Source organism: Silurus aristotelis (genome assembly GCF_946808225.1).
Source record: "Silurus aristotelis genome assembly, chromosome: 4".
NCBI classification, from domain to species: domain Eukaryota; kingdom Metazoa; phylum Chordata; class Actinopteri; order Siluriformes; family Siluridae; genus Silurus; species Silurus aristotelis.
The window spans coordinates 17,505,972-17,650,150 of NC_139577.1; the positions used below are offsets into that span (position 1 = coordinate 17,505,972).

General features: G+C 35.5%; 6 protein-coding genes and 1 pseudogene across 7 annotated transcripts; 3 read left to right on the forward strand and 4 right to left on the reverse strand.

Annotated features, from left to right (window-relative positions):
• Positions 1-3,732: 3,732 nt before the first annotated feature.
• hpse2 (heparanase 2) lies at positions 3,733-53,314 on the reverse strand. The gene is made up of 13 exons (XM_083539677.1): positions 53,223-53,314; positions 49,712-50,032; positions 47,373-47,527; positions 47,022-47,183; positions 30,640-30,813; positions 28,301-28,472; positions 22,598-22,645; positions 19,239-19,332; positions 16,495-16,601; positions 15,660-15,774; positions 10,150-10,295; positions 8,000-8,146; positions 3,733-4,059 (listed from the first exon to the last, which is right to left on the reverse strand). The coding sequence occupies exons 1-13, from the start codon at positions 53,228-53,230 to the stop codon at positions 3,897-3,899; spliced, it is 1,812 nt and encodes a 603-aa protein (XP_083395803.1). The 5' UTR covers positions 53,231-53,314; the 3' UTR covers positions 3,733-3,896.
• Positions 53,315-54,803: 1,489 nt separating this feature from the next.
• On the forward strand, positions 54,804-69,780 carry cnnm1 (cyclin and CBS domain divalent metal cation transport mediator 1). Its single transcript, XM_083539670.1, has 10 exons — positions 54,804-56,426; positions 62,053-62,196; positions 63,315-63,455; positions 63,614-63,783; positions 65,196-65,295; positions 66,327-66,472; positions 66,627-66,846; positions 67,195-67,296; positions 68,102-68,212; positions 68,560-69,780. The coding sequence occupies exons 1-10, from the start codon at positions 54,860-54,862 to the stop codon at positions 68,637-68,639; spliced, it is 2,781 nt and encodes a 926-aa protein (XP_083395796.1). The 5' UTR covers positions 54,804-54,859; the 3' UTR covers positions 68,640-69,780.
• Positions 69,781-71,642: 1,862 nt separating this feature from the next.
• On the reverse strand, positions 71,643-80,592 carry got1 (glutamic-oxaloacetic transaminase 1, soluble). Its single transcript, XM_083539489.1, has 10 exons — positions 80,558-80,592; positions 79,805-80,368; positions 76,289-76,470; positions 75,968-76,091; positions 75,616-75,728; positions 74,252-74,356; positions 73,981-74,131; positions 73,651-73,816; positions 73,295-73,437; positions 71,643-72,886 (listed from the first exon to the last, which is right to left on the reverse strand). The coding sequence occupies exons 2-10, from the start codon at positions 79,914-79,916 to the stop codon at positions 72,747-72,749; spliced, it is 1,236 nt and encodes a 411-aa protein (XP_083395615.1). The 5' UTR covers positions 79,917-80,368; positions 80,558-80,592; the 3' UTR covers positions 71,643-72,746.
• Positions 80,593-95,581: 14,989 nt separating this feature from the next.
• nkx2.3 (NK2 homeobox 3) lies at positions 95,582-97,964 on the forward strand. The gene is made up of 2 exons (XM_083539494.1): positions 95,582-96,475; positions 96,916-97,964. The coding sequence occupies exons 1-2, from the start codon at positions 96,124-96,126 to the stop codon at positions 97,554-97,556; spliced, it is 993 nt and encodes a 330-aa protein (XP_083395620.1). The 5' UTR covers positions 95,582-96,123; the 3' UTR covers positions 97,557-97,964.
• Positions 97,965-103,175: 5,211 nt separating this feature from the next.
• nkx3.3 (NK3 homeobox 3) lies at positions 103,176-105,113 on the forward strand. The gene is made up of 2 exons (XM_083538996.1): positions 103,176-103,843; positions 104,116-105,113. The coding sequence occupies exons 1-2, from the start codon at positions 103,525-103,527 to the stop codon at positions 104,586-104,588; spliced, it is 792 nt and encodes a 263-aa protein (XP_083395122.1). The 5' UTR covers positions 103,176-103,524; the 3' UTR covers positions 104,589-105,113.
• A 15,350-nt stretch (positions 105,114-120,463) lies between these two features.
• Positions 120,464-134,632, reverse strand: slc25a28 (solute carrier family 25 member 28). Its single transcript, XM_083540569.1, has 4 exons — positions 134,066-134,632; positions 124,510-124,738; positions 123,136-123,192; positions 120,464-122,208 (listed from the first exon to the last, which is right to left on the reverse strand). The coding sequence occupies exons 1-4, from the start codon at positions 134,402-134,404 to the stop codon at positions 121,670-121,672; spliced, it is 1,164 nt and encodes a 387-aa protein (XP_083396695.1). The 5' UTR covers positions 134,405-134,632; the 3' UTR covers positions 120,464-121,669.
• A 2,896-nt stretch (positions 134,633-137,528) lies between these two features.
• On the reverse strand, positions 137,529-138,744 carry LOC310724761 (putative nuclease HARBI1; annotated as a pseudogene). Its single transcript has one exon. The product of its transcript is annotated as a putative nuclease HARBI1 (transcript).
• Between the last annotated feature and the right edge of the window lie 5,435 nt (positions 138,745-144,179).

Consider the following 144,179-nt stretch of genomic DNA (forward strand, 5'->3'; position numbering starts at 1 on the left):
AGTGACTCATTTAGAGAAATTATAGCGCTATAAATCTACCGCTATACACTTTCTTACTTAATGGTATAGTCTATTTTTGATTAAATATTAGATTATCAGGAGGAATTGGTGTCATGTTTCCTATGGGTTTTGGTGACTATGTGCAATATGAACTATGAAAAAAAAGTTTCCATATTCTTGCTCTTCATCCATCCATCACCAGATTCTTGTGAAGTTTCTATATTTTTCTGTAATTTCTTCATGTTTTCATGTTTATTCAGCAGGTTTCTTTGAAGTTTTAAATGTTTTAAATGTGGATAAATATCTTTGAATGATAAAATATGCCCATAAAGGACTTCTGGATAATGTCAGCATTTTGGCTCCTTATCAAATAAACCCAAGTGTGAATGATCTAGGATTGTGTTTAGACGTGAACCAAGTTGACTCATTTAAGATGAACCATATGTGGAATAAAGAAGTCTTCTGACATTCACAGTGTGATAGCGATAATGTTTTTGCTGTTTAAATAGTTTTTACATTGACCCATCTGTATTAAGGGATATTTATCTTGTTCTAAAGTGTGAAGATATTAGAACATACAACAGAACCGAGGCATGACAGAAAATTTATCGAGGTTGAATGGAACTACTTAAAAATATATTTAAAATGCTCTTAAAACATATTGCAGTGTCTGCGCCCACTGGCAGTAGCATTAAAAGAACCAGATATCGTATGTCTGTAACACTTTTGGGGGTAAAGCTGAATAAATGACTATTTTATTATGATTGTTACTGATTCTGGTCATTAAACAATTTCAATTTGGCTGTCTGCTACTTAAAGGCATTTCTGCCTATTACTTTCAAACTTTAATTAATGACAATTTGCTCGGTTGCAAACAGATTTCATCAGTGACTACTTTACAGCCCTAGTCTGACAACACAATGTTCATCCATATTACAACAAAAGTTGGCTTCCAGCTGCTGATTTGAGTTCTGAGAGCCCTGGCAGGTCATGTAGGTTTTGGGATCTGTCCATTGTGACGCCTGAACATGTCTAGTGCACTTTGAAGCTGCTTTGGTATAATCTGACCTAAACCGCTATGTCTTTGGTTTTCCTTTCCATTTTCCTGTCATAATTAATTGTGCATGGGCTCAAGATATAAATAATAAAAAAAAACTTTTAATACTTTTCTACCTTGCATTTCATAATCTGTGCTGCCACACTGCACTCTGTTAACTTATGATCTTGCAACACAACATTTATTTCCACTTTACAGGCTGTCTGTTTGAAATGTTCTTACACTGGCGTTTCCACCTTGGGTGAAAAAATATGCATGTATGTATTATTTATTCATTCATCATCAGTAACTGCTTTAACCTGGTCAGGGCCACAGTAGATTCAGAGCCAGACCAGGAAAACCTGGATGCATGGTGAGATCACACCATGGATGCCTCCCCCCTCCCAACACACACAGAGAGGAGGGCGGAAATCAAAGAACATTGTGGAAAAACACACAGACATGGGGAGAACACACAAACGTCCACACAGACAGTAACCTGAGCTAAAAGGATCAGACCGCAGACCCTGGAGCTGTAAGGCTGCAATACTATCCGCTGCACAACCATGCAACCATGCCTTAGATTTTCTTCTCCCACTGAGCTTGTCTTAAAAATACATATACATCTAAATAAATACAATCTAATAAATGCTAAGTATATTATTGGTAAAGAGTGTGGTTAGCTCACTGTAATAAGTAAAGAATAAAATGCTCAGATATGCTGATTAAAATGACTGAAGTTTAAACAGCTACACATGATTTATTGCACTTTCTGACATTTCTGATCAAATGTAACTTATAAAAGAGAAAGAAAGTTAAGATTCTTTAATATTTATTTTTTATTCTGGGATAAAGGAAACAGTATTATATTGTTTGGCACAATTTTACTCCATGTTTTTAGGCAATGAAATGTAATTGAATTAAAATAAACAGAATTATACATTTTTCATTCAAAAATGCTTTCGATACGACACAAAACTGGTCAGAGTTTAAGCATTGCCCAAACAATCACTATATCTAAACGTTGCTGATTTGTTTAATAATAAAAAAATCCAACTGTAATTAAGTTAAACTTTACAAAAGTACATTTTTAAATTATAATTTTATTTACTGTAAATATATTTAGGCAAATAATGTTCAAACATTAGACATTTCACACAATAAAACAAGGCTCTGGCAAAAAAAGGATCTAATATTAACAACTCCAAATAATCAGAAAACACATTCATAAAAAAAAAAGAAGTTTGTTATTTTACAACTTCAGGCACTGACTTTGCCTTGAGACAAACCCTTAGTGCACCAGGATGTGTTAAGATGTTTTTTGTGCTATGCGTCAACTGAGTAATCACAGATGCTTACTTAAATACCAACATGGAAATGACTGGAGGTTAGCATCAAATAAAAACACTTCATATCTTTAATTAATATTTTAAAGTGAAAGAATATGTTCAAACATGGATTCATACCATTTCACTTTTGGGACTCTGATGAACTAGTTACAAAACTGTGTGCAACCATGAGTCTCTCGGGTCCAATATGAGCATTATAATTAGACAATTTATGTCTGATCAAAATGAGATAAAACTTTAAAACATTATATAGAAACAGTATGTACTTTTGCATTCATTATAAAATTGTTGATTAAATAGAAGTACCTGTTTGTGAAGGGCTTCTCATATGCTTTACACAATAATAATAAAAAATACTAAACGAAAAAAATGGTAAACATCTGAAACTAAAATATTTGTTTTTTCATCTCAACAGGTTAAAATATATACAAATATATTTCTATAAATAATATAGGTAAAGAAAATGGAAACACCAAAACATCTATGATAAACATATGTACACTGAACAATTATGCTCATATCTGTTAAAAATAATTTGTTACCTGTCAAACTTAATATTTACCCAACATCTAGCAGCACAAGGGAATAACTGTTCATTCGTTTACACAATCTACTGTGGAAGGTAGTGCTGGATACAGTTCAGAAACAGAGTTCGGTTGAGCCTGAGATAGATGATGTAAAATGAAATAAAGGCTTACAGTGTTATGGCAAGGTACAATGTGTGTGTTTGTTAAAAAAAACATGCACAGTTATAGAATCTATAATGTACAATATGAAAAAAGCAATAAAGAATTAAAACTGAATGAGAGGATATCATTACCCACTTCCTGAGCTAAACAAACATTAAATACACTTTCTTTTGTCACATTTGTAGTTCAGGCTCTGTGTCCAGTTACCAATAATAATAAAAAAAGACTCTGGAATGAAACTGGAATGAATACAGAATGGATTAAAAAAATATTATTCATATATATATATATATATATATATATATATATATATATATATATATATATATATATATATATATATATATATATATATATATATGAATGAGAAAAAAAGGGGAAAAAAATGAATTTGCACCAGGCAGTAAACTGTTATGTTCTCTACCACAGTATACAACATCTAGTATTACTAGATTTACTAGTGTAAAATGTTATTTCTATTTTTATACTTTTTTCTTTATAGTTAATATCAGATTTTTCTCAAGGATGACCAGCATTCCAGTGACAATGAGACATCAAGAACAAATCAAACCCAGAGCACTGGATTGATTAAAGACATCTCTTCTTGACATTCCCCAAAATACAAGAAACACTACAAACCAAAATGAGAGCTGGATACAAAGAAATAAAGGGGAAAGCAATTGATTTTTTTTTTCTTTTTTTCAGAAACAGTGTCAGTCTTGTAAAGGGAAGAGATGGGATAAATTTTTAATAGGAATTCAGTGCAACCCTTGCTTACATGAAGGGCAGTTCTTTTCAGCTGGACTGAAATCTGAATATGTATTATCTGCGACAGGCTAAGGCATTGATGTTCTTGATGACGTAGAAGCCGATAGAAACCGGGGGCATGTGTATTGTTCGTCCTGCTCTAAGTGTCCGTGGCTTCAGCTCAGGGAATGTGTCACTGTCTAACATGACCAAAGGTTCTCCATTCAGCTGCACAGACCTGCAGAGCACAGAGAGAGTGGATCAAAATCTCAGCAGCTGTAAATAGACTCCAAATACCACAACAATGATTTGTTTATGTTCCTCCACTTGATGGCGCCACAGTTACACAATGCAGCCTACAAACAAGAAGGCATGCAGGCGGTGATAAGCTATTAACAGATAAGAGATTGGCTTGAAAATCTAGTTCCACCTTGTGATACCACAGATTGAACTGATAAGTACGTTGGAATTGTTTAATTCCAGCATGTTGCCTGCGGCCCTGGAATCTCTCTGGAATACACTGCAGATTGTGTGGTGATGCAGTGTGACACAGCAAGCTTCAGAAGCAATGCCAAAGTGCATTTGTTGATCTTCACAATCAAACTCTCTTGAGAATTTATCCTTTCAAGTTTAAATTGGAAAGAATAGGTACAGTATGTAAGCACACATTATGCTGCACATCACTTAAGATGGATTTTCTTTTCTTGTTTTCTTAAGATATGATAGACATTTAATTAAAGTTTCCTAATGCTACCATATGCATGAGCTAAAGAAGCTCCTGGCTGCAGTTGTAAGCAAGTAAGAGAGGCTCTCCTGACAAGACTAAACTCTGCAGGGAACTCAGTAAAATGGAGCCAAACGTCTGCAGTTTCTAGATTTTTGATCACATACCACAACCACAAGAGAGAAACATACATGGACATTTCTATATTTGCCTAACTTAGAGATGGAGAGATTATTAAACAGGAAATAGATAACTTAACATAACATAAGCAACGCAGTACAGCATGTTCTTTCTAAAGTAGAACTGTCCATGTCCTTTGCAGCAGCATGCAAGTTGTAATATAAAAACATAATGTGTACTTTGTGTTTTTTTTTTTTTTTTTTTAAAGAAAAAAGTATACATCTTTATCCCTTAGGCTGCTGAGCATTTTAATTAAACTGGTCAAAATGCTTAGATAATTTTTTTTATTATAGCTGAGCTCTAAGATTAGTTCTGGCTGCAAGGGACGTTATAGCATAATTAATAATTAATAATTAATGCGCTCATTCTTGTTTTTTAATAAACAATTTACAGCTTAAACAAAAGCTATAACTTTAAGTCTTCAGGACAGATTTTTTTTGTCTTATCACCTACAAGAGGAAGAAAGAGAAGCAATTATAATCACAACTGGCCATAATTTTGGAGTTTTTGAAATGATAATGGCCCTCCACTTTCCATCACAGTTAACATAAACTATACAGGGCATGATGCATAACAGATATTATATTATATGAATATATAATACAATGGTGTTAATACAAACTGTGTTGGTTTGCTTAACAAATTATTTCACCAAACTACTGAAATTCCCATAATCTGTAATGAATGCTAATGATAAATATTTTTCTATAACATATTAATAAATCAAGTTCATGAGTGTTCATGATCAGTAGTGGGTAGAAAAACACTAATATGTATCCAAGTACTGCTAAAAAAATTTGTACCGTACCTAAGAAAACGATTAATAGAACACCTATTCTCAAAACATTCATTGCTGATTAAATATCTGGTTAAATATTACCAGCAGTCCCAATCATTTTGAAAGGTCCTTCAAATTCAGTGCTTAAATGTATTTCTATCAAGCATGTTACATTTGTGTGGTACACCTGCAGCAACTAACTCCTTTAACCTTAATTTATGATGACCTACTGTTTAACCTTCTCTTTTATAGTCTTCTCTTTTAACCTCAAATAATCCTATTTATCCAAGACTACACCTGTTGCAGACAGTAATTTGAAAAAACCCAGCATGCTTGATTGAAATGTTTATGATTCATATTATATGCGAGGAACATTTTCCTCAGAGAACATCTGTACCCAAAAGAAAACATCTGTGAAGTCTAAATTACTGGATATCTTAAAGTGGTTAAGTGTAATCCCACAAAATGAACATTTAGCTACATGCTTTACAGAGGATTTTAGCATTGGAATGTGTCATGAGTAACTGTATAGCCTCCCTGTATATGTTACAGACTCAATTTGTACTGGGAGGCACTGATTTAGCCCATATGGGCCATGGTGGATTGCAAAAGAGATAAATAACCTATGTATTGTGCTTTTTCTTACTGAAACGTGTTACAGGACATCTGAGGTAATTAGTATTACGAATACAGGTTTCATACTGCTACTTTGCATTTTAGTATAAACATTTAGTACTAACACATTCCAATCATGGCATATGTAAGGCTCAGTAATTTGAAAAAACTGAAAAGAAATTGCTGCTCAGCTCTAAAAACAGAACAAATTAGCTAAACATTCTTCATATGTCCTTGACAAATATTATGGTAAATTGAGTATAGCTACACAGCATGGCAACTAATATTTCAGTAGAAGTAATTATTGTTATGTTTTCATAATGAACTGTATGATGGATTACCATGTTAGATATAATTAGTAGTGGGCTTTCACAATTCTGCAGAATATTCCATATCATTTATCTTTGTGTTAAAACTGTGGAAAAGGCATATGTTAAAAAAAAACATCTGGTATGACTTTATTATTCTCTTTTTATTTAAAACATTTTTTTATTCGAAATCACTTAAGAAATTGCAGTGTAATTATTTATACAAAATAGATTTCTATACTACAAGAATTGAACTACAAATTTAAAAACAGGCCTTAGGTGAGGCAACTTCCAGGATGCCTGGATAGCACATGAAACTGAGGAAATCAAAGCATTTAGTCACTCATTATACTATTACCAGGGACTCAACTAAGGAAAGTTAACTTATCATTGCATCGTCAGTTTGTTTTCAGTTTCAATAAGCCAAGACAAAGTTATTACACTAATCCAATTTTATGGTCAATTTTGATAACAATGTTTTGTTCTTGGCTTGACTTTCAGTATTTCCTGGACATTTACAGCATAGTAAGTGAAAGCACATTTCAAACACAATTTATCTATTTCTTCCTTTAATTTTCCCCTTTGGTAAATCTACAGAAATTGATGCAGAGTTTCCTTCTGTCAGGTTCACTGACATTCATGATAAATGAAAGCAACCGTATTCACTCCATTTAGTTTCTAGACACTTTAAGTTAATACTAGATACATTACACTATAATACACTGTATGGGACACACCTAAATATATAAAGTGTGTATGTTGCATATGTTTATATTAACACAATCAAATATAATTAGGTATAATGACTCATAGAGTAAGAAACATAATCTTATATAACAAATGATATATTAAGTTGACCAGTAACTTTTTCAGCTGAATCATTTTAGCAAAGAGCAGTACACCTAATCATGCACCATGTTACTAATTGTATTAAACATATTATTAAAAAATAATGCTGTATAAAATCTCTAAATAGAATATAATAATATAATAATAATAATAATAATTCTTAATTAAATATTTGATATGATTGCAAAAAGAGCTAATATCATAGTCCATATATGGATATACTGTATCTGTGTTGTTTTAACCTAGGTCCATGTCTTCCTCTTTCCCCATGCTATTTAACATGTTAGGGCAATTTTAGTGAAAAGAGATCAGTTATTGGTACAGCAGAAAACGATTAGCTGAGCTCTTTGTTTCTTCTATGTTCTTACTGACCACAAAGCGAGAGATATACAATATCACAACTAAGCTAAACTGTTTGGTGACTAAACAAAAGCTCTTGTGATCTGCCAAGATCGTCCTAATCACGTTTATTACTATATGAAAGCTCATAACCCAAGATTAACTTACAGCAAGCCAATAAACAACATTTTCAAAAAGTTCTGTAATTAAAAATAAACTTTATACAGTTTCTGCTGTTTCTTCTTACAAGGTCGACACTGTATAATACGTGCAAAACCACGCATCACATTGTGCACCGTGTTCCATATGCATGATTTTTTTTATTTTATTCTCAAAATCTTTATGAAAAACAAACAAACGAACAAAAAAAACTCCCTGTACTTACTTTGAGTGAAGACCATCAGCACCAAAAGGTTGTAACAGGTATTGGTGTACTGTTTTACTTCGTAATGTCCCAGCCAGCTTTATTTTCTTCCGCGACCGATGCAGGTTGATGATGTAGATCGTTATGGAGCCTCTGACATAATTGTGACTGCAGGGGATGACAATACAGAAATTGACTAAGTGATGAAAGAAACACACAGAGTCTACAAACAATTACTTCTCATAACAAAGTCAAAACAAGCCATCTAAACATTTACCTTGTTTTAATGGGCTAACATATAATACCCTCACAACTGTTCTTCTCAAGCTACTGTTATCATTTTGTCAATACATTTAACTGTACTTTCCAAATTGAACATGTACAAAGTTAACATGTTCAAACTCTGATGTAGCCAGAAAGACAAAGCTGTTTTAAGAACTACAGAATGCAGATACAATCTGCTTTGATTTATTTAAACCTTAAACCTGTCTTTTATTTTGAGTATACAAACACATCGGAAAATGTTTATACATAGGTAGAAGAGAACCGTACAAGGGCAAGAAAAGAGGATACTGTTTTCTATCATAGTAAGTATATAAAGCTGTATAAAATCAGACTTAAGGGTTAACAGGCTTGACTGTTGTATAAAATAGTGTGTTGCAGTAACTATTCAACACCCAATGTGAACTGCACTTGGGTTACTGAGTTAAAACTCCTGAAGACAAAATCCTTTGGGGTTATTGGACAAAGATAACTGTGAAAATTACACAATGTTAAATAAGGGCTCTAATGTAAAGAAAGTTACAACACTGGAGTAGTAAATAACACATGTTGCAAAGGAGCAAGTGAACAGGTCAGAGCTTGGCTTTTGTCAGACAAGCCTGTTAGTAATCTCTCTGCGTGCAACCAGCCAGGCCTTCCATCCATGTGCGCCTTTACACCTTGGCATACAGTAAATAGAGCTGGTGGAACTAAAGTAAACTTGAAAAAGGACCAGAAACAAAAGTAAAACAACCAACATTTGATATGGATGTGGTGTCTCAGTTTTACTACACTTTTATAACTTAGGCAGAGATTTTCCAACCCCACTGCATTAGAGCAGACAAACAGATCGAACAGTGATAAACACTGTCCAAGACTTTAAAACAATGTAGTCTTCATGCATTTGCATAGGGGACATAAACATGTAACATTTTGTTTAATTTCAGCAAAATGGCTCAAGGGAAATATGGATAGCACAAACCATATTGTGTCTATTGCCAGCAAACTGGAAAAAATGAACAGGGGCATGTTTTCAATAAGAATCCCTCAATTCTTTTCTTCTTTCTTTCTTTCTTTCTTTCTTTCTTTCTTTCTTTCTTTCTTTCTTTCTTTCTTTCTTTCTTTCTTTCTTTCTTTCTTTTTTCCTTCTTTCATTCCATCATTCCTATCTACCTACCTACCTACCAACCTGTCTGTCTGTCTGTCTGTCTGTCTGTCTGTCTGTCTGTCTGTCTGTCTGTCTGTCTGTCTGTCTGTCTGTCTGTCTGTCTGTCTACATATTGTAAAAAAAACTTTAATGCTAGACTATTACAGAACTGTAAAACAACACTCTACTACATTTCATATAGCTTATCAAAATAAATATTATATAATGATGAGAGAACAAGAAGCTCAGGCCAGGGGTCAGGAGAAGGCATGTAACTGAGCTGAGACAGGAGGAGGACTGTGGTCAGTAAGCCTACACTGCTGCTGACAAGCTAGCAAACCCTATGAACATCATCCTGGAGTAATGATAACCATCAAAGGGAATGGTGGCATTTTTTATCTGTACTAGAGACAGACCCTCCTATTGTCCTAATGCTGGGATGTTTGAATAAAGGCTTCTACTTCCTTTCAGCAAGCTTGGTGACAGTAAAAAAGGCCCCTGAATACTTGACAATTTATACTTGTTAAATTTTATGAGCAGGCGTTCTGAAAGAGTGTCTGGAGCCAGTAATTTATGTGCTTGAGCATAAGCAGATATGAAGTACAGTGTTAACCACTATAGGCTGTGTTCTCAGATAACTGTTTTTAGATAACAAAAAGATTTGTTGGAGGGAATAGTTCCAACTGCTTCAGTATAACAAAGCCAAAAGAAATTTAATGAATCTGTAAGTGTTAGCACTTTAAATAATATAAAATGAACCTACTTGGTAAAGCTTGTACAGTGTGCGTAAATGCGTAACTTGTCTCGGATCACTTTTCCTGGACGTGGCTTTCTTTGGAGCCCAGCAACTTGCACTGCCAGAACCCTGGGGCCCACCAAACGCTTAAAAAGCAGAGACAGCCAGTAATCCTACAACAACAACATACACATACATCATATGTTACAAAAAATGACCTACTGACTTTTTTGTACGGGAACTAGCATGTCAACACACATGTTAGGTTAATATATGCTGCTATATTAAAAGAATAGTGAAGGTCAACATATAAGAAGAAAAGTCACTCTTATGCAGGATGACTTTGGTTCAAATACAAAGAGCAAGCACTGTGTTTATTTGGCTGCAGGTGGCAAGCTATTCATACTTGCGTATTTCAATTCTGAAAGAAAATTAGTGTGGCATGATTGACATATTTGCCGGAAATTAGAGATGAAAAGTGTGAAAAACAAATAGAGGGTCACAGCTGTAGTGTGCCTTTCTCCTATTAGCCTCCTCTGCTGGAGGGACTGAAGGAGATGTGTGCTCTTTTATCCTGTGGTTAAACAAGCCCACCCATGCCCCAGCCTTTTATTGAAAGAGACATTTTCTTGGACGACCAATTGGAGAAATATCACTACAGATATTGTTTGGAAGCGTTTCTTTTATAAGCATGGAACAACAAAGAAGAGACGCATTTCTCTTTTGACTACAACAAAATGCTTGACTGGATTCAAGGCAATGTGATGAACATTTGCAATTCATGTCATGTCATGTCAGTGAGGACTACTAAATGCACTTTTGTACTTTCTTGTGAATATATAACCTTGTAAACAAAAGCTCAAAGAACATGTTGTTCACAAATCTAACATTGTACAATGTACTAGCTGTTAAAAGAACTTTGCTAGTGAGTGATGTTGCAATTCATCAAATTAGGTTTAAAGTTTGACACCAACACCAACATTTTGCATAATCGGTCAAATTAATCTGATTCATAACTTAGAACACAATAAAAAAAATCTAAAATTTTACAAGCCGAATGTAATTTTTAACACTTTAAGCAAACAAAGTTCCTATGAAAGTATCTTGTATCTGAAAATTGGACGCATTAAGCATTAGGCAATAACTCTAAATATATGAACAGCTAAGAATTAAACTTTCACACTGTTACTGTCTGACAGCTGTCATTAAAAAGATCTCATTACTTTTCAATTTCAACACCTAATTGGAAGAATTCAGACCACAATATGTGAATCAGGAAGTTCCCATGCAATCCTGCATATGGGATCATTTAAAGGCTCCTTTTTCAGGGAAACATTAACTTAATTTGCTCCGGCAGCAAGTGCTGTATAGGATCTGCCATGGCTAGCAGGGAAAAAGTTATTCTTAGCAGTAGGACAGTCTTTCTGTGCTCCACATGTAATATATATACTACTTATACTACTCAGTATATAACGTGCTCAAAATATATAAATATACTGTATATGGTGCATCAGTTATTGTTGCTGCCTAACTGCTCCAGAGCCCCTGGTGCAATCCTGAACTGTTTATGCAAAGTTTCTGTGCATAATCACCCTATGGGGTTCCTTCAGGTTCTCTGGTTTCCTCTGACCTTCCATAAACAATGTGAAAGGTAAAATGGTTAGTCTAAACATCCCTTAGTACAAATGAATCTGTGCATTTGTGTTATAAGTTATTAGATGTATTCCATTAAGGGTGTGTCCTTGCTTCTAAATGTGGGTTTGGCTCTGCACCTCTCTGAAGGAAAGCAGTTATTGGACATTTATATGTTATGATACTTGGAAAGATGGAGTACCAGATGGCTGCATGTGTCTGCCAGTGGGCATCAGGAGCATAGAAGGTGTATTGGATAGCAATTCCCAGCACTATGGTACTAATAAACATCAGGAATGCCCACACCAATCCAGCCTTTCCCATAGACAGACCTGTGGTGCATTTGTGTGAAGCAACTGGATTAATATTTCCAACTGGCAAAGAAATCTAACAGTGCATGTAAAAAAGATATATATATATATATATATATATATATATATATATATATATATATATATATATATATATATATATATATATATATATATATATATATATATATATATATATGATACAATATGTAATTGTGGATTTCTACTTTCTACATTCTGCATACAGTAGACTATATTTAAAGATTCATTCATTTATTCAACTCCAGTAATTTGTTTATGCTCGTCACGCTCATGGTGCATCTGAAACCTGTACTGATAGAAGTGGATGCAAGATGAGAGAATTTATCCAGATGGTATGCTAGCACACACATTAGGGACAATCGAGCATAGCCAGTCTGGCTACTTGCTTGAAATAAAATTATAAAATGGAGAACCTAGAAGAATCCCACACAAACACTAGGAAATAACCCACACAGTCAATAACCCAAGCTCAGGATCAAACCAGGAGCCATGGAGCTGTGCAATTAATTAACTTCAGCATTAAAATCATCTGTAATGTTGGAAAGTTAGAAAAGTTCAAAAGTTACAAAGAAGTGAACAATTATTAGGGCTTTTTTAATAATAAAAAAAAATACACCTTCATTGACAAATTTGTATTCAACCCATGACTAGTCTACATAAATGATTAAACAAGAAATTACAGTGTTGTTGATTCCTAATAAAATGTTAATGACTACTACAACTCTGGTCTTTATTATGCTTTTCACCAGTTTACAAGTGTGTTAATTGCAACAGTTGGTTCACATTGGCCACTGTGAAAAACATACATAATAATAATAATAATAATAATAATAATAATAATAATAATAATAATAATAATAATAATAATAATGAATACAACTGTTAACTACTTTAATATTACTTTTTATATATTAATACTTGTGTTCATAGTTAACTATTGCATTTAATAAGATAAGATAAGATAAGATAAGATAAGATAAGATAAGATAAGATAAGATAAGATAAGATAAGATAAGATAAGATAAGATAAGAATCTTATATCTCTTTAGATGAGAGAATACTAATTAAAAGCATTATTTAACATCCCATCAATTTACACAGATAAATTTATATAAAAACATAGTCATTACATTTCCTGATGAAATGACACATAATCTTAACAATCTGTCTTATTAAACCAGAAACATTACCAAATATCTTAATATTAAGTCTCACTGATGAGAAATGATGAAACAGTTACTTTGCATCATTTCACAGAAAAAAGAATACCGAAAAATGAAAAAGAGAACTGAATGATAAAAAGGAAAATGATTGGCCAAGGGACTTGGAAAAGGGAGGTCAGTGTTTTGGGGGTTGGATGGCTAAGGATGGGAAGGGAGATATCCTGGGCTAGCACTGCAGGACTGACTAAATGATTAAAGAGAGTCCGTCTGGACATAAATTTCTCTACAGGCCGACAGGTTGGGCCTGTTGCGAATTCTCACAGTGGGAAATCTGGCAGTCACCACAGACACCCAGCTATGTTTAAAGCATTGTGATCGCAGCAGGAGGTGGCTCTTCCCAGCACTGACCGGAGATATTAAACCAAAAAAGAAATTGACTTTCCAAAAAGAAAAAATGGAGGTGATTTGATAAAAGTTAGGTCTAAGAAATGCATTTATACTAGATATATAAACTTAAAAAAAAAAAAAGATTTAAAATATGATCATGTGTAGATGGACTGGCTTAGGATAACTCCTGTGACTCCTAGTTCCTGTGAAGAGGCTGACAATTTGTGCTTCAAAACCTCCAGATTGGGACATGGTTTTGAAATTAAACATTTAGCATTCAATAATTTTTGCATCAAGAGTTTTAATGTTCCTGTTTTCCATTCATTAGTCTTTGCCTTATCTAAAACAAACTTATAAAGCTAATTTATTTATAAGTGTGACAGATTATCTAAAGTTGTTGTTACAATGATAAAGAGCTAAGTAAAGAAAATAAATAAATAAATAAATAAATAAATAAATAAATAAATAAATAAATACATTTGGAGATTCTGCAAAAAAATCCTCATATAAAGCTGCACTGACTTAGTTGCAATTGAAGCACATCCATAATGAAATGTAAGAGGTTTCTCATTCAAAACCAGTCAGTCTTCATGCTGGCCGTTTAGATTTTTTTCTGTTATAGAATCAAAACCTTTTTAGATCCTCATTCTCCCTCCGAAAATTACTGCGGTTTTAACTTAAACTCAAATACTTCTTGTGATTTCTAGCAACTACTATCAATAATACTAAACAGAAATTTTTGAATGAAATTAGAATTATTACTGGGAATTCTAATTTAAAATATCTTTTAGGCTTTATGCTATAGCCAAAACAAAAAAGAAGAACAATAATACATGAAAGCCCTTTTTTCATATTTCAGGACTGTTCAAACACATACATATAAAACAGTTGAGTGATGAAGCAAAGGAAAGGAGGAATAGTCACCATAAAAGAAATGGGCTTTTGCCCTAGGGCATTGTACTTATAGCACTACAATTCTCTGAGCCTTTTAAGCTGTTTTATAGCCATGGCACGGTGGGTGTTCACAAAATAAAATTGAATTTTAATTGAAGTCTTCTGTTTGCTCTGTCTACAAGGCTCACCAATAGATGATGTGTTAGACTGAGGTACACAAGAAGGTAGATAGAGCTGGTCTACTAACATAAAGGAGCTGTATTTCGTTGTAGTTGCAACCTGTGGAGTGGCCAAGGCTCATGTTGCATGTCTGTTAGTATCTTGCACACACACACACACACACACACACACACACACACACACACACACACACACACACACACACACACACACACACACACACACACACACACACACACACACACACACACACACACACACAGGGAAGCAGACATGTTCATGGGGCAGTGGAGGGGGCAGGTGACACTGTCCTGGGGTATTTGACAGAGGGTTAGAGTTTCAGTGCACCTCACATCAGCTGCCCAGTATTCAACACCATTAAACACCTTTCATCTTGGCTAATAGGTCCCACGGGAAAAGGCTGCAAAGTGTCTAGGCATCAGACTGAAAAGGAACTGTCTCACACACTCAGCTCATATGACTGAAAGGGTTTCACAAGGTACTGCGCATAGCTTCAGGGTTTGTAGCCATCACTAACATTGGACTAATTTGTTTTCCCTAAAAAAGAGAAGTTCTCCATTTGTATTAGTAGGGAATATTTTATTTTATTTGTCAGGTTAGGATGCCTGGCTAGTTCATAACAAATGTTTTTTTTTAATAATACTTGCTATTCAGAGATATATCAAATGTTGGATAAGTATATATAAAGTTAATTTGTGTACTGTATATTAGTTATTAATTCAACACTGTGTAATCTGTATATGACATTTTTATTAAACTTCATCTGAATTATTGAAATCACATAGCAAACATTTCAAAGACAATAATTTTTTTTGGTAAATGTAAACATCACATAAAGAAATGTGTCAATTGCATACATTATGTCAATAATGCCCATTTGTGAAACAATTATTAAGTTTTAACTTACAGGTAGAGGATTGAATTGTTGGTCCACAAGATGGCTGTAACCATAGTCAAAAAAAGAGTGTCGAAGTACTACATCAATTCCTTGCATTGCAGAAATGCCAAGAGTGTTTAGCCACCTAACAGAGAATAGAAGAAAAATATATTAATCATTATACACACAACAAAATATGGAAAGTTAAAAAGTCCAATACATCTATCATCACGGGTTAATTTTCTTTCAACAGTTGAATGCAATGAAAAACAGGTAAAGCTTCACATCAGTGATCTTGACCCTGTTAGGGTTCATTAAAAAAAAAAATCTAATAAGTTTATCTGCATTACAATTACAAGAAACATCAAAATGATAATGACATAACAGTCAACCACTCCTTCTTGAAATAATATGCTATCAGGGATCTTAGACAGACTCATAAATGACACATTAACAAATCAATAGCAAAATTTTAAGATTTTAAGAAAATTGGAACAGAATAAGAAACAGAAAGTAAGCGACTGAGGAAAAACAATTTCAGACATTTCATTCTGCTATGACCTTGATCCTATATTGTTGTATATTTAATACTGTATATAATTTTTTATTTATATACACAGTAAATACATATACTAAACTATAAGATAATGCATATATGTAAATAACCCAGTAACAACAGCTTACTTCAGTAAAAGTATTGGTAAAAAAAAAAAAAAAAAAAAAAAAAGTAAAAAAAAAGTATAAAAATAAAAGTAAATAAAAGTAAAAAGCGTAGTATAGAAACTTTTGGCCACAACATGTGGCTGTGCAGCTGGGTAAAAATCACATCCTTATCAGCTTAATTGGATGATGGCATATTACTTACAAAAGTCCAGCTGCAAATGTGTCTGACAAATTGTTGATGCCTCCAGCCCATGCAGGACCAACTCCTCCCAACCACACCCTCTTCTCAGGGGCATGCATCTTCACGATCTACACCAAACAAAACAAAAAAACATTAATAAATACTTAAAATGTACTAATCATAAATTATTCATTGACTTTGAGTACACTTAGATAAACACAGATACACCCAAGAGGCACACTGCACCACTTTTGGCCTTTAGAACAGCATATGTTTGCCTGTACATGGATTCTGCAGGACAATGTGCAGAAATGTTGCAGCATACGGAAATAATTGCGCTGCACATTTGCTGTAAATTGGACAGCTGTGTGGACTTGCTGTAAATAGTGTGTTCAACCTCCCCCCAAAGATGCTTCACAGGGTTGAGATCCGGAGACTATACAGGCCACTGAGGCAACGAAAACTCAGTGACACATTCCTGAAACCATGTGGTAGTGGTACATTTTGACATGATGCAGTATCATGTTAGATTTGAGTGTTTATAAACTAGCCATAAACCTGGTCAGAAACAGTGTTTCTGTTCACCATTCTGTCCACGATTGTTTAGGAGTAGGGGTACTAACATATGCATTGAAAACAGTTTCACATCACCTGCCAGGACTTTTAACATTAAATGGGATGGCTCTGTTGATTCATGCTGCCTGTGATGATTCCATATCCTTAAGGTGCTTGAGTTAATCCAAACAGTTGTTTTCCCTACTCCACCAACAGTCTGGTTTGTATTGTGCTTGGATCAATGATGTAATATAAAATGACATTCTGCACACAAGTGTTTAATATTGCTGTGATTTGCTTGTTTTGCTTGCACAGGTTTTACCATCCTCCTTTGAGCCCTCTGATCTTTCTCTGCTGAATTGCCTGTCACTTTTGCTTTCCTCAGTATTTTTAAATAGTTCTACTTAAAAAACACCAGACTGACAGAGCTGTCTGGTAAATGCTAGAGTTAGCATCGCCAACAGGGCCATGCCACAAAACTAAATCTTTTTGCACACTGCAATGCTTATTTCAACACTAATTCATGATCTTACTTACACCACACATAATAATTACATTATGTAAAGCTTTTGTAACAAATTTGTAACAAAACTTGTAACAATACATGTGATTTTGAAGCTGTATGTGTACCTGATCAATTGAAAAATCATTGTGGGTTTTTTTAATATTATTCATTCAGCTCTTCTTTTAATTGATTTTAAAATTCTGATCACAAAAAATATCATAAACATTTCTGTATAAACAGATATCAGCAATAAAAAGAGGAAGGACATCCCTCCCAATGAGACAGCATAGCCAATCATAATCTTTTGCACTTGCAATCTCTCTACATTAAGACAAATACGCAGACAGTTGTACTTTAGGGACTCTAAAATGCATTAAAATGCAATTTTAAATAAAAGTGACACAAAATACTGAGGGGAATTGAACATTTAGATTGAACATTTTCAGTCAAGGCTCTTACATTTACCAGAATGAAGAAAATCTGTAATAAATTAAGTCAAAAGTCATGTCAATAGAAGGTGACATAAAATAAGAATAATAATATTAATGTTTTGAATCTTGTCGAATATTTGCTGTTAATTTGTTAATATTTAATTTTTTAAGTACTTGTGAATGCACAATGTACAAGTCTTCCCTAAGGTTAAAATATAATGATTATAGTGCATATATTTTATATATATATTTTTGCATATATATTATTCCATTCTCAAAGGTATGTAGCCATTCTATAGACAGAATGTTGCTATACAGTACATTGCTACAGTACATGTTTTATAATGTTTCATATCTGATTAGCTTCTAAATTTTTATTTTTATTTCATGAAAACATTTGTGTAGAACCTCAGCACAAACTTTAATAATAACAAGGAAAAAATAAATAATTATTATACTTGGTATTTATCCATAGTTAAAGATTAGGCACTGTTCATTGTTGTTAATGCTGAAGGAATCTTGGGACATTTTCAAGAATGGTTGAAAACACCCCTAGGACCATATACTTATTTCATATACCTTTGCCAGAAAGAGGTAAAACATTACATATCATCTTTTTGGAAACATTGTTATTTGAGATTGATGACTAATTTAACAAATCTGTTATAAAAGTTGGCTGAGACAGGTTTCTAAACTTAATGCTGTAACTGATAATAGTTACGAATTAATCTCAAAAGAACGATGAATGCTTTTGTTTATTTAATGTTTGTAAATTGAGTCAGTGTTTTTTTTTATTTTATTTTTTTTATTGGGAACACTCATCCAGATGTGACTTCCACAAATGCAAAATCTGATACCTGTGTATTTAGAGATAAAGAGTCATGGGAGAGGGCTTTCTTTTGAAACCCAGCATAATATTGGCCCTGAGGAGCTGTTCCTAAAACGGCTAAGGTGTGATGTGGCACAGAAACAAATTAAGTAAGTTGAAACTCCAGCTCAAAGCTCCACTCCCCTACTGTGCCTTAACCCTTGCTCCCTTGGCAATAGCCCACCCTGACTACATCTTGTTAAGATGCTGCACCCTAGAGAAAGGGCACAGTGTGATAATTAAGAAGCAAGCAGCTAATGAGGACTAGTGGGAGTTTACTGGCTCTAAGTGCCAGACCGTAACAAACCTAGGCCTTTCTCTCCTACATATTTTAATAATAAAACAGGAACAACAATCAGCAGTATGACGTTTATTATTGCAAAACCTTTCTTGCATAGTACCTCACCTTTAACACCTTTGTGATCTGGTCTGTCAGGGTGTCCAGAAGACGGGTTTTCAAAAAGTCCTCCACTTTAGCCACACGCCGGTCAATGTAGAAACTGCCAATCAGAGTACAGCTTAGTAAGAAATGCATAGTTGCATCATTCAATAAAATATATATATTATTGTATCTTACAATGTATCTTATAATATCTTATTATATAAGATCTTATATAAGAGCCAACACAAACCCAATACAAACACAAAGTATTATAAAATCCATTATTAGGAACAATCAAATAAAAATACAGATATATACATATTGTGTAATACAGGTGCATAAAGGTTGTATTTTGTCTATTTGTTTGCTTTTAAATGGTGATTAAGAAGGTTCATATTAGGCCCAACTCAGACTCTATGCAACAACTTCAAGTGGGCATTTATAGTATTAATTCACATTCATATTCAGTAATTACCTTGTCAAAAAATATTTTATAAAATATTGATATACATATTAGATCTGTCAAAATTAATGCAAAGTAATTTCAACGGCACTAATTTTATTAACACATGATTAACGCAGCACACATTTCTGTTTGACAATTTTTATTAAAAAAAAATATAAATAAATAAATAAATATAAAAGAGGCAAAATTAAAACCTACAACACAACACACATTTATCCATGATGCCCTTTCTTTACTCTCTCTCTCTGCAGTAGAGCATGTTCTTTGTGATGCTCACTCTACCATTAATTGATTACCTCTATGCTGTGATACTTTTGGGAAACTTAACCCATGTCAGCCTGCAGGTTTCTGAACACAACAGCTAACAATATACAATATACAATATATTAAGATGTGAAGAAGACAAAATTAAAAAATACTTTTATTCAAATGTGTTAAGGTCAAATGAGGAGACAACAGGTCAGACTGAAGAAGCGATGGATGGTGCCTACCATCTAGGCCAGAAAAGCAGGAGGTTACTGTGAATTCTTTCAGAGCAAATCATTTGAAAGTGTTAGTGAGAAAAAAAAAAAAAAAATTTAATTTAATTTAATTTAAAGTTTTACTGGGAAGTGGGGCAACACAACTGTGAAGCTAACCAATCTTCATTATCCTACATTCATTTAGCACTGACTTCCTCATTATATTTAGCTTTTGCCCCTGCATTATTTCAGAATTGGTATTTCAGAATTAGGGTGGGTGTTAACAGTATAAATAAAAGGCAGACAAAGTGTGTGTGTGTGTGTGTGTGTGTGTGTGTGTGTGTGTGTGTGTGTGTGTGTGTGTGTGTGTGTGAGTGAGAGAGAGAGAGAGAGAGAGAGAGAGAGAGAGAGAGAGAGAGAGAGAGAGAGAGACAGAGGGAAAAAGAGAGGAACAGACAGATAGCGAGAGAGAAAAGAAGAAATGTTAATACTTTGCATCTGTTACATGACATACTAAAATAAGTCTTAATATAAAATAACAGAAAGTTTTTGATACTGTATGAGAAAATCTCTACAGGAATTCTCAACAGTCCATTATATTATTTACAATTGAAGTAAAAAAAAAGTCAGCCAAGGACGAATTTCGGTCAAGGAAATACCTAACTTAAATATATGTTGTATTTCGGTAGGTCATGAAAGGTGGAAGTCAAGGTGTCCCAGCTGTATAATAACTGTTTAATCCCAAAGGTAAATGTGTGAAAGCATATGGTTTGAATTTGCCAGTGTGTGTGGTGTGTTTTTACTTCTACCAACACTGCTTTTTCGTCCTGTTTCCCTTATTTAGGCCTAACCTCTGGATTAATGGGTCCACTCTGATAGGTTAGGAATAAAGCTCTCCAAATCCACTGTTTCTCTGTAGACAGAAATGACCTAACTAAAGGGGATTAGCAAACCCACATATGTCAATATATTTTTAGATCTTTTTAAATATTGTATACATTTAATTTAAAAATTATGAGCTTACACTTCCTCATAGTGCAAAACAAAGATAAACTTTCCATGACCTGCAACTCACTGCCCTGTGTGTGTGTGTGTGTGTGTGTGTGTGTGTGTGTGTGTGTGTGTGTGTGTGTGTGTGTGTGTGTGTGTGTGTGTGTGTGTTGCCAGCAGCCTACAGTGATCTTTATCTTCCCCTTAAGGTGAAGTTCTGCATTGAAGCAACTTAAATTTCCATAACTATAACCTGGTTTCACCACATTTAGGTATCAATCTAATTATTGAAATACATCCAAATACTGATAAGCTAACTAAAACCTGCATTGAGGAAAAAAAAAACCTATTCCACGCACAGCCATGCTGTTTCATAAACAGCACAGAAAGAGTACTACAGTAAGATTTTCCCTTTTAGCACTTAAACCACTCAGAATGTTGAACATCAAAATAACATCTTTCTGTTGACTTATTTATTAAGAGAAAAAGTAATTTAGGAGTCTCATTTTATTTATGAAAATAATCAATAAGTTTCAGATAGAACCTAAGAACCTAAACCTAAATCTTAGGCCTCTTATTCCCAGGTCTGAGCCTGAGCTCGGCATATTGTCTATTTTTCTTTACGTTTTTCTTGTGTACATGTGGCTTTCCCTCCACCTCCATGGTGCCTTTAGATATATACTGGCATCCCATGAGTGAATGAGAGCAATTCAGGAGTTGAAGTAAATAAACACTATTTCAGCTTTAAGATGAAGGTTACTGAAATGACCTGAACACTATCATTCATGCTGATAAAATACAACCTTAAAAACGTCAACCTTTAACAATAATGGCAGCATTTACTGCCCATAGGATGAGCCTACGAAATGCTTGCACTTGCATTTCTGTTAGCATTCTTCTTTTTTTTTGGCTTTGCATACACATTCTGCACAATGTATTGCCTAGAAATAAACAAAATCCAACCAAAGCAACAAAACAGATGTACACTGGTGTGTCAGTATACAGAAATGTAAAAACAAATATTTGATTTGAGCTAGCTTTGACTTCTATAAGAACCAGATGCAGACAAGGGTAAATTATTTTGCATCACATCAAAGTAATTGTTCCTAATGTGATTAGGAGGAAAAGGACTAAATTAGGTGTGCATGTTTTTGGAGGGAGTGTGTGCTTTACTTCCTAGCACACTTTCCCATCAAACAGGTGTCAGCAATTATAGAATGAGGTACTCAGAGCAAGTGATTATATTTGCAGTTTGGTGATTTTAAAGTGTGATATTATTGAGGAAAAAGTTATTTATTAAAAGCAGTACATTATTTAAATCTAGTTACTAATCTAGACTCAAATATGTGATTTCAGAGGAAATTCCTCTTAAATGTACTCTTATAGACCTGCTTTCCATTTCTCCATTCCTGAGTAAGATGCAATTAGATTAAGTGTAAAAAAAAATGAAAGGGCAGAATACCTACTGTTGCCACGTAACTGCATCAACAACTGAACCACCGTTCCTCATAAACCTATGAGACAAAATATAGGGATATTTCAGTTAGTGAGTGTAAATATAGCAGTGGAAGTGCAGATTATTTACAGCTGCTTTTTCTGTCTGTCCTGCAATTGTAAATGAATCTGGCATAGACAGTCAATGTCAAGGCCAACTAAGACACACTCACATGGGGAACTTGTTTATATGGCTGGTGGAGGGTGATCGTTCAGGCAGTGTGTAAACCGGCTTTGAACAGATGTGAGTTGACAGTTATGCAAAAAAAAAAAGAAAAAAGAAAGAAATTCTGCACAATCCTTTTTAGGCAACATGTTTCACTCTGAGGTAGGCCTCTCTTTCTAAACACCCATTCCGATGAAGGAAAAAGCAAAAGTGTGATGTGTGCAGTAAAACTGTTCACACCTTCATTTTTTCCTCCCCTTGTCACTCCAGCCAAGTAGACCTTGTTGTCTGCTGAGCTTCGACAGTTTTTTACTTCTAAACCCCAACTGGTAGCAGCAAAGAAAAGATATCTTTTTCTGAGAAAAGTCTTCAGCAAAACACTTGTGGTTATTGGTTGAATGTTCACTGCTTTTAGCCAAAACAGTTTCACTGTAGAAACTGCATGGGAAGAGAAGAGCAGGTCAGATATTGTATAAGAAACTGCACAGGGAAGAAGTCAAGTACGGTGTCTGGCAGACATCTAAAGACCACAATAGAGTTAAAGATCTGGTTGTCTCTAGATTTTTTCCCCTGAGTTTCACTAAAACTGCAATAATTTTAGTTCATGGCCAAGAAATTAGGGCAGATTTTGTGGAACATATGCACTTCTTCACACCCCACAGTGTCCACAGACAAGTGTTAATTTAAATCTACAATACCACTCAGTTTTTAAATACACTTGGATACGTCTTTTATCTCTCCTCTTAATAAATCATACATGAAAAATATATATATATATATATATATATATATATATATATATATATATATATATATATATATATATATATATATATATATATATATATATATATATGTACTGTATATTTAACGACAAGACTGTTGAAGTTTCCCAAGTGGTTTCTTTGTTTAAACAGGTAAAGGAAATGGAATGGTAACTGTTTTCAAGTCTACAATGAAGAAGCGAAAATAAACACATTGTATCAGTGAACAATTCTGCATGATTTAATTTTGTTTTAGTTGGTTTTTATGTATTCATTGTAGTTCAAAAACAGCAACAAAAAAAAATACAAGTGTCCTAAAAAGATTAAAAAACCTTAACACTAACAATGACATTTTTTTCCTCTTATTGCTTAGAAAAATGGAGTGTGTGTGGACAGAGCAGACATGTGCTGCTGACAGCCACTGACTGTGTGCAGGAGGCATTCATGCATGTGACTTCCTAACAAGGCAATGACATATTTATGTGTGGCTTGGTCATGTCTGTACAATAATCAATTAGCTTAGCAAACTTGTTCTGTCTCCAAATGGTCTCATTACCCCACATGTTAAAGTCATAGCCAATTGCCGCAAAACACAAATAACCGGAAAATACTTCAAATCCTGAATGCTAGTCGCCAGATAATAGAAGCCAAGAAACATGTACAGTAATCTTCTCTCAGAGCAGAATAAAGGCAGTGGACAATGACGTTTTGTTTCAATATAAATCAGCACTAATCAGTCACAGTTGGTGGTATCATTTGTTCTTCTTTTCATGGCAATACTACAGAGGATTCCATGCTCATGGGGTTACCTCGTGTCCATAATTTTAAAGGTTGCAATTGAAATAACTGCTGTACTTGTGCATTTAAAAATGTGTCTTTTATATGTAAAACATACATGCAAAATAAAGCAGCAAAATAATTTTTCAAATGAGTGCATAGATACCTTTTATAAGCTACTTAAATAATTCATCAGTTTCACTGCTGTAAGCCATGACCATTTGAAGAAGCAATATATAAGAAACAAAAAGCTAAATATCTTGATTTGGAGAACAGGGATTATGCAGGTGGAGTATTGCTCAGTCACACTATCAATCGAGTGACACTTCATTTAGCTGACCGAGGATTTCCCTGGTGTAACCAGCGCCAGCATAACCCAATGGATGCAACATAAACATGGTTGCGATATGCTCCACTATAGAGATAGAAAGTGTTAAATAGCATTAACAGTGGAAAAACTTTGAAGGTTTTCTGTTAGACATCTATAGCAATAATATATTATTAATTATATTATTCTAATTAATATAACAAATACTCTTTTGGACAAAAAAACTGATATAAATATTTATATTTCTATTTTGTGAATTAATCACTAAGATGTTTTAATTTCTGTAACATTTTGTAATTGTGCAAATCAAGGTTTTTTTTTCACTGTATTGCAGTAGTGCTTGGTCCTGCAGACCTAGCTATAATATAGTGTAAATAGCTCAGGTCATCCTGTGGTATGGTAAGTTTAAAAAGTCCCTCTGCAGTGGCCGTGTAGAGTTCATTATGGGAAAATATGCGTTTAGTGATAAAACTAAATATATGGTGTTCACGGGTTCAAAGAACCTCGAAGGTAATTTGATTTCTCTTCAGACACTACAAGGTTCAATGACTAAATTAGTCAAAGAGTACAAATATCTTGGCATCATTGTCGACGATGCTTTATCATTTGGCTCTCATATTACTCAACTGAAGAAAAAATAGAAAATTAGGCTTGGGTTTTATTTTAGGAACAAGTTTTGTTTGTCATTTAATGCGCGAAAGAAATTGATTTCTGCTACTTTTTTATCTGTACTTGATTATGGTGACGTAGTATATCAGTTTGCTTCAATCTCTATTCTCTCTACCTTAGATGCTGTTTATCATGGTGCCCTAAGGTTTATACTAAATTGTAAATCTTCTGTGCATCATTATACCTTGTATAAAAGCACTGGCTGGCCCTCTCTGTTCAGTAGGAGAAAAATTCACTGGTACATAATTATTTATAAAGCTATCTTGGGGATGTTACCTTCGTACCTTTGCAGTTTAACGCAACAGAAATCTGTCACGAAATACTCTTTACGCTCTCAAAACTGCTATACACTGTCAGTTCCTTCTGCTAGAACTGAACTGGGTAAGAAATCTTTTGAGTATGCAGCACCGTTTGACTAAAATCTTATCCAATCGAAATTGAAGTTGCAAAATCTTCTCTCCATGGACCAGTTCAAAGTAGCTATTTGGCAACTGGAAGACGACTCTGTGAAATGTAACTGTTTTTAAACTTTGTTTGTGAAATGTAATTGTTTTAACTGTGTTTGTGATGTGTAAGTCTGTAACTGAATGTATTGGTGCTCATCTTGGCCAGGTCACTCCTGTGAATGAGATTTTTAATCTCAGTGAGTTTCTACCTGGTTAAATAAAGGTAATAATAATGAAGCATTATTATTCTCACTCATATTATTTTTTGGTAAATCTTGCACAGTATCACGATGTGGTCTTTTTGTCTCCGGAAACGCTGCTTGAAATTTTCCATGAACTAAATCTTTATAACCGTAGTTCACTACATACTCTATGTGGGAACTTTTTGAATGCACATTGATTTTATCAAGTTTCCTCCACTATTTATTTTCAAATGAATACTGCACTCATTTTTTTTTTAATTGTTGGCTGGACTCAGCTATACATTATGGGACATTTGATTTGTCCTGGAACAGTACAGTGGAATTGAAGAAAAACTTTAGTGAGAGATTTTTTATTTTTTTTTGCATTTATTTTGTTATGTATACATTATATAATAGTTATCAGAACCACGTATCATATTCCTTCCATATCGGTGTACTAATAAAACTATTATTGGTAGTAGTACAAGTAGCAATAGCAGTAATAGCTTAAAGTTGTAGTATGTAGGTATTAAAGGTAAAATCATTATTTATGTAATTCAGTGCTTCATTCTCCTGATCATTATGCCTTGATAATGAGAAATTGTTAATTCAATTGTTTTATACATGCAGTGAAAGAACTCTTACTTCACGCAAACTTTTAGGTGAACCAAAGTGTTACAGCTGTGGTCCTGCAATAGTTTCTCATTTAACACAATGTATATATTCACTTCAAATGTGTGAGGAACAGCATGCTTTTCTAAACTATAGTTGCATATAAACTACACTACACTAAAATTTAGCCAAATTAAAGTCTTTTCAAAATGAAACAACTCTAAAAAAACACAAATACTTGAAAAATGTACTGTATTGAAAAAGTACAAATGTTTCAGATTACAGTCTTTTAAAATTATATCTAAATTTCAGACAAAATGTCACTCTGCAATACAAGGTGCCACATTTCTTATTGAATGAAATGTTTCAGAAATGATATTAATATTTTAATACAAAATAAAATATAGATTTTAATATAATGATCAGCCAGAAGTAGAAATAAAACAACGATGAAGTGTATGAAACGAATCAGCACTGTATTTCATTATCGGCAAGCCGACCACATGAACATTTTTTGTACTGTGAGTTCTGCGCTACATTTCGAAAATATCAGTCTGCACATGAGAACTTCTGTTGTTAAGATTCATAGGTCCTTCCAACAATACAGTGTCAGGAGACAGCATCGGGACACACAAGTTAGCTGCGGAACAAAACCTGGGTCGAATGATGAACTCAAAAAGAGTTTTCACCCTGAGTCATGCTTTGAATAGGCAGTGTGAGCTTTTCCTTCTAAAGCACATTAAAATCAAAGTTATGGGATAGAGTTTGAACAAATAGTCACCAGGTGACTATTTAATTATCACCAGGTAAACAGGCTCTTAGGATTTATTGTCAATCCTAGTTTCAGAAGTAATTATTCTGTCCTTCTTTGCATTTTAGTGAATGATTTAAAAGATTGTTGAAAAACTTTGTAATACCCCATAGCAGCACTAAGGTTTTATGAGCTAAGGTCAAATTAAATGGAAAAAAAAGTCCATTGACTCATATATTACAAAATAAAATGCTAAAATTTCAATTTTCTCTATGCAAAATCAAAGGATCTTAATGCTGTGTGGGCATGGAGAGCAAATCATATTGTATGATGTTGTAACATATGAAGTATACAGAGGTGTCTTAGACTGGACTGTCACCCAGATGTTTTCCTTAATTGAGTCACTTCACTATTGCACTACATGTCATTGTGATGGATTAAATCCAAGCACCTCTCTATGAAAGATACCAAATTTCTATCTAAAACCACTATAAAACTCACAGATTTTATTTTGATCAAACAGAAAAACAGAAAAAAACATACACATACTAGCTACAAATGAATAAAGCTAGTATTGAATAATCTTGTTTACTCTGATAATGTATGAAAGCAGCTTGAAGGTAAGTACCATGTGCACATGGAAATAAAGAAAAATAAACTTAGTAAAGAACATTAATTTTGCTCTGGTTATAGCTTTGCCAGAAGGCAAAATACATAAAAAAAAAAATATTTAAATCTTTTTGATGGAAAAGATGTTTTTGCTCTTCTCCCAACAGGCCTTGGCTAGATTTACCAACTTGATGTGAACATCTGCATAAACAATTCACTTTTGAGGGAATGCCAAAATGAATAGATTCAAAATGGCTGTAGACACGATTTTTTATTGTAGTTATTCTTTGGCCCATGTTTGTCTGTTGGGTAAGTCATAATGATAGTAGACAATATTAAAATGCAATCACTAGCCTGCCTCGGTCACTCACCCGTCCAGAAGCAGGATTGCATTTTTGCGAGGACGGCCAATGTTGGGACCGTAGAGATTCGCCCGGCTGTAGTAGCGAACAGACTGCAGCATTGTTTTCAGCATAATGTAGTCCTGAGCGAGTCGGCTGCTGTTGACTGAACGAGCTACCATGGTACGGTAACTGTTAGGCTCTACAAGGAACAAACAAAAAACTTCTTAAAATAGGAAACACTGATCATAAAGTTATTTACTTAAATGATTGAATAAATTACACAAAAAAATGTCACAACTGCTTAAAGTAAATTGTTGAGTTTATATAATAGTTTATATAGAGTTTTTTTTTTTACTTTAAAGTTTAATGAAATTTATTAAAGGAACTGGTCGTGTCAGTAAAAATGCGGGGTGTGAAGCAAAAATCATGCTGACTATTAATATCTAACTTCAGACAATATTATTATTTGAGTATATGTGAAAACATGAAAACATTTTTTTCAAGAATAGAAAGTTTCCTCAAATAAAAATATGTGCACTTCACTACAATTCTGATTTCCATCAGATAATGTTCGTTCTATAAAAATACAATTCAATTCTTTGAAATATGTGTTTATGGAAATTCTGGATGCAAATAATCCAGACCCAATAAATTAGATTTTTTTGTAGATGTTAGCATGGGTATTAAGTCTGCAGTGTAATTCAATAGAAATGAATCAGTGGAAAACTTTATTCAACAGTCCAAGCTGTTTGTCAGTATGAATGGTTGTCATCAGTATATGAAGCAGCATGACAGAGAATGCATCATCATTCGATTAAAAACAGGTACAATAGAGTATTAACATAATAACTTATGAGGTATTCATAAGCCAAAACAGGATGTTATGTGATGATTATTTGTACTGATCATGAGATGATGAAATTGGGAAGGATTTTGTCTTTCAAACTCTAGCCAATAGGAAGCCTCAGGCATACAAAACATCACAACATTTTATTTTTATTCAAAGCACAAAGTTTTAAAATTATACACTTTTGTTATAGATGTCCACTTGTCCATATGAAACAGTGTGTTTACTATATAAAAGCCTTTTAATATATTATGTTGGCTTCATAAACATGAACCTCAATATAAAATGCTCTGTTTTCCTCTATTTTTTTTGGATTGCTCATTTGTTTAAAAATGAATCATATTCATGAAACTTGACTATGATTCCTAACAGATTTTCTATTAGTCATGATGGCTGCTCTTGCTGTATTTATAATGAGAACAATCCAAAACACGTAACACACTTTTCATAAGCCCTTCAATATTGGAATTTACAAATAGAAAAATTAAATTAAAATGTTGACCACTTGGGTTACACGGTAGAGAACCACGTAGTGTTGGTGCCTCTCAGTCCAAGAGCCTGGGGTTTTATCCTGAGCTCAGGTTACTGGCTGTGTGCTGTTTCAAATGTTTTCCTCATGTTTGCATGGGTTTCCTCTGGGTTCACCCGTTTTCTCCAACCGCCCAAAACCATACCAGTAGGTGAATGGTGTGTCAAGCAAAGCATTACCACCCCAACGCTATTTTTTTTTTTTTTTCATAACACTATGTGCTAACATTTTTTAGTCCTCTTATACAACAGCATTTTACCAAAAGATATGTTTATTACTCTACAATTTATTAATGAAAGACATGTTATACTTTTGTCAATTATGGAATATGTATATACTGGAATGTGAGTAATGGAATATCTGGAGTAGATATTATTAAGTGCATTCAAATAAAATGTTTTTCTTTAATTCTTAAAAGTACTGTGATGCGAATTACAGCCTTCAATGTTTTTAGATCTGTGCCATTATAGAAAAAAAAACACTTCTGAACAATTAGATTTGACAATTCAACATCATTTATATATTCATAATAATTATCTTCCCCTTCAATCCTTCTTATGTCCAATTCAAAGCAGTATATTAGCTAAATAGTGTCCATACATATTAAAATGTCTACCACACTGAATGCAAAAATACTACTTAATTGGGGGTTTCTTAGTTCAGGAAAAATTTGAGTATTAACTTTCACATGTTTACTTGCTTCTTTATGTAAGTAATCTGACTAAAATGTTTTCTCACAACTGGTAGTCTGTGCGCCCCCAACTGCGGTAATGATTTCCAGAACTCTGTCTGTCTGTCCTCACCGTTTAAGGCAGAACAGAGCTTTTGGATGAATAAAAATATAGTATTGCTTTATTGTTTTTGTTAGGTTCAATGGTTATGTTATGTCAGCATGGACAAGAATGCTAACTGCTCGTGATAATATGTGAGTCCTTGCCACAGACAAACACAGACTCAGATCAGTCTTGTTAGTGTTATGAAGAGACTTACCATTGCCCAGCTCCCAGGAAATGTTATACTTCTTGCCAGCGCTGTACTTTAACAAACTCAATGCACTGGAGGCATTCCATGAGTTGTCAGGATTCCGGTGCAGGGCATTGAGCCCAAAAATCAGGTGCAGGCCAGCGCAGTCAGCAAAATTGTACAGTTTGTCTAAAGACCTGGCTGGGAGAAAGCGAGACACAGTTGTAACTTTGGCACTTTAATTTATGTGAAAATTTTTAATTCCCATTAAACACAGGTCTAAAGTAAAATACTCTACTAAATGCACCCAAAATTGTTATATAAACCTTGGTCTTTGAAATCAAATCAAAACAAATCAAATTTTATTTGTCACATACACATACATACAGGGTAGGACATGCAGTGAAATGATTTTTACGACTGTCTGGCATAAGGGAATAAAATATATGAGGGAAATATATATATATATATTTAGCATTTGTATAATAAGAAGGCTTGGAGATATTTTAAACTACCTTCATACCTAAACATCAATGTCTCCCAAGGAGCAAAACCAAATTCTCTGTGGTGCTTTACCACCAGCTACCAGCTAAATAAATATACATGACACTGTACCTGTGCAGACAAATGGTGAAAAAGTATTGCTCTGATTACTCTGATTGTTCAGTGTTTGCTGATGTTTATTAAAAATGCATATTTAATGAAAAAGACTATTTTAGTCATTATTTTGCATCAGTTTTTCTTTAACTCTTGCTTCAAAGATTTTCAACACTTCATACTGCATGAAATGTAAATGAAATATTTTAATAACATTTTATAGTAGGTATGCAATCTCATCAACAATTTAAAACATTTTCTACCCAGCATCTATTTGGGTCCTTTTAAAAAATAAGAAAACTTCACATGAAGCAACCTAAAAAAAAGCATTGTTACTAAAAAAACTAACTTCTAAAAAAAACTTTGGCTACGCACTGCACACTACGCACACAAACTGTAAACGGTTCATCAGTGCACACCACAAAGAGAATAGTGGCAGACACAAACACAGCAATGTGCCAAGGAAAGCATTTTAGTGCAAAAGCCATTGGATGGTCTATAATAACTTGAACTTATCTAGCACATGCTTACTGGTTGTTTTGAAATTCTATCGGTTAAGAGCAGTGACAATAAACACAAATATTTCAGTGCCCTTTGACTTCATTTCCTCTGTTTAAAAAGAAGCAGATGAGACATCTCACATGGCCCTGAGGGATTTGAAGAAGCCTGAATTATGGGTGATGTACCAGTAGAGTTGAGTTTGAAGGCTGATGTATTTTCAATTATATAATATATATATATATATATATATATATATATATATATATATATATATATATATATATATATATATATATATATATATATATATATATATTGATTACCTGCTTGTCAGTGCCACATTTCAAAATCCAGAAATGCTCAGAGAATATTAAAAATAAAATTAAAGCAGTTCTGTGTCTGTCTAGTGAAACACTATGCTATGCTATTTGCTATGTCTGCAAATTTAATGGACCTTACGTGCCTGTGAAATGGGATGATTTCGATGATTCTCAGTTTAACCTGAAATTTTAGGTGTCAACAAACCCACATGGCCGCATCACAAAAAATAGCATTGGTGCAGTTACTAAAATAAAGGTGTGCCTACATCATTAATATAAAGTTCCTACCATACAACTACATTATAACAGAATAAAGTCATTCCAAGTCCAGATGTGCACATTAACATGATCACTAAATTCCTGATTTTACAGGGTGGGCAACTTTAAAGCTTTCAAAACAAAGCAATTACCACACCAATAATGATGGGTGTCTATCTCATTAATTAAATGGGTAAGTCTAATTCAAAGCATATTTTATGTTAAATTGTTGTTCAAAGCAAACAAAATAGTATAAGTCTTTAATTAAGTCTTTAATTTTATGCATCACTTAATAGGGTACAAAGCTATAAAACATTAATGAGGGGGACAAGATCTGGCTTAAGTCAAACAAGAAAACAAGAAACAAATAACAATGGTAAGCGTTTTTATATACTTTTTCCAGTCAGATTTTCTTCTCCTTTCTAGGAAATTACATAACCTAGGAAAGCCCACCTTGATGTGCCTGAGTGGCATTCTGGAAGTCCAGCCTTTAGCACAGTGAGCTGATTGAGATAAAACTGTATCAAAGTCAGGTGGATAGAAAGCAGATCAGTGCTGTCAGGGCAAAAGTAGAAGCAGAACCAGATGTGGGCCAGGGAGATTCGAAGGCCTTTTTTCCCTGAGCAGACTATTGCACAACAGTTGGCACTGTTGAGGAGTCTGGATATGGGCCAAGCACATATCAAATTGTAACTGGTTTTTTGCCCTCTTGAAGGTTGTATAGAACACTAAACTACACTGATATCTGACCAATGGCCTATCATGTGTAGGTAAGACCAGACCTGGAGTTAAATTATCCTCTTATTCTTGTACAAATAAGCACCCTTTACAATTTTTCATTCACAAACACACAAACAATATAAAATTCAGCATGCTACTTGAATTCACCTCTCTATGTCTTTTTATCTCAGGCATATTCACAATGTTTGAGCAGCTACTTGTCCTAAAAGCAGCCAACTGTGATCAATTCCATGTTTCTAAAGAAAGGTAATTACACCATGAACAGCATGCAGGCTCCTAAGGGCTCAGTACAGACACGGCAATATAGAGAAGACATCAGGAATTGAACTCTGGTTCACATTTACAGCAGACTCAAAGTGTTTCCAGATCGGTCTTTCCCTTTCTCTTTCTCTGCTTCTCTCTCTCTCTCTCTCTTTCTCTCTCTCTCTCTCTCTTAGTAATTTTACAATGTGAAAGCTACAGAGTACTAAAGTATATTAATCTAATTAATATAACAAATTACAAAATGAAGTGTAAAAATGAGTTGGAAGATATAATTGTTTGTGGATGTCCTTAATAATTACATGTTTACAAAGATAATTAAACACTCTTATGTGTATTTCAATATTTTTTTAAGGTTTATTTTAATATTTTTAAACTTAAATTAATAATTATACTGGTATCTACTGGAATAAAGTAGGTTAAATTTCAAAACACAGCCCTAAAATAGCTTAAAAAAAAAAATTAAGTGTATTGAAGGCTATTCATTCTTGAAATTAAGAGCATGAACTTAGTATCAACTGTAAAGGAAAGCACTGATTCCCAACAAGCCTTACAAACGTAATGGAAAGAGAGGGGTCTGGATATTGTCAGGCTGGCTATCTGATCACAGACATAAGACCTCCATAACGAGCAGGACTGTACCAGAGCGCTACGGCTCATTTCGAAGCCACAGCATTTCCATTTATGTCCAGTGATTACCTACAGCAACAAACGACATATTCAAAAAAAAAAAAAAAAAAGCTTCAAAGCAAAGCATTTCCATAGCCAGACAACATCTACAATGTCTACTCAGAAGGAAAACAATGGGTACAAGAAGTGTCCCAAGACTGACTTTAATTCCCATGTCTCATACAACGGTAATAATAGCATGTCTAGCTTATCAGCCATATGTCCACCATGTACAATTTAAGGAAACAAGTTTAAGTACCAAGAAAAAACGCTTACTGCATTACATTATCTTTTGCTTCTTCATGTGCACATAAAATCATAATGTAATAAAATTATAAGAAGCATCATTAAGAAATGCTTAATACAGAAGATCTGATATTACGTGTACTTTATGTCTGTTTTGAGAGTCACAAACAGCTGAATACAAATTCCTTGTGTGTGTGTGTCAACACATTTCATGAATAAACCTGATCCTGATTCTGATACTTAAACAAACTGCTATTACAAAATTTTGATATTACCAGACACTGTAGGGTCTATGTTTACATGTATTCTCTAATTTACCACAAAGTTTTTTAATGCTAATGTCACATCTTTAGGCCAAACTATAATGTGTTGGAATAATAAACCATAATAACGAACTACACACATTTCAATATGTCCATTAAAACAAAAGTCTTTCTGCAGATTTATCCCACTGTCTTAATCATAAGGGATGCTGATGCTGTCAAATATTTTTATATTGTAGTAAATAAAATCCAGGTTTGGCATGTATGAAAGAAATCACACAGGGCTGTCACAATTATATAGTGATTTAGTTGCATCATTGAAAAATCCAATTATATTTAATACAAGACAACGAACTTGACAAGATTTTTGAGAGGATGTAAAACCTGCACACCATAAATGAATGTATATAAATTGTTCAATTTTATGATCTAATTTACAATGTCAAGCCAACATAGTGATAATGCTGATAGAGTTTACAACAGTGAATTCTTTTGATAAATATTTGGTGGGGGTTAGTTTTGGTGGCAACTTAAGTTAAAGGAACTAGCATTCACTGTTGGTGTGACTAGGAATACGTAGTGATTTTGCATTGCATTATGATGATTTGGACAATCAAAGTGGTAAAGGGTCAAAAGTGGAATTAATCAGCAAAAAATAAATAAATACGTTTTAGGTAATTTTTATATATAGGTATATTTAGGTAAATTTATGCAAGTAAAAGTCAATATTAGATTTTATGGAAAAAATAATTGAGGCAAACATAGCAGTGAATTATTGGTTAATTGGTAAATTACATATTATACAAAATAAATAATAATAATTAAACGGTAGTGAAATATTTTGAACAGGGTTTTTGAATATTCAGATGCTATTGGCAAGCAGTCAGGCATGATTTCATGAAATGAAGAAAAAGTGTGTTTAATAGCATAAACATGAGTGGCTTTGTAATGCATTTATATGGTTATTTTTTGTTTAAAGTATGGTGTAAATTAGGCTAATATAAACCAATTACATTTATTAGAAAAAAATATATATATATCACTTTATAGCAATCCCACACACATTACATTTCCACTGCTTGCATAACAATGCTGATTTCTACTTGCTAGCTTTAAAACATTACTTCACTTTAAGGTTAGGTCAAATACGCTCTCCCAGCACTCTCAACAAATAAATCAACTGACATTAGCTGACTGATGTGGAGTCAGCTCTTCTCACACCTCCCCTTGAAAACTCTCTGACAACACATACAATCTACAAACTATGCAAAAGCTTTTTCCAGGGAAGACAAAGCAATCATGCTGCATGCCATATTTCAATTCCCTGCTCACACTAAACCAATTTGAGGCAAAAATAACTACAGAATTACAAGGGAAGAACAACAAAGGTTAATCATGCAGATGTTGTGGGATTCTGTGGGCAAGGAAGAAGACCACATTGTGTCTCCATTACAATATGCTTCCAGTTAAACTAATGCTTTTTGCCAGATTAAACATAGTGCCTCAGTGAATGCGAGGAGCAGTGGTATTAATTTATGTATTCTCTCTAATCCATTAGAACGCTGCAGTCTGGCTTTAATACAACATACTAATGCTAATCAGCAGCATGTCTTGCTCCAGTTTAGTTCATTGATAAAACAATTAATGTACTGTAAGGAATCTAATAAAATAACTGTAAATGTGCTGATTAATAAATGACTAGAAAAGCAAAACTGAAGCAGGAAAACAAAATAAAACTTTCACAAAAAATGCTAGAGTGAAAATATGGTTTTAATAGTCCTCTTTTGCCTGGTAGTCTGAAGTGCACAATGCATGTCATACAAACCCAAGTACCCTTGTGTTTATAAACACAGCATTACACAGGGACCCTCATTCAATAGGGTATGTTTTGCAAAAAGCTGCTCAGGTCAAAGCACTTTTGTATTTTTGAAGAATGCAAGCTATGAAGACACCTGTTTTTCATTCAATATGGTTAGTATAAAATCTGCGTGCGTGCGTGCGTGTGTGCGTGTGTGTGTGTGTGTGCGTGTGTGTGTGCGTGTGTGTGTGCGTGTGTGTGTGTGTGTGTGTGTGTGTGTGTGTGTGTGCGCACATGCCAGTGTTTAGATGGTTAACTAGTGAACTTTCCATGTGCGCATGTAACCATGTTAACAGGATTTCAGCTGCACATCACTGTCTTTGTAAGTAAAGACAACCTGTGTGTATGTGTGTGTGTGTGTGTGTGTGTGTGTGTGTGTGTGTGTGTGTGTGTGTGTGTGTGTGTCTGTCTGTCTGTCTGTCTATCTGTCTGTCTATCTGTGTGTCAGCAATTGTACATATTTGCGTGTGTATGTCAGGCCATGTGGTTAGCAGTGGAAAGGATAGATGAGTGAGTGACATGTTAACATCCCCGAACACACACTAGTGTATACATCTCCACACATTTGTGTACACTAATTAATCTTCTCCATAGAGACAGGCTTATGCAGCAGCACATGGCTGAAACAGGACAGAGCTGCATGCTGGATTATGATTTCCCGTTAATGTCAACAGTTCTGAGAGCTTGGCTGATTGGGGATACACTTGATGAAGTCAAAGAGCAAGGCTTGTGCCAAATTGCATAACACACACTAAATGCCTTATAACATCAAAGCAAACTCTTGTTAAGGAAAAGCTTTGAATGAAAGACATACAGTACTGTATGTTCCATAAAATACTCACCTCTCAGGCACATGCAGATATCTGCAGATATGTCCATTGTAAAATAAACATTACATTCATTTGGTATATTTAATACTACGTATAAGTAAAAATTAGGTCTACGTATTTCATGCATGTTACGTTCCCCTTTCTAAAAATTCAGTTTAAATATTCATTAATTCCAATGTCATGACATCAGACACAAAACCTGATTGGCTTCACTTGTTTGTTGTCAGAGGTTAAACAAAATTTGGGATGTGTGTGCAATCAAACTTTAAACAAAAATTATAGAATGATTGCAAATGAGACATTGGCAAAAAAATCAGGTTCATTGTTCAAAACATATTCATCAAGGTGTGCAAAAACACAATTCATTCATAATGGCGTGACTAGATTTGACTTGAATTTAAAAATGAAATTCAAATACCACAGACAAACACAAAATACAACGAAAATTGATAACATAAAGAACAAATAAAGTAAATTAAGGTAAGGACTTAAAAGCAGCAGAAGGTGCGAACTCAGTGGCAACAAAACATGGAATCTTTAAGTTAAAATGATGTGATGTCTTCAAAGAGGACTGTGCTGAGTCTTTACATACCTAACAGTATTATCTTTTCGAAATCTTTACTATGCACTAATGCTGTAATTGCTCCATGATTATTTTGTCACTTTAAAGAAGCAGGGCGTTTAAGAGTAGCAGAACTAACCTGAGCTGCCCCTAGGGTCTTTATAGCACACATCAAAGCATTTCCAGCAAAACTGTCCATTGTGCTTTACTGCAAGTGCTGATAACACGTGTTAGGACAGCAAGTCTGCCATACGCTAAGGATGCACAGTTTGCTAAAATTGCATGGGAATGGGCTAATTAACACGTCAACCAACCACAGCAGCATAAATCACTTTCCATTCCATTAGTTTTTCTGCTTCATTCAGTTTAAAATATAGAACTCTATATTTAGTAAAAATAAAATAAAATTACAAAATATTCAGTTAATATACATATTTAGCTTAGTTGTTATAAAACAATATATAATATAAACTAAATAAAGTAAGAACTCATTGTCTAATATTTCGTTAAATACATAAGTGGTAGAAGTCTGGTAGAAATCACAATGGCAAATCCTGTATAATCCACTTTCTGAATATGTTTCTGGGTAACACTGTCTACAAAAATAATTATTATACTATTAATACTATTATTATTGTGTAATATTAATTCTTTTTCTGTTTCTCCTTCTTAATTCTTATTTTTCTTATTATTATTATTATTGTTGTTATTATTATTAATGGTTGTTAGTAGTAATAGTAGTAGTAAACTTATATTTTTATGTTTCTTAACATTTTAAATGTTTCACTAATTGTCACAAAAAAATATAACTATCAGTAAACATTTTATGTTAAATGTGACTGGACATTTAAAGCACAAATTTGCATAAGCTGTTTGAAGCATTCTTTGTTTCTTTGGATGTGCAATGAAAACTCCACTAACCACATTAACCACATGACAGACCAAATGCTTGTTAATAGTGATAAAGAGCTAACAGACAGCACAACAGACCAAACAGATCCAGTGCTATGAGCCCATCTGGCTTTGGTTAGAAGTGCCAGGTCCTGTCACTCAATTTAAGGGCGAAGAAGGATCAGGAAAGAGTTTTTGTTATCCCCCCTCCCTGGCCCTTTCCAAGTTATTGAAAGGCACCCTACCCACCACTTGAATCAAGTCTGGGTCTTTGTAACATACCACAGAAAACTCAATTTTACTTTTCCTTTTAATGCTCTCCAGACCACAGCAAATTTTATTACACCTTCATGGCCACTTGTGGATTTAAGACATTGCTTTCTCTTATGTGCAGTTTCATCAACTTATTTAGTTTGTAGGGATAACAGCACCCTGTCAGAGCCTAAAATCTCTCTCTGAGGCTTCTATATGTAAATGTTCAGTCATTTCTAATAGGCTCCAACTTAAATTTGCTATTCAGTATACTCACTCTCACTTTTCAGCATCTTCTTACAACATTTTTTTTAATTATTATATTTTCTACAAATCTTTTTCTGACCTATCGATGACAAATAGTAAGTAGATTTATTATTAATATTGTTATTATTATTATTATTATTATTATTATTATTATTATTATTATTATTATTGTTGTTGTTGTTGTTGTTGTTGTTGTTGTTGTTGTTGTTGTTGATGTTGCTGTTATAAATCTAAGTCAAATAATAAACAAACAAAAATAAATATTGCCAATTTTGAACACCTCCACATAAGCCAAAAAATGAAAGAGCAATTGTCCTCACAGAGGTCACTCAGGTACTTGTTCAGTACTTTGTCATGTCGAGATTGGACTACTGCAACTTATTCTTGACAGGTCTGCCCCTGCACACTATCCAACCCCTACAAGCACATCTACTACCTACCTGAAGGCAATTATCACACCCCATTCTGTATCACATCCACCTTCAAGCCTTTAGCATGGCTTGACATGACCCACTATCCCCCAAGGTGAAAAAAAAGACATGCATCAAGACACTTCTGTGTATTTGTAGACATGTGGTGGAATGTATTTCCCCTGACTGACAGAACAGCTGAGCCACTGGTTGTCTTCAAAGAAAAGCTCTTTCCCTAGCACATACATGAAAACTTATTAAGTTGTTTTTGTTTCTGCACCAACTTGTATGAAATCATCTCTTAAAGAGTTTTAACTGGATAGACCCTGAACTATTTGTACAAGCATGGGGATCTTTTGTAGAAGTCAACACCCAAGCACTTCTATATGCAGGGATGCATGTATTTCAAATACGTATTTCAAATATAAAATAGGGTTTTGTCATTTGTATTTGACAGAGTTGATGAAAACAGCTTCATATTTTGTATCAAAATACTTAATTTTTTTTGTATTTTTGTTGTTTGAAAATATTGTAAAATACTTTGTAAGAAGTTTACATGATGACATCATAAAAATGCGGTTTCTGATTGGTGCCTACTCAGCGGTTTGCCCAGACTTGTTGAGATGAGAACAGAAAATTGATCCATATATAAGAAGGTATTCAAGGCAAGAAACTTGCAGGCTGTATACTAATTGTACACTAATTGAAGCAGCTGTTAAGTAGGATCATGATTTTGCATGCAATTGCTTGAATGACTGCCAGGCAGATAATATATTATTATATTTAAGATTAACAAATAAATTATTATTTAGTTAGAAACTAGTTGCTATGAATACAGGTGCTATCAGTGTCTTTTTATGAATGGCTTATTTGTCATTGAGTCAGTGTTGCTGATGCACAGTAGCTCTTTAATACCAAACACCAAATACCTAAATTACGATAAAATTATGTCATTCGCAAACTGTTAAACTGTTGGTTACTTTAAAACTAACCTTCATCTGGGATATCACAGGGATATGTATGAGAATATTTGATCTGTTAACTAGTTGCATATGTCAGATTTATTGCATGACTGCAAAAGCTGTTGCTATCAAACATTGTTTACTTAGTCAACTGAGTCAGTGTAAAGGTGAAGGAACAGATCAAATAGGCCAATTGATGGTGATGGTTGATGATAAAGGTTTGCGAAGAAATTTCATGCTTCTTTTTCAAAAATATTTTTTGTATTTTTAAAATGCAAAATTACAGTAGTTTATTTTGTATTTTGTAGTTTATTTTGATGTACCTAAAGTTAAGGTATTTGATATTTTATTTTAAAATACATTTATACATTTGAGATATCTTTGCCCACTCTGAATCAGGGTGCATGATGTAAATGTCCTATAACTTTATCTTGGCTAAAAATATGTATAGCAGAGAAAAGAATGCATGGCCTGAACTTCTGGTGCAATTGGAAAGACTAGAAAGATATTATGGAGTTACTTTTCTCATTGAGCCATCGAGTCCATCCCATTAAGGCTTGACTCCAAAAAGCTAAATCTAAAACAATAAGGGAACAATGATCATTCCACAAGATAAAGATACCTGGAAGACTTATGTTAATTAAATGTTTTAGGCAGATTTATTAATTTTCTTGCCACAGTAAAGGGACCAGCCTGAACTTTAGCCCTCTGGGGTTTTTTCGTCTATACAAGCCATGGCTTCAGCAGCTGTGATATACAAATCTGTTCCTGAAGCAAAGGAAAGCCAATATGATCTAGCGTAAGAGAGCCAATCAGAAAAAGATGCTCTACACCCACAAAGATCCATGTCTGAGAGCACATTAAAGAGCATCTGAGACCGTAGCAAATGGGAAACCAGGGTGGTCTGGAGGAAGAAGGCTGGGTGCCATGCCTGTGATCTATGGCTATATAAACATAGAGCGTTCATTTGATTCACTTGATTTCTTGCAATGAGGCCTGAATTAAATATGATAATTACTTTAAAAGTATGACATTGATTCCACAGTTTGCAAAAACGTATAGGTTTGTCTTAAACCAATTTAACACAGAATGGATTTTATAGCGGCTATTTTTTTTTTTTTAATTCATTCAGTTGTAATATAGCCATGTGGACCTCTTGATCACTTGGGTTGCCAGGTGAAATGACCATAGCTATATATAAATAATCACGGTTACACGTGACACATTGCAACCACATGCATGCCCTCCACAACTGGTTGTAATGCTTTTTAATGATGTAATCAACTCCTTGCCAGTTCTTTGAAAGAAGCAAACACTGCCACATTCCTGGGACAAGCACATGCATTTTCCTGACAGCACAAGTGTTAAATTTGGGTGTCAACAATAAAATGTCTTTAAGTAATGAAAGCAATTTTACCTCAGGACCAAAAAGCTTGCCAATGCAGAAATGGCTTGTAGTATCATAGTAATTACTCACTTAAAATTTGGCCTGAAATTTGGTTTCTTAAGAATAATCACATAGGTAAATTTTGTGAGCATGAGTAAATGGTTTAAAAATTAATTTTCCCTCTTGTAACCTTTAAAGTTTCTGTGCAGAACCAAACAAAATGTTTTTTCCAAAATAAACCTTATAGAACTGTTAACAGACAGACAGACAGACAGACAGACAGACAGACAGACAGACAGACAGACAGACAGACAGACAGACAGACAGACAGACAGACAGACAGACAGACAGATAGATAGATAGATAGATAGATAGATAGATAGATAGATAGATAGATAGATAGATAGATAGATAGATAGATAGATAGATAGATAGATAGATAGATAGATAGATAGATTTTATGGCTCTTGTTTTTAATTGTATATTTATAAATGTATTTTACTCCAAACAATTATTTAATATTTCCTGCTAATTTGGGTAACTAGGTGAACTGCCTGCATCACTATGTGGCTGAGGGAACCTGAGAGAATGGGTGGTTGATAGTGAGTTAAATTTAGACATTATCTCAAAGCAGCTTTACTGAAATAAATAAACTTTAAATATACATTTCAGTGACATAAATTTGTCCCTACAAATTTATCTTTAATGAACAAGTCAAGCGTAGACTGTGGGAAGGAAAAAACCTCTGAGATGGAATGAGGAAAAAACCTTGAGAGGATCCAGAGAATGACCCTCATCTGTTGACACTGATTGCTTATTCATTATAGTTCCACCATAGTTGAGGTCATTAAACTGTTCACTGAAGGAGACTCGAGTCAAAATGGTAATAAATAGAATAGTGGGCGGATATGACTGTTTAATTTAGCTGTCTATGATGTCCAGTAATATATAAAGTGTATAAACAGTTGTAACAGTTAAGTGGTTTTTGGTATTAATTACAAATTTTAGGGGGGAAAAAAGCAATTAATTATTTATTTTTCATTCAGTCTTGAAAAATTAAAAATGTTTTATACTATTATTTCATTATAGATTTGATCCCTCTACTTACTCTGGAAATGAACAAAACTATTAGATTTATATTTATGCATATTGTCGTTTCGACTTTCACAGTTATTGACACAGAAAGTTTGGAAGTCAAACATAACTGCAATGTTCTATATTAGTCTCTGGTTTTCCAAAGTTCTTGGCACCAGAGAATTTGACACTGAAAAATGTGCAGCCAAATTTTACAAATCTCTCTGGGCACAATGAGGGGGGAAAAAATGTAATATTAAGAGAGAGCCATGGGTAGAACAAAATCACTATTCCAGGAGTTTATGTTGGTGTTCAGTAGGTTCAGTGTATCCAAGAACACATAGTATAACAACACACACTTTCAAGAGACATAAAAAATTCTACATAGACAATACAAATACATTCTAAATAAAGCAAGAAATGTAGTTTAATATAAATGAACCTTTGTTCCTCTTTTTTTAATTTTTCAGAGGACTTTGTCATAACTGAAATGACCGCATTAGAAGTGGATAAAGGCCTGACAGTGACAAACTCGTATTTTATACTGGGGAGATTGTGTTGCAAGTATTAGTGTCTCATAGATTCATTCTTTTGTTTAACCAAACATCTCAAGCGATTAGAGCAAGCGTAAATGTTCATGTTACATGTACCATTAGCTCTCTCTCTCTCTCTCTCTCTCTCTCTCTCTCTCTCTCTCTCTCTCTCTCTCTCTCTCTCTCTCTCTCTCTCTATCTTTCGAGTTTAGAGTTTAAACAGAACCATTATGCACTGTGTGTATATGTATGTGTTTGTACTTCAAGGAATCTGTCCCTGTGTGTGTGTGTATGTGTGTGTGTGTGTGTGTGTGTGTGTGTGTGTGTGTGTGTGTGTGTGTGTGTGTGTGTGTGTGTGTGTGTGTGTGTTTAATGTATATGTCGCTGTAAAGGAACCTTCATCTGCTTATCGTCTTAGAAATTGAAAAAAGTCATGTTTCCCTTCTGAGGCAGCAACATCTGCTGGAGTCTCAGATCCATCACTAGCTCAGTGAGCTACATGCTCTTGCTGTGTTTGCATTGAATGCACGCACACATGCTCCCTCCAATGCGAGAAGCAGGGGGGAGGGGAACCAAAACATGAAACTCTGGGGTATTTTACATGCAGACTGATGAGCACCCAGACAATATCATGAGAAGTCTAAAAAAGCAATTTCTGTCATGCATTATCTGTCAAAATACTTCATCGATCTTTTACATAAAATTTCCTCTCTGCGGCAAACACTCCTGATACGACTCAAATTTTGGCCCGTAAAAGCTAAAAAAAAACAATGCTGAACAGCGTCATTTTGACATGTCTAGATACCAATTATTTAATTTTGGTCAGGCAAAATATCCTATTCTAATATGCTACTTTTTTCTAATTCAGGATCAGTGTAAACAAGAGGTTTATTTTAAAAAATATTCCTGGATAACATGCAAAGCCGAAAGCACTGTCTATGCTGTTTTCACAAGAGCTTCCTTTAAGAGTATTTTAATGAGATGAAAACCCAAGTAGTTACTGCTGTCAACGAAAATGAGGGGCTAAAGGGCACCTTTAGTTAAAGCCTAAACTACACTCACTGGACAATTTCCTGTCATTTGTCTTTAGTGTGGGAGGGGATGGTGTTGGTGGGGTGGTGGTGTTATAGGCAGGAAACAGCTTTGAATATTACCAAACTCTTAACAATACATATATTTAAGCAGTCATTGTCCCTTGTGAGATTTCTGATTCATTTAAAGAAGAAACATAAAAGGGCACAGGAAGCGACTGGGGAGTAATCGTAAAAATCGAAGAGGGTGAACAAACAGTAAATATGAGAGAAAAGAGATCTAATTAATTTAAGAGTAAAAAGGCAAAAGGTATATAATGCCTCAATGTTATTAACAAATGTTGTTCTCATGAGAGTATGCCTTATAGGCTCCAGGATTTTGGGTAGATCAGAGAATTCTAGTTTCAGACAGGCTGGGATGACAACCCCAGCCGTCTTCTCACCAGAGCAGTGTTTTTTTGTGTTTCACCTGAGGTTTAACTAAATGAGTGTAACAGAGTATAATAACCAAGAAAACGATTCATGCACAAGTACACATCGTGGATATTAATCATACTGAGCGTGTATGAATAGGTGATTTATGGATTTGTAATATGTCTACTTGTCTATTTGAACTAGACAATGTGGCTATAAATTTATACCTGTGTTAAATAGCCAGTATGAGGGGCTGTGAAAGATTTTAAACTCTACATATTTCTCTGACATATAACAGGCTTTCAGACTCTGTATGTTTCAAGATAATTTGTCTGAATTTTGAAACTAGTAGATGAGATATAAAATGCATCGGGTCATCCACAAGGCTATGTCTTTAATGAATTGTGGTTTCACTGTGTCTCTACAATAAAATAAATGTAGGCAAGATTGCAGAGAAAGATTGAAGTCTGAGTTCTGAATTGCAGCAACTTGAGAGCACCTACTGACCCTGACCTTGACTTGTTTCAGATGGTTTGCTTTAACTAACCTGGACTAAACTATGACAAAGAGAAAAGTGAGAGTTTGACCTCGGCATGTCTTACCACGGTTTGTTTTAACTGGCAGGGGTGCTTTCTCGCCTAGTACAGTTCACACTATAATGAGAGAGGGTCAGCAAGGGTCACATGCAGAGAGTGGAAAAGGATGGAGGAGAGCTGTTTTACCACTTCTCCCACCTGCCAGTTCCTGCACAGGGGGCATTCTGATTGTTAACAGGCCTGTCTGTCTCTCTGTACTCTCAACACTGCTGTGTTCATTTTTGAAACTGCAGTGCTTCTCCTGCTAGTTACAAACTCTACAAACATCCTATTTTATCCTATCCAATAAAAACATACTAGGAGCATGTATGTGTGTGTGTGTGTGTGTGTGTGTGTGTGTGTGTGTGTGTGTGTGTGTGTGTGTGTGTGTGTGGTAATTATTAAAATATAATAATTAATATATATATATATATATATATATATATATATATATATATATATATATATATATATATATATATATATATATATATATATATATATATATATATATATATTATAATAAAGAACCAGGAACAGCAAAAAAGTTACCTTTCAGTTTCTTTGTGGTTCGCTTATGTTGCTGCTGGTAATAATATTTTATTTAAAGAATATATAAAAATTTTCTTTAATTTGCTTTTTCTTGAAATCATTCACCTATTTTTATTGTCCTTCACTCTACTCTGTGCCTGATCAGGATATTTTACAAAGCTTTAATGAGGACCACAAATGTCTTTACTGAAAATATAACAAAACCTGATCATGCAGTGGTTTTGCTACTCATCCGGCATGGTCAGAGGGTTTTTTTCATCAAAGAGCTATGGAATTTGTCCCAAGTTTAACTAATTACATAAAACTAATTGTAATTTAATAAATATATGATAAAAACATGGTAGTCAGTCAGATAAAAATAAACAATGAATTAATCTAGTCAAATATCTATACATATTTTGCTTAAATCTGAATATTGTATTTATTTGCTTTTAGGTTACATTACATGCACATTTAATAGCAATGTGTGTGTGTGCAGCACAGGTCAGTGAAGCACTGAAAAAAAAGCCTTTTTTTATGAGGATTTTTTAATGATTGAAAGCAAACCCTAATGTTTTACCTGAAATATAAAATGATGACAAAACCAAAAGTTGTAAATTATTTATATTGTCACATTTTTACCACAGACTTGTTATCTACCACTGCATGCCACTGATATCTCAATTTCACTCCTAAAAGTTTTTTTTTTACTTCACATAATATCACTAACACATTGCTTACTGCCATAGACACAACCACAACAAAACAGGCGCAGCACTGCAGCCAACTCCATGACAGTTATCCAGGAGGGAAAAATCTCAGTTTAGGCTAGTTGCACATGCTGGAACAGGCTTAATTAAGGTGACTCAAACGCAATCATTAAACAGAGGGAATAAGCACATATTTTTGCTCCCTCTTACTGGATTACCGATTTAGTTTTTCCATACATACACAATGTGCTGTTGTGATCTCCTACCTGTTATTGTGACATCGCTGTAAAGATTAGAGAGCTGCTCTTTCAGGAGAACTTGTTGCATCTGAGCTGCTTTCTCCCTCTGCAGCTCCAGCATCATGTCAGGGTGACTGGCCAGCTTACAGCCCTTCTGTTTATCCAGGGCAATGTCACTTCGAACTATGTCTGAGCAGACAAAGGGACCATTAGGAAAAAATAGCTACATTAAACTATAAATTTTTTAATTTATACCACAAAAGGTGGCTGTCTATTATGGTTTGCTACATTAACATCTGCTTAAACGTTTAAAGCAAATTAACATCTGCAATTCATTTTTATGTATAAACTGTTGTACTGGAAAAAACTTTGTCATACCATCCTCATAATTCTTGAGGTAATAGTCTGGTCCTGGTCCTCTAAACTTGGCTAAATTCTTCAGGTTATGAAACTGGAGAAAGTCTGTCCTTTTGCCCCCAAACCTCAGATAAGCTGGAGAAAGTCCTCTGGCCAAAGTTACTAACCGCGTGGAACTGAAGAAACAGAGAGAGAAAGACTACTTAAAGTCAGACATGTTACCAATGAGCTATGAATCAGTATTATAGATCAACAAGTAGGTAAGCATTTATTTAATTATTTTATTCTTAGCCAGACAGGATCCCAAGTGAATAACTGAACTTCACATTTGGTGCAGAACTGATTCACTAATTTCCCCATTTGCCTCTTGCAATATTGAAGCCTGCACTTGATTTCAAGTCACAATTTGGAACACATTATCTCAGACATTTAGAAATAGGCCTACATAGACGTGCTAGACCACAGAGATTTAAAAAATCTAAACAAATTTCAAATGAGTCCCAAATGCAACATTTCGCCCATGTAATGACGCTAAAACAGCAATGTGCTTACCTGGGTTGTTTTTCTTTTTTGTTTTTGTTTGTTGTTAGTCAACTCTGAACCTCAATTTTTAAGTGTAGTTAGGCAAATGTAATGAAGATATTTAATTAAGTTTCTTGGAAAGAAATTACAAGCTGTGCACTTTTGATGAATAATCAGGAGACGTTAAGGATTATGACTGGAAAACAAGAGGTACATCGACAAAAATAAAACTTTTTAATTAAATAATCGCTAAATAGCCAAATAAAATTCATCAGACATAAATTATATTTTCTTTATTATAATTTTACAATATGTTAATTATTGTATAATAACGTGATATGAATGTGTCTAAATTGAATTCAATATTTATTTAACAATTATTATTATTATTATTATTATTATTATTATTATTATTATTATTATTATTATTATTATTATCATTATTATCATTATTCTGTCGCACTGATGCCGATCCTACTGTTTCTGAAACATCAAACGGGTCTGCGATGAAACCTTTTTAAGAGAGACCACTGCGTTCAAAGTAAGAACATTACTATTACTATAATATTTGTGCCTGATATCATTATAAGAAAACAAACAAACAAACAAATGAATAAACAGTCAAAAATAATTTATTATTATACAAAAATATAAAGAAAATCGAATTTAACGGGACGGTATCTTTTAGGTTAATATGATAATTAACTATTTATTATTAATATTAATAATAATAATAATAATGATAATAATAATAATAATGATAATAATAATAATAATAATAATAATAATAATAATAATAATAATAATAATAATAATAATAATAATAATAATAACTTTTGTTGTGGGTTATTTTGTATTTTTATTTTTATATTTACCATGCCGCACGCTCACACAAATGAGTTGCTGATTTTGCGCACAGATTATAACCGTTTGGGTCACAATTATTTCTCAGTAAAACATAATCCGCGTCAGTACGCACACACGTACCCGAAAGAAATATTCTCTTATTGTACTTTATGTTTGTAAGGGAAACGTGCTATAGGGTATATGGGAAGATTTATCAAGATGATGTATTCACCCATTAATCGCACACCTTAGTTTCCGTTATAAATCGTGGTGTTTTTCGAAATCCCCAATGTTTTCCCAAAGCTAGAAATAATAATAATCATTTTACAACTATGTATTCATTAATGAGTATTTGAGAGCGGCTAAATCGTCAGTTTACTCCCAGGTCAAGGCTGTGGCCTAAACATCACACAGCATCGCAGTGATAAGTACATACATCACCGAGATCCTCGCTTATAGCGCATCTGAAATGAGACGTGTTTTATCACACACGATTATTCGACACCTGCCAGCTCCTGCCAGCTCTTCTCAAAACTCATGACCAATGTCTCATCTGAGCCTGGTGGAATAAAGTCGATTTGACTAGATGAGACTGAGACAGGATAGAGAAGATGAGAGGCCAGACTCCTGAAGTTACTGGAAGCTTAACTGCTGTTTAATTATTTTGATGATTATAATTATATTCAATTATAACTGATATCAAACATGAAGTAGGCTGATTTAGTGAGAGGATGTACTGCAGATGTTTTGCCTCCACATTCACAAAATCAACAGAAAAGTTTAATAATCCATTCAGGTCAGATCCTTTACACCGTGTTATGTTATTCGATCTCTGATTGATGTGGTGCCTATATATAAGTATTATCTATATGATTTTTTTTAATAACAACAACAACAACAACAACAACAACAACAACAACAAAGCGTGCATTAGAACAGAGGTGTAATGGTTCATCTTATGGTGTGAATGCAAAGTGGTGAAAATCGGATACCTTAAGAAGTCTAACCAGCCGTTCTTCAGGATAGAAGGGTCGACTTGCAGAGACAAGAAGTTGTCATTCAGAACCCGCACCGGGTTTCGCGTGTTAACGTCCAGTAAAATCAACATTCTGTCCAGAAAATGTTGCCTCTTATCAGCGGCCACGTGTCGCCGGTACGCAGTTTTGGCGGAAGAAAACGGAGACTGGATTAGAAAAGTCCAGCACACAGCCAAGCAGAACATCTGAGAGAAGAACAGCCCAGGCATCTTCTTCTGTCCACAAAGCTGCGGAGCAGAGCGCGCTGCGAGTTTGGAGGAGACCCTGCTGAGCAAGCTTATGAAAAAATAACGTGATTAAAATCACCTTAAGTGCTGTCGTCCACCCTCTTCAAGTGAGTGTTTGTTTTCTGTAGTCCTGTAATCTGCTCTCCCCTCCACCACCACCCCCCTGTTCTGCGCTGTTTGTTAAGATCGAGCTGCCGTATCCGCCCCGGGGCCACAATCCCAGCCTCTCCGTTAACGGGGGCCGGAGGCAGCACCGCCCCTTCACTACACACACACACACACACACACACACACAGTGAAGGTAAGGAGCTTCAGAATGTACCGAACTGCTTAGGAAGTGATTTTTCGAACGCAAAAGAGATTTGCATCAATTACGCTAAGTGACGGATAAACATTCGCCTGATGTTAATAACCTGCTTGGAAGCAATACAGAATCAGAATAAAGGATATTTCCTCGTTCTGATGGCCTGTGAGTAATTTTTTAAGTTAGCTTAAAAAGAGAGAAAAAAATAAGGAAAACTTTGGTTTAAGACTTATTTAAAGTTCTATTTTAGGTTTGTTGATTGTCTTTGCAAAGGTGGCGAATAGCACATGTAAACCAAGCAAAACAAACAGATAGATAGATAGATAGATAGATAGATAGATAGATAGATAGATAGATAGATAGATAGATAGATAGATAGATAGATAGATAGATAGATAGATAGATAGATAGATAGATAGACAGACAGACAGACAGACAGACAGACAGACAGACAGACAGACAGACAGACAGACAGACAGACAGACAGACGAAAAAATAATAATTTTTAAAACGTTCTTTTTTGATGTTCTTAGCTCGGTTTCCTAAATCAATCCTATCGAAATGAATGAAGTTTAAACACATTAGACTCTTATCTGAAATGAAAGTGACATCAAATATTATAGTCTGCCAACAATTCATATTATAAAAAAGTAAACTGATCTGCCGTTTTCTCTGTTTCTGGCTAAATAATGAGATAATGTAACAACAACAAACTACTACTACTACTACTACTACTACTACTACTACTACTACTAATAATAATAATAATAATAATAATAAAAATAATAATAATAATAATAATAATAATAATAATAATAATAATAATAATGTAGAAGAAGGATAGTACTTGAGTATTAACTTCCTGACCGAATAGACAAAACGTAGTCTAATGGCAGCATAATAAATGATTCGTAATGTACAATAGTTCAGTTTAGTTGCTTTCTAAATATAATCAAAATAATTACGATTACTGATATTAACTGGTCATTTAGCAATATAGACTAGCCTTATTCAATAGCCTTCATCAACATTCCTGCATTCTTCATTTCAAAAGGGAAACAAAGTTAAATCTAGTCAGAAATATGAAGTAAAATAAGTGTTTAAGCTGCTCGGCCTCCACTAAGTGGCCTCCAATAAACTAAAAGATAGTGAGGAGAGAAGAGTCTCAGCGGCTACTGTTATTCTACATTAACAACAAAGCGCATAGAAATCCACATCTTTTATGATACTCGTTTACTTAATATACTTCAAATGTATAAATTACAGCATGGTTACTTTTAGGCCCTTCATATGAAAGCATGCGGCTAAATTCTAAACCAAATTAGAGCACAATTGTTTTTATATATTCAATATATTATTATATTTTTTGTTTACCTCTAAAGCTCATTCACTGTATAAAACGCTGACTCAGCGACTAACTATGAAAACTCTCGGCTAACGTGGGTAGTTTTTTTTTTTTTTACAGTTTATAGATTATTATATAAAACATACGTATTAGTCTCTTAGTGACGCTTTATTTCTATTTATTTTACACCAGCCTAAATCATCAGTCATATCATTCATTGTAACGCAATTGAATATCGACACAGTTTTAATGCAGTTGGTCCGTTAAAAAAGTTTAGTTAAAATATTCAATTTAAAGTAAATTATATTCACAGTGAAGTTAAATTAATTACATGTAATTAAATTACGATCTGTTTTAATTAAATAAAAACAACATTTACGTTTATACAGTTTAATCTTGTAGTTAAATCATTACGGGTTATCTTCAGTGAGGTCCAATCATTTTTACATTTCTTCCCTCATAACCTTCTGTTTTATTGTTTATATACGCAAAATGCTTAAAAATTCTTTCTTTCTTTCTTTCTTTCTTTCTTTCTTTCTTTCTTTCTTTCTTTCTTTCTTTCTTTCTTTCTTTCTTTCTTTCTTGTTTCATACTTTGTCAAATCGTGTACCCCTATTATAATATTTACATATTATATTGACTACTTTTACTCCTACTACTATTACTTATAATAATTATGATTATTGTTATTAATAATAATAACAACAATAATAATAACAACAACAACAACAATAATAACAATAATAATAATAATAATAATAATAATAATAATAATAATAATAATAATAATAATAATAATGTTATGTAGGTCTAAAGCAGAAATGTTTTGCTGCTGTAGCACTCAGGAGACACGGCTTTTTATGCCTGTAAAAAGTTAGAATTAACATTTAGAAAAATGTTTTACGATTATTATCTTACTTTAACTTTCATACTGAAGTGTGGGACGAGTTACATTTAGTTCCGGTGGTGTATTTTTTTATTCATGTGCAGATGCGATTAGATACATAATAAATAAAGTCGATTATTTCGTAAACATTTTATTTATTTAGGCTTTCTTTCATCGCATAGAGAATTCATTTTTTAATTGCAAGTCTAAAACATTCATTTGTTTAAGTGCCGTTGATTCACTGCGTGTTATAATCATGTGTGTTTATAAGCACTACAATATCTGAAATAGTTACAATTAATAATTATAATAATAAAAATAATATCAATAATAACAATAAAAATTATAATAATATAGAGGGGCGGGGCTAGCGACTGATTTACATGAAAACAATGCCTCACTTATATTGCCAATATGCATTATCTACTTTTCATAATATGTTTATTTTTTTTTCTTTAAGGATAACATCAAATTAAAAAGAAATCACAAGCAACGTATTATTATTATTATTATTATTATTATTATTATTATTATTATTATTATTATTATTATTATTATTATTATTATTATTATTGGTCGCAGTAGTAGTCGTCGTTGTTGTTGTCGTCGAATCGATCAGGTGGTTTCCTGTGTAAATAATATACTACACAATATTAAACAGATCATTATAAACATTTGTTTAACTGCCTGTTAATCTGAATCACTGTACCATCTGACACGTGGATAATGGAATAATCGTCGAGTATCAGAGTTTCTATTCTATTTGCCACGCTGTCTATCTGTCGGTGGATATCGATATCGTTGGTTAAAGTGGGTGGCGAGGTTTTTAGCCATTTTCAAGATGTTCTATCGGTTCCCCTGTCCAGAGGAACTCCATTCACGGCTGCTCTGAAACGTCAAAGTTTTTCAAAGGCCTAGAGAGGAAACCGATCAGACACAGGCCCATGCAGGCACCGCAGAAAAACACACACTTTTAGAAGTAGAAATCCGAGGCCTCACAACGCAGCCTCCCCGATTACCGCCGACGGCGCGCCGAACCGCTCCGGAAAGCGGAGTCTTCACCCGGATTGTTTCTCTGATTTACTACGTGGCAAAGATACTGAGCAGAAGAGCTGAACCTGTAGACTACACATTATTAATGTTTTTTTTCTTCTTTATTCATTACAGTCCAAATATGAACAGTTGGTTTCCCACGAGCAGGTTTAGCGTTCACCGCCTGTTCCAACACGTTTAGAAGACTTCTGCATTTCCTCCCTTCATTATGCCCTTTATTAACATATTACTTAATATCTGAAGAATTAGTCTCTGTATTCAATGTTTTTAAAAAACGTATTCATAAGATGCGTATGATTTCACTACTAAGATGCTTTGATCAAGTGATCATCTCAGAAATAACTGATTATTATGTTCCTGTTATATACTCTATAATATATACGTATATATACTCTATGAAGAAACAACTCCATTACAATTTTTCTAATACAACGTTCTTAATTATTGGATATGACTCTTCATACAGGTTACATTATACTAATATGTTCCGTGTAAAAATGCATCAAAAATCGAATCAAATTGTAATTTACTTTTAGGAAATGTATGTTTAATATACAGATAATATACAGTTGTGACTTGTCGGCGTTAAAGAACCACTAAACTATATAAACTATATTTCTTTTAGTAAAATGTCCCATGCAGTAGCTGTTTAAAGAGCAAGAACCATTAAATACCCGAAGAACCCTAGAGCAACTTTTTTGTTGCTCATATAAAACAAAAGCTACAGCATTTTATTTGTGTGTGTGTTTAGCTGGGATTTGGACTGACTGATGCCGAACTTTCAAACCTTCTGCCTTTACAATCACAGTTCCAGTGTGGATTGATGCAATACCGCCATCTTGTGGACACATAGATCATATACTCTCTAAGCACTGCGAATTTTTTACTTCCAAATAAATTATACATCGTATCTGCATTTTTTTACGATATTTTAAACATCCCTAATGTCAGGCCATTATTCCTGTGAAATCCTGTTCCTGAATAGCTATGTTACAAAGCAGATCTGTTTTTTATTTTTTTTTTAGCTTTATTGTCTCCAGTAATCTATTTATTTATTTTTTATTCAGAAAAAGGTTTATTCAGTTTTTCAAACAAAATTAAATATAATTATGCACAGTGGGGTAAAAGTCGAGTGTGAAAAAATTAGTGTTTAATTTCCGCTGAGGTACTACAGTTCAAGCTGCTTGCAGAACAGAAAACAGCAGTTTACTGATGCCAACGTATGTGCGCTGGTGTGTGTGTGTGTGTGTGTGTGTGTGTGTGTGTGTGTGTGTGTGTGTGTGTGTGTATGTGTGTGTGTGTGTGTGTGTGTGTGTGTGTGTGTGTGTGTGTGAGAAAGAGAGAGAGAGAGAGAGAGAGAGAGAGAGAGAGAGAGAGAGTCTCGCCACGTGACACATCTCGCCAATGTCCTTCTGCAAAGCCACTCAGCATTATGGCTGCGGATGCTGCGGATGCTCTCCTCCTCCCGCTCTGCATCCCGGCACCATGGCAGCTGCCGTTGCTGCTTCTCCTCATCTCGCATCTTCCTGGTCACGCCTTCGGCCTGTTAGGCGTCCGTCCAGAAGACACAAGTCCGGCACTGTCTGTGCAAAACGGACTGCTCAGGGCGACCGAGGGAACGCGTTTCGTCTTGCGGGTGTACTACGCAGCGTCGCCGCAGAGGATGAACCGGAACGCGAGCTCCAGAGCGGATTCCGCCACAGCGCCGTGGATCGCTTTTGTCGAAGAGCCGCAGCCGGGCCGAGAGGGTCAAGCTCACCCGAAGAGGAACTTGTGTGTAGAAGAAAGCGCGCGAACTTCTGACATAGAGCTGCTGGGTTCGTTCAAGTCGGCCTCCAGCCAGAACTCCATCCTCGTTGAGCTGCTGGCCAAAGACCTACGGCGCGGTGAGAAAGTCAAATATTATTCCATGTGCGCCTTTGACGGGGCCAAGTGGGAGCACTTTAGGTCCAGGGACTTCTGGCTCGCGGTGGTCGAGAGGCCACCAAACGCTGACGGGTGGCTCCAGGCGACCCTTTCTGTGGTGTTGTTGGCTCTTTCTACACTTTTCAGTGGACTCGTTATAAGCATGCTCGCCCTCGACCCTGTGGAGCTAAAAGTGCTCCAGAACAGTGGCACAGAGAAGGAGCAGAAATACGCGGGCAAGATCGAGTCCGTGCGCAAACACGGTAACTACGTGCTCTGCACTTTGGTGTTGTGCAACGTGCTCACCAATACATTTTTAGTTGTTTGGATGTGCCAAATTCTTGGAGTCACGCCTCTATCCACCGCCGCCTGCACTTTTCTGATCTTTTTTGTTGGGGAGATCCTACCGCATTCCGTCGCCTCCAGGCACGGGCTAGCCATCGCTTCTAAAACCATCTGGCTCACTCAGCTGCTGATGCTGGTCACTTTTCCCATTACCTACCCGATTAGCAAACTATTGGATAACATGTTGCATCAAGAAATAAGTAACTTTTACACTCGTGAAAAGTTACTGGCGATGCTGCGCGTCACAGATCCCTATCACGACCTAGTGAAAGAGGAACTCAACATCATCCAGGGAGCCCTGGAGCTTAGGACCAAAACAGTCGAGGATGTGCTGACCCCTCTCAATGACTGCTTCATGCTGTCTTCTGATGCCATTCTGGATTTCTACACCATGTCTGACGTCATGCAAAGCGGTTATACTCGCATCCCTGTTTATGAGAACGAGAGGTCTAACATTGTAAACATTCTGTTTGTTAAAGATCTGGCATTCGTTGACCCAGATGACTGTACCTCACTTAAAACCATCACGCAATTCTACAAACATCCTTTGCATTGTGTATTTAATGATACCAAGCTTGATGCAATGCTGGAGCAATTCAAGAAAGGTACGTATCAAAAGTGTGCAATAATTAACTGGAGGTTTATCTGAGCAGGGCTGCTAACAAGGTGTCACAAATATGCTGATTACAGCATGTACTACTATAAAAAATCTATATGAATTACAGTCACACAAAATGTCAATTGGGCAAAACAATACAATATGTGCAAGACCGAATAATTTTTACATTTATGATTACGATAAATGAGTTTGATGTATATATGAGCTGCTTTTAGCTGAAGACTGATGCTCAGCATTATTTTTTATATAGAAGTGATTTTATAAAATGAAAGAGAAAGTAAATTAAAGTGCACTGTTGAGAGGAAACATAATGTTTAGTTTCATTTGCTTAATTTATCATTCACTTAATTCTGCACTTACTGCAATGAAAGACTACTAATAACTTTCTCTATAACCAAACACCAAGCATAATGTCACTAAACTACATCCCTCCTGTCTCTGACAGAAGAAAAGGTTGATCTTGCATATTTCATGATTTCCCTTCTAACACATTTAGTGGAAGTGGTGGGGGGTAGTGGCTTCAAAGACTGATGCCGGGGCAAAGAGGCAAAGTCTTCCTCATTACAACTCTTGGCATTTCATTCCTTATGGCCTACAGCTGAGACATTTATTGAGGGAAAGGTCAGTGCAGCAGGTTTCATTTGCCCTGATATATCTGCTTATTCTGTGCCCTGCAATGCAGATCTGATTTTTATACTTATTTTCCCAGACAGGTAAATGCATTGTGCATACCAATGTCTTATTCCAATGGAAAATGTCTATTAGCATGTGGAACTATGTGCTGATATATACTTAGATTTTAAATTTTGTTGCATTTCTGCCTACTGAGTTTCTCAAAACAGAATTGAAATAATTTCTGCACAGTGGATGCTGGCAATCTGTATAAGCCAGTGTTATGTAATAACGAGTGAATGCTATTTCGCAGTTCTAAACCCCAGTGCATGAATTTATGCCAGATGTCAACGCAAATCAAATCTATTTCTAGCAGCAATACAGAGCTTATATGAAAAGAAACACATTATTAATATTTCAAATTTGTTAATAACAACCTAAAGGTAGTGCCAAAAACTATATACATATATATTCTGAATAAAAATATTATTTAATGTCTTTGGACATTCTTAGACTTAATAATAAAATAACTAGCTATAATTAGCACGTGTAGGAGCATGCCAAATTCTTGTCATTCTCTTCATACAATTGAAAGTGGATGTAAAGTGTGTTTGGTGTTTCAAAATGCTACTCATTTATCTAACTTTGTTTCTATGAACACCAGCTATCAGTTAGGAGTAGTGTTAATAACCTGTACACCATCTTGCACATGTGCATAGCAATGCCATAAGCTTATAAAAGGGTACAAACTGATATATGAGGTATTATTTGCAAAAATGGCAAATGTCACACAACCATCATTTCCTATGAATACAGCAACATCCTCATTAAACTATTGTCTGTAGCTTCTGGTTTCCAAATAACAAGGAACCCTGGCAATTATCTGGGGCTCACGCCACCGGGGAGGCGGCATTGAGAGCCGGGTTCCCATCTCTTTCCTCTGAGACTGGTTGACGCAATAATTTGGTTGCTGAACATTATTTGGTTTAATCTGAACAATACCTCAGTACTGGGTGTAACAAGAAACACTTCAGGTTTGCCATCTTGGTTTGAACTTATTTATAAAACTGAGAAACATGACATTGGACAAAAACCCTGGGTTTAACCAGAAATTCAACCCTGAATTATTTTCCTACAAATATAATCACTTAGTTTAATGCCAAAGCATAGCAATTGCCCATCTTTCTGCTGTAGTTTTGCCAAAAAAAGGCAGGTTTAGATTGCACTGGGCAATCATTCTGGGCAACAAAAGATTGTGATGGATGGAGGGACTACAGCATGTTCCATTCTTAATAATCGTATTAACCATCAGAGAGTTGCCACATACATCTATAATGAGAATGGGGAACTAACAATGTTTTGTGACCCTTGAATAAAGTTTAATACTTTTTTAGCAATCAATCTATGCAAACAGTTTAATTGATTATGTATCCACTTTTCATGAATCTACTTCTAGCTAAGAGTATACAAGGGCTAGTCACCTTTTGTGGTCTGGAACATTTCCTGAGCTGCCAGGACACTCTTTCTAAATTCTAAATCTGCATTTGATTCTGAAGGGCCAAATCCACAGGTACAGCTGACCAGGCTAGGGCTGCCAACTTTTAACATCAGTTTGAGACATATTTGAGAAACAAGGTCTTACCACCACCTCAGAACCACAAGTCAGACTCTGTGGCCTAGTTGCTAAAATCCATGCATAATGGAAACAATCAGAGGCCTATTGTTGATATCTTGGCATCCCCATTTCACCCCCTGTGACCACATGACACCACTTTATCTTCAAGACTGTGAGGAAGGAGTCTGCGATCTCATTGATTTTGCATCCCTCCCAAGCAGATTCCTTTTGGTTAGGAAAGTATGGCTTCAAAAGCAAGCTAGAGCTTATGCCCCTCTAACTGAGACAAGCACTGATAAATGCTATACATTTTGATGTGATTTTACAGTATTTGTTGATCATCACTGTTAAACACAGACTTACACATGAATATTTATAACATTTATATTACAAAACTTACTAAAGTAACACCATAAACACCTTCAGAATGCTAAAATTGACTAGCAGTTTGGAGAAGAGGATTCATGGTGGTTTAAATGGTGTAAATGTGGCCCAATATGTGAATGACTTTGGTCAAATAAACTTAATTTTAATGAAATTAAATTAAAGTAAAAGATGTCTGCATGAGAGAAGCATTTATTGCAAATGTTGTAACACAGCCACTTTATGACTATAAGGTCCACATGTGATCTACAAATCCAAGTAAAGAAGTCAGATGGAAGCATGGATATTTAATTCTATCAGTTCATGTGTAATCAACATTTTCTAATATATATATATATATATATATATATATATATATATATATATATATATATATATATATCAGTATATTTTGTTTGTGACCATTTGTATCATGCACACTTAATGATCTGCTTTCTCCTGAACTCTTTACCTAAATATTTTAATCCACTAGGGCCTATGGGTTTAATTACAGTAAGTATTTTTGTCCTGTATATTCATTATGTGTACAAATGGCATGAAGTTCTGTGTTAATAATTTTTTTTCTGTGACTAGTGAATCAATCAGTAAAGACTGTTAATATAATTCATTGATTTATGCAGTGTAATGTTTTCTGTGTCTATTTCAAATCCCTTTTGTCAATGTGGATTTTGGAATATTGAAGATCTAGATTTGTGAGGTTTCATAAAGTGTGTTATTGCTGCCAAATGTGGAGATTTATCTGTTGCCTTGTGGCTTTAATATATAGCCAGCAATTTTGGTAGAAATTCCAATTCAGCTGAATTGGCAGACAAGTGTCCCACATTATTTTATTACTCTTCTACGATTTACTGAGTCTGTAATACCACAGAGACCTCTAAATAAACATTCATTATATATATATATATATATATATATATATATATATATATATATATATATATATATATATATATATATATATATATATATATATACACATAATTCTGACCATGTGTAGGAGTTTATCCATGAATCAAGCTACGTGTGGTTGCCATTAGTAATTTGAAAGTGATAATCATTTAAAAATCACTGGGATGACAAAAAAGGTAAGTAATTTTTTTAATGAAATTACTTGATGCACTGGTGTCACCATTTTTAATATGAATGTTTAATATAGTAAACAAGATTATCCATCCTTCCTGCTGATGTGTGTTTTGTAAGTGGGTCCTTTATTATTCTGGCAATGAAATGCCATTGCTTCATGCATTTAAGTAAGTAAATAAATAAATAGAATTTTGGTAGGTTCACTTTTACCATATATCAATGTATAATTATACCCATCAAAATTTTCAAGTAATAAATATCTAATGGGAGCAGCACCTGTTGTAGCATTGCCTTGTAGTGAAATTGTAAGCATTTAAAATATTTCCTTCATTAGCAAATTTGAAATGCAGGTATATACTAAGGCAAAATACATCTGTAAATGTATCATACCATTGGATGTCATGCAGTATGTCAAAGGGATTTAAGTAGGTTTGCTTTGAAGCTATTTCAGTGATCAGCGCCACTGAAGCAGGAAATTTATAAAGGCCATTTGCAAGGCAAGTTACAGGTCACAAAGAGTTTATAGCCAGTTTTATATTAGTACTGGAATCTGGCAGCATTTAGCCAATAAAAGAGACAGTAAATAATTATAATTATATGCTTTTTCCACTAGTTAAAGATTCAGTTCACTTCTTCTTAAGTGCAATCAGACATTTTCAAAAGAAATTCCAGATGTCTCAAATGTTATGTAACGGGTCCAAGAATTGCTTCCTGGGCCAGTGATCTTTATTATCATAAACGATGTTGATTAATATGGTGAAATGAAATCAGAAGTGGCTTTTGCACATGGTGCCAGGACAAAAAAGCAAAACCATACATAATACTTGGCACAATATGGCATATTATTTGACGTCATCTGTAGCTGAGTTTTCTCATATTTTGTGAAAAGGTATTTTTATTAACCAGTTTTCATTTTTCTATTACTACACAGTCTGTCATTTATATTATGATGATGCATCTAATATGCATCTAACATCAAAATGCACTTCTGGTGCTGCTAGCCTTATAGAGCTCATTGGCTGGCACAACAACAAAGGGAATCACAGGGACTTTCATGTGGATGTCCCGTGGGGTGTTCTTGCATGTGTGTGTTGCTGTGTATGCATGTATTATATAATCATGCAGTGATGTAATGCAGCTCCCTGAATTAGCTCAAGGCTGAAGGCTTGAGCAGTGCCGTATGTGTTCTTTTACCTGAATCCAAAAAAACTCTCTGCATCGGTCAGTCTGACCTTCAGTTACAAATATGGGAACTGTTCCATTTAAACTCAATAATTTGGGCAGATTGAGGTGCCATCTTCTGCTCTGAAGTGAAAGTGAGTGGATTGTATTTTATTATCCTCTCTGTGTGAATTAATATTCCATATCTGGACATTTGATGCATTCCAGACTCCCACTGGAGTTAAGTGATTCAATGTATGTACCCTCAAATGACTTTGATAAGGTTACAATACTGTGCTGACAGTCCTGCGTTGACACTCATGAGTTTTCAGGGAAGCTAGTAATTAGTTCTGACAGCTAAGTGCACATTAAAATAGCAGATTCTTTGGGGGTTTTTTGTTTTTGTTTTTTGCTGGAAGGGTTTTTGTGGTCTGGTCTGGTCTGGTTAGATTTGTCAGTAGAGACAGGCTTTCCAAACCCCACTGCATAATTCTTTATTAATGCTTATGTAAGGACCAATCTAAATCTTTGAAAATCAGCACTCAAGCTGCTTAATTCCCATCATCCAAATCTAAATAATTTAAATATAGATTTTTTTAGTTTTATATAGGTCTGGGATTAATACAATTAATACAATTTAACAAGAATGATTTATTATACATGCTTATATACACAGGAAAAATGTTTTGCAATTCCTCTAAAGTTTTGGCTGTGACATCGTAACATTAACCATTTTATTCATTATCCTCCTTTACAGGGAAAAGCCACTTGGCAATAGTGCAACGAGTCAACAATGAGGGGGAAGGGGACCCTTTCTATGAGGTTATGGGAATTGTCACCTTGGAAGATGTAATTGAGGAGATTATTAAGTCAGAAATTGTGGATGAGACGGACTTGTACAGTAAGTGTTATGCTTTCTCAAATAAAAAAAAAACACTCGACACGACAGAAGAAGTGCAAAAGATGTAAGGAACAGGAAAAAAAACAAACAGAAAAAGGCAAAAATAAACACAGAAGCGAAATGTTGTGGTATGTTTTTATAACTTAGGTACTTAGGTTTTTACCAGTTTTGACTGTTTTGCTGTTTTGCTGAATGTCTTTTGCTTTATAGAATATCAATCTATTATTTATCTGGTTATGGGCATAGTATTAACTGCATTAATAATTATCTGGGTGTAAAGTACTTACAAGGATGGTAAAACAAGCAACAGCGTTTGTGTATCTTTTGCTGTGGTTATGAGTTCAGTCTTGTTATAGGTGTCCTTGTTCCAGTACAAAATAAAAGAAGGTAAAAGCTTTCTGCATTGGGAGATTTGATTTTGTGAAGCTTTGATAGCTATGAAGATATTTAAATGCGAGGCTCATTAAAGTCTGGACTGCAGTGTCTAATATGTACAAAGGGAAGAGAGCTGTTTTTTCTGATGGCCTGGATAGTGTCTTATACTGAGCATGAAAGACTACATCAAGAATAAATATCTTCTGTGTCTGATTTTTATGCTGTATGCTAGATATGTTTGATGTTTATATTTTGCCATATAGTTACTGCTATTTTATTTTTGTTTTGATCAAATGGATGAAAATATGAATGGTAAGCATGGGCATTTCTGTACGGTACCTCCGTACCATGCTTGTCTGGTACATTTAATGTTTGCTGCGTATATCATATCCATCCAGTTCACACTAGACATCAGTTCATTTTTTCATTCATGTAAATAAGCAGCCAGGCGGTTTAGTTTGTGCACATATGAGATTTGTGCCATTTGTTGCACTTAAACTGTGCCCCAATATATTTATTTACTTTTCCATGTATAAACAGAGTTCAAATGAATGGAACAGAAAAGCATATATTGAATCAGACATACACCAATACATATTTTGTTCGATCATGAAACATTTATATGCTCCAAACAATGACTTGTTTTATAAGTTCAAGTGACTTTTGTCTCTTCCTCTGTCTCTTCTCTTCTCCTTTATATTTGAAATGAAAGTTTTCCTCAGTGCCTTTCTGTGTCTTTGTAGCCGATAACCGAACTAAAAGGCGTGTGTCTCACCATGAGCGGAAACAGCAAGATTTCTCAATTTTTAAACTTTCTGAGAGTGAGATGAGGGTGAAGGTTTCCCCTCAACTGCTGTTAGCTACACATCGCTTCCTGGCTACCGGTACCTTCCTAAAGATACAGCATTATAAGAGAAAATTTTAAGAACATTTTATGCACTTAGATATTGAAAAGTTTATATACATTTGCACACAAAGTACTTTTTAAGTTTTTCTAACCTTTTCCTTTTTACTTTGAACTTTTTTTACTGTTTCCATTCAGAAGTGGAGCCTTTTAAGCCTACTTACATCTCAGAGAAGATCTTACTGCGTCTCATTAAGCATCCAAGTGTTGTACAGGAGCTGAAATTTGATGAGAAGAAAAAGAAATCCCCAAAGCACTACCTTTACCAGCGCAACAAACCTGTGGATTACTTCGTGCTGATTTTGCAGGTAAATATAACTATGTAAGGGAATAACCTGGTAAAAGTCTAACATTTGAGCAATATTGGACCAGCAAGAAATATTTATGAAGAAAATTATGAAAAATTCAGTACAACAGCAAACTTGCAGGTGTGATATTTCTATTATACAATAATTCTTTAAAGACAAAATTCTATTGAATTATATTAAAGTTATCAAATTATTGAGTAACTAATTTTTACCACAATGTTTATGTTTTGTTTTTCTCCAACAAAATCAGTTCCCAAAGAATCTACAGCTGAATTGTGTATTGCATGTTGGTAGTAAGTGTAGAAAAGCTCTTGCTAGGATCGGAACTGCTAAACAAACACAGACAAGCAAACACAGTGAAAGATACCAGTGCTTTAAATACTACATATCGCATTCCTGGAATACTCTTATTTATTCAAATTAGTGGAAATAACTGTTGTATAACATTTTTTACTTTTAAGCTTCTCTTATACTCTTATCATAATTACAGTTGAAGTTATATGATTTTAAACTCTGGATTCACTTAAAGGTTAAAACAGGAAGAAATAAACAAACAAAGAAAAAAGAAACAACAACAACAACAGTTGAAGATTGCATTCTTATTCCACTAAGAGGCAACACCACCCAGACTGTCTATTTGCAATGGCTATTTATTGATTATATTTGCATTTAATTTAAACTGCAGTAAATTACAAATATAAATAATAAATATGGCCATAAAATTATTTTTATATATGTCTTATTATACTGCTCAGATGAGAATTTCGGCACAGTATTGATTAAGCTGGGCACGTAAATAAAATAAAAAAAGCTATGGTAAATACAAGCATGCAATTTTTCAGTATAATTGCATCATTGTAAGTGTGATATTGTTTTATACAATTCTTTAAACAAGAATTTAATATAGAGTAACTGACATTTTGAAAACAATATTTTTTGTCAATTTTGATTGGAAAGTAACATTTAGTTATTTTCTTTTGTTTATTTGTTTGTTTTTTAGAATTCAACTTAGGCAAGACCTGATAGTTTATCTTAGGCCACTTCACATAAGACAGAACATTGTTAAGAAAAATCTAAAATTATTTATTGAGAGCATGATTAGTAAACAATTCTTAAAAAATAAAAATAAAAAGGTTTATGCATGTCATGTAAAATGATATTGACGTTTGTGCAATCGAGAAAGAGGAAGAAATACATTGATATCTAGTCCCCATGTCTGTTCTCACATTATGGTATTTATGATTATACAGCGTGACTATCAGAAGTCTTAGTCACTATACTTATATTGTTTTACATGATTACAAAATGAGAATATTATCTTTCTAAAAAGTCTGTTGGAGAGGTAATATTGTGTTAAAAAAATATAATGCTTGATCTGGATTTAAAAGAGTTCTGGTGTTCTGTTGCTCCAGGGTCGAGTGGAGGTAGAGATTGGAAAAGAAGCATTGAGGTTTGAAAATGGTCCTTTCACTTACTATGGCATGCCTGCAATCATGGCTGTGCTACCTACAGGTGAGCTCTGTTTATTAGCCCATGATCACATAATTTTGTAATACTTTGTAATATTTAAATCCTACCTTCCTTAATTAAAGTATAAATGAATTATGAAAAATATAATAATAATAATAATAATAATAATAATAATAATAATGATTAGCATTAGTAGTATTAGTATTAGTAGTGGAGATCTTGGCCTGTAAACTAAAGCAGAAGTGATGTGCCATACATAAAACTAGATCTACGTGTGTTAATCTCATGGGAGAACACTGGAGTAATTAAAGTAAGAGGTCAGCTCAGGAAAAAATGGCACACAGTAATGTAACGTTAATAAAAATAAATAAAAAAAGCTATTCTCATTAAGTTATTTAATTCGCTCCTACAGGCTGAATGCAATAAGCACAAGCTTTTTCTACATAGATTTAAACTGCATGCATGAAGAAGCCAATCCTCTGCATAATAACACTGAATAACACTGATTATGTCGTCATCATGGCACCTGTTAGTGGGTGGAATATATTAGGCAGCAAGTGAACATTTTGTCCTCAAAGTTGATGTTTTAGAAGCAGGAAATCTTGGCAAGTGTAAGGATTTGAGTGAGTTTGAAAACGACCAAAGTGTGAAGGCTAGACGAATTCGACAGAGCATCTCCAAAACTGCAGCTCTTGTGTGGTGTTACCGGTTCTGCAAAGGTCAGTATCTATTAAAACTATGAGAAGGAGTGGTCCAAGGAAGGAACAGTGGTAAACCGGAGACAGGCTCATGGGTGGCCAAGGCTCATTGATGCACATGGGGAGCAAAGGCTGGCCTTGTGGTCTGATCCCACAGACAAGCTACTGTAGCTCAAATTGATGAAGAAGTTAATGTGTATGTGTGTTTGTGTGTGTAGGGATAGTGTAAGGTGAAAGCTTGAAACTTGTCATTTGTGACTTTTGTTTACATAAAACATATTGCCATTCATTTGTGAGAGAAGTGAGATTGTTAAATATGCTGTACTTGTCAAAAGTCAACACAAGCAGAAAAGTGACTGGTGGTATCTTATTTAGTTCACAGGTCACCATCACGGAGCAGTGGACTAAATCATTCGGACACCACCATCCATGCGGGAAGTCCAAGTCAACTTAGCATAGGTGGAGGAGCTTACCTACCAGACTATTCTGTTCGGCAGCTCACTGACCTGCAGATCATTAAGGTTACCACTCAAATACACACACACAGGCATTTTTGTATTTGCCCACTGATACAGAAGTACAATGACTGAAAAATTATAAACATCGCATTGGCATTGCATTTAGTGCATTGCTTCACTGCTTCTGTAAATATGAGTTTCTATTAATCTTATTTAGGTCACACGTAACCACTACCAGAATGCTCTGACAGCCACACGGATGGACAGCTCTCCTCAGACCCCTGATGCAGAAACCCAGCCCGGAGGAGAAAGGACCACGATTCCAGAAACACGTTCTAACAGCATTGCGCTACCTCTTCCCCGTTCACACCACCACACACACCACTTCAGACACCCTCACAGCACATCGATGCTCAACGAGAAGAATCGCATCGTCCGTAAGTGCAACTGCTTTCCTAATTCATTTCCTGAATATTTTTTTAGATAATGAGGTGTAAAGCATATCAATTCTTAATCTAAAATTGTTTCTGAAAGCTGACACTTTATACCAGAGCAACTGGTATAACAAATTAACCCCCTACTAAGCCTAAGATGTTTATAGTACCAAAGTAATTTAATTATCAATTGATAACAACTCTCATTAATTATGCGCATGAAGCTTGCTATATTACATAAGCATTATCTTACACTAAATGTTCATTAGGCACTTATGTCAGATTTCATACTGTAAGATTTTATGCTTAACTAGAAGAATGTGCTAAGCCACTCTCCTCCTCCTCCTATAGGTAGTAAATCAGATGGTCAGAAAAGCCCCAGTGACTCTGTGTTCTTGCGCATGGATGAGATCCCGTACATTCGAACGTGTCTAGAGGAAAAAGAGGGAACTGGTGAGTAAATCTATCTTTACCATATATACATAAACATGCCGTATTTTTTTCTCTCTGACACTTTATGTGATTGCCCGCTACTCTAGGAAGTAAGAGAAGACCGTCCAAATCAATCTGAAAGCAAAGTTACTGCGTGAAAATTACATTTAATTTAATTCAAAAAATTTAAGGGCAGCTCCTCTTCATTTTTCCCCACAAAGTTACAATCTCGAATCATATTGCCTAACCTCGAACACTTGAAGGTACGGATTATTGTGCTTGTTGTTTATTGTGTGATTGAATTAGGCAAATGTTAGTGATTAGTGGTATTAATTTTTACTCTCATTTACAAATTAAGATGCCACAGGGCCTGATGATTTCCCTTTGAGCAGATGTCTTATCAGTAGCCATAGTGCATGAAAAGTTCTCAGCCTTTCTCAGAAAAGATATCTACTCACAATTAAAGAAAATTTTAATACACCAGTGATAGCAGTCACCGGATGCACTTGAGATTTAGTCCTAGTTATCGGCCATGACATAAGTAAATGCACTGAAACTGTCAAACACTGGAGAGATTGTTTGACATGCTCCTGGAGAGGGAGATTCATGGCTTCCAGGCTCTGTTTATATGACCTATGCTGGAATGCAGACACCAGACACACCACAAGTCATCTTAGCAGTGCATGTTGTGGCTGGGGGTTAGTAGGAGATACTAAATCAGGGATTACGAAATCAAAGTGTGTAAGTGGAGACATAGAGTGAATAAAATAGACTTAAATAGAATTGGATCTCTCCCACTGCTATTATATCGTGTCTCTCTGCCTAGAAACTGCTGCTGTACCGAAAGAAACAGGCCTGTCTTCATCTCAGTTGATCAGCTCTCACTCTCTGAATGGATCAGATGATAACCTGGGCAAGAAGCTGCTACGCAAACTAAGTAATTATTTTCTCTCTCTCTCACACACACACACACACACACACACACACACGCACTTACGCACAGGGCCACTGCTGATGGCAGTAGTATCTTAGCAACCACACTTACTCTGTCATTCTGCTGCAGCCCACACATTGCTTTATCAAACATGACATACTCATGCTCAGACGTGACTCACGCCTTACACATGCATTTTTAGAATGCGTAATGAGGTATTTAGAGATCTGCTGTCAATAGTCGTGTGAAGTTGAGTTTTTAGCAATTACATATACGCAATCTATTTTTTAACCTTTCATTTTAAAAGCACAGGAATTAACTGTGTGGGTTGTTGTTTTTTTTGTATCCAGGTAACAAGAAACGAAAAAAGTCACGTGATGGAGAGAAGCCAGTTGAGGATATTTGTGAGCTGTCCCAGGTGAAAACCTAGCACATCAGAGCTAACAGTTCAATCCTTTGCCGCTCTCACAGTTCTACATCTCCCACCAATGTGAAACATCCTAGTCCCGTCCTGACAGATTTCAAAACAGAAAAGGAACTGGACAGAGATGGCCACTGTAGAAGGTGGAAGATAAAACAGTGCCGTCCTCATTCTATCTAGCTATTTCATATTGAGGGATTTTGTTATATAAGGTTGTGAAAGTGTCAGGATATGGTGTGCTTTCAAGCACCTGTATCATTACCCAGCCTAACCTAACCAAGGTTGTGACGTGAAGTGGGAACAGCAAATTTTTAAAACACAAGCATCTTGTGCTTACATTTTTAAGGTACCACCTTTTTCAGTACTGTGTACTATTTGGAGGCTTATTTGCTGATCATGTCATCTCCAGTCACTGTGGTGATTTCACACAAACCTCCAGTGCAGGTAAAGCTTACAAGCACAGCCTGAAAAAAAATTTCTTTTTTTATTTCTCCTACAGCAAGACGTAGCCTTCTGACAGGTTTCATATACATGATACTATAGTATTGCTTTGAAAGAATGAATTAGTGTTTGTTTTTTCAGAGATTAGCAAGGCTGTGTCTGGAGCTAAGATAATTTAACGATAATGGAGGACTTTAAATGAAAGTTGACCTTTGTATTCAGTTAAAGAGTTTTTTGACATAGTGAAGGAAGTGAATGAAACTGCCTATATTAGGTAAGTGCTTATCTTTTTTCTTTTTTTAGAAAAGAAAAAACAAACTCTTGGCCAAATTGATAATTTTATAGTGCTGTAAAACGCACTGTATCCGTTTTCTTTAATTTCCATACGAGTACTTTTTAGACCAACGGATGTTTTGCCAAGTGATAACATGAGCGGTTGTTCTACATTTCTTAAGAGGTTCATTGGATGATGTTAGATCACACTCAGCTGATTTGAGCATCATATAGGATGCTTAAAAATCAAAAAATCAGGCAACAGGTTTTACATTCAAGAGAGTAATTATATAATGGCATGCTTTTCTTAGATATTGCTACAATTTAACAGAAGCCTCATATGTTTATCAAAAATTATACATATAATAGCATTGGATAAAAAAAAAAAAAAAAAAAAGAAAAAAAAAAAGAAGCCATATCTTGAAAAAAACTTGAATGCATCATAAATATATCAACACCTCAGTTTATATATATATATATATATATATATATATATATATATATATATATATATATATATATATATATATATATATATATAATATTATTATTATATAAAAATTTTTTTTTGCCACTTTCATAATATGAGGTTTTGCCATTTTTAAAGATGAGCTTAAAATAACAAACAACTTATGTTAGTGGATATTTTACTCCTGTCTACCCTGAACTTCTTACATGGACTTCTAACTAGGGATGCTGCGATGCATTTATTTGTCTACTAAGAGAAATTGAAGACAGAAAAACTAACATCGAATTTGCCATTCCTGTATCACTGCCATCCATTCACCAGCATGTTGTATTCATGCTATGCTATATCAGTTATAGCTCATCCCTGCCAACATTTCTAACTGATATATTAAAAAGGTGAGACGCATGGCCCTTATAAATAAGGTGTTAAAAACTGAGATGTTTTGCATGTACAACAATGCTGTGGTGTATTTTTAACTACCCTTCACCTACCACACTTCTGCCCTGCATGCAAGGAATAGGCATCAATATTCTACACTGTAGCTAATGAAAACTAAGAGGTCTGACTGCATGAGGCGCACACACCCAGGAGATCCGCAGTGCCTCTGAGCTGCTAGGAATCGATGACGGCGTTCAACCTGATTCAGTCAGTTTACAGCACAGAGAAACAATGACTCAGGCTGGCAACAGCAACATGTCCTTGATATCCCTCAAATAGTTGTTTATAGTAATGATGAGCAATAACAAAGCTGTATGATTCCCCCCTCCCCCCCTTTTACTGACTTATTGAAATGTTTTTATTTTTTTAATTTTTTTGAAAGGCGCCTGTCAGAGGTGCTGCTGCTCTCAGGTCACGTGGACTGACATTCTGTTGTGCAATACAGTAAGCTGACTCTGCTTTACTGAGAGCACATGATAGGAGAGTTGGGAAAAAACACTGTTGGACTCATTGCTGCATTGCAGGCATAGGAACATGTGACCTTCTGACGTCTGGGCCCAACCTCCCTGCACATGTACACGCCCACACAATCTCTTTCTCTCACATTCACAAGCACGTGCGTACACACACACACACACACACACACACACACACACACACACACACACACACACACACACACACTCCAGTAGCTCCAGGGAATTGCAGTAGCACTGACTATATATGTCAGCTGGCAGAGCACAAAATACACTGCATCCCTCCCTAAGGCTCTCTCCCTCATTCTGATGATGTCTGCATTAACGCCTTAGAGCCTGTCAGTATTGCTAAAGGCAATGGGTTAAATCTAGTGGAACTATCTTCCCCATGCACTCTCAGTAAAGTTTGTAAGCAATGGTTAGAGTATATAAAGTTGCTATAAGATTATAGTGTTTATAAAAAATAAAAACATTCAGAGCGAGTGTACAGGAAATATCATGATTTACAAATATATTATATAACAGTATAAGAAAACTATAGATCATTATTTATTGTGGTACAATGAAAATGACCACTTTTTTTGAATAAATATATTTGACCTGTATTTGTTGTTTTTTGCCCTCAGGTGGTGTGTGTACGTACACGTACACACACACGCGCACACACACACGCGCACACACACGAAAGGATAACCACAACAGCCTCCCCAAATATTATATCCATTATTTAAACGTATGATAACCAATCCAAATGAGGTTTTGAGTCTTCTGTGTAATGCTGCATGCATTACCCACACATTAGAACAGTGTACTCTTTTAAAGCATATGTAGTTAGCTAGGGTTACATGACCTATCACAAGGACTCTGCTCAAATAATAATAAAAAATACAATAAAATAAAAAAACAGTACGAATGTTCAGCAGTATCATGATATTTATTTGAAGAGGCTTGATCAGTCTGTCCTACTTATACATATATATCGTTGTGCGTGTATATTTGACATTGAGAGAATGGCTTGTTTAACATTTAGGTCTTTAAGCAATGAAAAACCCAAAGCTTTCTTGTGCTAATTGTGTTTGACAAGTTACCATGACACAACTGTGAAAGACATATAAAGTGCAAAACACTTCCAAGAACCGTCAACAGCGTGGTTGTTCTTTTTAGCATTGGTATCTGAAATGGTAAGATCAAGATGATGCAGCCAAAATGATGTCTAGGAAACTGTAACCTGATGAGAATAACCGTGTTATAAAGATTAGAGTCATAGGAGCTTAAAGTTAACAGTAAAACTTTTGTAAAACATTCCTTTGTGGCCATGTGTGAGAGCCTGGACAGTATATTCAAATAAAGTCAGATTTGTTCATATTTTATATAAGCACAGGCATGTATTTACAACACAACCTTATAACAATGTAGCCTAAGACTCAGAGAGGTTTTTTGGGGACTTCACTCCTTTGTTCAAATTTACAGAATGATCAAACATGACCCACAACAGAAAACATAAGTACGTGTGCACTATAACACTCTCATTCAAAGGATTTGGATATCAGTCATGCTGAAACCATTTATATCAATTCAGTCACAACTTTGTGGTATTGATTCATCACTCTATAATTACACAAGAAAGTGCTTCCTTAGGTAACACCATGAAAGTCAATGGTGAACCACTACAGGGGGTACCGACTCAATAAGTTCATATTTATGTTCTAATTAAGGATGAGTAAAAGAAACAAACACCATACACACAAATATATATATATATATATATATATATATATATATATATATATATATATATATATATATATATATATATCTCCCTCAAACTACATGACCTTGAATGCTAATTGAGTTTACAGTTTATATTTGATCATAGAGCCAGCAAATGGTGCTGGAGAGCTGCATGAAGATGAAATGCGTGAAAATAACGGGGAGGAAGAGCGAGTGTGAATGGACATCAACCAATTATTAATGTCCTATTACTCACACACAAATGAAAAGACTGCATGTGAAACATGGCTATTGGACCCTGGTGACAGCTTCATGAATGGATTCAGCGACGTAGTCAATATTCTTAGTGGTCAAGCCACACATATTGATGCGACCACTGGCCATCAAATAGATGTGTTTCTCCTTCACCATGTACTCCACTTGTTTGGCTGTGAAATACAAGCAATAATAAACAGTGTTTAAAATCATTAAACGTGCCTATGATGCTTTAAATGCTTTCAGTCATATTTAGACTTAGCTGGTACAGCCTTTCTCTTTTTTTTAAACCAGGTTTTAATCCAGAAACCCATCCTTGATTTAGGTTAAAGAGCTTTTTAAATATGCACACGCACACACGCGCGCGCGCGCACACACACACACACACACACACACACACACACGCGCGCGCACACACACACACACACACACACACACACATAATAATAATAATAATAATATAAACTATATATAATTTATCATAAGGTTATCCAGTCTACCATGGCCAAGCTTTTGACACCTGGTCTAGAGAAGCTGCCATGTTTGATGTGATCGTGTGATGTGAAAGAGATCATGCTTACGGTTAAGGCCTGTAAAGCTAAACATGCCGATTTGCTCAGTGATGTGCTCCCAGGTGCCTGGAGTGCCGAGAGCCTTCAGTTTGGCCTTCAATTCAGCACGCATCAGCAAAACCCTTTCAGCCATCGTCTTAACATTATCCTTCCTGGATAAAGCAACAGCAAAAAATCTATTAATTGACTTCCTTTTTTTTTTTTTTTGGAATAGAAATGTGAAATTCATTCAATTGACTGATCGAACAATCTAAAACGTATAAGTGATTTGTTGAATTTAAAAGGTAGAATTATAAACACAGAAGTATGGAAGACTACTTATTAATCTTTTAATGTAGCTTAATTTTAACTTGCTAAAACCATACCACTCAGCAAACAACTCTGGGGTGTTGAGGGTTATCCCAACCACACGAGCTCCCTGCGAGGGGGGATTGGACCAGGTGATACGAACGATCTTCTCCATTTGAGAGAGAACACGGCTCAGGTTGTCTGCATCTTTAGCAACAACTGTCAGGTTGCCCACCCTCTCATCTGTGGAAAACAGTTTTGCTTTTAAAAAAAAAAAAAAGAAGCCTGCATGTTTTCAGCTCGACGTTCTATCGGTGCGTAAATTTTGTCATGGTTATTGTAAGACTGTTTAATTTTAAGGTTTTAAAAACAAGATGCTGGTTAAATAAATAAATAGAATAACTTACTGTACAAGCCAAAGTTCTTTGAGAAAGACTGGGCACAAAACAGTTCAAAACCCTGAGACACGAAATAACAAATTGCCCAAGCATCCTTTTCTAAATTTCCAGAGGCAAAGCCTTGATATGCAGAGTCAAAGAAAGCAAAGAGATGTCTCCTCTGCAAAATGGGGAAAGACAATACATCACTGTAAAAAGTGGAAATATTTTCAACAGTGTTTAGTCACTGCATGGTGCTCATGCTGACTTACGGGAAGTGACTTAAATCTGAATCGCTCACCTTCATGACTTCAGCGATCTTCTTCCACTCCTCTTGTTTGGGATCTGTGCCTGTGGGGTTATGGGCGCAGGCATGCAGCACGAAGATAGAGTGTTCAGGTGCACTCTGAAATATAGAACATCACTATTAGATTATAATCAAATGCTCTGTTATAGCATAGTCATAATAAAAATCCAGATTTATTTAGCACCCTTCATAACAGAGAAGTTTAACTATAAGCAGAAATGATAAAACAGAGTCTGAACTGATTTAATTGCAAACCATCTTAAAGTTTGGATCTATAATCAACCAGCTGTGTGCAAAAGTCCTACAATTTACTTCAAATATATAAAATAACCTATACATTGTAAAAACTGAATATTATTTGACAGAGCATACATCATAAAATGCAGTTAACACTAAACATCTTAAAAATGCAGAATCGATGTTTTCGCATTCTACCGCTTTGCATAGAGTGAACATGTTTCAGTTTTTTTCCACTTACTTCCAGACTTGTTTGGTAGACTAAACTGATCAGCTATTGGTTATTTTTTTTATGCATATTAAACCAGATTTTCCCCTTGATATTTACTTTAATGGTGATTCAGATTACAGTTTTTCTTGTGCCTTATTCAAAAATGTGCCTTATGCAACATTAAAAACATCAAGGCAAAAGCTTAATGTCAATAGCGTTTTAGTACTAAGCAACTGCATCCTCTTTTTCCGTTTTTATATTTAATTAAAGTGATCACAGTCCTACCAATTTTGTTTCTTGCCACTTTAAACCACGTTTCAGGAGTTTTTTTAATCACATTAGATCATAAATGCTTTGGCTAAAAGTTGTATTTTGTTTCTTTATCAATACTTGTTACTGGGCAAATTGTTTAGTCTGCTTCAATTATAAAACATGCCAATTCCAACTGTAATTTCTATTTATATTATCTAAATTCATATTCACGTATTTCATGAGGCACTTTTCCAAAGCGTATGGTAATAATAATAAATAGGTAAAAAACATTTCCAGACATTCGCAATCTTATTGCTTATTACTGTAATGATATTATTTGGTACAGAATGCTCTTTAGTTTTAAACCACAAAAGGATTTTAATTATGCGACCACATATTTATAGCCCACTGTTTAAGATGCCAACTATTCTTTAGAGGAAGAAAAACTTTTTTTATATATATATATATATATATATATATATATATATATATATATATATATATATATATATATATATATATATATATATATATATCTTATTAATGTAACTCCCTTACATTATTCCTTCCTTCTCTTGAAGGGTGCCAGTAAAAGTGGTAAATGTTTTGTAAGTAAGTCAATTGTTGTAACTCCAGCAGTGCCAGGTTTACACCTTACCTCTAAATCACTTAGGAAACCAGACAGGTTCAGTCCACGCTTCTCTGCATCCCAATATTTATATGAGCGAATATCCTCAAATCCAGCATTAGCAAAAACAGCATTGTGGTTCTCTGGGGGGGGGGGGGGGGGGGGGAGAACCACAAAAGATGCTTTGTCAATTAAAGATAAAGCCTTATCTTAGGATGATTAGGACTCACTATGAATTTTATTTCATATCATAGGCCCAGTAGAAAGGTGTACTGAACTATGCTTCTAGAAACCATAACCTCAGCATTTTGTTTGCAAACATTTAGATTAGCACGTATAAATGTAGTCGGGCATGGAATTCCCAAGACCCAAAATGTCTTACCCCATGTGGGTGCAGAGACATAAACAGGAGTTTTTGTGTTATTGTTTCCGTTGTGAAATCTGCGCAGAAACTCAGCACCGATCTTCAAAGCACCGGTTCCACCGAGACACTGAACAGCTCCTACCTAGAAGACATGTAAAGAACAGACTGAACAAAATGAAACGGACTGAAATGACCTTTAAACTCTAAATGAGATCATTATTTTTAATTAGAATACAGTGTGCATGATGAATACAGTGATTGGTTTTAATTTCTCATTTAGGTCAATTACTTTCAGTACATGGTCATGAACAGACTAGTATTTCTGAAGACTAAGCTTACCCTCTTTTCCAAAATCGCAGGACTGTCCTCACCCAAAGCAATCTTTGATGCGCTAGAACGAAATTCAGGTAGGCCTAAAATAGGCAGGTACTCGTGGTTTAGGCTGTCGTCCTGAACAATCAGCTTCTCTACCTTCTTTACAACAGGGAGCACCCACGGCTGACACTCATCTGTCCTGTATGCTATGGGGAAAACAATTAAGGAACAAAAACAAAAATGTACTTACATTAAACCTGTACAGTATTTGATTTGTCTCTGAAGTTTCTATACTGAGCTTTGCACCTTTTGCCAACTCTACCAAATTAGATTGGGAATGTTGGTGGACATCAATTTTGAGGTCCTTCCACATGATTTCAAGTCTGACATTTGACTTATCCATTCAAAAACACAAACTTTTCTTTTCCAGGCATTTATATGTCTATGGATTGGCTCACTCACCTGCTGGAACATACCTATACATATACTGTACATATATAATTGTTTTTGTCTAAATGCAGATACCTGGCTGACTGGAGCAGGTTCTCTTTAACAGTTTGTGTATATTTGGCTCCACCCATGTTGACTATGCTGGCAACAAACTTTTCCGTTCCTCTTGCTTCAGCTTCTAAAACATGTCTCATCAGACATCAAAATATTTTTTCAAAAGCTCTCAGGCTTTTTTAGATGTGGCTTACTTCTGGCCGCTCTCCCATAAAGGCTAAGCTCTTAAACACCTACATACTTCTACAACAAGCTCTACAACACCTTCATTGCTGGCTTCTTGGACACTTCTCTGACAATTGTACTTCTTGCATGCTCAGTCTTGTTTGTGGCCGTGTTGGGCCTAATTTTATTTTAGTTTTTTGCTGCTTGTTATATGGATTTCACAGACATTTCATTGGTTGGTGAGTACTTTCTGGAGGCACAGAATGTGCAGTTGTTGTTTTTATTGCACTGGGCTGATGGTTTTTATAGATAGAGTTGCAGCAACATCAGGAAAATGGGAAATCTGAGAAACATTTGCCTATTTTTGCATTCTTTAAGAACATCATGAGAAACAACCATTAAAAACTATTATAAACCATAATTGCGGCACACATACAACCCAGAGCACACACTATTATACTAATTAAAGACATCATGTACTAGAACATTACACAGACTATATATTGAGTTGTTATATGACGTGATGTGATCATAGTAAGTAAATTCTTGCCTGCAGATTGTGACATCTAAGCCAGTGTTTCTGCAATGCAATAAATAAATTATTTGGTCACACATGTCCATAATCAGAGAGTAAAGGTTGTTTATCATTGCTCTCAGAGTTGAGAACACAGGTCAGTGCAGTTGCAAATAATTTACTTAACTAGGGGCTTCATGACATCAGTATGAGACATGAATCAGCAGTTTTCTTTCAGGTTTTGGACAGAAACAGACAACAAAACAAATCATTTACTAATAAATAATGATAAGTTTACCATTCCTACAGCATTTATCTTCACAACCCGTCTTATACCATTCTGCAGCACCAGAATCAGACTAGCTCCATTTCACAACTTGCACAAGTCACCTTATGAATATTAATGAACACTGAGGGTCTGTTTATAATTATTTATGACTCATTGTGGCTTCAGTGACAACAGGCTGAGAGTGGGAGATGCAGAAAAATATTTGTTAAAAATGCATTAATTAAAGGTCGCTTGAAGTGAGATCATTAAATACGCTGAAAGGAATAAACAGAAAATGCTGGGGAGATAAGATACAGCAACTTAAACTTGGAATGGTGAAGAACTGTGAACTCTCTTTATCAAAAGAGTCATGCAAGACTTATCTATGGGCTTTTACACGTCCTCTCAAATCCCCAAACTTTTTGATCACTTCATTGCAGAACACTGGCTAAAGTCAATATCATGTTCATAACCAAGGCCTCTGTTTTTGTTAAATGCTATACATTTATTGTTCATATTTTACATTTTATTTGACTAAAGCCTTCAGGGTTACATCTCAATGAAACTGCAGTTACAGTACAAAAGAGCAGTGAAGACTTGGCTTGTTGTTTTGAAAATAAATAAAAAAATATTATATAAAAGAGAAATATATTTTCAAAATATTTTTTCAAAAGCTCTCAGGCTTTTTTTAGATGTGGCTTACTTCTGGCCGCTCTCCCATAAAGGCTAAGCTCTTAAACACCTACATACTTCTACAACAAGCTCTACAACACCTTCATTGCTGGCTTCTTGGACACTTCTCTGACAATTGTGTAATATATATATATATATATATATATATATATATATATATATATATATATATATATATATATATATATATATATATACACACACACACACACACACACACACACACACACACACACACACATACATACATACATCTTAACAAAAGCTGTATTACTACTAAATTACTAAATCTATTACTGCCAAGCCTTACATAATTACATGGGCACCACAATAAACGGCACGCAGAAGGTTTCTAAAAATATATCCTTATTATAGAGAAACAAGTCTAGTCAGTAATTTTTTTTTTTCTTTTATCCAACTACAAATGTTAAAGCATCCTAGTCATCAGGTGAACATTTCTGTACACTTCATTGCCCTGCTCCGGTACCCAAAATGATCTAAACTTTATATACACTGAACAGTGACCCAAGTAATATCTAATCACATAAAAAACTAATCCAGTGACATAGCAAGGTATATCATCAAAATGCCACATTACAAACCCTATTGATATTAAAGGACACCATAGTCTAATCTCCTATTATTTATTTTGCATGCACATGGCTGGCTTCCAGGGTTTTACATTAAAGCAGGTGGTCTGGTTGTAAAGGTTGTGTTTTTGTATCAGCATGTCTCCACTTGACTATTGCCAAAAGAGGTAGAATAAATAGCCTAGTATTTGGCGGAGATGTGTGGAGTAAACTAAAACCATTTCTCCATTTAATCAGTGAGTGAGAGCAAGGCCCAATCATACTGCAAGGACAAAGTGCTGCAGTCACACTGACTCAAAGCTTAAAATACCTACTCAGGAATCTCTTCTTATTTTTAATGGCTTGGGTTTTGATCCACACACACACACACACACACACACACACACACACACAACACCAGATACTGACCAATACACACATTACTTTGTAAAAGTTATATCTAATAATTGCTTCAATATTAGCAGTACTCAGGGTGAGGAGTGACTCAGGAAGAGTGTTATTCAGCACAGTTGTTACATGATCCCTGATCAGGTCTCTGTGGTGCAGAATAGAGACAGCAGTCACTGAAAGGGCACAAACATAAACCATGTCATCTATTCAGTTTTCCAGTTCAGCTCTGGCTGCAGGTCGGGGTACAGAGGACACTTCATGGCCTATTTGTTGACAGGCAACTTTGGCAACTTAGCCGGCTAGCTAACAATGTCCCTATGATCCTGAGCTGATTAAACCTAGAATGCAATGTACACACTGCAGCTACATGTACACAGCGTTTTACACGTGGCCGAGCATTATGCACAGCATCTCACCTCCTACTCCGAGGTTCACCTTGTTAGGACTCGGGTCTTCACGGAAATCCGCGGTCAGTTTGAAAACGGCGACGGGCGCAGCCAGAGAAACCTCGCTAAATATCGAAGACATGCTGAGGACGATAAGACTTTATTACTATTATTATTACTTTTTTTTAAAGAAATGGCAGAAACTGATAGCAGGGAACTGCGAAGCTGCAGATTCTGTCGATTGAACCGGCGGACAGAAATTTCACCTTCAAGCTGGCTTTGAGCAATAGAGTATGGGCGGTGTAAAAAGAGCCAATAGGAATGCTCACTCAACTTGACGACCTCGAAAAGGTAGCCAATCAGGTTGCAATGTGAGAGAGGTCGCAGAGTAAAAGGGCGACGAGGACGCAATAAGAACCATTGACCAATTACAAGCGTCATCGTATGATTGACACGCACGTCTGCAAATAGCTATAGGGATAAGGGCGGGGTTAGGCTGACTCAATAGTAAATAGTAGTTCAGCGCACACCCCAGTGGCCATAGCCAATCCTGTCAATAACACTCTTCTTCTTCTTCTTCTTCTTCTTCTTCTTCTTCTTCTTCTTCTACTTCTACCTTTTCTACTTCTTCTTTTTTTCTTTTTTTGGCTTCCTCCATTAGGGGTCGCTACAGCGGATCATCCTGTATACAACACTATACCTCTTTATTTCTTTATATAACTCCTGCTTCTTCTTCTTCTTCTTCTTCTTCTTCTTTCGGATGCTCCCAGTAGGGGTCGCCACAGTGGATGATCCGTCTCCACACTACTCTGTCCTCTACATCTGCCGCTTTTAAACCTACTACCTGCATGTCTTCCCTCACCACATCTATGAACCTCCTCCTTGGCCTTCCTCCTTCCTGGTGGCTTCATCCTCAGCATTCTCCTACAGATATACCCCATGTCCCTCCTCTGCACATGTCCAAACCATCTCAATCGCCCCTCCCTCATTTTGTCTCCAAAACGTCCTACATGCGTGGTCCCTCTAAAAAAATAAATAAAAAATGAATGAGTTTATTTATACTTAATTAGGGACAATGCACAAAAAACATTAGTCTAGAATAGAAGAGATGTCATGTGCCAGGTTATAGCAAAAAAAAAAAAAATGCTAATTTCCACCTGCAGTCCCTAGACAGAAGTTACATTTACAAAAGGTCATAAAATACATACAGTATCATACATGGAAGCATTATTTCACTCACATCATTAAAAACACTCTCCACTTCATGATATACAGAAGTTATACAAGAAAAACTTTACTTCACTCACATCATAAAAACACTCTCCACTTCAGGAATCTAACACTCACTCACTCACAGTCTACATTGTTCATATCACAGTCATTCAGTGCTTACAAGTTTGCTTTGTTAATAGCCACTGTTTGGTCAGGCGTGTAAATGTGCTATTGTTTGTACATTAAATGATTTCATTTGGAAGAGTGTTCCAAAGGTTTACTGCTTTATAAAAGAATGAATGTTGACCATAAGTGGTTCTTCATCTTGGAACGCTGCACTCTCCTCTGACTGTCGACTGGATTAGAAACTCATTTCTAATCCTGTCCATCCTCCTAACTCCCAATGAAAACCTCAACGTCTTCAGCTCTGCTACCTCCAGCTTCACCCCCTGTCTTTTAGTCAATGCCACTGTCTCTAAACCATACAACATCGCAGGTCTCACCACAGTCCTATAAACTTTCCCTTTCACTCTTTTGCAGACACCCTTCTATCACAAATCACTTCTGCCACTTTTCACACTTCTTCACTTCATTATATATATATATATATATATATATATATATATATATTGTAGTAGTACGTTTATACATATATACAGGTTTGGATACACCTGTTCCTTCATATTTCTTTTTTTTATATCATTGTACATTAAAACTGAAAACATCCAAATTTTATAAGAGCACATATAAAATTATGAAGTGAACAAAAAGTGATAAACAGCCCAGAATATGCTTTATATTTTAGACTCTCCAAAGTAGCTACATTTAGTTTTGATGACAGACTTGCACGCTCATAGCATTCTCTTATCAGATTCACAAAGTAGTCACCTGTAATGAGTTTTATTTCATGGGTGTGGTGTTAATTCAGGTCATTTCTTGCCTTCTTAATGTGCTTTTGGCCCAAATGTAAAATATAGAACTGTGGCTCACATATGTATGGTCAGTCTTATTTTACAGTTAAATTATTCATATATTAATGTGATATTTCCATACACAGAGATGTTTCCCTTATTCCTGTTTGCTACATGGTTTTATTGCTCTCTATCAACAAGGTTTCTTAAAACTAATTATTTTAATGCTAAATAATAATTTTTAGATGAAAAATTAATAGTAATTTAATTATAAAACCCTTTATAATCTATAATAACATTAAACTTATTTCATATTTTGTCTAAACCTCTTCATGCGCAAGACAAGGATGATTTCCACACATATTTCTTCTCTCTTAAAATGTCATATTATGGCAAAATAAATAAATAAATAAATAAATAAATAAATAAATAAATAAATAAATAAATATATTTTTTTTATCTACCAATCAGATCGCAGATCAGATATTGTAGTGTATACAATAAGGTATTAATAGATAGATAGATAGATAGATAGATAGATAGATAGATAGATAGATAGATAGATAGATAGATAGATAGATAGATAGATAGATAGATAGATAGATAGACAGACAGACAGACAGACAGACAGACAGACAGATAGATAGATAGATAGATAGATAGATAGATAGATAGATAGATAGATAGATAGATAGATAGATAGATAGATAGATAGATAGATAGATAGATTTTATTTATTTATTTATTTATTTATTTATTTATTTATTTATTTATTTATTTATTTATTTCAAATATTGCTTTTATGGATTATAGAGTAAGTATATTAGTTTTTGGAAAGTTACATAGCAGCTGTGAGGAGTAACCGCCTGGCGTCTGCGGCCACAGAAAAGGACATCGATTCCCTCATTAAAAGATGCTCTATGTGGCCCAGGATATAGGGATGGTGGCCAGCGAAAGAAGATGAAGAGAAAAGAGCGTAATAAGAGTACAACAGGATAACGGACTTGTGACTTGTTTGGATGTTGGGTGCATAATGCCACTTGTTCATGAACTGAAACATAGATGCTCAAGATCTTTTTGAAACATAATATTCATTGTTTTTTATATTTTTTATTTAATGCTTTGTTTACGTGTAAAACAATAAATATTTGTTTCAGAATACTGTTAATGTTCAGACATTTATCATCTGGGCCAAGAGTGTGTATAAAGTGGGTAGATTAATGTTTTGTTGAGGCTGTCATGTGGAACCAACTTGTTTGGTTCTACACAGGACCAGAATAGGGCCAGCTATAGTCATACATTTGGCTGAGATATGGCTATGCTATTAACCATATGTGTCCTGAGTTCTGCCAACCAAACCTGGTGCATGTGCTGTAATTAATTGCTGTATTTGAGCCAAGTAAAAGTGGGTTGTGTGGACCATCACTGGGCCAAATTTTGATATGTGGGTATGATACATTTACATTTACATTTACATTTACATTTACATTTGCGGAATTTAGCAGACTTTATCCAAAACGACGTAAAAAAGTGCCTTGAGTCTCTACTATACATACACATATTATGGCAAGAAACACTCAGTTAAGAAAAAACGCTTTATCATTACTTGAAGAAATGAAGGTCAGTTAATCTAAAAAAAATATAAAGAACTTTAAATCCAACCCTATTGTATCAACCCCATTAAACTGGCTCTCATAATAACAGTCTCAGGAATGGAAGACTAAGCACTAATTCTTCTGAAGAGGATTAATCTTTTACAAACACCGACCTCAGAAACCATTGATTTACATAAATGCTTCTCAGAGTTCAAGTGGCAGATATATTTCAACATCTCATTGTTAAATTGTGGCAAAGAACCAATTACTTTGTAAGAACAACAAGCAGGAGGCACTTGTTTGGGCCAAGAAACACAAGGAATGAACATCAGACCAGAAACTGTTCTTTGGTCTGATGAGTCAAAAATATGAGATTTTTGGGTACAGAGGGTGAATGGGTGTTTATGTGTCCTGAATATGTGATTCCCACTGTGAGCCATGGAGGAGGAGGAGGTGTGATGAATTAGGGGTGCTTTGCTAGTGACACTGTTGGTGATTTAGTCAAAATTGAGAGCACACTTAACCAGCATGTTTACCAGAGCATTTTACAGCAAATGCCATCCCATCTGGTTTGCACTTAGTGGGGCCATCATATGTTTTCCATCAAAATAATGAACACAAACACACTTCTAGTTTATGTAAGTATTTGTTCAAGAAGGAGAGTGATGCAGTGCTGCATCAGATGTCCTGGTCTCCACGATCACCCAATCTAAATCCTGTTAAGATGGTTCAGGATGAGTAAGACCGGAGAATGAAGGAAAAGTAGCCAACAAGCACTTAACACCTCTGGCAACTCCTCAAACAATTTTTTTTGGAAAACAATTCCAGCTGACAACCTCATGGGGCTGACTGAGAGAATGCCAGGAGTGTTCAATGCTGTCATCAAGCAAAAGGTGGCTACTTTGAAGAATTAGAAATGTAAAACATATTCTGGGTTACTAACATGATTTTGTTTACCACATACGTCCATACATTTCTTCAGTTTAGATGTCTTTCCTATTAATGTAAAATGTTGAAAATAATAAATACAAAGAAAAACACTGAATGTGAAAATGAATGGATGGATGGATGGATGGAGCTATGCAGAGTTGTTGTAATTCAGCCACATTGGAGGGTTTTCGAGCATAACCTACTTTTTTAAGGTCATGCCACAGCATCTTAATAAGATTAAGGTCAGGACTTTGACAAGGCCACTCCAAAGCCTTAATTTTTTTTTTTCCAGATGAACCCTGTTTAACCCTGACACCAGAGGCTTTAATTTTGCGTTCAGCGGCATTCTCATTAAATTGTATTTAATTCCAACGATGATAAACTCTCTTGTTATGAGCATCTTTGCCACAAGATGGCGCTGCTGTTCTTTAAGCAGCTCCTGATAGCAAGCAGGTCTGTGTATTATAGTTTTGTTTTGTTTTTTTTACAAGGAAGAAATAGTGCAGCACTCTATATCAGATTTGATTTGCAATTTACAATAGAGCATGAAGATCTTAACTATGTGCAGTTATTCTTATCATAAATGAACATCGTCCTTCAGTTTTCAATGTCCCTGTGTAAACATAAGAGGCCTGGTGGTAGACAATCTTTTTACACAAATTGTGAAGGGACAAATAAAATAAATAGTTATTCCATTACCATCTAAATGTATCCTTTTTTATTTAGTTAATTAAACTTTTGATAACCAGTATTTGCCAGTGGCAGTGCAGGTAGGATGTCGATTTAGGCCAAGCACAAATCTTGTGTTTATATATATATATATATATATATATATATATATATATATATATATATATATATATATATATATATATATATATATATATATATATATATATATATATATATATATATATATATTATTGCTCATCTTTTACATACATCTTTTACATACTCATCTTTTTACATAGATACATACACACACACACACACACACACACACACACACACACACAAACATATATATATATGCTTGTGTGTGTGTGTGTGGGTGTGTGTGTGTGTGCGTGTGCGTGCGTGTGTGTGTGCGTGCATGCGTGCGTGTGTGTCTGTGTGTGTGTGTGTGTGTGTGTGTATGTATGTATGTATGTATATATAAGATGGTAATTTATATATACATATACATACATACATACATACATACATACATACATACAAACAGACACATACTCATACACACGCACATACACATACACACACACATGAAGGAGTCTGAGTGATGTTACTATCTTATTTATATATAAAATTAGCAATATATTAGGGGTGTAATGGTACACACAATTCAAGGTTCAGTATGCACCTCGGTTTTTAAGTCAGGGACACAACTTGCAGTGAAATGAAAAGTTGAAAGAATTATTATTATATTATATTATATTATATTATATTATATTATATTATATTATATTATATTATATTATATTATATTATATTATATTATATTATATTATATTATATTATATTATATAAAAACTGAAATATGATAGTTTGTCTGGCAATCCTGGTCAAAATAAAATTAAGTAAATAGCATTATTTGTGGATGAAATGTGTTTGGGTCTGTGTTTCTGTTTGCCTGAATATTTGCATATGCCACTGACGGAGGGGTTTCAGCTGCACTTGTAACATCTCCTTTCTCTCAATCTCCCAGCTTCCTACATAAGATATTTGCATTCTTTTCTAGGCAGTTAGACTTTCTTACCTCTGTGTTACCTGTCAGCTTGGTAATTATGGGATTTTAAAAGAGGGGGAGTAAGAAGGGCAGAGAAAGAGAGACAGATAGAGTGAGACAGAGACAGAGACAGACACAGAGACATAGAAAGAGGGGGAGAGTAAAGGGAGTTTTTAGGCAGAAGAAACTTGACATATGTGCCTCCTGGTGAAATGCTTGATTTTTTAGTCACATTAGCACTCTACAAGTTAAAATGAAATTAAAGGAAAATTTGAGCACACTGAATATATATGGTTCAATATTTTAATATAGAATTAAGTTATAAAGTATTATATAAACAATGTTTTGAGATTTTGAGATTTGATTTTGTGTTTAGCTAAGTATTTTAACCATTTTTTCCACGTTTGCTATAAAATGTTTATTACTTGAATCTTCAGAAAATTACATTCTTTTTTAAATTAAGTCCAATATTGATCTATGCTTCATTCAGATATGCCAACATTTACCCTTAGGGTAGAATTTCAAAAGTCTTCTTTGCTTCATGGACCATGAAGGAAGTGATCTATTCATACCAAACATGAACACAAACTACATTCCAGACTGGGACCTTCTCGTGTTGTTCACGTGTTACCTCAGCCTTTCGTCCATGGGTCACTGAATCTTAAGGTCTTTCAAATCCATGTCAGTTGTTCGGCTTTCTGCAGCTTTTGTGAAGGAAGCAAGCAAAAAACAAAAGGGTTTATAACATATGGTCATGAAGCATATAGAGCATGTGCCTTGGTGCAACGTCATTAACGAAAATCGGGACAGCTGAGAGCATTGATCAGTGTTCTAATAATTTCTGAGTTCATTTATTCAGTTTATGGGGAAAAAAATAATAGACATAAAATTAAGTGAAGATTATATAAGAATAATAAATGCCAGGATAAGCGGTTTTGTCTCTTTAAAAGATGAGTGTTTTAAAAATATTCATTAAGAAAGTTGAATATTTTTTATTAATTAATATGTGCTCGACTTGAAGAATTGGTACAAAAAAAGGGTTTATAAATGTCCTTCCTTTAAGCAGTATGTCTTCTAATACAAACATTTGCTTAACCATTAGTTGCAGTAGTCTGAGGTGTAGTCAGGCTGTTTCAAAAAGAAGGAATAAGGAGAACCATACATTTAGCCCTATTCTATACAAGCTTGATTGATACTGTGTTTGGTTGGACCATGACATCGGAGACCTGCACTACATTTAGATAGGGCCTTTTTAAACAATAGTAGGAAGTGTAGCCTCATGTCTACCAGTCTACTCATAGCAATTGGTTTACATTTTATTGAAAAGAATAAATAAACAGACAAAAATTTCTTTGTAAACAACATATTTATTAAAGAAAATTCTTAGTGTCAAAAGAAACAATGTCAAAATGTATTAATATTTGTTCCTCTAATTATTTTACCTGATTTAGATGAGGTTGCACAGTAGGTTATCAACATTATACAAATATAATGCTTGATTTTTTTTGCTCGAAATTTGCTTCAATGTTGCATATTCTCTTTTAAAACAAAAATGCAATTAGTTATAGCTACACAGTTATTGCTACACTTAGATAGAATATGAACAAATAAATATCAGATAAAAATCTGTATAACTGCTAAGTTGTTATTGGTATCGCTGGACATTTCAGGATTTTTTTAAGTTACCATGTATTATTAAGGATTATTATTATTGTGAAATCTTTAATGGGTCCCGTTTTATAAGAGTGTATACAAAATTGTCTAATCACAGATCTTGATGCAGTAGTATTAGTTGTACTAAAAAAAAAAAAGAATATCTTCCAAAGAACATTTGCATAATGTGACTCTAAAAAGTAACAATATTTAAATATATTTAAATATTAATATATTTAATATTTAAACTTTTACGAAACACTTTCTGAAAGAGAAACACTGTTATAAGGGTCTGCATACAGACTTTTACGGTTCACCTCAGACATACAGTTGAAGGGCACCTAATGGTTGTAGAGGTTCCAGAAGTGCCTAATAGATTCGTGCCAGTGAAAGATATTTGTTCGATTCACAGTGCCTAACAAGTTCCTCAGTGGGATATTGCAAGTCCCTACATGTATGCTATGAATACCCTTGAGTGCTTCTATTTTTGTTCAAAACACTGACAAAGTGTCAGTTTAATTCCTTGTTTTACAATTCTTTCAATTTCCTTTTTGATTTTCTTTTCTTTTATATTTCTTTTTTTTCTGGTCTTAAGATGAAGTAAAGGGAGGTCAAACATACAACATCATTATTTTACATACGCAAAATCACCAGGTTATATAATACATATATGAATGCAATTTACTGTATACATCTACAGAATATCTATCTATCTATCTATCTATCTATCTATCTATCTATCTATCTATCTATCTATCTATCTATCTATCTATCTATCTATCTATCTATCTATCTATATTTATATATCATTTATTTGTTTACATTTTTTTACCACAACATGTGTGATTCCCAGAGCTTACGCTCTGCTTCAAGAGGTTGATCAATATTCTACATTTCCCAAGCTTGCCCACGCCTACAGAGAAAGGAGTGAACTGCCGTGCCAAACTCAAATCGCAAAGGAAATGTTCAAGCAGAAATATGGTCACTTTTATTTACAGATATGACGACACATGAATGGGAACTCATTGCTTAATAAAAACAAATTGTCATTTTGATGGGAGACGCCACACTGGCTGCTTAGAGCAATACAGGCTTGCTGCCTGCAACATGTTTACCCTGTGGGAGGTCATGTGGTGTGTATGCACAAGTGAACACGATATAAATCCAAATGAAATTAATTATATTATTGTTTCAGAGACAAACTTAGTAAACGATGGACATTCCAGTGGTCAGATGAACTCAATACAACCTTTCCTTTTTATTTTTGCAACTTTAGTAAAGCCCAGGGGACATTTTAAAATGAAACAAGAGGAAATGTAGCCTTTCACTGGCCTACTGGTTGCACGGTAGCTCCTATTTACATTGGTATATCTTTATCACTCCTCATCCCTGGCAATAGAAAGGATGAGAATATTTAGATTACATGCTTCCTCTTGCACCACATTCCCTGAGACATAGGTCACACACATTATAGTCTTAACAGTTGCTAATTTGCAGTCATATATACAAACACACACCTGCAAGGCTAAGGCCGTCTGGGCAGAAATACAGCTGTCTAATTTATTGGTCCCATGAGGAGGAGCAGGAGGTGGGGATCTATACTAGCCTAACTTCCGCCAGTGGTCTTTGAGAGCAGACCTCAACAATTTGGTGCTGCAGCATGACACAAAATGTCTGGTGTTTCAGTAGAGTCCACTCCCAGGCCTTTGGCTCACCTCTTCCTTTCCTCTCAGTCTGAGGCCAAGGCAGGCAAGGCCATCAGTCACCTGACTCCATCAGCCGCACAATGGTGCTGCCGTGGTCTCAGAGCCCAACCGAAACAAACAGCCTTCCAACTAGCAGCTGATAAGGCTCACCTTCCGGGACCCGGGGGGTCTGCAGCTCTTCAGATATGCATACTGTATATATAGCGGGCTTTGTGCCTGGTGTAAAAATCTGGCTCAGCAAGTAGTGTGCCAACTGGAGTGCACAGATGCATTTTTGGATCAATGTCCTTTATAATCTGATAGGAATGTTTGCTTTCGAACATTTTATGATCATTTAATGATAATAGACTCTTGTAAAACTGTTTGGTTAAACATCTGTAGTTCCTTGATTTAAAAGTGAAACTAAATTGATATTAACTAGTAAAAATGTTTCAGTCTCACAGAAATAGAAAAAATTCAACTTTATGACTGAAAATTCCTAACTTTGACATATGCATTATTAAATAAGCCACCTGTCATGATTTGTAGAAAAGCTGTTTGTATACTAATTGCAGTTCATAAAGTGGCTGAGGTATTGTCATTGAACTTATTCTCATATTCTCTATATGAGGCATGAAATAAAAAGTACTCACACTCTCCTGATTTTTTTCTTCTGGATATTTTGGAGTCATTTGCAAAATCCCACCACAAATGGCCATGCTTTTTATAGTCCTCTATCTCTTAGTCTAGACAACCCACACCAACATGCCAACAATAACTGTAATGATATCCCCATTACGTTATGTGAATGTATCTCTTTTTAACTCTAATTGTCATTACAATTTTGGACACTGACTTGTTATTATTCTGTTAAGTTGAGTTTTTTTTTTTTATATCAACAGATATGATATAAAAAAAGATTTGATATGTCTTATAGTGAACCTGTACACAACTATGACTTCTGTGTAACACTGCCTTTTGTGTTTTGTTATATGCACATCTCCAGAAGAAAGTCTCCTGGTATAATGTTTTTTACAGATCGCACATATTAGACATGACAATGCTTGCATCATCTGTTTTATGTTGTACAATCTATTTATATTGCTCTGTACATAGATCCAGCAAACCCATGACCTTGTTGTTATTGTCTCCAAGCACAGCCCTGGAAGCCCCAACCAAGTATTTAACTACAATGAATATAGCTTTTGTATGCAAAAATTTTACTTGAAATTTGAAACATTTTCTATCAAAACAGACCTTTTTTGTTTTTAAATGAAGATAGCTTCAGGGAGAAAGATATTTTATTTTTTGTTTAAAATGACAGCACTAAATATGTCAGAAATCATTTATCCACATAGCCAGAGGTTACCACTCCAGCTTGCCACTGTAGACCAATCATTTTTATGGTTTTTGTAAACCTTCCTAATGGTTTTTTGGTATACCAAAAAACCATTAGGTTAGTCCACAAGGAGAATCAAGCAAGGGCGTTCATTTTTAGTACAGCAGTTGCTAAACCCCTATGTCAACAAATCACAACTAAGGCTAAGAAGTCTGGATTCTGTGTAATTTTACAGTGGAATTTACAAAGGTGATTCTCATTGGTTTTATTGCGGGTGTGTAAAGGAAGAATGCAGTAAATCCCTCCTTGTCATACATCAGCAATTATTTAGTTCACTAAAGAAGTGATTGGATCATGCCTGAACCACACACACCAGTCTTCCACAAATTCCCCTGCATTGTGTGAGTGATTTATTGACATGGAAAAACCAAGATATCCTAATTGAGATTAATATGTTGACATGTTTTGGGAGTGCAAAAGCAAATTACTGTACAGTTTTAATACTACAGTTATGTAGAAACATTATCATTGTCTTCATGAAGTCATTTTTTAAATGAAATAACTGTACATGTAAATGAAAATGATTAAACATATATGGGCCTACAATTGTCTGTAAGTATATTATTACTTGGTTTGCCATTTATGTTTTAGGAAAAACAGCATTCAGTATACATATAGTTATATTTTCATTTTCATTTTTCTTAAAATATAGTTTTAGGAATAAAAACAGATGAGTTATTTTGGAAATCTCTAATGGTGGTTGCTAACTGATTTCGTGTCGATGCATGTTTAGGCTTTAAATAGTCAGACATTATGACCAAATGACATATTGTCGATCTGGATTGATTTTTTTTTTCCAGAATCACAAAAGAGTTGTATTTATTCAGTCATCCATGAGTCCATAATCTCCACTTCTCAGCTCCACAGTCAAACTTCGGTGCAGGTCCAGATGAAGATGATCTATTGGCCTCTCTCTCCCTCTACTGACCAGCTCACTGTCATGGTGCTCGGGCCTGGGTTTTGTTAGGTTCAGGAAACAGACTCTTCCTTCACGTAAACATGGATTTGAAGTCTGTTTGTGTCCAGACTGGTACTGGCACGCAAACACTGCTGTCATTTCTTTCAGATTCATTGAGGAAGGAGCTGAAGGTAAAGTGATTCATTAGGAATGCAACAATGTTTGGTTTATTTTATTACAGAGAATTGACATTTGTCAAAAAGCTTTGGTAACAAATGCCAGGTGAGTAAGACATCCCCTCCCACCGCAACCCCCCAAAAAGTTTATCTAGGACATGGGATTGGGTTAGTGTATGCGGTATAAACATTTATAGCATTTTACTGGATTAGTGCAGGGCTATAATGAAATATCACAATAAAAAGAGTAGTGCGTGTGGTACAGCTGATATCCGTCCAAGTTAAGGATACGGCTGTCAGGGTGGCCGCTTCCATACACGCGAATAAATGGTTTTAGTGCTTAGATAAACCACAGGCCATTACAGGAAAAAACATACTGTAAAAAAATCTGTAAATTATTTCAGGTCACAAGGAACGCTTTAAGGGAAAACAAAAATGCGTGTAAATGTTATTATAATTTATAGTACAGTATACGTAGCACATAAACAAAATTATCATTTTTCTATGAGAGAAGACTCGAGGGGGAAAAAATCTTATTTGAGTGAGTGAAATGAGGTACGAGGTCATAAAAGTGGGCTGCTCGTATTTAGCAATAATGACAGAGATGCTGCAATGAAAATAAACGACGTTTATGTTCTACTTAAAAAAAAAAAAAAAAAACCAAACAAACTCAAAGCGCAGGCGCATTAAAAAATATATACTGTGTATATATATATATATATATAGTCCTGATCTCAACATCAGCTTTAGAATTAAGGGATTACATTTCATATATATATATATATATATATATATATATATATATATATATATATATATATATATATATATATATATATATATATATATATATATATATATATATATGAAATGTAATCCCTTAATTCTAAAGCTGATGTTGAGATCAGGACTAGTGCGCTGTAGATGTAGATGCTCCTCTAGCCTAATAGAGAATAGGGTTCGGGTTAAGCCGAGTCTCCCAGATCATTGGTGCGATTGAATTTTTAAGGCTAAAATATTCATGTTTAGGTGTATTTTTGTTAATGATAGATCATGGAAAGGTTGGAAACATAGTGTGTGTGTGTGTGTGTGTGTGTGTGTGTGTGTGTGTGTGTGTGTGTGTGTGTGTGTGTGTGTGTGTGTGTGTGTGTGTGTGTGTGTGTGTGTGTCGGGGGGGTGGGGGTGTCTTGGTGGGCGTGAGTGTATTTGGGGGTGTGGATGCGCCGGACACATGCGCCTTCACACTCTGCTGAATGCCTTGCTTGAGTGGAATAGGAGCTATTAGTGACCTATTTTGCCAACACACAAAACAGATTAATACCGCAAACACAACACACAAATGCAGGCAACATCTTTGGTTGACATATATATATATATATATATATATATATATATATATATATATATATATATATATATATATATGTGTGTGTGTGTGTGTGTGTGTGTGTGTGTGTGTGTGTGTGTGTGTGTGTGTGTGTGTGTGTAAGTTACCTGAAAATATATGAAGTGCAGAGTCTAAAAGTTTATATAAATTAGTATATAATCTTTACATTGTACTTGGTGCAATGCAGATTCATTCTAAATAGATCCTGTCACACACTTCACCACGTTTGTCCCTTTTGCACTGTGTCAGCACATGTGGATTTATCATGATGGATGGTGGGCATTTTATAGAGCCCGTGACTCTGAGCTGATAAAACTTTCAGAAAAAAAAAGAAAATGAGATAAAGCATAGACCTTTTTTAAGGATGTTGTTCACCAAGTGTTGCAAAAATGATTGGTCTAAAATGTACTGCTCTACCCAATAATAATTATGTGTCTTTGTCCAAACGAGCACCAAAAATCCCCGGTGTTAAAAGCGTGCTACTAAACCAAAACTTAATCACTGTGGTTGATTCAGCATTGTGACTCTGTAGCCTAAACGGGTGGAGTGAAAACTGTGCCTGTAACTTTTTTTAACACCAGGCTGTTAGCTTCCATGGGCCATTTTGAGACATTTATCTTTAGACGGAAAGACATCAGGCTAATCTAAACAGCAGTGTTGATTGCTAACGGATGAGATTATCTCCTTTTTACTCTCCTCTGTCCTTCCTCCGCTTTTTAGAGACCAGCTTTTGTCACTGGCGCCGGTGCTGGTCTGCAAATGACACAGGACAAGAGACAACAGACAGCAAAGAGCATCACTCAGTGGGCAAAAAGGTTTTCTATTATGTCGACATATAAACATTTATTATTGGTTGAGAAGCATTAAAATAATATAATACATGGATCAAAATTAAACTCCAAATAATTTATTCATTTATTAAACCACAACATGCATAAAACACAAACGAAAAAATATAAATTATGTTATTTTTAGCTCTTTTTTAGTGCACATTTTTTTAATTTTATTTTTTTATTTTGACTAATTCACTCGTTACACTTCTTACCTGCCCGAATTTGTTTAAACATCCTTTTGAGCAAAGAAAATGTCGTTTCTTGTATTTCCATTGTATCAAGATTCCTTTACATACACGGCGGAAATGCTTGTTAATGGCACATGGATACATGGAATGTTTTAGAGAATCTTGTGCCGCAAAGCGCACAAAAGTCCTTTTATAGAAATACTTTCCAGACATATTGGCAAATAGAAATATAATCACAAATAAATACTTTCCCTTAATATAGTGTAATGAGACTAACAAACGATCACCTGGAATAAATTACGACTTTGAAAAACTAAATACAATATATTGTGATGGTTATTTTGATTGCATTACAACGCATAATTTTAAAATTGAAAGTCAGACATAAACTGGTTGGACTAAGATAATGTCTTCTAATCGTTCAACCTTTCACCCTATACCCCCAACCCCCAATGTTAGTTTGAGTTAGAGCTGATAGATATTTATATACAATGAAAATTGCAAAATAAGTTACGCAAAAACGTTTTAACTGTGCGATTTAGAGGTGAGAGTCAGCACTGCGGTTAGTCATCTCTAAAGGTCATATGTAAGCGTCCACTTCAGCAGCATTGTTGATCTCAAGCATCGAAATTTTTTGTATGTGTGGCAAAAGCTTTGTAATGATCTCAAGCATTCATACATGAACAATGCCATGAAATTAAGATTTATTTCTTCCTCTTAGAAGGTACCGATCTCATGCATGGATTCAAGCGGAGAATTTTTTTTTTTTTGAAGCAATCAATTTATTTCACGATAAAAAAAAATAAATAAAAATAAAAATAAATAAAAATACTACAAAAGATACTACTCCTACTACTACTACTACTACTACCACTAATAATAATAATAATAATAATAATAATAATAATAATAATAATAATAATAATAATAATAATAAATTATGATTATCATTATAATAATAATAATTATTAGTGATGTTAGTAGTATACTTACACCACAATCATCATCATCATCATCGTCAACATCATCAACAATACTACCACCACTACTACTATTACTACTATAGTAGATGATGATGATGATGATGATGATGATGATGATGATGATGATGATGATGATGATGATGATGAGAATGATAATAATAATAATAATAATAATAATAATAATAATAATAATAATAATAATCAATTTAAGGCCGTCTGGACATCGTTTGTGTGACTTTGCCACATATCACTAAGACTAAAGAAAACCTGTATTCTCCTACCGTTGTTCATCCCTGAAAGGCATAAATGCAGGCTACTGAAAAATATATAAATATATATCAGACCCAACACTACACTTTACTTTACTCTAACATTTTGCGGTCAAATAGGAGCTTCTTTTACTCAGGCAGATTAAGAAACTGTGATCTAGTTGGTTTGGTACTGAGAGCAAAGTTGCTCGTCACTCGTTCAGCCTTCATCCCGCCCCGGGAGCATGACATCACCAGCAGCAAGCAAAGCCACAACTTCAAGAAATTGCTGCAAAACACACAGCAGCGTCTCGAAGCGCAATGCTTTCACGAGGGGTCTGACCCTGCTCTTCCCTCTGCGCGCGCTTCTGTCGCTCTTCCCCGATAAAAATGGAACTTTAGTTCACAGAGCGGTTTTGATCTCATGAATTATTTGCCTGTTCTAAAGTTAAAATCTTTTTTAAATCAAGATTCGGTGCTTCTGGACGCCAATTCAACACTCTAGATGTCGCTGAAAGGAATCCGATGATGCTTCCCAGCCCAGTAACGTCAACCCCGTTTTCTGTCAAGGACATACTAAAGCTGGAGCAGCAGTCTCACCAGCAGTCTCACCACCAACACGGCCAGTCTCTGCCTCTGCACGCGCCCTTTTCGGATTTACAGCAGCAGCGCTTTCACACTCCACCATCTTGCCTACTTGGAGGCGCAGAGAGCCCCGGATTCTCAGACAGCGAGGACAGGATGGCTTTCCTTAACGCCCTCACTGTACAGGACAACCTGGTGGAAAGCAGCCTTTCTCCGCCCATGTTTGTCCATCCTGCTCTGGGACACGTCGGAGACGCAAAGTTAGAGGACGATCTCGAAGAGCAGGAAACCAGTGAGTGCTTTACACTTTCAAAAACACTGATTTAAAACAATATATTTTTTAGCTTTTAAAATGTAAAAAAAAATGTGAAAAAACTGTTAGAAAATAAAGAAGTGAAGATATAAAAACAGCTTGGCTTTAAATATTGAAATGTGAATATTAGGGTAAATTAAAGCTAAAAATAAAACAAACCGCTTTGCGCCCATACAATTTTGTTGCAGGATTTACTGTTAAGCCGGAAATGTTTTCAGTATTTTATCAATCAATTAATACGTAATTTGAACTTGTGGTAGTTTATTATTATTATTATTATTATTATTATTATTATTATTATTATTATTATTATTACTATTATCATTATTATTACTATTCCCTCTCCGTGTGTGTGTGTGTGTGTGTGTGTGTGTGTGTGTGTGTGTGTGTGTGTGTGTGTGTGTGTGTGTGTGTTGCAGAAAGCTGTGGTGCTGCTGTGAGGTCCCCGGACTGTGAGCTGGTCTCGGACCCGGATCCGGACAGGGCTCAGAGGCAGAGAGCCAGGCGGAAGCCGAGGGTGCTCTTCTCCCAGGCGCAGGTTTTCGAGTTGGAGAGGCGCTTCAAGCAGCAGCGTTATCTTTCTGCTCCTGAGAGAGAACATTTGGCGAACACTCTGAAACTCACGTCCACCCAGGTCAAAATCTGGTTTCAGAACCGCAGATACAAATGCAAGCGCCAGCGTCAAGACAAAAGCTTGGAGATGGCTGGTCATCATCATCATCATCATCATCATCCGCCCCCCCCGAGACGCGTGGCAGTGCCGGTTTTAGTTCGGGATGGCAAACCTTGTCTTGCTGGATCACAGAATTATAACGCTACTTACGCTGTGGGGTCCAACCCGTACGGTTATAACGGTTACTCAACCTATAATAATGCCGCATATACAAACGCATACAATTGTTCGTATCCTAGTCTGCCAACACTGCCAGCAAACACAAGCGCCAACCCGTTAATGTCCATGAGTTTGAATAATCTCGGAACACACTCCCAGCCGCAGTCATCACAAGGGACTTCCGTTTCATCATGCCAAGGACCTCTGCAGGGCATCCGGGCGTGGTAGCGCCACAACCTCCACATGCCTTCTGTACAGGCTTGAATAAGAAGCTTTACGCCAATAGCAATCCTTTACGTATATTGTATTGTGACTATAGCAGCACGCTACAGATCAGCTGGGACACGTTACTATTGAGAATGTAGTCTAAAATATGTCATTACGTCCAACATGTTGACTACATGTAGATTAAGTTGTTTTTGTGTTGATTTTTATTTTTTTGTTATTTACATGAAGTATTTTTGAGGGGGGGGGGATTTCATAGTATTGCAATATCATTATTACCCTGCGTTGGACCAAATGTTAAATAAAAGTTTTAAAGGATTATGAGGACGCATGCACATAAAAAAAAAATTATTACAGTTAGTACCTTGGAATTACAATATCGACAGCATTAAACACGTTATTTGGACAGATGTTATGCCTCGGAGTTTGAGATTTTTTTTTAATTTTTTTTTTATGAAAGAAAAAATGTGCATATATGTTTGTAAAGAATTGTCCTGTTTTATAGCGAGAATAATACTGGATCTCCAGCTCAGTTTTTTGGGTTCCTATGTTACTATCTTAAAGTTGGAAATGTAAGTGTTAAAATCAATTCGACACGTTTACCATCAGTCGATATGCATTGAGACATATTTAAAATTATATATATATATATATATATATATATATATATATATATATATATATATATATATATATATATATATCTGTGTGTGTGTGTGTGTGTGTGTGTGTGTGTGTGTGTGTGTGTGTGTGTGTGTGTGTGTGTGTGTGTGTGTGTGTATTGTGCGAACAGATGGAGAACGGAATGAATGAAGGAACACCAAGCTCAGTGTCAGTGTATAAAGTTTACTAGGCCTGCAGCCATTTTAAAAAGGAAAAAAAAAAGCTCGTTTCCTGCTTCCCTGTGCATGAGAGTGGTTATGAAATAAAGCCATGTCAGTATATTTGCTCCGATTTGTGATTAAATGTAGTGCACTCTGTTTCCAAGCTTCCCAGAGCTTCCCACTGATTCATTTGCGTTTTCGCCGATCGAGCATGGAGACAGTTGTTGTATGGGCTATTTAGGTTGAGAGAGGCCAGGCGCACACGAGGCCTGTTGACGAAAAGCAGAAGCTCGACTGGGAACCTAAACAGACATAAAGAGTGGACATTAATATCAGCGTTTTGGGTAATTCAGCTGGACGCGATTGTAGCTTTGCGATAAAAGTGACCTCATGTGCAGTCGATTCGTTCTAGATGTACAAACTCAGTCTCTACCACTGTGCAAAGAGATGTTTAAATATGCATCGAATTGCTTTGTGTTATTCCAAGCTACATCTTTTTTAAATAGTGCATTCCTGATTGTTGAATTTCAGCTCTAATGACAAACTGGATTAAAATGTGCTGCTTGCGTGTTAGAGCTATTACCACCGCGCCGCGCTGATCCTGCAGGAGTTAGCCTTTTCCCGGAGCTTTTAATGGAGATTAATAGAAATGTAAACAAAGAGTCGACAAGACCTTGTCTGCGCCGAAAGCAAGGATGACCACTTCTTCTGACTAGTGCACTACCGGTAGGACATACCTGTTGTCAGGGTAAGTGGACCAGGCCCTTGAGTGTAAATAGCGCTGGCGACAGAGCGGCGATGCCTCGGGACGCCGGGGCGCGTTCACACACACACACACACACACACACACACACACACACACACACACACACACACACACACACACACACATAGCCTCTTCGCATGATTTGTATCTCTGACTAGATAGGAGCCCTTCCATCAGGCTTAGGCTGCATGGAGTTTCCTAAACATTGACTTTCTCAGAGCAGTAGTCAGATAACATTTGACCACATTATTTCGAAGCCAAGTCGTCATTCATAATTCAGAGCAGCAAGATCAATAAAGTTATACTTGTTTTTATGTAGGATATTTTATTCCTTCGCAGGAGGATAAATGAGGTGAATAGACAGCTCCAGCTATAGAGCGGAGTGTTTAATTCTGTATTTTGTGCTAGACGGCGGATACACCTGACACTTCAGGGCCTTGTTTTCTTCAGGGAGTAAACACGAGCAGCAGATAGCAAAGCCCAATATGGTGATTAGGTTTTACTCGATGCACAAATATGTGTTTATGTTGTAGTCGCTTATGCTGCAAATGGGAGATAAACAATTCCTTGAGGTCACAGTATTTGAATTAAGATCTAAGTAGAGATCTTGTAAGTGTGGGCCACTTGATGCTTCTCCTCTAAATGTACGTAAAGGAGTAGATTACACACTCATTGTGCACCTCGCTGATCCTGGGTCCGAGTGGATTCACCTCTGGAACTGGATTTCCAACTACAATACATGGAGCAAGAATATTCACCGCGTATCCACCATTAGCATAAAGTAGTTAAACGAAAATGCATCAACCCCAAATATATAAATGTGCATTTGATTATAATAATAATAATAATAATAATAATAATAATAATAATAATAATAATAATAATAATATTATTATTATTATTATATAATACATATTATTATTATTTAATTGGTTAAGTAAAAATAAATAAAAGCGTAACCGTTGTTAGGTAAAAATGCATAGAAAACATTAATAGATGTTTAAATATTATTAAAATATAAAACAACAATATAATTTAATTTTGAATAAACTGTGTGTGTGTGTGTGTGTGTGTGTGTGTGTGTGTGTGTGTGTGTGTGTGTGTGTGTGTGTGTGTGAGCGCGCCTAAAACATTATGCCGATAACTAGTAAATATTTATAGGTTTTTTTTTTTTTTGTTTATTTAACGTATTATATATTCTCCTTAAACACTGTATATATTCCCGGATGCAGTTTAATTTGTAGCGCCCAGTGTTTTATGCGCTTTTTATGCGTTTAACTCCAGGATAAGTTTTGAGTTTGGAAACTTAATTTACTTTTAATTTTGCGCAACGCAAGAAAACAGGAGAAGACATCTATATTTTGTTATATTTATTCATTAGCCGTTCGATCACAAAGGGAAATGAATAAACGTGTAATAACTTCTTAAAAATATATAATAACTGGTTTTACATAAAGTTTTATTTTAATATTAGTAAAGTCAGAAGAATAGTAAACCGGACGCACCGACACATAAGTCATTTTGGTGCCACTAGTTATTTAATGCAATGAATTTAAATAGCAATTTTTGTTTTATAAATTTTAGTAGAAAACAACCAGTAGGCATTCCTGAAACTTAAAATAATACAGTTTTCTGTTGGGTGATTTTGCAGGGTGCAGTTGTGCGTGTTGCGGTGACCACGTGCTTGCTTTCCAATAGACAATGAAGGTTAATGGGATGAGGATTTAATAATAATAAAAGCAAACAATCAAATCAAATCATATTGTTAGCGCACAATCTCTTTGTGTTATTTTGCCTTTAGTCTCTATACAACTAAGGTTGTTTAAAAAGTGTTTTGATTTTTTTATTATGACTATCCTAAATGTATAATATTGTTTTAATCTCTTGACTGTTTGTTTAAATTGAGCTGGAAATTACATAGCTGTCATGTTGGCTGATTGTACCCAAGGGCCCAGTGAATGTAAAAGAACTCGAGAGACTACTCTGTGAGGGTTGCTTGGAAATGTGAAAGTGTGCGCCCTCTACCGACTTAACATGGCTACCGGCTACGCAACCTTAAATACTATTGATAACCACGAGGTGGCGCTCCACTCTTGCTTCCTACAGATCCATTCTCACAGTGAGGGATAACGATCTTTACTGTATTTCGCTGTATCTTATACTGTATTTGCATTTGTATGTAGTCTTATACTATATAATGATATATATATAATTAATAAATAATATAAAAAAATAATAATATATACTTTTGAGTAACTATTATTAACAGCTTAATGATATTGCTTATATATTCATTAGTAAACATCAATAATAATAATAATAGAAATAATATAAAGTCCCTATCTTGAAATGAACAGACTCAAAAAAGAATCCACTCTCTTCTAGGTGTATTTATTTGGGTTTAAGTTGTATTGATAAAAAAATCTAAATAAAAAGTGAAAATACAAAATTGAACTGGGATTAGCAGGCTATTTAGAGAAATTTCAAGACTGTGGTGGTAGTACAGTGGGTCACATTGTCGACTCATGGTTTGTATGGCCTTGTTCAATGGATGTTTTTGCTCATGATCAGTGTTTCCTTGATACGTTGCAGATTCACCACCCTGATCAGTATAAAGCTGATAGTTAAGATCAGCAAACAATACTATGGTGTCAAGGGATTCTTGTAAAAAAAATACAGTGGGATTTCGTTTTGGGGAAGTGAAAATGTTTTAGGGTATACATGTAAGATTATACAATGCTACAAAAGATGAGTCAGAAGTGCAGAATGTTCTATATGTTCAGTAAAGTCTCAGAAGAGTCAAGTTAAGAAGCTTTTATTGTCATTTTAACCATATATAGCTGACACATTACACAGTGAAATGAAACAACGTTCCTCCTGAACCCTGAAGTAGATGAAGCATATCAGGATGTGATACACAGGTTCCAGAGCGCACATACAGCTCAAATGGTGGTAACCATATTTGGTCAAAGTACAAATAGGGCAAACAGGTGTATGTTTATATTTATTTGTTAGTTTTCAATTGAGTGCCAGTAGATTAACTGTATTTTTCCACACAAAAAAATGTAGACACCTACATGAGTGTTAGTACAAGTGTTAATAAGGAAATAATTTTTTTCCATAATTAATTTACATGAATTCATATAAAGATTAATGTCTGAAAGAACTATAGTTACTGATAAAAGACTAAAATGTTAGTGACGTCATCTATAAAGCAAGTCACTCCTCAAAACTCGCCCGGTTTAGAAAAGAAAATGCCATGATCCGAAAGACTCGGTTCCTTTCTGTGAGCCGACCCAAATAACGCGACTCACTGATAAAAACCGATATTTTGAGCGTCTGTATTTGTTTATGTTTTTCCTGGGTAATTTAACGTCACTATAGCGGACGGTTCCTCATAAAAAAAAATTATTATAATATAATATAATATATAATATGCTAATATAGATTTAGGCCATACAATATTCAGATTTAGCGACATAATCCACCAGGATTAGTATATTTTCTAGATAGGAAGAAGAGAGGTGACAAAGGTGCTGACTGCGGACAGTAGGAGACGCTAAGATCTTAGATACTCCAGGCCTGTATTTCTTCATACTGTGATGTATCAATTTATATAGTCTGCCTTAACATATAAAGGTATAAAACGTATAAACTTAATTATACATTTCTATAGTCAAGAATATGTACTAAAATATTGTGTGCAGTATATAAAGCAACTATACAGTGTGCAATTGTTTTCTTGTCAGTTCTTTAAATGCTCTCTCTCTTTCTCTCTCTCTCTCTCTCTCTCTCTCTCTCTCTCTCTCTCTCTCTCTCTCTCTCTATATATATATATATATATATATATATATATATATATATATATATATATATATATATATATATATAGATGTATAGATAGATAGATAGATAGATAGATAGATAGATAGATAGATAGATAGATAGATAGATAGATAGATGCTGATAAGGTGAATTAAATTTGAAAAAAAATGAATGGCAATAAATTCGGTGAAAAAACTGTAAAATTGTGGTTATGATTAAACAGGCCTGCTTCTGAGAGCTCTGGAGGAAAGAGGTTGAGTGGGCGGAGCTACGCGGCTTTAAGCAAGCGCATTGGCGCACGGTTTCTATAGAAGTGGAGAAAGTGTTAATGCAGGCATGACTTATTCTGACACATTGCTTGTTGATTGGCCCAGAAGGAGTTTCAGCACAATTAAACCAAAGTAAATGTGGAAGACTACGTCAATCCTTCCAGCGAAAGCCCGGGTCTGCGTCTTAAAAAAAACAAAAACAAAAAAAAATCATCTGGGACATTCACGTACCATTTACATTTCTGAGGAATTATATTTCTGACCCGAAGGTTATATAAATGTTGTAAATGGCGAGCGACAGCTCTTCGTTCTTAATACATAACATTTTGAATCGAGGACTTGATTCTCAGAAAAGCAATCGACTCCCACAGGAATACAGCGAGGAACTTGTGCAGGCTGAGCTTCTCGGGAGGGTAGAAGGAATAAGCTGTCCAGGATCCACTCAGTATCAGGGTGGGAATAAGGATGAAGACAGAAAGGGGAGCATCGTGTACGGACACAGCAGGGTCCCTCCATGTGCGCACGACCTTGACACATCATCGGACAGACAATCCTGTGGAGAGGAGTCTACAGGAGAGGAGACATTACACACAGAAAGCAGACAAAGTAAGTTCACAATTTTGAGAGAAGAAATAGATATAAAAGATATATGTGAGTTTATAATTCTATGATGATTATAATGTTTACTGCGTTTTATCACAGCACAGCTCCGTAGTCTATATACTGCACTAATCTCTCCAGTTTAGTCGTTTGTTTAACATTGGGTTCTAAGCTGACATTTAGGAGATAAGCGTGCTGAGAGATGCGCAAAGGTTTTCCACCCACAGCGAAGTCTTCAGATTAAGCGCACTTAATCACTTTTATCCGTTTTTACACAGATCTCAATGTGCAAGTTCTAGATCTGGAGAGAGACAAGAAGGAAAGCTGCGCTTTTGCCGATCATTATCCAAAAGCCAGTAAGAAGCGGTGTCGCGCCGCGTTCTCGCACGCGCAGGTGTGCGAACTGGAGCGCCGCTTCAACCTGCAGCGCTACCTGTCCGGCCCGGAGCGCGCACACTTGGCCGGAGCGCTCAAACTCACCGAGACCCAGGTGAAGATCTGGTTCCAGAACCGCAGATACAAGACGAAACGGCGGCAGATGGCTGCCGAGCTGGCAGCGACCTCAGCGTCCACGCTGGCCAAGCGAGTCGCGGTGAGAGTGCTTGTGAAAGACGACCAGAGGCAGTACGGAGCGGAGGATTTTCTCCCGCCTCACTATTTGCGCCTGTACCAGTCATACCAGTGCTGCCCTTACATGTACTGCGTCCAGCCCTGGATCTCGAACAGCGCGGTTAATGGAAACATGTACTGAGCTCCTTCTTCTGCTTCACACTCACATCAAGCGAGACGGGTTTTTTCTTTTTTTTTTTTGGTTTGGTTTTCATTCTAAATGATTTTAGGACACGGAAAAGCGCGTACATCGGTAATTTTGTTAGCTAAATACTCGATGAGACTCCAAAGATATAATCTTGAACGATGACTTTTTTATTTTGTTTTTGAGAAATGAAAACAACATTTTATGTATTTAACAAATGCAAGTAAGTGCCTAAACTTCTGTTTGTGACGGCTTGATCAAATCGAATTTTCTATGCCTTTTGTGAATGATTTCTTTCACCTTTGTACACTAATAATGTACACTAATAATGTACACTAATAATGTACACTAATAATGTACACTAATAATGTACACTAATCATGTACAGTAATGATACGCTGTCATATGAAAAGTTTACTCTGCAAACTGTACCTCGACACTGAAATAACTGGGTGTGTGATCCATCCAAATGGGTTTATTTGTAGTTTGGCATAGTTAACCAATAAATAAACCTAAAGCACATTCTATGTCAAATGTCACTTTATATAGGTGATAAAAAACCTGAGGTGCTATTTGGTAAATTTTTATTTTTATTTATTTTTTTATTTTTTTTAAGAGAAAAGTCATGATGGCAGTCTAAAGACTCAGAGTAGATATTTGTGTCCTGCTATGCTTTTGTGCTTTAGGCAAATTTTAAGCCTCCCTCGCTTACATCCCTTAACCCTGCTTAAGCAAATCAAGAAAGATGTTTAAATCGTGTAGAAATGAGCTCGATAATGTAACACATCCTCTGAATGAATACTATTACATTAAAGTAAACAGCTCATACATAAGCGCTATAAAGCTTATTTGTTTAGGCAGCAATAATAAAATGGAGGATAATTTGAATTTATCATGCACCATAGACGAGGGATGATTTTGGAACTAAAAATTGTTGTAAAAATTGCTTATTTTTGTCAGGAGATATATTCTAGATTTAACTAAAAACGTGCACAATTATTTTACGATCTCTATAATGTTTTTGTTAAAGTTTTATAATTCATATTCATATATATATATATATATATATATATATATATATATATATATATATATATATATATATATATATATATATATATACATAAGTATTCATAGATAGATAGATAGATAGATAGATAGATAGATAGATAGATAGATAGAGAGAGAGAGAGAGAGAGAGAGAGAGAGAGAGAGAGAGAGAGATTTTATATATGCCTGCTTATGTAAAAGGATTCCAAATTTGTTCTAACAAAAATATCTTGACAACACCACACATTTACAGTAACCATTATCTTTCAAAAATAATAAATCATACTGAACATAATATTAAAATACGTTCGTAACACTATAACACTATGTTATAATTCACAGTCCATCGCTTCTTCGATCGGACAACCAATTTAGAAATCATGTTCCTTCTAATACATATCAAATGGTTTTGATGCATTCCTAAATCAAATTAATAGATTTTTTCCAGAATATATTTTATGAAATATATTTATATATATTTGCTATCTTTACTCAGTTCACATCACGAGATAGATAGATATTGAAAACACAGCACGGGGTTAATTAATATAAAACCAATTTTATAAAAGAAAAAAAAAGGGGGAAAAAAGGAAAATTATCTAAATAAGCATAAAGTAAAACTTCACCACTTACACCACCACCACCACCACCAATAATAATAATAAAAAAATGATAATTATTATACGCAATAACAATAATTTTATGGCAGATTTTCTGAGCACAAAGTGGTCACAGGTATTTCAATTACAAAGCAAATTATATTGTCTTTACAGCAATCAGCACAGCTGATCCTATTCTCGTTGTTAAATGAGTTGCATAAACATGTATGTATTTATACGCATATATATGTCCTGCTAAAAGACGGATATATTCAGTTTATCTTCAGACTGCCCTCTATTCACAAGTCTAACATCGTGTAAGCCTAACTGAGGCATGAGCATGAATACAATTTGATCTGGATGCTTTTCACAGCATGTATATAAATTATACGAATTTAAATTGGAAAACCACGATTAAACTAAATAATAAACAATGTAGCACTGTAATTGTTACATTGTAAATGTCAAATATATTCTTATACAGTGATAACACAGTTAACCTGTCTAATATAGAGCTATTAAGATTAATAGCTGATAAGGAAGCTAATTGTCTTTTAGAAAGAATATGAAGGAATTCTAAAACAAAAACAAAAAATACAAACAAAATGTTCAGGAAAATTAATACAATTAATTGTGTTATTATTGTTCATAAGTATATCTGAATTCATAGCCAGTAAGCTTAAGAGGCCTTTGCACGCAGCTCCATGATTCAGATACCGCCAATAGACCATGTCAGTGTTTCAAAACAGTTTGGCAGAATACATTAATAATGTGCTGTTGAAAGGCCAACAGCTCTATAACGAAGTGAAAGCAGCGCACTCCGACACATTAATGACAACTTTTTGCATTATTTGTAGTAATAAAAGTAATCAAAAGCTGTCACACATCAAACAAATATATTCATAATATTCACCACCCGACAGAATCAAAGCAACATATTAAAAGATAACAAAAATTAAAAAAATTTAATAAAAAAAAAACAATCAGAAGGACAACTCAAACATGAAATTAAAAAAAAAAAAGAGAAAAAAACACACCAAGGCAAGTTTGTAGAAAAACATGTTTAATAAGGTCTGATATGTAGATTAGGAAATTTAGTATTTTTTTAAAAGTACATTAACATTTTTATTTGAATAACTACATTATAATCTTTCTCCCTAATGATGAAAAAATATATAGATATACACACTTTAACACACACTTCTGGTGTCCAAGCTAAAATATCCAAATGATAAATTTTTGAACAATACAACACATCCACCATAGTAGAAAAACAAATTGACAGCACATTTTATTTTTATAATTTTATTTAAATATGATTTATGTATTTCCATAAAAAAAAAAAAAAAATCCTTTTGAACTCAGCGATCTCCCAAAACCTGTCAGTATGGCTTGACCTAAATTCACAACAATACACCTTTTCCAAGAAGTTTCACTTTCATTACATTAATTTATTATAATTTCTTAATACAACAACTGAATAAAAAAATAGCAATTTAATAATGATGGTGTTCTATTGGTGGTTTTTTTTATATCAATATATATTTTTGAAAATAGATAGATCAAAAGCATTTAGATTTTTCTGAATTGATGTGTCTCTTTTGGTTTATACCTGTACACACTTATGCAAACACAAACACACACACACACACACACACACACACACACACACACACACACACACACACTCTCTCTCTCTCTCTCTCTCTCTCTCTCTCTCTCTCTCTCTCTCTCTCTCTCTCTCTCTTTCTTTCTCTCTCTCTCATAATATCAGGGCACAAAATGTTCTGTAATTCTTACACTTTTCAACTAATGGTACAGAAATGACATACAGCGTTTTGTGTGTGTATTTGTGCAAATATACATATAAGCTAAATATTAAAGGTGTGTGTGCGTGTGTGAGTGTGTGTGTGTGTGTGTGTGTGTGTGTATATATACATAAGCCTATATGACGTTCTCCATACACATGTATGCATTTATGCAAAAATGCATAGCAGAGAAGTATGCAAACACTTCATTTCAATGTGAAGGGCAATGCTTTCTGGTTTTGTGTAGACCAGTGTGAGCAAGCCTTGGGCCACCACCCCCACCTCCCCTGCTCATATGCACTTCACACGCACATGTATACATGCAAACGCACACAGACACAAATTCACAGCTGACAAATTAGAAAAAAAGGTCTCAAGATGACTGGATCACTTTTACCTACTTTATAGTTAATCCCTGCAATTACACCACAAAGAACAGACACTGTAATCCCATGTGATTTGCCAGCGAATTAAAATAGGTGTGACAAAAAGGCAATGTGAGACCCACAATTCAAGGGTTTTGCTTTCTCAGTAAATTCTGTTTTAGAAGCATCCAAACGCATTGAACAAAGAGATTGTTGTAATCATAAATAGAGACATTTAAACCAACGTACAATTAGATATATTTCTCGTTGAAAAATTTTGTTGACTAACCAATTTATTAAAGATATGAAAAAACATAACCAAACCTTATTATTGCTGTGGTGTGCTGATGTTCTTGTACAAAGATTTTCACTGCACAATGAAATAAAGCACAGAAATCTGATTTAATTACTATAGAATTAAATGTCTAAAAAAGTAGAAACACACACACACACACACACACACACACACTTTAATCTAAGATCTGCTAAGCCAATGAACTTCCAGGTGAGAGCATAGGGACTAAAAGAGGAAGCTCACAGCACCATTGTGGTAAAGGAATTAATGTGGTCACCTAGGCTCAGCAAAGGGCAAGAGAGAGGAAGGAAATGGGCTGCAGTTAATACCTTTGTTTGGAGAGAGTACAGCTTTCCAGTGACCCTGTCTTCTAAGCCACATAAGTTCCTCCATACTGCCTACACCCCCAACTCAAAAATCCGTCCCACAAGGCTGTTCGGACTGTTCCAGAAACTATTAGCTGATAACATCACTGTATCGTGGAATGTAAACATTTACAGTAAAAACCATAAGAGATGAACTCCCCTCAGCTACACTGAATCCATTACCCAGTGCTCTATTTTCTTAATCAAAAACAAAAAAAAAAACAGTCTGTTTAATTGTATATAATGGCACGTTTAATTTTTATTTTGTGACCAAAATTCAATGCAAGTGGTAAAATATAAATCTTAAGAATGTAGAATTACAAAGTTAACTATTAACGCTTTGGACCTTTCCTCTTTGTTCAGTTAATCCCCACCAGCCTTGTAGTGTCATCAGGATTTAATTCCATGGAAAAAGGTGATGAGGATCTGAGCCCTCCTCTTTAGCTTCTTGTGGATGTTTCCATAGTATGGAACACAACTGAAATACTCTCTTTCACTAATGTTTCCTAAAGCACTGGAGAAGGTCACAGACAAGGTCACTGCATGACTGCTTAACAAATCGGCCCACCCAGCACATGCATGCTTACTGATGTGTGTACCTCAAATTTGCCTAAATGAAACGTGAGTATTTCTGAATCACATGTTCAGAAAAGTGGCTTATTAAGAAGAACAAGTGAATCATAGGCCATGTTATGGGATTCAGAATCATAAATTGACATAAAAATGCCATTGCTTTGCTATGACTAAAAGCTTGAGGAAAAGAAATTTCCCTCTTTGGCTGTGCAATAAGTTTGTGAGTGTGGGAACATGGTGTTTCTTGGCACTGTGCTGTGAATATTTCTCCACTCCACTGGCCATAGATGGCCTGCCGAGAAGTCTGATATCCTCCAACCTGTTACATTTCCTCAGGATACTTCCCAACAAGTTGATATCTCACTCCCTGAGCTCTGCGTCAAGAATTTAAATGTTTTAATTACTACAGATAAGAGAAAACAAGGAGTGCATTGAGAAGCATTAACACTAGACAGCGTCTCCTATCACTGCTCAGATAGGTCATCCACTTAGACACTCTTAGAGCTTCTTACTAGCTCAGACGGCTTTAATCCCCACAGCCTTGTGCGCTTTTTGGAATACTGGTTTTGTGGTTAGCCAGGTAACATGCATGACATATGACTGAACCATAGCCAAGCCAATCGAAAATTAGCAAGTATTTTCTGAACAAAGACTGTCTGGCCTTGAACTGGTTCTGTCTTTTGGGAGTGTAGATAAAGTTCTCTGGCATAAAGGTTGCTGTTTTGCACACAGACTATGTGTGTGATTATGTATTACCTTGAAATATGTCTTAACTGCTTGTGTACTAGTCAATTAAAAGCACAAGCCACAACAGGGTGTGTGTAATACATGTTGAGGGTGTAACTAAAATGTATAAAGATCAAACAAAGACAAAAAACCCTTCAGCTCCATTTAATGCACTAGATATAGTTAGTCACCTGCAAGTATACCAATCTCTTGAAGTGCGCTAAGATCAAATAATACAATATATAAGCTTTAACCTTGCTCATTGATGTTTAATTCATGTTATTTAGAACTGCACAAGTCAGTCTAAACACTGATAAAGTCAGTCCTCATCACTGATATCAATTGTATGCTTTTTATTGCATTTCTTGGCCTTAAATTCTTTTAATAAATTATTATTTAATAAACAAGTAGTATTCTTAAATGTTATAAATACTCAGAGTTTACCACAATATTCAAGAAATCAGTTGATTCCCCCCCCCCTTTTGTTTTTTTTATAAGCTAAACAATCATAATTTGCAGCATCATCTTAAAGGTTATATGGCAATTTGACCTCTTTATTTATTTCCTAGTGGCTTATTATTGATTCAGGGTGATTTGTGTAGATCTCAGTGGACTCTCTAAGAAAAAACTATCAAGCACAGGCATGCACATGTACACACACTCACACACACACTTACACACTTATACATTTGTTGTGACAAATGCCTCAAAAAAAAAGTAAACAATGATAAAATTTCCAGTTCTCCTGTCAAGTACCTTTAGGGAATCTTTGGGTCATTTCCTCTCAAAAGAAATGGGGAGGATTGAGATTGTGAGGTCTAAACTTGTCTTGCTGTACTTCACAGGTGCAGACCAGACAATGACAATGGAACGTGTTTTCTGAACTTTGAACCTGACTATCAAAAGACATGCTCTCACCTTAAACTATACGTACCTGTCAAACTGATTTTTTTTTTTAGATATAATCCCGCAAAAGACAAATGTCCTGTATTATTTTCCTTGCTTCAGTATAATAGAGTGTACATTACTGAAAGCACAAAAAATTATAAAGAATTTATGAAGAATTAATAAGCAAGAATATAATAAAGTAAGTAATTTATATATATATATATATATATATATATATATATATATATATATATATATATATATATATATATATATATATATATAAATTACTTATAAAGTCTTATAAAATGCTTCTTTTGCTTATACAAATTGGTCTTTAATGCTTGTTAACACAGCTATATAAAAAGAATTGTTGGTCAAGTTTATTGTTGGCAGTAACTAATGCATGAAACCTCAGTAAATGTCCAGGTGAATACTGCTTTATGCTCTGTAGGAAGAATAAAAAAGAAAATAAGTGGGACACAAAGCAGCTTCTTTGGAACATTCATTTGAAACATTAATTTTGTTATTCTGGTTAACCTATGCAGGAGTCGAACGGCCCTGAAGTTATTTTATTTTTTTGTCACTTTAAATTTATTTTTATTTTTTTTGCTGTTGTATTCCACAGAATATTATTCTGAAAATTAATTTGCCCTCTGTAGCTAACAGATGATAATTTTTAAATCCATAGGTAATAGGCCGAAATGGAACACACATGTTCCTTATTTGTTTTCTTATTGAATTTTTATACAGCATTTATGAACAAAGCTTAAAAACTGGAACAAGACATGCTAAAGGAGGCTTGCCTTACCAAACTGTTTCTTCTTTGTGTCCGTGCCCAGATGCCAACAGTTTACTTGCTGCTACAAGACCAGTTATTATGCATTCAATACTGGAGACCACTAACAGTCACTGCACTACAAAAAGCAAAATTTATTAAGGGAAGTGCCCTTTTCATATCAAGCCTTGCATGAGTTTCTTTTATGTAAAGCTAAGTGTGGCGTATCCTTTTACCTTTTACTCTCTCTCTCTCTCTCTCTCTTTCTCTCTCTCTCTCTCTCTCACACACACACACGCACGCACACAAACATACACACACAATTATATACTCTTAAAGGAATTGGATTTAAATAGAAAAGACTACATGGTGGCTGTCTCTATATGAATCTTTTTGTTGGATATACAGGTATAGTAAACACTTTGTAAGACATGTAAATACATCTGTAGTAAGAAATAATTAAATTTTATACATTATAAAAGCATATATATATATATATATATATATATATATATATATATATATATATATATATATATATATATATATATATATATATATATATATATATATATATATATCAGTATACAACATCACACATATATATATATATATATATATATATATATATATATATATATATATATATATATATATATATATATATATATATATATATATATATATATATATAATAAATTGCAGCAAGCATTTTGGCAAGTTTGCAATTCTCTTGGAGATTAGTTTTTATTGCAGATTTTTTAACCAGCATTATTTTTTAATCTGAAATGTGGTACATAAAGGTATATGTGAATGTAAATATATTTAATAAAAGGAAAGAAGATTGTGAAAAATATTACTGCTATGTTATTGATAATTTTAAATGCAGTTTTGCAGTTTAAATGCATAGAACACTGTCAAAATTATGAGGTGATGAAAGGAGGTTCATTTTGGTTTAATCATTTGTATCCTACAGTATATTGTAAAAGCAACCTTACACATGGTTTAATGCCACAACTACACAAAAAAATTTACCAGCTGTGTCAAATCCTTTTGCAGTTCTGCCTCATAGGAACTAGTCTGCATGTGAACATCATCTTTAGCTTCAGCTGGGAGAAAATTCCACAAGCCCACATGGTGTAGGCCCTCTTTCCCACCTTACCAAAGCCTCCCAAACAATTTACAAGTGTTGACAAGCGCACCCGCCCCAGTGCAATCTAGTTCGCTTTTAGACACAAAATACACATTTATCTGACTAAGCTCACACAGAAATATATTTTTATGTAGTACCTCACACTGAGCTATCTCATGGTTCATTTATGTCCCAGCACCAGGCAGTGTGAAACTGAGAAGAAAAAAAAGATCCATCATCTTTTGAGTATAGCAGCAGACCATGACAATGTTTCTTTCAACGCTCGGTGAAGTATTTACTTTAAATGAACATTTACAGCTAAGCAAAGTTACAGAGCAAGAGAGATTAATTACAAAGATAGAGTAAGTGTAAATCCACATTAAGAAATAGAAAGAGAGATAGAGAGATAGACACAGAGCGAGAAAGAGAGAGAGAGGGGGAGAAGAGAGAGAGAGAGAGAGAGAGAGAGAGAGAGAGAGAGAGAGAGAGAGAGAGAGAGAGAGTAGAGAGAGAGAGAGAGAGAGCGAGAGTGTGAATATCTTGCAATTATAAAAAATAAAAAACCATACTTATTTACTTCAATCTGTATGCATACTGCTGTAAATTACACTGTTTGCTTTTGTTGCATAATCATAGTAACAAAGGTATGCAATTGAAGTTACCTGTATATTCAGCACTTAGTTACAATGCACACAGTGGCTAAAACAAAACAAAACCACAAAACAACACTAGTTGGAAAACCATATTTATTAGATTAATGGACATATTACTGTTTAGACAATTATTTTTGTCATTATGCAGAACAAGTGCAAAAAGATACAATTTTAACTCCCTGTGCTGCCTTGAAACAGCGCATTTAACCAAAGAGTTGATACCAGTCTTGTCTAAGCATAACATGAGCTCACCTGAGGGGACATATTTAAATAAGACGGGTGCATATTTAAAACAGAGTTCCTAGTTTTCTTTGTATTGTTGTTTTTGTATACAATTAAAGTCGAATAATCAGTTACCTGTCAAAGCTAAACGCTGTTTCAAAATCTGTGGAAATGTGAACGAGACAGAGATAGACAAAGAGAAAGAAAAGCTGATGCATGCAACATAGATCAAGTTGAATCAGTACCTCTCACTCCCACATACTTTCCCTGCCCAGCCCTCTTACAAAGAGTGAGAGGGTGATAGCAAAGTCAAGGGCAAAGCGTTCTGTCATGTAAAACAGAGACTCTGAGCCAAGAAATCCAGGCACAATGGAGCGCAGCCAGCAACAGATAGACGGCCCTGTTTTACCCAGACAAGCAATTGGGCAGGTGGGTTAAACCCAGATCCTTCATCAACATGCATTCCACTCAGCAAACGTGAGATCAACACTGTAGAAAAAAAGCATTTCACCTCCAGGCATTACGATTTTACTGTGCAGCTAATCTACTTTGAGTTTAGGCTAGTTAAGGTTTCACTTTAATGTCATTGTCAGCATAGGATTACAAATATAATTAAATGCATCCAACCAGTAGTGAATATTGCAAAAAAGGTTCAATTAAATAAATATAGTTCTGCTGTAATACATTGACATAAAAAGTATATAGGTTGAGGTAAACATGGTGTGGTATATAATACAGTAGACACATACAGAAGATGTATAGTAAATGCAGATGTGTGTGCAAATTCAGATATTTGTGTTTAGTAATCTACTAATCTAAATTTACCTGCAAAGGTCTTCAGTTTTTTGGTAGTTTGTTTCTTTTTTCTTCCCCCAACACCTATCTTATTCTTCCATCTTTTACCGTGTCTCTGTGTACCACCCTGATTCTGCTGACTAAAGGAAATGGGGCGTAGCACAGATAGTAGCACAGATACTAAAAGAGCAGCAGTAAGAGGACGTACTTGAAGAAAAGGGTTTGGGAAACAATCTGGTAGCACTTTTTTAACAATATTTCTCTCAATATCATAAGGTGGGGAGAGCAAGACATCAGATGTGTGTGTGTGTGTGTGTGTGTGTGTGTGTGTGTGTGTGTGTGTGTGTGTGTGTGTGTGTGTGTGTGTGTGTGTTTTATTCTTTGTATTCCTCAACAATTAGCCAACTATAACAGGTTTACAGATTTATTGTAATGAAAACCAGCATACCTCTAACTGATTACAAGTTACATTTACTACAATGGACCATCTTCAAGACGTTATTTTAATTCACATCATAGCAGCAATAAACTGTCACTCACTCAGCAGCTCCTTTTGTTGAATTAGCTGTAATTAGCAACATTTGGTTTAATTTTAGCCTATTTCTTTTTGCAAATTTCCTTTAGGTTTGAAGGGATTTATGACACATATGGGTGTTCCATAAATTGCTGAGAACACACAATTGTCTAGAGTGTCTTGATTTCTTGATGTATGCTGCAACTGCTCACTGGAAATATGTGGTCCAAATCATGCATGACAATGCTCTTGTGCACAAAAGCAAGGTTTATGAAGTCATTGCTTGTCAAAGTTGATGTGGAATAAGTTGAAAGGCCTAGCTCTGGGATTAATTAGTGCTCAACTGTGGGCAAAAATTTACACAGTCATTTTCCAAAATCTAGTGGAAAGCCTGCTTTGAAATTGGATGTTCAACAAGCACATATAAAACACATGTAATGAAGAAAAAGAGCATTGTATTATTGAAATATTTGGTCATATGTTTTCTTAAACTTTAAATTTACCCAAAGTTATAAATAATATTGATAAATAATAATCGCCTATGCTGTTCGCGAATGATTGTATGATTCCAAATTTCCACCTGTATTTTACTGAACCACTTGTCACAGGGATGTTTAAGGCCATTGTTGGAATGGAATTGACCCTAAAAACTTTAGGAAAACCTTCACTTTCACCACAATGCTACATGCTGCTACAATTCTGCATGAAATCTTCCCAACCAATTGCAACATCTTTAATAATGACACCAGGTGCCACTTGCATAAAATTTTTTCTTGTTGCTGTTGTTGCATTTTAATATATCTAGAACTCGATTCATGTAACAATAAACAAATGTTTAAAAAATCTATAATAATTTCTTCCTTATAATTTTGTTATTTTTAGACATACAGCATTTATGTTTATGCTTGTAAATACATTTTGTATGTACATATTTATAAGTACAGTCAAAAGATATTGCATTTAAATTTGAAGTCGAAATATATGCATTGAACTATGTGGAATACTTATTTCCCCTTTACTGTATGCTTGCATGATAAAATTGAACAACACTGTACATAATGCACTCTATAAACTACAGTCTGTCAAACACTGATGATTGTAGTGCATACAGAAAGTACTTTACTAGCTATCTATAAAAAAGAAAGATGGCAAGAGTGTGATGGGACAAGTGACAGTTCAGTTCAACACTTGAAACAATTTCCATTGGTGCTGTATGGTTAGATGACAGGACCTTTGCTGCAAATCTATTTTGTGATTATCGTACAATTTAGCAAAGTGATGGCAGATTTCTACAGGAAGCCTCGGTATTTCTGTGCTCTTTGGCATTAGATGATGTTTCAGCTCTTGTTTTTGTGTTGAGGCTTAATCTGCAGCAGATAAGTGAGTCGGGGCGCCTAATGCAGTAAGGGAGCTTACTCAGTCATAGCTTATTTAGACAAGACAGCCAAGGGAGCTTCTCTCCACTCAGACATCGGGATTCGTCAAAGCCACATTGAGGAGCATAGGGCACCCCTGATCCGCCAAACTCCCAGTTCAACCTCCTCCCAGCATGGAGAGCTTTGTGTCTGCTTTTAATGTACACACAGGGAACAGGGCGCCATGCTGTCTCCCCTAAACTGCCTTTCTGTGAGGGCAAGAAAACCTGATCAAATGCCTTGTCAAAGCCCAGACACTTTCTCACCCATCATATTCACCATGAAACCCTAAGCATTCCTAACAGTTACTGTAGTTAAGAGCCTCACTGACATTGATTTGTATTGTTTAAGCATCTATAGAGACACTCCTTCACCTCCACTTTGTAAACGCTGAAGTATAGTTGTTATTAGTGAGTGCTCTTTGACAAATTGATTTCTTCACACAAACTTTCAAGAAGTATTTTCAATCTAGCCAGGAGCAGCCTATAAAGAGCTTTATAGTATTACTGTGTAGGGGCTCTTTCCCCCTCTGTAAACCACCAAAATTATTCATCACATAAATTCCACAAAATGGATTCTTCTGTTCCCCCACATCCCAAACATTTATTTTATACATTTATAACATCTATTGGATTTAAGACTTGTGTGATTTGTGTTTTGCTTTTTTGGCTAGAATAAGCCATGAGAAGATGAGGGAAATTGTGGCCATGAAGGGATGCACATGATCAGCAACAATACTCAAATACATTGTGGCATTTAGATGTATCAAGGAAATGCTTTACACACTAAAACACAACCTCCACCAGCCTCAACTGTCCATAAAAAGTATAGCAGGAATTTAGATTAATTAGACAGTGCAACATTGTTTTTAGGCTTTATCTGTTTAGCTTCTAAAACAAAGTTTGGTTTGGTTGTACTGTTAAAAATGCCAAATTGGCATTTAAATTACAAAGACGATACTGCGTCTTCAAGTACTTAAAACAAAAAAAAAGGCAAGTGTTAGAGAGACATCTACTGATGCTGTGCCTATTAACTAGAAGAGGTGTCAGGAGGTGAAAGTGGATGTGGGGGAAAAAATCTGTATAAAAATGTTGATTGCACTCACTACTACTTGCTCTTTCTGACAAGTATACGATGTAAGCTCATCTGATAAAGTGGTTCTCTGTGTAAATGCTGTCAGGTCATCGAATACATTTTTTAATAATCGCCTGCCTGTCATGCTATGATAGAGATCATGTGTTCTCTAAAACATATCAAACATAAGAATGACCAAAATGGACGGTCTTTTTAACATAATGAAAATCCTGACAGTTATCCTGTGTAAAATAAATCTCTTGCCTGAAAACATGATGCATTTTACTGCATTAAAAGCTTCCAGTACACCATGCCCAGTCAGTGTTTCACTACAGCAGTATGGCTGAGAGAACTAGACTAAATAGTTTAGATTAGCAGAGGCTGTGTGCATTTACTATGAGAAGTTGAATGGGTCATCGTAGTACAGAGTACAGAGTTCATAGTCAAGTGGTCTCCATATCACAACCGGGGACATTAGGGGGTCAGAGATCAGCGCAAGGAACAAACACGAGCATTAAATGAACAGCAGGAGACTAAAGGAGCACAACTCCTCTCTGAAAACACTAAACCCAGAGGAGTGGAGTCAAACTTTGGTCAAAGCTGTGGTTTGGGGTGATTCAGTTCAACAAGTTATCAGAATGTGGTTAGAATGTATTAGCATAAAGTTTTTATGTCTTAAGCTAAAGACTAAAACAAGCAGCTGCCAATTCTGAATGTATAACAGACCTAGAATAGTGCCTCAGGGATGTCTGGCTGGCAGAATGGGCTGTCTAGTGTGAATAAAGTCTTTCACCTTTACTTACTCTTCAATAGTCTAATATTTAAATAAAGTGTAGTTGAAGTAAAAAATAATCCATGATCATATTTAAAGACAGTAATAGTGTCAGTGAGTAGACTCACAGAGACACACATCCTCTTAAGCAATAAAGGGGTCTATTAAAGTGAAAAGCAAAAACAAACATAAGCTGTCTGTCAGCAGCTCAGTGACTGAACCAACATGCAGATATGAACATAACTATATGGACACTTTCACTTTCTCACTTTCTCCCACTTATGGCACTTCAAAATTCACAGATAAGGTAATTACAATCAGACCAGACACAAGCTTTGGAAAAGAACACGCTCACTGTTTCCTCATAAAGAATCTAGACATGTTGTATCTCAATTACTTATAAACACTTCAATGTAATCCTCTGTAGACTCTTCTGAAGAAGCTCATCAGTGTGCATTGTGGACAAGCTCATGCTGGCCAGCCGCGCCATGGACGGGAGGATGGAGATAAACGAACACTGAGGCAGGGCGGGGCGAACCACACCGTCACACACTCAGACACACAAAGACTGCTCATTAACACTCCCTGTTTGAACAGGTGCCTGACTGACATGAGTGTGTGCATGTGTGTTGGATGAGTGGTAAAATATCATCTCGTGCCTGGAGATGGGTTTTGAAAAGCAACTAGCTGTTAGACATTTAATCCTGGATGACCACACTGTCTGCTCTGTGTTTGCATTGCACATGGGAAACGGGAGCTACCGCATTCAAAAACATTATAATGACATGACTCAGGGCACTAAAGCAAGTGTCAAAGTATTCGTTTGCAACAAAAGAAAATGAAAGGGAGAAGAAACCAACGCAAGGAAATGCTTTTCTTGGTGGGCGGGCTATACTCTTGTCAAAGTTTCTTGAGCTGATGATGTCCTTCAGGAGTCATTTAGAGGACTCTTGGGTGACCAAAAAAAAAAAAAAAAAAAAAGACAGCAGAGCTTGGGTCAGACTTGCATTTAATGTTGCATTAAGGAACCTGAAGGGTAAAGCCTTGTCCTGATTTCCATGTTAAAATAGTATTCAAATCATCTAAGTGGAAATGAGCATCTGACAACCAGCACCTTCTCATTCTTTTCCAACTCAGGTTATGGCTTGTTTTTCAGACGAAGGGTAAACATACCTCGAGTACAAAGGTGAAGTACAATCTCCAGACAAACGGTTGACGGCCCAAAAGGAGACAGCAGTCTGTCATACCGGCTCACTGTAATGCTGCGATAGCACGCCTTATTTGTTTGCATAATTTCTTGTTCACTGTTAAAACATTTCTTAACAAGGACTAACACCTCGGTTTGAAAAAGACTGTGATTCTGCCAGTCAAGTTCACGTTTAGCTGTTCTGAGCTTCAGGGTTCCTTCCCATTCCTTGTCTTTCGTCTCATTTCTCTCCAAGTTTCAGCATTTCTGGGGGGGAATGCTTAACAGGCCTGAGGAGGCAGGTAAAGTAAAAGCTCTACCGGCACATAACCTTGCCTCGAGTCAGGACACATATGGTCAAAGGCCACGTCTGCACCTGTGGTTTAACCCAAACATTGGCCATACCACCAACAGAGCTCCCTTTCAACTCTCCATGTCTTAGTGTTACTGAGCAGCTGAAATGCACATACCATGAACAAAAAAGATGGAAGCTGTCACAATACCACCAGACACTTAGGCTTCTACTGGTTTGTTGCATTAAAATGTAATGAATCAATGTACCAAATACATGCAAATTTAATTGAATCGGAGAGAGTGCATTTTTACAGACACAATGAAAGTTTTGGAGAGAAAAGTAAAAAATCACTATTTTAAGCAGGCAGTAGTCACTGCACTGCAACTTTATTGAAAGCTGGGAACAGGGTTGAGCAAAGACAGATGCCAAAATTACCGACTCCATAACTTATCAACATTAAGGTATAATCAAGCAACAGGGGCAATAAAACAGACTTCAGTCAAAAACCATCTATGATGTTTCCCAGAGGTCATTATATCCCTCTGTCTACAAACACTCGGTACATTACAGTAAATGCACATTACATTTACCACAATCACGTCTCTTAAATGGCCTTCAATTTTAATCAGTGCAAGTAAGAACAGTTGGTAAAATTAGAACAATATTCCAATTACTAAACACTGTTATTGCTTTCTATGCAGTTTACAGATAATGCAGTAATGTTATAAACATCAGAAGGAAATGGAGCTTCTTTTAACTGCATTTATTCCCAGCAATGCTTTCTCAAATGCTCAGGAAACTCGAAACCAATAATGTAAAATTAGGGGTCCAGAAACTCTTTCAGGATAGATTTTAAATCTAAAATGGTTATTTAACAATAAATAAGCAAAACCAATTGTTAGTAAAAGTTCATTGTGCTATTATTTTTCTATCTTTGATCAATATTAACCTTTCAATTTATATTTGGTCTAAATGCTTTGATTAGTTACAATTGTGATCTGTCCTGAAATTTAAAAAATATATCCTCAATTACTATACATCCTCAATTCCTATACATGACGCTACCTTTGCTTGTAGAAAGCTATATTACAGAGTGTTCTATTGTAGATCACTGAATTTCAAAGATCTTCCTATAATTAGCAACTTTTAACTTCGTAGAGGCTTCTGATGCCCTCTGGTGGGACCAAGGGTAATCACATTTGGGATTTCTGAAACTCTAGTGCAAAGCAACTGTTGGTATAAATATTGTTCAGATGTCCAACCAGTCTATCCCTGTGCAGTATTGAGCCCTGGTTGTTGGTGTAGTGGTGAAGATTGTATGAGAGGGAGAAAAAAATAAAATAAAATAAAGAAATAAAAAAAATAAAAAAAAGGGAAAGGAGTCCTGGGTATCTTCTGAGCAAGGACAGGCCAAGACGAGTGTGCGTGTGAGCGGCTACTTCTCTCTGTCTCTCTGTAGCATGCATGTCTTGTCGGCGTTGCAGCAAACAGGAGAGACAGCAAGAGAGAGAGAAAGTCAAGGCCAGGGGAGTTGCTGGTCAAGGGCAGGGTTCGACAATAAGCGTGCAAGCATCTACTTCTCTCCATCCCTCTGCATTCTCAGCCGCTCAAGTTGATGCTTGGTGATGACATACTTGAAGAACTCGTAAACAGACCAGCTGATGGCTGTAGAGGGCATTTGGTAGATGACTCGAGCCTGCACACCTTTGAAGTAGGCAGGCAGGCCACCCAGCCTGTATACTGTCCTGAAGGCATGGGCCAGGCCTGAGATCTGTGCTCGGCCAGGGCTCACTGAGTGCAGCGCCAGTGTCTCCTGTGTGTTTAACAGAGTCTTACACACGTCTAACGGTGTGGTGGCGGCAGCAGCCACCGCCCCAGCTAGAGCCCCGGAAATCATATGAGATGATGGGTTGTACAGTCTGTGGGGATTGAGCACCTCCTGGAGGTACTCGTAGGTGATGAAGTGCAGCGCCTGGAACGGCACGTTCATGGTGAGCTGTGTGGTATAGCTGCGGTAAAAAGCCCCAGCGCCTTCATGTCGCCAAACATAGCGCATGCACTCCAGCACGCTCTGGTAGGGCGAGTTAAACATCTGCATCCTTTGCTTCACCACTGCAAGGAACCACAGGACCCAGCATAAAGAAAAAAAAAAAAAAAAAAAAAAAAAAAAAAGAGAGAAAGAGAGAGAGTCATTAAGCAGCTAACAAACACCCAGTCAAAATATAAAAGGTCATGACTGAAATACAATAAGGCCATCAAAAGAGGAGTGTGTAGACTCATTAAACAGTGTAAGCTATTCCATCCGGACATGAGTGGATCAAATAAAGTCGTCTTTTCAGCACAGTCGAGGCCGTTTACTCAGAACGGAAGAGCTCAAGCTGCACGTGTGGTTCAAGGCAGCAGAGCAGGTGTGTACTGCCACCTGGATGTGTAAGCCTGAGCTGGAGCAATGCCAGCAGTGCTGCAAACTTCAGACCACAGATGAGAGCATTCCAGTGCAGTGCAGCTGTTAATTACATTGAAGGCTAAGTTCTCCCATAGGACCCCCCTTTACAAGTTTTTTATGGGTCTACATGTTGCAAGTTAATCACACAGCTCATTAATGCCACCTACTGGTTGGAAATGCAAAGTGCATAGAAACTGCTCTTTTAATCCTTTTGATCAGTCCCCAAACTTATCTGCAAATAACTTGCAGACCTGCTATTTTTTTAATTCAAACAAAACATTGGAGAAGTTAAAACATCAAATAAAACACTTGTGCCACCATAATATTTTATTTTGACAATTCCTGAACAAACCAACATAATATGATGCATATCCTGTATTACAATAATGATTACAAGAACCATGATATGATATTTCTAATATTTCACCCACCCTTATGTTGGTGTTCAATTGTTCATTTAGATGTGGCTCCTGTGTGTCTAGTGCAAAACCCTGCATCTACACTGGGCCCATGTGAATAAGATTAGAGATCCCTGTAGTAGACAGAACAGGCATGAATGTGGGTGTTTGAGAATTTGCATCAACTATAAGTACCTTCAGCCGGGTTCATTGCAGCGTCATGAAGCAGTGTGGCCACGCATCCTGCAGCTCCTGCCAAAATAAAATCTTAACAGTGAGCATCAAGGAGACAGGTAAGAGACAGAGTGGAGAGGAATTGCGGATACATTTTGCAATCTGATCCTGGCAAACCACTAATAAATTCAGCCACAAAAAGCCTCCGAAGATTGGGAAGAGATTAAAATGAGAAAAGACCTTCTCTTCTCGTTTATTTCCATTTATAGCTGATAAGAACACACTTACTTTAACTTAGTAACTCATTTAGCAATATTATGCACAACCTTCTGTATCAAAAACATGAACCACTTTGAAGTAAATAATAATAAAGTCTACTGCAATAATTTCATTTAATACAAATAAATAAATAAATAAATAAATAAATAAATAAATAAAAAGAGAGAAACCTAAATAAACAAAATCAAATAAATAAAAGAAATGGTTGCAAATAACAGATTTATCCACAGAAAGCATAGTCGCTTCTTTTGAAACGGCCAAACGTCTTCTCTTTGGATGTTGCAGAGCATTTTAATCTGATGAGCATTCCAGAAGCTACTCACCCACTCTGCCCCACACCTAGGCATAAAGAGAAAGAGAAAAAGAGAAACGGCAAACACCAAAGCAACACCAAACACAGTTCAGCTATGTTAACCAATTTTACTCTCAAAGCTTTAGAGGCTCTTGCGGGTCTACACAATGCAGAATTAATGCAGCTCATTTCAAGTATGACCGGCAATTCAGAAGAAAACAGTAACAAGAAGGAGGGAAGGAGGGAGGGATATTACTTCTATAAAATGTTGTTATTATGAGGAAAGCATTTGTTTAGCGCTGTCAAGATCAATTGTATTGGTAACTGATTTGTTGACAGTTTCATTTAAACAATAATAATAATAATAATAATAATAATAAGAGTAATTACCATATTTTATTTTAAAACCAACTTGTATAGACAACTGTTACAATTTTTGTCTAGATAAATGTTTATAAATAAATAAAGATAAATATGTATTTACATGCTACATTTATTAAGTGTAATATTTGGTATATTAGACTTAATTTTATTTAGATTTTTTTTTTTTTTTTTAGGAAAAATTATTTTTAAAAAAACAAAACAAAGCTTTGATCCCATCATTTAATATGAACACTTCTAAATCACAAGACAAAACAGCTGTGCCAAGTATCGGTCAATTTCCACTCAATCCAGCTCCTTAATTCTGACTCCAGATTTCAGAGTTTTAACTTTCAGATTTGTGCAGGTGATATAACTTTTCTTAACATGAGACAACAAAATATCTATTATTTCTGATTTCTGTGTTTGTTTATGTGGTCTGTGGTGTGGCAGGTGAGGTGTACCGTTCGCCAAATGACTGTTAGCTCCTGGGTAGATGACATCTCCAAGAGTCTTTTTTAGCTTCTCGTAGCAGGCAAAGTAGAGTGCATGGGCGGGCCCTGCCCCCACTGCTGTCACATTCAGGCCTCTGATAGGTCGCCAGATACCCTCAGTCCTCATGATGCGCCATAACGCATCCATTACATTACGGTAGCGGGCGGCTGGATCGGGTTGCAAGCTCTGCATGCGGGTCTGCACGGAAACAGAGTAAACAGTAGTGTTGCAAATTAGGACAATTCAGTTAGATGAAAACAAGAAGGGCATTCGCACCAGAGACTGAGCACATAATAGCAATGCTTTTGAAATCAGCTTAATCCTAACACATCATTAGCATGACTAGTTTAATGAAAGACGTACAGAACAAAGGAAAAGAATATCATTTAAAGAAATTAGATTTAATTTGCAGGCTTAAAATAAATATATTTAGTAAGTGTAAACAACAAACCATAAGGACCTAAAGACATTAAGGGAATAAAGAGAAGTCCAACTTCTCAATGAAAAGACACAACTGCCTTGCTGATAAAAGTCGCAAACAAAAAAAGCCAAGTTTACCAGATTTGTACAGCCTTTCATTCTCTGCCTGCCAAATAAAGCAGGCTACACTTAGGGACTCTTGGTGCATGTTTATGTACCGGACAGCAGATAAACTGGAAGAATTTTAGAGTGCACATACTGCACAGCATATAATTTACTACATACAGCTGATAAATCAAGAAGTGGGTCAAATACAAAATACAGCTTTCTACCGTCCACATAGTAAATTTACACAGACACCATTATGTTTGTACCCCAAACAGAAAACAATATAGGATCAGCCAGCTGATGTGGTAAATATAATTTGTGACAAAATAAAACTTCTTCAGTTTCAATTAGTAATAAGTTATTAGATTGTATGATTTACACCAAAAGCCACAAATTTGTCATTTTTAACATTTTAGCAATTATAAACGCGTTCAAGACATGTCACACAGTCTATCGTTTTTTTTTTTTTATTATTTATTGATATATATATACCTGGGGTGTTAAAAATGGCCACTGAGCACACAGCCATTCCTCTAGAACTACTATTCTTGACCTTTTGCTCTCACATCAGTCATGGAGAGAAACAAATATAAGCAAACATACATGAAACAAATCAAACAAAGCGTTTCAGTCGAGACACAATGTTCCATTATAGCATTATCCAAAAGTTTGTACATGTCTGGCGCACCCCTCACTCCACTAAGCTTTTTATAAACACATTAAGGTCATACACATGGAGGCAAGAGTGAAGCACGGCCTTGCATTGTATAGCTTCATCCCATTAAAGGCAGGCTGCAGCTGGGCGCTCAGAGGAATTATCTAACAGCTTCCTTAGCATCTCGTCCTTTGAGCATTTGCTGTCATGTACATACAACAACATAACATGCTTCAGAAAGCAACACCTGCAACAACAATCACTGAGGGGGAAAAAAAGCTGAGTTAGGGGGGGGTATTATCCATTTAGAATACTTTAAGGGCTATTTTTTTATTTTATCTAAATGTTAATAACACGCTGAAATTTTATGGTTTGATGATAGAGTTAATAATAACACAGTATAATAATAACTGTTTAAAAATACACAAGCCGGTTGTGAGAATTAAAGGAAAGGCATTAAATACATTCTGTGTATACACGTAAAATTGTTCGTTTTACAGAACAAGATTTACAGACATATGTTTAAGTTATTAAACAATAAACAGTGGGTAAAATAAGTATTGAACACATCATTTTTCTCAGGGAATATATTTCTTAAGGTGACAATTGACATTATAAAACCATATATGGACATAAATTATGTGTAATAATGTTAAATAACACGGGGGAAAAAGTATTGAACACATGGAAAAAAAGGGAGGTGAAAAAGGCATGAAAAGCCAAAACCACCAGCTGAAATCAATCAGTAATTAGAAAGCAATCCTGCCCCTTGTCAGTGCAAATTAATATCAGCTGGTTCAGTGCCAACTGGCCTGTATAAATGTGTCCCATTACCAAGGTGTCACACAAGAAACATCATAATGGGGGAAAAGCAAAAAGCACTCTCAAGACCTTCGCAACCTTATTGTTGCAAAACATACTGAAGGCATTGGTTACAGAAGGATTTCAAAACTTCCGAATGTTCCAGTGAGCACTGTTGAAGCCAAAATCCGGAAGTGGAAAGAACATAATTTTACCATAAACAGGCCATGACCAGGTCCTCACAAGATTGTTGTTTTTTAGCAAACAATACTGGCAAACTTTATATAATTTAAGGAAGGATGAATGGAAAAATGTACCGAGACATTTTTGATAAAAATAAAAAAATCTGCCATCTACCAGGATGATAAAAGGAGGGTGAACATTTCAAGACAATGATCCCAAACACACAGCCAAACTCTCAAAAAAAAAAAACTCTCAATTGGTATCAGAGAAAGAAAATAAAGCTGCTAGATTTGAATCACCTGACTTGAATTCAATTAAAAATCTATGAAAAGAACTTAAGACCAGAGTTCATCGAAGAGGCCCACAGAACCTTCAAGATTTGAAGAACGCATCCAAGACACAGATTTGTATCAGTATATGGGCAAATGTACATGTACACGTATGGCAGGCACGAGGTAAAGTATAGTGCTCAAAGCTTTTTTATGTTATGTTGTGATATTACATTATGCCACACACAATCAAATCGGATCATGTTGCATATAGCAGTCTTGTCGCAAAACTTTGGCCTGTAGAGTGCAAGATCTTGTGTCAGCCTAGGTGTCGTGCAATGGTTTTGCTGTGGAATGCAGAACCTGCAAGAACATAACCTCTTCCTAAATGGCCTAAGGTCTAGCATGATCTAACAGAATGCATTGTATTCTGTCTGCAAAAATGAGCTACGAATGAGGAAGTCAGCGGTGAAACGAGAAGAGGTTCGTTTGGTAAGATTTCTTTGAGATCTGGGAATTACCTACATACCTGCAATTAGTATATTATCTGCACTAGGAGTAACTACAGAACACACTGAGCCAAACAAAAAAAGCCCTCCCTGCTTTCTGAGAAGTCCACTGGCTTTTGCTCTTATAACAAGTCATTACTAAGAGCATAGGCACAGAAGTCAGAATGACGGTGCCTGGAAAACCCTGAACCTGAATGATAACCTCAGATTGGATTGCAAGCACAACCGGTTCCCTGTGTTTGTGTAATCGACTCTCTGAGACTGTGGTGTCCTGAGTAAAGCTTCCTAAATGTCCTCAGCAATGTCTGCCATGGCTCCAATGCTGACAGATATGCACATGTGGCACTCATCCCAATTTTAAAATAGCAAAAATATCTTGCCAATGGTCCAAAGTGTCAAGAGAGAAATAGAACATTGTAAATAACCATAAATATATATATATATATATAAAAAAAAAAGGAAAGGACAAATCTATTCCAACAAAGGACATATTATTTACAGTGGACATGAAAAAACAAGAAACACTAATATAGTTAGAGCTATTTGCAAGAACAATACTACATTGAATGATTCCCATTTCAGGTTCAATCTTCAGCATGTGTATGTGATACTTTCATGCTGTGCCCAAGTCTACAGAGGTAATGCTGAAATAAATGTCCTCTCATAAAAATGCATTATATTCATTTGAATCAGTTTTGTGAAAACAGTCTGCCACTACAGATAAATATGAAAAAATTCCCTTCACAAAATTATGGGAGAGTTATAAACTATAATTTGATTTATCCTAAATAAACCTTAAATACTTTTAAGATATTTCAAAAATATGAGATATCAAGATGAAGAAGTTTTTACTGAACATTGTAATAAAATGTAAAAAAAAAACAAAAAAAAAACAAAAGCAGGTTACAGAGAAGAATCTAATTCCCACTAACAAGAATTGGAGAATCTGTGATGATGTGGCTGTTCCATACAAAAGCTCATAGGGTCAAGGTGATGTTAAAGGAAAATCTGGCTGCCTCTACAAAAAAGTACTAAACGGGGAATGGTTCAATGACCACAAAAATAGCTACTGATACGACCATCTAAATATTCTGTACTAAATCAAGCTTAAACCCTGTGAGAAACTGAAAAAGACAATTCACACCTGAATTTGGAGCGATTTTGCATAGAGGACTGGTCTGTTCTTTACTAGACAGAGATGTTATGTTGGAAAAAAGGGAGGTGAGACAGACAGACAGGTTTGTGGACACCTGACCATCAGACTTTTACATAGGTCTTCCGCAGGTTGTAGCCACAAAGTTGGTAGCACACAATTGAAGTTATAAAATAAGATTGTCTTTGTATGCCGCAGCATTACAATTTGCTAATAAAAAAAGCACAAAAATGCCCTGTGCAGAAAGTGAGCTCCATGAAGACATGGTTTGCCAATGTCGGTGTTGAAGAAATTGAGTAGCCTGCACAGAGCTGGTACACCAACTGCACCCCTGTCCTCCTTGCCAAAGATCAGTGCCTGACCTCACTAAAGCTCTTTGGATTCAATAACTCTGAATTGAGGTGGGCTGATTGATCAACACTGATAGTTGATTGCTGGAACTATCAGATATAAGAAAAAAAAAAGTGTTTCTGCCTTTCGGTCCACCGTCATTACAAGATTGGCCTCTAGCGTCAAATAACTGATGTTACGTACTGTTAATTTTTACATGCGAGACTGAGTGCTATATTATATTTATTATTTATATTTAGTTTATTATATGTGGGGATGCATGCACTCACAAGGAGCACCGACTGAAGGTGAAGATACAATTTAAAGGTCGCTGTTTTAGCACCATTTGCTGCAGATTCAAGGTGAATTGCATTTGCTTGAGAAAAAAAAGGCTTCCAAGACATATTACAGATGTGGCAGAAACTCTGGGAGCACTGTATTGCTGTGCGAGGGGGCAATTTCGAGGGGGATGGCGTGTAAATGTAAGTAAATAAAGTACTTTCTTGTAAACAGAGCTAGTCTCAAAACTTTTTGATACCATTGTTATTTCAAAGGTGTTTCAATTAGCACATTTATGATTCAGTACTGGTTTTTATTTTTATTTTGTAATAAAGTTTTTTTTTTTTTTTTTAATCCAGTATACGTTTAAAAAACTTTTCAATACTATATAAAACTAAAATCCACTATCGGTCACTATCTCTAATTCTGAAGCAATCTTAAGTTTTGTATGTAGATTTAAAATATTTCTGAAATTCTGTGGGAGAACTATATTTGTAAAAACATGGATCAGCCAGATGTGTGTTGAGCAGCTGGTGGTGGGATCTGGAATTCTTAAATGAAGTCAATTAAGTTTAAGATGCTTACACAATCCAAAATGTTTTATTCTTTGTTACGAAATCTACTTGTCTGCCAGGCAGAAGATTTTAATATCTGGGCATGAAATCTGTTTACACTCAGGAATCTGAGCTAGGCTTGTCCATCTTCCTATCTTGCTCAATAATTTGCATCAAATCACCTCTGGCTAAGTACGTGAAAAATAGAGGGGTGTAATCAGACATGTAACGTGTCTCATATGCACATCACAGCAGAACTTATATACATCAACCAAGCATAACTTTATGGCCACTGATCAGGCATAACATGACCACCTGCCTAATATTGTGTTGGTCCCCCTTTTGCTGCCAAAACAGCCTTGACCCTTCAGACCACACAGGCCAGTCTTCACTCTCCCACAGGCCAGCCTTCACTCCCCTACGTGCAATGATCCTTGGCAGCCAATGATCCTAGATACTGACCACTGCAGACCAGGAACACCACACAAGAGCTGCAGTTTCGAAAATGCTTTGACACAATTTGGTCCTTCTTAAACTCGCACAAATCCTCACGCTTGCCCATTTATCCTGTTCCTAACACATCAACTTTAAGGGCAAAATGTTCACTTGCTGCCTAATATATTCCACTCACTAACAGGTACCATGATGAAGAGATAATCAGTGTTTATCACTCACCAGTCATAATGTTATGATGTCAAAGTTATGCCTGATCAGTGTACTTAACTTTTATTAAGATATTTGGAATCAATGGATGATTTTCAATACAAATAATAAATCAAACGTTGACTTCCTCTTTCTCTCTCGCTCTCTCTTTCTTTTTTTTATGCTGAATTGGCTAAAAATAACGGAAGGCATATTTCGACACATTAAAACCATCATGTTGTGGGTATATGCAGAAGATCTGCTGAAATGAATAGCGTGCAGTGGAGCGAAGCTGCAAGTGAACACATGATCATAGACTTGTAGTAAATGATAGTCCTGCATCAGGTGGCAGGTTTCATTCCAATAACGACTGTTCTCACAACCAAACAAATAATATAGTGCAACAGAAAATTAACATACAACTTAAATTATATTGTTTAATAGCTTAGAAAAAGATAAACTTGGTCTTAAAAATAAACCCTATAAAATAGTGAGCTTTTTTTAACAACAAAAAAAAAAAAAAAAAAAAAGCAAAACAACAAAACGAGTTTTCACTCTGTTCACAAACAGCAACTTCTCCAAACCTGCAATTTTACTAAAGAGGAGATCCACATCTGATAATGTCATGAAATGAAAACATGCCTTGTTTTATCAGTCCTCTTTAAGTCATTCTGCCATGTCCAGATGCACTGCTCCCTACACACATTATTTATTTATTTAAATGGCCCTCAGACATAAGGATTATAAATTTGTTATAGATTAAAAACTACTACGAATAGAAACATTTTTATCTGCAAAGGAATACTTTGTTTCAAATGACTGGAGACATACATTTAATTCACTGGACATAAGTATAAGGAAAGACAGGAGGATGTGTAACATGGCGTCGTCACAAAGCTGAGCGCAGGCGGCATACTGAATTATGATTTCTACTAACAGTACATACTCAAGTATTTTATTCCTCTCATACAAAAACAATTTACAAACTCTTAGAATTTATACTACACTCTTAGTGGGCATTCCATAATCACAGTACAGACCAAACATGATCTGAACAACCCAGACTCAACACACGCTCGTATTCACTTCACACATCCATGTCTTCAGTACCACTCGCATTACATCACTTCATTACCATAAACTGTTTACATGCCGCTTTTGCACATCTTTTCTGGATTGCTGCTATTGCTCTTTTGCACAACATTTTGTTTACATTTTTTGTTACTGTTTACTTTATGTCTCTTACACACCACAGTGTGCAATATACAACAGGTTTACTGGCAGCGCTATTTTGCATTTTGTGTATTTGTTTTACACTGTCTTCGGTTGTCTTTGCAACGTTTGCACCAGCTTGCACACGATGCACTGTATGTGGCGAGGACACTCACTAGTCCTAAGCTCTGTGTTTTCTGTTTTCTGTGATTGTTGTTGTACGTAGCACCAGGGTTCATGAAGAACGTTGTTTCATTTCACTGTGTAATGCATCAGCTATATATGGTATTTACCATCTTTTACCTGCTTGAACATAACCAGTAAGCACTGGTAATTAGCTGTTTTTTGAATCAAATGTTTAGAAGTAGTAAAAACATGATGCCCAACATGTAGACTAGGTTTAGAGGTGCAAGCCATCACAATGTAATAATGAATGTGGAGCTAATTAGTTACTTAAAGTGGTGTACAGACTACATGATATGATCAAAATCCTCTTCTGCAGAACAAGTAGCATTTGCTAGTTACAGCATCAATGTGAGATACATTCTTGTGAAGTGCACCGAATTTACACGTAACTACAACATACAATTGTCTTTTTTTCTGGTGGTAAACGTTACCTGTCCAGGACACCTAGTCTAGTAATGTGTGTACCTCAGCCTTTATTTATTCATTTATAGTTACATTTAAATGTTGTGAAATGTTGGTGAAACAAGCGAATTCCTGCTAATGATAACATTAACATCTATATACAGTTGAATAATTATTTCCTTTTTACAGGAAAGAGACTGAGATAGCAGATTGTCAGATCACAGAAAAAAGAAGGACAAAACCCCTCATCCTGAAAACTTTCCGTTGGTGGAAAACTTGGAGGACAGTTAAATCACACTTCTTTTATTAATGTTAAATAAATGTCTCTGGACAAAAGGCTTCACAAAGGTCAAGTAAAAAGGCATAAGAAATGCACTAACAACCCTGTGTCTGCCAAAAAATAAATAAAAAAAAACCTTTCACAAATCAGATATGAGAATCTCTTTTTCCTGTAAAATACACTGTAATAAAAAATGATGAGGACAACGATGATCATAATGAAGTAGTAGTTTATAACAGCGTAGCAGTTACGAAATAAATTAAGTACTTCGAGTACGTCGGAGTCAAAAAGAACGCAGAACAAACTCTGCCCAGACATTTTATACTGTTCTTCTCTATGAAGTGTAAATAGGATTTAGCCTTTAAATGTAAATTAAGTGTAGGAAATGAGTAAAGGAACACATGGCTGAGTGATACTACTAACGAGTATTGTTTTATGGGCATTATTTAAATGATAATCATGATCAAGACACCTTTTGGTTAGAGATCGACTCAACTGAAATTCTGATTCATAACTTTTGTATAATTTTGCAGATGAGCTCATTTTGATAGAAGCTTGGGGTGAAATCTGCTTTAAGGCAGTCTGTAAATTCTCACAAACACACCTTAGTAGCACTGAATCTGTCCACAGCACTTACATATTCAGATATTCGGATGTATACAGCTAATAAAAGAGACATCAGATGTGTCAAAATGAAGATTTTCTTTAGATTACCCAACTCTAACATAATAAAACTATGTAAAAGTACTTTATGTTGTGCTGTGACTGTCTGTGGTGTGGACCGATTTGACCCTGATCTTGCACATGTACTCCCTAACTCACGTTTCAAATAAGGGGCAGAAAACGTTTACAATGTAGCACAGCACTTAATATCGGATTTAATATCGTTTTTGCTTCTATCCGCAGCTCTTATATCGCATAATACCTACCATAGGACATATGGTATCGTGCATGCTGTGACCTACCTGCGCTCAAGCTCGTGTGACCTTGTGTGTGTGAGCGCGAGCTCTGTGGAGCTGCCATAGCAAACTGAAGCATGATTTTACAGCAATCACATCTGCACATTAACCTACAACTACGAAAGAACTGCTTTATTGGCAATAAATCAATAAATGCACTTTATCTATAATTATTATTAACTATAAATATATACCGTCGAAGTGATTAGCTAGCTAGCAGAGCAGATGGAAGGAGGCGTGGCCTTTAGCAAAAGTTAGAGAGCAAGTTAGCTCATTCAGCTCTCGGTGTTAAAGGTTAGTTTGTGTAAGAATTGCAACATCAAGCAAATACACAGGCAATTCGGCTTAGAAGTTAAACATTTCTTATGCCAGGTCAAGCTAAACTTTATAACATCGTGTGCCGACCAATAAGATAAAACAAGAGTGACCAAAAAGAACTGTTGCAAATCAAGGACTAACTAGTAAATCTCGCGTGTAGTCCATTATTTGAGTGTAACTCTGATCCATCTAGTTAGATATGGCATGGTAACTAACTATCTGACCCTAGCTGATCGTACTTGATCGAAGCTAACAGCTAACTAACCTTCACACAGTCGATAGGAAACATGAGGCAGTGCTCCATGATCCCCGCTACAGCCCCGGCCAACATGTAAGTGCTGGTAGAAGCTCCTTGAGGCAGCCCTTCGTAGTCCGGTTCCAAAATCTCGGACACTTCCTGGGACCCATGAAGCTGCATCGTGCTAAGTTCCGATTCACCTCCTATTCGCGGTGCCAGAGTTCCCATTATGCCCTCGGACAGAGCCCACATCCTGCCCCCGAGCCAGCGAACTTCAGTGCCGGCGGAAGCTCCTGCCACCGCGCCTTCTCCCCCCGGCGGCTCCGTGCTCATCCGCCTCCTGCGAACCAAACCTTCCGCTTCCATTTTCAACCAGACACACAGTCCTCTGGTTACCAACGTGTTTGCTGTAATTATCCGAAAAACATCCGGTGTCTTTATTCAAGACTGTCCAGATGTTTACACTCCGGACACGTCCATGGCCGGGCTAGGCTGGAAAGGGCAAACAGTTACCCACGCGTGAGGAAGTGCGTAGCGCGGGATGACAGGACATACAGGCCGCGGACGGAAGTGCCGAGCTTGGTTCCTGCTCTGTGATTGGATTAAAGCGTTGTCACTCAAAGTACATCGACTCACGTTGTGCGCGCAGAAACGCGAAACCTTAGATAATAGTTGTGCAAAGAAGACGTTATCACGCTCAGGAGGAAATACTTTTTGGAATGCACAGATTAACCACTCACATTTTACCACTCACATCCTGTTACTGAAATTGATTATTACTAGGCCAAATCAATGCATTAATTAATCTTCTAGTATGTCAAAGTCAATGTGCAAACAGGCAACAAGGTGCAAAGCAGAACTGGTAACAAATAGACAGCAAACTAGACAGTAGAGAAAACAATACACATAGTTAGCATAATAGACATAAAAATATGAAATATAAGAAATATAAAGGCTTAGTGCACGATAAACGTTAGCATTTGGTTTAGTGGACATGAATATAAAGCAGCATGTTCATGTATAGTGCAAACTTATTAGTAAGTAATTAAATATTGCTAAGATTTTTAATGCAAAGTTTTTGAGCCATTTCTAATCATTTAGCCTGTCATATATTATTTCTAGTGTATTATATACTCATCTACCTTTAAATATATTATTATGAAATTAAAGGTTTGCTATTTAATATTCACAAAACAAAAATTAATAGCTCAACCCGTAAGTTGCAATATTTTCTCATTAAGAATTATATAGCAATAAATGAAACATGATAAATATATATATATATATATATATATATATATATATATATATATATATATATATATACAGTACATGAAAAGCTCTATCCATAATGTTTAATGAATTTTAAATCATTTTTTCTATACATGTACACTCAATGAGCACTATTAGGAACAGCTGTACACCTATGCATTCATGCAATTATGTAATTAGCCAATCTTGTGACAGCAAAGCAAAGAAATCAAGCAGGTACAAGCCAACATTTTCAAGTAACTATCTAAAAGGTGGAAAAATCATTTGATGTCAGCGATGTTGACCATGCCATGATTGTTGGTGCCAGTTTAGCTTGTTAAAACATCATTATTTCCTGTGATTCTCACACAACATCTCTAGAGTTTACACCAAATTTTGCAATAAATAAATAAAAAAACATCAAGTAAACATCAGTTCTGTGTAAATAAATGGCTTGTTGATTATAGAAGTCAACAGAGAGAATGGCCAGATGGGTTTGAGCTGACAACTGACAAACAAATTAATATAGCCTGGCCTGAAGAATTTCAATTATTAATATGGCACACAGATTGTCAGAATTGGGCCAAAACAACATGAATCTATAGGCCCAGCCTGGTCTGTGTGGAAAGTCTAGGCTGGTGGATATGTGGTGTAATGGTGAAAGATATTCTTGGCACACTTTAAACCTGTTAATACCAATCGATCATCATTAAAAGTTGCTTAATATGTGCATCTGTTTATGGCCACAGTTTACCCGTATTCTAATGGCTCTCACAACCTCAATTCCAAAATTGTCGAGACATAAAATTGTATTTTATTCACAATAGAGAATACAAATATATAAAATGTTTAAAGTAATGGAATGTATAGTATAGTAATTATAAAATAAATTAATAAAACATTTTGGGGATGGCAACGCTAGAAAAAAGGTGGGACAGGGCCATGATTATCACTGTGTAGCATCCCGATTTTTTCAATAACAAGCCATATACACCTGGGAAATGAGGAGACCAGGTACTCAACATTTGTCAGAGGAATGTTGTCCCAATTGTGTCTGATACAGGATTCCACCTGCTGAACAGTCCTGGGTCTTCTTTTTAATATTTTTCATTTCACAATGTGACAAATGTTTACAAATGGTGCTGGTCTGGACTGCAGCCGGAGCAGTTTAGCACCCTGACTCTTTTACAACAAAGCCATGCTGTTGTAATAGATGCAGTATGTGGTTTACCTTTTTCTTCTTCCTCTTCTTCTTCTTCTTCTTCTTTTGGCTTCTACCATTAGGGGTCGCCACAGCGGATAATACGTATCCATACTCCCCTTTCCTCTACTTCTGCCTCTTTCAAACCAACTACCTGCATGTCTTCCCTCACCACATCCAAAAACCTACTCCTTGGCCTTCCTGGTGGCTTTATCCTCAGCATTCTCCTACCTATATAACCTTATGTGTTCATTGCACATGTGTGATACTGTGAGAAGGTTTGTGGAGGGTATGACTGACCCATGTCCAGGGCCTGGTTTTTCAAAAGTAATCCACTAGGATTTTGGATAACGGATTGGATCAAATCTTGAAAATAGGTTTTTCAAAAGAAAAAACGGATTACATAATCGGATTAGATCATGTAATCCAATCTTGGTTCTGATCCGGATCAAACCTTTAGTTTGGGTTTTTCAGAACTTTTTTGTAGGATTTGGATCACTTTGATCCAAAAAATCTGGATTAAACTGATCCCATCAGAAGGGTGGATTCAGCGTGGATTCCATGCCCAAAATGTAATGAAAACTTTAAAAATGTATCAAATAATACTATATTTGGATCATGCAGTATCTTACAAGATATTCTATTTATTCATAAGGTTTTAATTTTATTTGTTCATCCGTCAGGCTACAGTGATTAGGCAGGCTTTAACGTATTCAGCCTTTCAGTATAGGCCTACAGCAAAGTAGAAAGAGTTTGGCCTCATACAATAATCCCCCAAACAGCTGTCAAAATTGACAAAAAACAATAAATTTAATTCTGTCACTAATTTATATATATATATATATATATATATATATATATATATATATATATATATATATATATATATATATATTCATCACAATCGAAAATATTTTTGTTTTTAGAATATTTATTAGTGATGCATGCAATGATTACAGAATAACCCCAAAAATGCAAAGAATGGCAATCACTGATTTTTGAAATCCAAAACAATTCCAAATCAGAAATAGTGTCTAACTATTGCGTCCCTTGTTGCACGTCCTGTTTGCTCGTTCTGGCAGAATGCAGGAGGTTGGTTAGGGTCTCAGGTGCATCATTGTCAGCACAGAGAGGGACATTGCGCTTAGTAGCGATGTTGTGCAGGACAATACATGCTTTCTGTGGTTCCGCTCTCAGGTAGTTAAGGTATGCAAAGCACCTCTTAAGAACTCCATTTAAACGCTCAATTGCACATCTTGCTCTGCAATGAGCAGTGTTAAAGCGTGCCTGCGCCGGTGTATTTGCTGTTAGAAAAGGAGTCATCAGCCATGGTAGGAGTGGGTAGGCACTGTCTCCTAATATTATGCCATCCGGTCGGTTGGTTTGGAGGTCTCTATATAGAGTGCTCTCCCTCAGGATGCGTGCATCATGGACAGACCCAGGCCACTTGACAACGCAGTTGGTGATGATGAGGTCAGCATCACACACAAATTGGACATTGATGCTGTGCCTCCCCTTTCTGTTTATAAACTCCCATTCATTCTCACGAGGTGCTTGTATATGCACATGTGTGCAGTCGATCGCTCCAATAGTATTGGGCATATTCCCCAAAAGAAAAAAGCTGCGCTTGGCCTGGGCAATCTGGTTGTCCTTTGGAAAAGAAACAAATTCATTGACCAGGCTGGCCAGTGCGATTGACACATCTCTCACCACATCACACACAGCTGATTTCACCACTCCCATATAGTCACCAACAACCTGATAGAAAGTCCCACATGAGGATCTGGTCTTCCACAGACAGACCGTGACTTCTATGGGTTCTGTGTTGAAGTTTTGGCCTGAGAAGGTTCACAAGGTACTCTATATCAGCCTTCCCAAAGCGAAACCGGACATACAGCTCCTCAGTGGTGTATTGCTCCAGTGGCTTGGTACGTTCAACATACACCCTTTGATGGTATCCTCTCCTGGCAAAGTGGTGGTGGCGGTGGACAACACTTGCCATTTCACTGTCTCTCTGTAAATCCTCTGAGAAAGGCTGATTTATATGGCTGTGTAGTTGGACTTTTCAGACACACCTATTACAACTGATTAGTTTTGACTTGTGTTCAATTGAGGCAATTGGACCCAAAGCCTATAATTGATGAACAATGTTCACTATAGTAAAGCAATGGAACCATGGACTCAAGAAGCTGTAACTTCACTGCTGCTGAAACCAATGCTCTACTAGAGGGTGTTCGGTGGCATTATGGAACAATAGTGGGAAGTTTTAATTCTGCTAAGGATACCAACAAAAAGAAAAATGATGTTTGGATTATAATCACAGAAAATGTGAATGCCATAGGGTCTGGCCAGAGGAGGACCACAGAACAAATCAAATTGCGGTGGAAGAATCTTAAGGCCAGGGCAACAAAGGACCATGCTGAAGCCAAAAACCCACAAACAGGCAACAAGCCATTTAAGAGGGGAGATTACACAGATGTGGTCCTTAACATCATTGGAGGTGAGAAGTCGCAAGCTCTCCATGGTATTCAAGGTGTTGTAGGGAATGGCGAGCCTTGGATTGAGGAGGAGGAGGAGGAGAATCTGCCAGTTGCTCCTGAGGCTGATCCAGAGAGCATATTTATATTAAATCTTAGCTATGTTCCTGAGGAAGAAGCTGGATCCTCATTGGTTGAACCAGTGGTAGTTGCCACGGGATTTCAGAGCAAAGGCTTGAAGCGCCCTTCATCAAACAAAGATGATGATTACAAGTCACTTCTGCAAAAAGAGACTAATAGGGCAGAAGCACAGCTTCATCTGGCAGAGGAACAACTGACTCTGACCAAACTGCAGCAAACCAAGGCCAGACTTGAGATCCGCCTCCTAAAGGCTACGCTCAGACAAGCTGGTCTCTCCACATCAGATGAGGAAGTCTAAAATTATTGTGGAGTATTTGACATTAAGTCTTTTTTTAATTCAATACATCTATATTTGAAACTTGTTATAAATATCCTCAATGTACAGTGTTTGTGTTGTAGGTCTCAGATGAGCGGACTGCTAGAAGAGGATGGGGTGGGGTTTTTCTTGTGTTTAGTTTCTTTTAAATGTGTGTGTTTTCATTTCAAATAATAATAAACTTATATTGACCCCACACTGGTTATTCTGCTTGTTGCTCTTTACATATCTATAGTTCTACATTGTGATTTCCTATCCTGTTTGAGCACTGGTTATCCAGATTTGGTGATCCTGAAAAGTTCCTATCCGGATCAGATTGATCCAATCCGATGTTGCTTTGAAAAAGTGGCTCAAGAAGTAAGATGGATTACGTGATCACGGATCGCAAAAAAAGGATTACTAAATCCGGATCAATTTTATCTGGATTAAACCTTTTGAAAAACCGGGCCCAGGGTTTCTGGAAGATGTCATCTTTTGCAGGCTGCTATTCAATTCCATAACTTCTGTCTTTGAATATTTTATCAGCCCAGTGGTTCCAGTAAATACTTGGTTTGATGCCAACAGTTAATGCTGTTCAAATGTGTCAGGCCTTGAATCCAGAGAATAATGTTGGTAAATGACTAGAACCAATAAACTTGAAAATGACAAAAATAAATACTTTACAGCAGCAGTATCAACAGATGTGTATGACATGAATCCAGTGTTGGCACTAGCTATAAGCAGAGCAGGCAATTGCATATAGGGTTTTTTTTAAAAATGATTTTACGTGTATGTAAGGATTGTCAACCTATGTGAACAATGATGAATAAAAAGAATTGAAATATTAAAAAATAATAAAATAATATAGATTTTACGCAGGACACCAAGCTGAAACATCACCAAAACCTCTGTTGATGTACTAGTGCACAAAACGGTTAGCTATGAACATGCTGATAAATGCTACGGTTCTTTAAAATGGATACGTTTTTAGATAGAGGATGCAGCGTCTCAGCTGAAAAGGTTAAACCAGAAGAGACTTGAATGAAAAAAAACCCGAAACAGCTTAAATTTGTACATAAAATATGGCATTATGCAATCCAGTGACAGCAGACCACAGTGTACACTGTGCTTGAAGATTGTGTCCATTGAAGCGCTGAAACCATAAAACTCAACCGACATTACATACCAACTCATTCGGAGCATTCGAATAAAAGTAAGGATTTTTTTCCAGGGAAAGAAAGAATAAATCACACAGAAGCACTGACTTACATCACGACAATACCTGAGAAAGCACAGCAAGCATCGTACTGTATCTTGCAGCCATGCGAATAGACAAATGCAAAAAGCCTCACATGATCGTGAAGGAATAAATACTTCCAGCAGCAGTGGATATGTGCAGAGTGATAGTCGGAGAGAAGGCCGCAAACTAGATTAAATCCATACCGCTGTCCAAACGACACAGTGAGGATCAAAGACATTTCTTTTAATGTGAAATCTTAACTTTGATTGATTACTATTGTGTGAGCAGTTCACGCTTTAGTTTGATGAATGTACAGACGTTAGCAGCGCTGCACAGTTGTTAGTGTACTTTCAATATTTATGGGACATAAAATTATGGAAGATTTGTTATTTTTAAAAGAACTCGTGGGGAGAGCTACAGGAGAGGAAAATTTCAAAATGTTGGACACTTTCATGTTAGAAGAACAGCTGAGTTAGGAAAATACGTGTCGGTTTGAGTTTTGGCGCTTAAATTAAAGCTGTAAATCCAAAGATCGCAGCCACTCACTGTATGCTTCATCATCGTCAAGCACTTGCATCGAAGTCAATGGCACCTGATCTGCATGATGTGTTGGAAGTAGTAGTAACGTCTGTCAACTTCGTGAAGCCAAAACCGCTGAAGTTACGTCTCTTCGCAAAACTATGCACAGAGATGGGAGCAGCTTGTGATCGGCTACTGCGCCATTCAGAGGTGCGGTGGCTCTCACGTGGAAAGGGTTTAGAGCAAGTGTTTAAACTGAGACATGAGCTTCATGAATTTTTTAAAGAACATAAACCTGATCTAGAGCTGTTCTTTTCTGACCAACATGGATGGCAAAACAAGCCCACCTTGCATTTTCAGTTGTCTCAATGGACTGAATCTGTCCAATCAGAGATGTTATTCCACAATATTGGACTCAAGTGACAAAATAAATGCATTCAGGAGAAAAATTGGGTTCATAAGCTACAAAGAGGCATCATTGACATGTTTCCATTGGATACAAAGGCATGGGAGTGGACTTCATGCTTAACACCATTACCAATCATCTCACGTCAATAAATTAACATTTAAGTCACTAATTTACAGACACGTTGCTCTTCAGGCCATGAGAATATTGCTGCCTTTCCCAACAGCATATTTGTGAGACATCTTTCTTAGTCATGATGGCAATAAAGTCATAATACAGGGCAATAATACGGCTTAATCTGGAAGATGACTTAAGAGTTTGTCTGTCCCCAATAACACCCAGAATTGATAAGCTCTGCAAAGAAAGACAGACTCACCCATCCCACTAAGGCAGGTCGTGTGTATTTGTACAATAGTTACTAAATTGATGTGTTTGTATTGCATTATTTCTTTTATATTTATAAACTTGGATAATATTGTACATTTCTTTTATATTGTAAAACTATTTATTTTTAAGCAAACTAGAATTTTTAGTGTTTTGAAAAAAATATTGCTGAAATAACTAAACTCTAAAAATAAACTGTTGAGCCACTGACATTTTACTACTTTAATATCTAAAAACGTTAATGAGCTTTTTTTTTTTTTTTTTTTTTTTTTTTTACAAATTATATGTAAATAACTTTTCAGAATTCATCTTCTACTATGGACCTTATAAATTACTGTTCAGTATTTAATACTTTTGTTGCACTTTTCAGACAATGTTATTTTTAACTGTTAAAACTACTATTTGATATATTTGATGAAATGTGTATATTCAACTTTAGAGAAATAAGACTACAAACAGAATTGCTGTTCTGCCATTGTACAAATTCATGAATGTAATTCAAGTACAAGTTTAAGTTTGAAGATGTTTTGCATCAGGGGTTTTCTTTTGGGGGCCACAAAAGGATTCACCCAAAACAAGGGGGCCTCCTGCTGAAAACGTTTGAGAACCACTGCACTAGTTCACCAATCAAAACCATTGAATATGGGTTAGGGTTAGGGTTAGGGTCACTCACCTGAAATGGAACCAGTTAATATCACAGTTTAAATGTGGGTCCCCACCCTTTTGAATGCACGAAGAGACTGTGTACAGTTATAAAACAAAATCCAACTTTTTTGCATTCTGACCCGATTGCGCTGAAACAAATGCAACCCCTGGAGGTTGCTAAGCAAGAAGCTAAAGGCATGCAAAGAAAGTGCAGCTTGTGATGCAGCTATGTGAGCTGTCATCATGCATTTTTGTTTATAAAGTATTATTAAAATAAACATTATTTTTTGCAGTTGGTTTATTCCAACTTTAAAAAATATAGAATCAGAACGAGCTTTATGGCCAAGTATGTTTGCACTTACAAGGAATTTGTTTTGGTGACAGAAGTTTCCAGTTGCACTTTTTTTTTTTTTTAAGTTTAGTTTGTTTTTAGATAAATTGTGCTGTTGTATTTACTAAATAATTACAATTGAAGCATACAAATACAACTGAAGAAGTGAACAATTCATTCTGCTCTATTCTTTACTGTACAAAGTTGGCAAAAATGTCTGTTATCCCAAATAGTGGGTCAGTGTATTACTATAAATACATTTCTGAACAAATTACTAAATGTGCTGGGTGAATTAGTTAATATATAATAATAATAATAATAATAATAATAATAATAATAATAATAATAATAATAATAATAATAATAATAATAATAATAAAATCTAAAACTTACTAAAGTTAGCATTTTAAAGTAATCATAAAAACATTATCAGAACTAAAGGAAAAGCTGTTCCAGATGACCTTTCATCATTTTTTCTTTTTTTCCTTTTTTTGTGTCAATTTTAATTAATGATTTAATAATATTCACATATAAGTAAATATATCAGTACTGATAACAGGTATAAATAAAAAGTTTAGAGATTATATTTGCTTCAAGTGCTTTTTATTTATTCTAAAAGGTGGAAGGAAGGAGGCCAGAGCCTCCAATATAAATGTTGCCTCAGGCCTCCAAATGTCTAAAACCGGCCCTACATGAATCAGAGATATATACAAACATCATCTCTAGCAGAAGCGTCAATATTAACCTAATAAAATAACCCATGCATTGGGTTATGGAAAACCCATGGGTTTTTTCTGTGCATTACGGTTTTCCTGGGAATTGAGAAGATTGTGTGAAAAATAAAACACCAAATAAAACACCAAATAAAACACCAAAATATAAATGGTTCATGAAAAAGTTTTGAGAACTGTTATTAACTATTTTGGCTGACCTTTCTTCATGGTGTCCAGGTTTTCTTGAAAAGTCCATCTTGAAAATGGCCTTGTAATATCTTCTTTTTCTTCTTCTTCTTTCGGCTGCTCCCATTAGGGGTCGCCACAGCGGATCATCCGTCTCCATACCACCCTGTCCTCTATATCTGCCTCTTTTACACCAACTACCTGCATGTCTTCCCTCACCACATCCATGAACCTCCTCCTTGGCCTTCCTCTTTTCCTCCTACCTGGTGGCTCTATCTTCAGCATTTTTCTACCAATATAATTCATGTCCCTTCTCTGCACATGTCCAAACCATCTCAATCTCGCCTTCCTC

Excerpts from the sequence above, each read along its gene's own strand:
- got1 (XM_083539489.1), bottom strand. The coding sequence starts at position 79,916 with ATGTCTTCGATATTTAGCGAGGTTTCTCTGGCTGCGCCCGTCGCCGTT. Across the intron at positions 76,471-79,804 it reads GGTGAACCTCGGAGTAGGAG|CATACAGGACAGATGAGTGT; the intron begins GTGAGATGCTGT and ends TTTTCCCCATAG. Across the intron at positions 75,729-75,967 it reads TGTCTCTGCACCCACATGGG|AGAACCACAATGCTGTTTTT; the intron begins GTAAGACATTTT and ends CCCCCCCCCCAG.
- cnnm1 (XM_083539670.1), top strand. The coding sequence starts at position 54,860 with ATGTGTGTGTGTGTGTGTGTGTGTGTGTGTGTGTGTGTGTGTGTGAGA. Across the intron at positions 56,427-62,052 it reads GCTGGAGCAATTCAAGAAAG|GGAAAAGCCACTTGGCAATA; the intron begins GTACGTATCAAA and ends CCTCCTTTACAG. Across the intron at positions 66,473-66,626 it reads CTGACCTGCAGATCATTAAG|GTCACACGTAACCACTACCA; the intron begins GTTACCACTCAA and ends AATCTTATTTAG.
- slc25a28 (XM_083540569.1), bottom strand. The coding sequence starts at position 134,404 with ATGGAAGCGGAAGGTTTGGTTCGCAGGAGGCGGATGAGCACGGAGCCG. Across the intron at positions 124,739-134,065 it reads TTCCTATCGACTGTGTGAAG|ACCCGCATGCAGAGCTTGCA; the intron begins GTTAGTTAGCTG and ends GTTTCCGTGCAG. Across the intron at positions 123,193-124,509 it reads TAACAGTCATTTGGCGAACG|GAGCTGCAGGATGCGTGGCC; the intron begins GTACACCTCACC and ends TTATTTTGGCAG.
- hpse2 (XM_083539677.1), bottom strand. Across the intron at positions 15,775-16,494 it reads ACATTTGCAGCTGGACTTTT|GTGGCTAAACACTCTTGGCA; the intron begins GTAAGTAATATG and ends ATTCTCTGTTAG. Across the intron at positions 4,060-7,999 it reads GCTGATGGTCTTCACTCAAA|GTCTGTGCAGCTGAATGGAG; the intron begins GTAAGTACAGGG and ends TGTGCTCTGCAG.
- nkx3.3 (XM_083538996.1), top strand. The coding sequence starts at position 103,525 with ATGGCGAGCGACAGCTCTTCGTTCTTAATACATAACATTTTGAATCGA. Across the intron at positions 103,844-104,115 it reads ACACACAGAAAGCAGACAAA|ATCTCAATGTGCAAGTTCTA; the intron begins GTAAGTTCACAA and ends GTTTTTACACAG.
- nkx2.3 (XM_083539494.1), top strand. The coding sequence starts at position 96,124 with ATGATGCTTCCCAGCCCAGTAACGTCAACCCCGTTTTCTGTCAAGGAC. Across the intron at positions 96,476-96,915 it reads TCTCGAAGAGCAGGAAACCA|AAAGCTGTGGTGCTGCTGTG; the intron begins GTGAGTGCTTTA and ends TGTGTGTTGCAG.